Source organism: Brachionichthys hirsutus, chromosome 3, assembly GCF_040956055.1.
Source record: "Brachionichthys hirsutus isolate HB-005 chromosome 3, CSIRO-AGI_Bhir_v1, whole genome shotgun sequence".
Lineage (NCBI taxonomy): Eukaryota > Metazoa > Chordata > Actinopteri > Lophiiformes > Brachionichthyidae > Brachionichthys > Brachionichthys hirsutus.
In genome coordinates this window covers 13,058,023-13,189,652 of record NC_090899.1, presented here as the reverse complement: position 1 = coordinate 13,189,652, position 131,630 = coordinate 13,058,023, and the positions used below count along the sequence as shown (strand labels likewise).

At 42.0% G+C, this 131,630-nt stretch overlaps 5 protein-coding genes across 5 annotated transcripts; 2 read left to right on the top strand and 3 right to left on the bottom strand.

The window, feature by feature from the left end:
• Positions 1 to 32,484: 32,484 nt before the first annotated feature.
• Positions 32,485 to 75,376, bottom strand: bckdhb (branched chain keto acid dehydrogenase E1 subunit beta). Its single transcript, XM_068758812.1, has 11 exons — positions 75,199 to 75,376; positions 74,653 to 74,730; positions 73,820 to 73,888; positions 70,769 to 70,902; positions 68,674 to 68,829; positions 66,125 to 66,233; positions 63,649 to 63,746; positions 61,931 to 62,041; positions 47,455 to 47,541; positions 35,129 to 35,278; positions 32,485 to 32,909 (listed from the first exon to the last, which is right to left on the bottom strand). The coding sequence occupies exons 1-10, from the start codon at positions 75,374 to 75,376 to the stop codon at positions 35,138 to 35,140; spliced, it is 1,161 nt and encodes a 386-aa protein (XP_068614913.1). The 3' UTR covers positions 32,485 to 32,909; positions 35,129 to 35,137.
• Positions 75,377 to 77,155: 1,779 nt separating this feature from the next.
• ttk (ttk protein kinase) lies at positions 77,156 to 84,472 on the bottom strand. Its single transcript, XM_068760309.1, has 24 exons — positions 84,385 to 84,472; positions 84,077 to 84,299; positions 83,849 to 83,955; positions 83,606 to 83,749; positions 83,385 to 83,499; positions 83,230 to 83,299; positions 83,019 to 83,134; positions 82,557 to 82,629; positions 81,989 to 82,088; positions 81,657 to 81,879; positions 81,400 to 81,506; positions 80,996 to 81,139; positions 80,757 to 80,911; positions 80,151 to 80,287; positions 79,955 to 80,066; positions 79,603 to 79,695; positions 79,352 to 79,509; positions 79,091 to 79,242; positions 78,887 to 79,011; positions 78,645 to 78,719; positions 78,381 to 78,557; positions 77,544 to 77,640; positions 77,352 to 77,437; positions 77,156 to 77,270 (listed from the first exon to the last, which is right to left on the bottom strand). Exons 1-24 carry the CDS (start codon positions 84,470 to 84,472, stop codon positions 77,193 to 77,195), a joined length of 2,955 nt encoding a protein of 984 aa, XP_068616410.1. The 3' UTR covers positions 77,156 to 77,192.
• Positions 84,473 to 85,912: 1,440 nt separating this feature from the next.
• On the top strand, positions 85,913 to 92,474 carry ebag9 (estrogen receptor binding site associated antigen 9). The gene is made up of 7 exons (XM_068759421.1): positions 85,913 to 86,190; positions 86,515 to 86,609; positions 86,911 to 86,986; positions 87,079 to 87,234; positions 89,593 to 89,703; positions 90,503 to 90,594; positions 90,923 to 92,474. The coding sequence occupies exons 2-7, from the start codon at positions 86,527 to 86,529 to the stop codon at positions 91,038 to 91,040; spliced, it is 636 nt and encodes a 211-aa protein (XP_068615522.1). The 5' UTR covers positions 85,913 to 86,190; positions 86,515 to 86,526; the 3' UTR covers positions 91,041 to 92,474.
• A 1,343-nt stretch (positions 92,475 to 93,817) lies between these two features.
• Positions 93,818 to 101,933, bottom strand: sybu (syntabulin (syntaxin-interacting)). The gene is made up of 7 exons (XM_068760281.1): positions 101,910 to 101,933; positions 101,530 to 101,716; positions 100,540 to 100,740; positions 97,809 to 97,902; positions 97,564 to 97,728; positions 96,219 to 96,371; positions 93,818 to 95,571 (listed from the first exon to the last, which is right to left on the bottom strand). Exons 1-7 carry the CDS (start codon positions 101,931 to 101,933, stop codon positions 94,431 to 94,433), a joined length of 1,965 nt encoding a protein of 654 aa, XP_068616382.1. The 3' UTR covers positions 93,818 to 94,430.
• A 6,055-nt stretch (positions 101,934 to 107,988) lies between these two features.
• Positions 107,989 to 113,082, top strand: gdf6a (growth differentiation factor 6a). Its single transcript, XM_068759214.1, has 2 exons — positions 107,989 to 108,349; positions 112,193 to 113,082. Exons 1-2 carry the CDS (start codon positions 107,989 to 107,991, stop codon positions 113,080 to 113,082), a joined length of 1,251 nt encoding a protein of 416 aa, XP_068615315.1.
• The last annotated feature ends 18,548 nt before the right edge of the window (positions 113,083 to 131,630 follow it).

Genomic DNA, 131,630 nt, shown 5'->3' with positions numbered 1-131,630 from the left:
AACCTAACAGGGGGACTGGTGGTCATTCTGGTTTCAACTGTTGATCACCTCAAAGTCTCTCTGATTATTTCTGTCAGGTGGAGGAAAACAATGCACAAAGGCCGTACGGCTCTTTATATAACGTTCAAGCTATTGCTGCTCCACTGCGTCTTGGATGCAACAAACAGTCGCTGAAACCTTGAGAAGCTTCACAGCGCTGACTTCAATGCGGCGTGCTGGCTGCAGGGGAAGGAACCAATCCTGGGAGACAAATTAATATTTCGGCAGACATGGATGTGAGGACAGCTGCTGAAAAGCTGCTTTGACTGTCAGGCGTGCCAAAGAAATCAAAACAACACAATGCAGTGTCCCCGGAGGAGAGATTATTCATATGCTGCCTTCAAGAGCGTTTATGAAATATAACCTCACTGTTCCTTATTTTTATTTATCACTGCCATGGCTTTGAAAAATAGAACCAACCACTTGAATCTCCCTGCTGGGGTTGACTCACAGTTTAGGACACAGATTCTCAGCCTGCTGTCTACGTTGTTCTCCGTGTTAGCTAAACTCAAATACCCCACCTCATCACTACAACCTGCCCCTTTCAGAACCTGAAACCGATTCTATGCATTTCTGTAATTGAATCACCAATGCTTGATGGTTCCCCAATAATCTCTCCATTACTACTAGCTAAAAGTAACCATTCGCATTTTCAGACTGAACCTGCCCACAAACCAAAAACCCCTGTTGGCGTTTCATTTCACCGACTACTGAATGATACAACAGACAATCTTCCAATGAAGGCTAAAGACTGTCGATAAGGGATAATACCGCCAAGCCAAAGGCCAAAATGTCTGAGGGAGAACAACGACTAGCAGCAGCAAGTTGCACAGAGTGAGAACAGAGCATCACCAGGAGGAGAGAACTGTCAGTGTGTCTGCGAAGGCCTGACGTATCCCCGTGTGCCGTCAATAACAATGATGCTGATCGCTGAACGATTCGCACAATTCCCAAACCGCTTCCCACAGTGAAGGCTATCGGCAGCATGCCTACAACCACACCCACCTCAGGAAGAACACAAACACACACGCACAGACACACACATAAACACACACAGAACCATCAAGAGCAATAGCGGGATTTCCAGTACGCACGAGGTTCAACACAACACATGGACCAGAAGTTCGCTGTTTTCAACCGTTTGCTCTTTTAAATTTTAGTAGTATGAAAAGTTTTGAATGATCTAAACCAGTGAAAATATTTGTATTGTTATTATTAATTATTATTTATACAGTGCTATGTATTCAACCACTAGATATATAGTATATATTAACAGTGGTAATTGGATATTCATTCACCAACACTGTGGTGCTTTTAATAGATTAACACCACTCATGGCCAACTTGCGACTCTCAGTGACCGAGCACAGCGCGTCATCCTTTAAAGTGCAGCTGTGAACCAAGTTGGGGCTGGGCTGAGCATATATAGAGTCTGGGCTGATGACTGACGGGTTGCAGGTACTGACAGGAACACAGGTGACGGGAATGAAGTGATTGCAGGAGCAGAGGAGAGGGGAAGACAGGGAGAGTTAGTGGGGGAATGACACCGGCCCGCCTCGAGGCGCGACACACGATGGTTGCTTCAACATACGAAGTGAATATTTTATCCTCCTTATGTGGGCTTATGGAAACTTCTTTCGGACAAGGTACACACAGAGGAGCAGGTGTATGCGCACAAGATTGCACATAAACTAACATTTGCTCAGAAACAGTTGAATCTCTGTATTTAGGTGTGGGCTCAACAGATTGCTCTTCGTGGAACCACACATCAAGCATTCCCGTAAAGGCAGAATCCGGGGAATGCTCCATGGAACAGCGAAGGCACGTACGTGTCCATGTCTGTTTGAGCCTGCTTACGCGAATGTGTGTGTGTGTGTGTGTGTGTTGTTAGGTGTGGGACGCTAATATGTACCTTTGCTGGGTGTAAACGTTTTAGAGGCATCGTGTGAAGCAAGCTGAAAGCATCTTTGACATAATTACAGTCTGTCAAGGCTTAAGAGGATATTCCTTTTGAAACAAGGACTGGCAGACCGGTGTGAAGGCTGGAAACCAGACTGACAAAAATGGGAAGTTGTTGACCAAACATCTGTGAGTGTGTATGTGTGCGTGCGCTGGGACGTTTGCATGTGTTGGCCAGTGCTTTCCACAGAAAGCAGGCAGTGGTCAGATGATGGACAGAAAAGTTCTGCTTGTTTAGTTCTGCTAAATTTCAGCTTTCACTGACCTCAAACTGTCTGCGTCCTTTTTTTTTAAATGTGGAAAAACATTAGTTTGATTGGGAAACTAATCTGATGCCATCTTTTCATATGTTGCATAATATGGAGCAAATAAACTAAACATTGTTTCATCCAAGATTGGATGTTAAATCAGCGCTGAAGTGATTATGGTTTCTTGTCTTTTCTCTTGCAACTGGAAGTAATTTTATGTATTTGCATAATAAATTGGGGTGTGTTCATCTGCCTTCGTATATCTATTATGTAAACGTTTGTGTGCAGAGGGGCCATCGCTTGCCTTTCCAGTAATGTCCGACCACAGCAAATAGCTCTGCCATACTTTCATTTTCCAGTCTCTCTCCAGGAGACTCATTTTCTCTGCATTTAAGGTCGCCTTAAAACTTTTCCCATGAATAGTTTTACAGTTACGTAAACAGTGTGTGAATTTACTATAAATGGGTGCATAATTTTTCTGCAAATATAATATTAACAGAAATTGAATGAATTTACCTGTTGGGGGTTCTTCACATGATGCACGAAATGATGGGCATGATGCATGATTCTGAAAATGGGTGGCATGGCGGTGCAGTTGGTACCACTGTCGCCTCACAACAGGAAGGTTCTGGGTTCGATTCCTGTCTCTGCAGGGATTGTATGTTCTCCCTGTGTTTGCGTTAATTTTCTTCGGATTCTCCGGTTTTCTCAAACCAAAAACATGCAGCTGACTTTGAATTTATCACTCATAATAGTCCACAGGTGTCAGTGTGTGCGTGAGGGGTTGTGTAAGGGTGGCCCCGCGATATGCTGGTGACGCATCTGGGGTGTACCCGCCTTTTATCCGTTGTCAGCTGGGATAGACTCGAGGAACTCCCGTGACCTGTAGCTCCATCATGAACGGTACAAAATGGCAGCGCTTCAATGTAGTTGTGTTTTTTCATGTAGTGGGATGAAATGAGACGTGTTGTTAATTTTTTTACATTAGTATTGTGATGAATTATAAAAGGACATCTTATAAAAAGGTTTTACAGTGTTACTGCTCATTACATGAACATCTCCCTAGGCTGTTACACGCAGCGTGTCATCAGACAACTCAGGTGTCAGACTGAGTTCACTCTTGCTATTGGGCTGCTTTTGATGACAGGGAATTTAATAGCAATCCAAAATGCTTGACTCTGAGCCTGGGCAAGAGTCCATGAATCTATGCCTTGAGGGGAAGTCTAATGAAGTGTCTGACGCGAGCCTACTCTGAGATGATCCCCTCGTGAGACAGCACCGAGCAGGAATCTGAACATTTCAGGGTTGGGAGGAATGAAACCTGCACGAGAAAGTTGGCTGTGCAAAACTATACTTTTCAACTTTTATCATTAAGTTCCACTCAAACATGTGACATTCACTGTGGAAGACGAATGACTTGCAATTCAACATCAAGAACATATGACGGTCTCTGAACATGGATTATGAGTCAAGGGGGGAAACAGATTATGCTATTCTTGTAAAACCTCTGCTAGAACATTGTCATGTTTCAGGTTCTGCTGGTGGGATTTGACTGGACGTTCAGCAGAGAATGAGAGAAACAGCATGGTTTATCTTAACTCAAGTGTCCCAAGCCAAGTCTGTGCGCCGACCATGACAGAATGTGTGTAAACATGCCATATGAGCATGATCACTCGATCCCTGTAGGCTCTGAGACTTGGCTTGCTTTGTTTTCTGTCATTTCCTTCACTTTGCGTTGTCCATTCGGGGCTCTCTGTTCCAGAGATATGTAATTATTTAATATAAAACTGATAACATGATTACTAACTATCAGCTATGTACTTATAATTCCATAGTGCATACATTGTTTTTTTTATTGTAACCATAATTCCTAAAAAGTTGGAATGATTTTTAAAAACATCAATAACACAGGATATAAGAATTTCCCAATTCTTTTTGACATTCAGTTTTACTGAAAATTGTCCAAAGACAATAAGTTGTACCTCATCGCCGTCAGTGATTTATGATAATTCTGAATTACATGCAAAGATGAGAAGAGCTCCACAGCTTTATCCATTTATAGACCATAATACCATCAAAAGAGTAAGGAACACGCATGAAAACCAGCACCGAATGCCCGTGAATTTGGATCCCTCTGATGTCATTGCATTAAAAACTGACACTGTTCTATGAATCATATGACCAGTTTGAACACAATTCATCAACGTTTCAGCCGATTAAAGTTAAGTCTGCCATGCAAAACAAAAGTCATAGATTTATCAATAACCTCCAGAAACACTGTCGGCCTCTCCGGTCCAGAGCTCATCTGAGATGAGATGAGGGCAGCTTGGCCCTGAGTACCTTCAGGCGCTGCCTGTTGGAGGGCTAGCCTAAATGATTGGAGCAGAGTGAGCATGGAAGCGTTTTAATCAGGTGAGAAGAAGATAGAGGTCAATGGAGGAATGCTTGGCATGTGGACAGAGTTAAACTTATCCAGATACAGCAGACAAACGCTGCCTGAGGCAACTTCTGAAGTTCCCACAGACACACACAAAACGTTTTAACTTTTCAAAACTCAAACTCGGGACCTTGAATAGAACGCAACAGAAAGCTTTTGTGCTTTCTGTTGCTTTCCTATAGCTCCCCTACATCGTGTCAAGAACGCTGAACAGATGGTGTGGAGTCAAGATGCAGAGGCACAGACTGACGGAGCAACAGAAGAGTTTACCCCCCCCAGAAAAAAGGCTCGGCAGGCAAGGCAGGCAAAGGCAGGCAAAAAGGCGAGCTCCAAAAAAACAGTTCAGAAACAAGGCTATGGCTATGGCTGGAACATGACGGTGAGGTGCAACGAACTGGCAGAGGACTAAAGACAGATAAGAAGGCAGGGTGACGAAGGGAATGAGGAGCAGGTGTGACAACGAGAGGGAAAGAGGTCAGACACAGAACACAGGAAATCATGCAACACATAAAGGGAGGGCATGGAAGCATAAAATACTACAAGGGGAAAAAACACAAACATGACAGTAAAAAAAAACACAGAAACATGATTACTGGTTTTTCTGAAAAATTCCAAGATAATTTTCAGTAAACACAAGATTCCCATACACTTCAAACCTGGCAACCCCCTGAGACAGAAAGACAAAACACCCAGACATAGTAGTAGTGCCTACTTTCCACCAATGTTCTCTGCCAGCAGCCATGGATGCAGCATGTGATGACATCACAGCAGAGTCATGCAGAGGGTGGAGTCACCACTCCAGGAGATTCTTTCCTTGCTGCATTGCAAGGGATAAAAATACGTGTCCAGACAGACAGACAGGAGCGTCTGGATGCACCAAAATGACTTACCTGGTTCAGGTACTGTTATATTGTCGTAGAGAGAACCCGACTTCGTACTTTGTTTTTTAGCTCTGTCATCAGTTGTGTGTGAGTTTGTTCTCAATCCTATGTTTAGATTAGTCCTTGCAGCACGATGCTCATTTTGTAATCATGGTCCCTTTGAGATTGAAATCGATAAAGAATGTTTTGTTCTGGGGCATGATGGGATTGACAAGCTGCTGCAACACCTGCTCCATTTTGTTGTTGCGGGAGAATATTTTTTTTTGCTTTTCAGGCCGTACAATTCTCAAAGCACATTATTGCTGAACTCACATGACATCATTTTTGTGGCGTTGATGTTCACAATTGTTTTTCCACATTGCTGTTTACCCATAAGGACGCTCAAGTCACAGACAAGCTCTTAACAACATGGATTCATTTCTGTTCAGAGATTAGATTGTATTTTTTCTCCAGGACACATGAGCCAACATGAGAGGAGAATTATTTGCTCTTCAGATTACTCTAGTGTTTGATCAGCCAAAAGCATCTCTTGCTTACGCCACCTTCCCTCTTTCCATCGCTCTCCACACCATGCTTTAAGCGGACATCAATTTCAAGGTTGTGGCCTCCACTTAATTTATTAGAATACATAATACATGGGGGAGATGTTTGCAAATTTTTAGTATCCAGTTACTCACAATAAAAGTGATGATGGAAGTGGATGTCAAGGGAAATACTCAAACTAAAATAAATCCAAGAACTGGAGTTAACGTGGGAAGAAAAAACACGAGTTGGTGAGTGTGAAAACAGTTGACTTTGGGTTTACAGCAAAACTTATGAAACTGAATTTCAACCCAGCATGACATCACCATGATCCTGACAGCTCTGGATAATTTGGAAATGAACACCACCACCAAATAATAATAAAAAAAATTGAGGACCAAATAGATGACAAAATACTGCACAGTGGTTCATACGTACAAGCAGGATCGAATAATTCCCGACGGGTACCGCAGTCTTTCATCACAACAATAAACTGCAGATGTACAGACTCTCCCAAAACAACCTCCAGTGATATTTACATCAGTGAATTCACATTTACTGATCAGCGAATGTGGCATGATGCCAGACGAGTTGCATTGCAGTCCGGCAGTCATTTCTTTTCTGGACACCAGTGTTTGTCTGCAGCAGCCCGTCTGTGCCCACACCACTACTGGTGTCATTCCAGCGCGCTTGGAAGAATCATTTTTGATTAATTTTTTTACATTGCTGAAGATAGTTAGTTATGGTAGTTAGACATCCAGTTATGGGCTTCTTGCAGTTTACTCATGACTCCACAATGCATCTATGTCAACGTATCAGCGGGGAGCGATTATGGTTGGAGCCTAGACGCCAAACCCAAACTGCTGCATGTTCCGCTGGCTGTGATAATAAACATTTCAGACTCAAGAGTTGCCTGACTGGAATTCAATTTTAGCTGATCCTTTTGTGTTTCATCCCGATGCAGAAGGCACCCTTCTGCATCGGGATGAAACACGCCAGGCTTAAATGTACCGTCAGCGCAAACACATCTGAGTCCTGCTGTGTCATTCCAACATCATTGATCTTTTTCTGAACCTTAAATGTATTTTTTTCGATATGATGTTGTGCAAATATTTTTTTCAGTAGAAATTGGGACGCTTTGTTTTATTTACATATTTGGAATAAACAGTACAATCAATCAATCTATCTATATATAAACCAATCAATAGCAGGAAGATCGACTCTCCACCTCAGGGAATATCTTCTTCAAAGTGTTGTTCATCAGTATAACTTCAAAGACTGTCAGCATCTGATCACACGAGGACAGCTCAGGCATGAAAGCACCGAAAGTTCAGAGAGGACGCATCGGGATGTGATTACATACATGAGAGCATTCATTTAGACGAGAGTCCTCAAATGTGTCCAGCGTCACATTGAAGGATGGCCTATTCCACTGACATTCTCCGAGAAACAAGAAGCCTCAACAGGCCAAATGGACGACACGCCATCTGATTTCCATTCATTTACTGTAATGCAAATGGTGTGTTTAGGCTCTTTGGCAGCAGCATTTTATGACCACACTGTATCTGCTGATCATTCCACTGATTGAGCAACGGCAATAATCCTGATTGTAAAAAAAAAACTCTTCCTTTCTTCTTTCCATTCCATCCCATCCTTTCCCATTCCTTCTCCTTCATTAAACCCAGCTTTTATTATTTTTCACAGAACTTAATGCAAACACAATGCAGCTATTTATGAGATACAAATGAAGATGCTTGTGAATTGGACTTCGTCCGGTCTACTTCTAACTTCTAACAGCTGCGCTCATCTGAGTCAGCCCATAAAATGCATCGGAATTTAAAATGGTTCCCAAATGATGATATAATATCCTCACTGTGCTCAGTGTCCTCATCACAACCAACTTTTCCAGTCCCTCTGTCTGACATGTACGTGTGAGGACAACAGATATAAGGTTATATCGCTCTTTCGCTGTGTCCTGATGTCTGTATCGCATTCTGCTGTAAACCGCGTTCTTGCTGCTTCTGAGCCTGCTCAGCGTTTCAGTGACAGGAGGTATGGTGGATTAATGAGCTGTTGCCTTTTGAGCAGGCCTAATGAGTTTGGCTTCAATACAGTGACACGCACCGCCATACAAATCAGAGCAAGCTGTTTTCCATTGGTGCTCTCCACAGCAGAACATTGTTTGGATGCAGGCCCTGTCCCATGTGTATGACGCTGGCAATGCTTCATCTCTACAGTAGCCAGTGGCGTGCTCGCTCGCTGCCTCGAGTAAATACCCCTGTTACACCGCAAGGTTCTTGAGGTGGGAAGCAGGTTTTCCAGGCTCGAGGTATTTAAGCAGCTCGCACCTTGAGCTGAGGGTGCTTGACATGTTTTATTTAGCCGACCAAGCCGGCTCAAAAACCTGAACTGAACGGTCTGCGTGAGCTGACAGGCTGAGGACTTTCAAGAGGCAGCGCTTAATATCAGCACACTGTAGAAGAGTCGTTTAATTCACATTAGGTAACAAGCTGAACAATCAGAGATTGCAGACCCTCGCCTCCAAGTGCCCTATCTCGCAATGTTAAAGAATCCTTTAAAAAATTCTAGAATCTAACCCTAACCCATTCTCGGGGAGGACCGAGCCACGGACAGAACCTTTCTTGTGTAAAATTTTCAAGTCGATTGGGTTACTAGTTTTTGAGTTATGCACGTGGACAGACAAACAGACAGACAGACAGACAGACAGACAAACAGACCTAATTGCAATACCCTCGCCTCCCCTTCGGCAAGGGTAACAACATAACACTGTAAATAATACGATAATACACGTTAAAGGCAGACAGCAGGGTTATGTAACGCAGCTCAGACTAAAAGTTCCATGGGGGGGGAACTAATGCCGTGTTAAAGAATCTGATGCAATTCTGATATCAATAATTGTACCAGAATCACATAAAAAATTTCATAGTAATGAGACGAAAAAAAAAAAACACAGGAAGTCAAACACAATGCACAAGATTAGACAATCCTGACCAGCGGATTCATTTCATTTCTCAACGCTGTCTTTGATAAGAGGCTAATGTGACTCACATCCTGGCCATAAACGAGCGATGATGGCAGCATCGGTCAACATCCCAGCGCTGCTCGCGAACCAAATGTCATTCAAGGACTGAAGAGATGAGACATTAATAAGTGATGACTGGTGTCAGAGATGTGCAGAGACCATGTCCCGACGCCATCAGCCAAGATTAGTCCTCACAGCCTCTGTTTAGAGGCATGAGTCACAGCACAGTGGCACATCATGCGCTACAAAGGAAGCCCCCTGCAGAGTCTGAAATATCCTTCACCTCCAGGACAGAGGATGGATGAGTGTCTATAAGGCTTGCAGAACGCGAATAATGCCGCAATAACCAATTCAGAGTGACTGAAAGAGGGAAATCTAGTTTTGTTCCAGTTTGATCACTGCTACATGTTCCCTCATAGTGTTTCCTTCCTGGAAATGTTCCACCACAGTCAAGCCTGACCAATCAGCTTTAAGTTATATGTTACATGGTTTTAGTGGACGGAGGTCGGGTTAAGGTTCACAGAGCAGGCCACCCAGAAGGCTTAAGTAAATACACAAATGTCTTGAGACTGGTTTCTTTTTTACTCAAACTTGATTTTTGTATATTTTTTCATTTGCTTTTTCCAACCACAACTTTTGCTTGAGAATCATTAAATTGATGACTAGTGGCAAAACGGATTTTTTGGGCCACCAATGAGCAAAATCTGAAAATATGTTCATTACATAGTTGCTGAAGCAAACGTTGGCAACCTGTTGCCTAAACACTGAGCAACATTTGGATTTATCTTGGTCTCCAACAAAGCAACAGAAGATCTGACACTTAAAGTGCTCACCTGCGTTCACCAGTTAGGTGCTAACTTAAGCACTAGGCAAGTAATGCTCAAGTTCTTACATCTGGCACAACACCCCAGACAATTAAAAGCAACTAAAATTAAAAGTCTCTTGGAATTGCATCCTTCATTTCGTCAAAGGATACCTGAAACTTCATGCACATTGCATTGTCCACCTTTAAAGTTTGCAGTTCAAAACTGTGGCCAGAATTCATGGAAAAGCGTTTTAAGTGTGGCAGCGTGCACCAGAAAGAGGTGGAAGTTGTTTTCCTTCCCTTGAGGTTGAAATCAGAACGCACAGCTGTCAGTCTGGCTCAGGCGGGACGGCACGGACGGATGAAGGAACACACAGGGAGGTGCATCCCGTTCTTGAGGTTTCGCTATAGTGTGGACTTGGAATGCCGCCTGCATAGCCGATCATGCTCGGAGGGCTTAGCAGGCAGAGGGCCATTTAAACCACTGTGTGTGGGGGGAAAAAATACTATTGCCAGCGCACATTAGGGAACTTGTTACGATGGGTTTGGCTTTTTGTGTTTGTGTGGAACTGCATGCCTCGTAGCACAAGTATAATATACAGAGGATGCAACACATAGTTGTTACATACAGTACCACAAAAAAACAGGAAAGAGAGTTATAAACAGATTCATGTGATATACTGGAGATCATGTGAGCGGGGTGAAATTATAGCGAGAAGAGACTAAAACCTCTCATCATATGGCTCTAAGCAGTTTTCACTTATCTGACCTGATGAGCCAAATACAGATATATCTTTACAGGAAAGTAAGAGGCTGAACTTGGGGAGGTGTAACCGATGTTGAAGTTGGTGTTGGCCGGAGAGACACTGTGATTACATTGGATCGAAGTAAATATTCGACATGGCAAAGATAGGAAGTAAGGATGAATACAGTTGACGTGTACGCTCATTAGTCCCGTGTCTTTGGAAGTCATGTCGCCATTGTGTCGCTAAGATCCCACGTGGAGAAGCCTGGTCAAGGACTCATAATGAGAAACACAATTTATTATTATGAGCAATCCACTGGCAAAAAACAGAGTGGGTTGGGCTGGCGTTCATCTCTGAACATCTGTGAGTCAGCATCCAGGGGTTACGATGCAACAATCAGTAAAGCAACAGCAAAATGAAATATCTTCCTCATCTGTTTCTTCAAGTCATCTCAGGGTGATGCGCCCCCCCTCAAAGCAGAGGGGGGGGGGGGGGGGGGCGCCGTGTCTCCTCAGCCATCTGGTTGGCTGTTCAATTTATTTAGTATCAGTCCTGCAACTTGAATTCATCTCCTGTTATTTCCTGTTATTTTTTAATTCACGATCAGGTTTGAAAAACATGGTTTAATTTTAAAAGCACGGTCAACACCAGCACTAAAATGCACACACGTCTGATTAGGCACAAAGGATTGTGCAGCATCCCAATAATCTTGCTGCTACTACTTCAATTCTTGTTTTATTTGTGCCATTGTGGGTATTTCTGAATGCGTACATCTTCAATGGCACCTCATTATGTGATCCTCTGCTGATTCAGCTGGAAGAGAAAGGAAACACACAAACAATGTAGGATTACCTCCTGCTTTCTACCCATTCGCCTGATCAGTCTGCTTGTGTTGCCTTATTCTCACTGCATGGGGTCACACACAGAACCGAAGGAAGGTCACGGAAAGGATTTCAACATTTTCATCTTGTCTTCTCAGCTGGAGGTAAAAGCCGAGCACATCTTAATACTCCTTTTCTCTTATAGAATTCACCATGAAATCTCACTACATATGCACTCATTATTTCTTTTGTATATATTTGTGGCACAGGTGCTGCATATTGTAAGTGAATGAGTGTGTAAAAATAAAGAAACCTTCAGAGTTGTTTGTTTTGACCACCTTTGATGCATTTATCTTACATTTTCACAGAGGCTAAAGCCTGTGAAGTTATAGAACTTCAAAGCCGGTATGAAGCCAAGAATAAAGAGGAAGATGAAGAGAGTGCGGATAGACAAATTACTGGGTTATAAATGCTTAGTGGTTTAGCTTATACTGTATAGCCATATGTCAAACAGAGCATGTGCAGACAAGAAACAGCCTTCAGAGTAACTAATCATAGTGAATCAGTGGATAAACGTACAAACAAAAAGAAAAAGACGAAATAAATTGAAGCAAGGAAAAGGGAAACACACGCTCCTCTTTAGACCAACCACATTAGACCAGAATGATGATGAGTGAATGTGAAAAAGAGGAGCTTCGGGGATGCTTAAAAAAATGGGAAAAAAAGAGGTAATAATAGTGTACGAGATGATGAAAAAAACAACTGTGTATAATAGCATGAACGTCTTCCATTATAGCTAATGGAAGACGATCATGCTATTACACACGGTGTTCTTCATTTTAGCGCTGTGCTAGCAATGGAAGCAATAACAACATCTGTGGTAATTAAAATGATCTATAGATGCCATCATGCTTATTCTAAAAGCTTCTAGCCTGAGTGGCGCGAACCATAGAAGGGACAGTGGGACGAGGACAGGGTCACTCATGGAATCGCTGTCTTTGTTCTATTTAGACCATGATAATGTGGACATGGAAGAAATGTCTTCATCAGCAGTTTCACTGAGAATTAACTGGGATCAATAGACTTTTTTTTTTTTTTTTTTTGCATATGCACAATTCGAACACGGCAGCATCTTAAGGTGGCCAGCGGTTGATGCACATCACTCCTGCACAAAACAACGCCACAACTCGGGAGACATTTGTCTGTGCTTTGTGTCGGTTTTAAAGGTCAGCAACTGCAACACGGCTTCACACTCAAGTGATAGGCCAATAAAAATACCGGCTGCCATACTGGTGCTCGGCTGCTGCAAAAGAAGCTAAACAAAGTCCCTCATAATGTAGTTCCAAGAACTACGATACAGGAGCTCATAGTGCTCGTGGGTGCAGTGAAAAGAGGGTTTGGAGAAACGAACTTCTTAGAACTATGAAAAGGTTCCTACGTTCCAAAATACATCTGTTTGAGGAATTCAGTCAAATCTGATCGCATGTTGAAACGCAGAGAAAACATCTTCCAAGTTCACTAAACGTTTTTCAAATGTAAATGAAGATTTCATCCATATTTTATTTCACGTGAACAATCTCTTTTAAAGTCGCTGGAATTGACAGCACTTGTTTTGTTACCTCCCACCACGGAGTTTATGTAATCGCCGGCGATTGTCTGTCCGTCCGTCCGTAAGTAAGATAACTTAAAAAGTTCTGATGAAATTTTCAGGAAATGTTGGGAATCTTACCAGGAACAGAAGATAATAAATTTCGTGATGATCCACAACAGAGCCTCGATTCTGGATCACATGAAGCTTCAAAATGTGTTTGTCAATATCTCAGTTGATTATTGATCAATACTTATGGAATTTGACACAGTCATGTAGGGTGGGGGGTCTCTATCGTACCACCAAATTGAGACTAGTAGCAGTCCTGCCCACAAAGCCTCTGCAGCCCACTTCTACAGGGAGGACTGTGGTCTTCCAGCCCCGTTGTTCAGCATCCGCTGCCAGCTCAGCATACCGAAGCTTCTTCCGCTCAAAAGCCTCGCCTATATTATCCTCCCATGGCACTGTGAGCTCTATGATGTCAACACTTCGAATTGAGGTAGACCACAACACAAGATCTGGCCTGAGGTTGGTCGTGGCGATCTCCACTGGAAAGCAGAGTCTCTGCTCCAGATCAACAAGGAGCCTCCAGTCCCGTGCTGCTCCCATCTGTCCTACCTCTGATTTTGGAATACATCTCTTTTGTTGTTTCTCCCCTTCACGGACAAAATGTCCTAATGATGTAAGATGGGAGGAAAGGGGGGGGAGGGCATTGACGACCATTCTTCTATTCTCCAGTGCAGCTGCCAGACACTTCAGGACTTGATTGTGCCGCCAGGTGTAACGGCCTTGTGTAAGGCTTGTCTTGCAGCCAACTAGAATGTGCTTCAAGTTTGCTGGAGATGGACAGAGGGGGCATGTAGGATCTTCTCCGTACCATTGGTTGAGGTTCTGTGGTGATGGTAGCACATCATATGTCGCTCGCAGGATGGAGCTGGTTCGATAAGCTTCCATGTCCCACATCTCTCTCCAAGAGAGCTTGCGCTTCTCAACATCTTCCCAACGCATCCATTGACCTTGCTTTCCTTGTGAGACAGCCTTTGCACACCTTGCAGCCTGCTCCTCTCGGCGAACCTCCTCGACCACCAGCCCACGTCGCTGAGCTGGAGATGCCTTGCACCAGGATGGTTTACTCTCCTCTAGGCCAATGCCTCCTCTTCCCATTTGCACGTGGCCAACAATATCCCGGTGCTTAAGGGCTGATTTAGCCTGGTGTATAGCTACAGTTGGAGTCCACTTCCTCCCAGTTGCAATTGCAGGAGCGGTTTGAGCTACACAGGGGTCTCGAGAATCTGTCAGCATCATCTCCAGCCTGACTTTGCTGCTCTTGTATTCCTCTGTGAGGCTACATAGAGGAAGCTCCAGGATGCCTCTACCATACAGTGCTATGTTGGTAAGGCACCTGGGAAGCCCAAGCCATTTCCTGGCAAAAGAGCTGATGACCCTCTCCAGCTTCTCAACCTTCGAGCATGGTACCTCATAAATGGTCAGAGGCCACATCAGCCGAGGTATGAGACCAAACTGAAGACACCAAAGTTTCAGCCTGCCAGGGAGCATGGTCCTGTCAATGCTCTGAAGACCGCTGATGGCATCCCGTCTAAGCTGCTCCACTTGAACCATATCCTTAAGGGTTGCATCGTACCAACGCCCGAGGCTCTTGATTGGCTTCTCTAACACAGTTGGTATGGGCTCCTCGCCGATGTTAAAGCGCTGGTCTGATAGCTTCCCTTTCACCACAGATAAGCTCCTGGACTTGCTCGGTTTAAACCTCATCCGGGCCCATTCGATGTTCTCCTGCAACTTCCTCAGCAGCCGTCTTGTGCATGGAATGGTTGAAGTTAGAGTGGTCATATCATCAATGTATGCCCTAATGGGAGGGAGGCGCAAAGCATTGGCGCGCCTCACCGCAGGTCAGCCTGAAGTGAAGCTGGGGAAGAACAGCTTATTTCAATTACAGAGTATAACAAGAAGAACTGCAAATTCCCAGCCCCAACGGTTCACTGCATGCTATTTGATTATATGTATGCTTTTATTTTAGCTGAAAACTTAGTCTGACCTCGCACAGGCACAACGCGGGCCTTGCAAAACAGTCGGAGCCTGAAGCAGATAAATGCAATGTGACATTATTGATTTTTTTTATGTACGCCGATGCTTTTCCCCTTTAGACATGCTAAGAAATAGACCATGGAAAACATCTTAGGCCTGTTTCATAACTCATATTTTAACTTATCAAACACAGTTACAGTTGAAGAAACACAGTTCACTCCAGACGACCGTGGTCATGGTTACTCTATTTATTATGCCCCTAATATTGTTCCCATTTCTTTTCAGAATCAGAATCAGATTGCCATTGTCAGTGAAGGTTCACAGAATAGGAATTTTTCTCGGTGAAGTTGTGCTACATGTAACAGTAATGACAAAATACAAAAAACATACAAGTACAGACACATCACAAAACAGCAGCAGCAGGAGTGGATACACAGATGTGTATTAGCAGCATTAAACTAGTGTAATCACGCAGTGCAAATAGAACAGTGCAAGTAATCAGTTATGAATGTTCAAGAGACAGAATTAATTAGTGTTCATGAGTCTTATAGCCGAAGGGAAGAAGCTGTTCTTGTGGCAGGAGGTTCTGGTCCGGATGGACCGTAGCCTCCTGCCTGAGGGGAGCGGGTCAAAAAGTATGTGTCCAGGGTGAGAAGGGTCGGCCCAGGATGGCCATACTCTTTGGTTACAACCAATCACATTGCACCAATATCTTTTTCAGCCAGTGACACTTTTGAAATCATTGCTTCCTCTGGGTGCTGCCGGTGTCTGATTGGTCTGACTCACCTCTGGCTCCATCAGAACCAGCTGGTTAACCGGCCCTTTCCAGTGAGCTCATCCGAGGTTCTGCTCCACATCACATCCATCTGTTCGGACAGACTCTCCCACCTGCAGCATCTGCTCCAGGTATATTCTTGCATTACTGTCCCTGAAAAATGATGATGTCATGGCAGTGTTTTGCTGCCAAAGGCTGCTCACATGTGTCGCCAGCTATTCCTGCTGTGATCATAATAACAATTAAATGCTTATAATTACACTTCTATGAAATAATCTTCCCGAATTGAAATTGTTTGATAATGACCTCCATATCTTTGTAGCATTTGCTGGAACTGATGTACTCTTAATTTTAGAAAGTGGTTCCACCTGTTCTTTTTTTTGCTCAGGTTCCTGTTTTTCATGTTATGCCTTTGAATCTGCAGCAAATATGAGCTTTCATCTCTGTTCAACATCTACTCTCCTTTTATATTTTTCTGTGTTGTTCTTCTAAAAACTTTTACATATCCCAGCATCATTAGAATTTTAGTAGCAAATAGTTTGGTTCCATGTTTAATCGAAGAATTACAAGAATGCAAAAGTAATTAGGGCTTAATGCATCGTACTGTACTTGTGTTTTATAGAGGTACTTTCCAACCAAAGCCTACTTTATTTCTTTGTCTTCTTGTGGAGAAAATTCATCCTAAAGGTAAATTATAAATGCTGCTGGTTTGGGAGGCAAACAGAAAATGCTCTGTTTGAATTTACCTACTGAAATGTATATATATTTAACAATCCACACACATGCATTTACTTTTTATATAGAATAGAATAGAAAGACTTTATTCCACTCTATGCAATGACAATAAAGGCTTTCTATTCTATTCTATTCTATATAAAAAGTAAATGCATGTGTGTGGATTGTTAAAGGGGCCCAATAGCAGTAGGGTGTAAGTGTGTGTGTGTGTGTGCGTGCAGTGATTGTATATACAAAAAGACATGACAATAAAAGCATTCTAATAAACATAATTTCAAAGTCTTTAATTAAACAGCTGCAGTGCTTACAGTAACAGATAACCTCCATTAGTACAGACACATGGTGTGACCCAAATCACAAACAGAGACCTATGAGAGACTCTAATTATCCACAGCAAAGTAAAACAGTAAAATCGTTTGAATACATATTCAAATACTTGTTTATAGACAAATAAAAAACAATTCAGCAAGACTAGGAAACAAAGACAAAAATGGACAGACTAATTTTATTTAAAAATTGTTCAAAATGCTGTTTCTCTGCTTCTCCTCCACTCAGTTAGTGATCAAAAGCCTGAGCAGAAGCTTCCCCAAACTGACTAGAAGTAATGTGATTTTTATTACCTCAGTCAGCACAGCTAACATTTGTCAACACAGTCAATTCTCATCAAGTGCTGGAAACCTGAGAAACTGTTACGACACACAACTGAATGGTTATGAGTGAGTATTATTTTGTTCTGGGTGGTGTGTGTGAGTGTTGCTGATGATGAGGCTTTTCTCTTTTCCCTCAGCGCTCGGCTATCATTTCCACATTACCGCCACGATACATATTAATCCTTGTGCTACAACAAGCTGCGTGAACAGTATGAATTTTTACAAGGTGTGAGTGATTAATGACTTCAACCTGTTTCACATGATAATCATATGATCGAGAAAGACATGTCCACGTTAAAAGCGTCCACAATGTGCTCTAATGCTCATTAATTATACAGTATTTATATTATTTTCTGCAGACATATAGTACCTCAGAGAGACAAATGTATTCAATTCAAGCATCCAGCTGAAGCTAATTTGCAGAGCCCCGTCCCTGGTTTGGCCTCGGCACTCACATTCAAAAGTTCCCGTCTGCTTCTATTTTCATTCTTTCAGCACGTATAGCTTTTATCTGGCAGGCCTTCCTTCTTTTTGGTTCAGTCAATTTCTCATCTTTCACATAGGAACCCGAACAAGCTGCACCACATCACCAATAATGCTAACCAGTCCAACTGGCAAGCATCTCCAGAGGCGTTGAGCTTAACCTTCCGTGCAGTCTTTGTTAGTGGAAATAAAGCTTCAGCGAGTTATTCCCCATAGTGAGGAGCGGGTCGTAAAGAGATACTTAAAGGTACAGTACGCTTCCTCCTTCTGCTCTCACTTACATGGACAAATATGGACTAATAATATTTACTGTTCCCATAGGGAATATACAAGGATAGGCTTACCACCTTGGGATTGTGAGCCTAAAGTCAACTTCCAGTCTCAACCATTCGTGTCCAGACTCAGAAAGGCACTGCACAATGAGTTCCCTCCTCTGTGACCCCTTTGGTGAGTTCGGATCAGCCCAAGACACCACCTTGACATGCTGGCGAGAATCAGTTTATCGCTCAATTTCTGTGCTTCTACTAGAATTCCTGGTGCTACCTCATAGCGGTGGCGCGTTCCAGTTGTACCGGGAAGTCGAGATTTCCGATATCCCAGACAGGAGTTTCAACTGGAACACTCTGAGGTCAGACTTCGGACTTGGAAAGTCAGAGGAACTTCATCACCCTGACCTCATAATCCGAGAAGGCTGTTCCACTCGCCGACAGAGTGGCCGCTCCAGGAACGTACTTTCATCGGTGTGCTCTCTTTTTGGAAACACGTTTCTCTTGTGTGTTTTTTTTTATTGTGTTTTTTCAATAAAATTGCTACTGGCAGTGGGGCTAAGAAGCCTAAGCATATTTGAAGGTGTAGTCTTCCGCCTCCTCCACCTGTGACACACACTTTCAACAACCAAGGTAAAGTGTGCAATTATTCTGTTTTATTTTAGTATTAATTTATAAATATTCTGTGTTTTTCTATAATTAAGGTTATCTTTAATTTGTTTCTATATTTCCACCACACATACACCCATAAAAAGGTTTTAAACGAGTGTTTGTGGGGCTGGAGGACGGATTAAATGGATTTAAACTCATTTTAATGGAAAAAAAATGGTTCGGTTGGGAACGGAGTCAATGAACAGATTAAATTCCAAAAATACAAGAGCAATGAGTGTCATCAGAAAATTGTTGCTGGCGTCACAGAGGTGGAACAAGCTGACACCTCGTTGTCCTTTCATTGCATTTAGACATACAGTATGTCGGGGTGGAATAAAGTCAGAACACGGCCAGAATGAAGACGCCTGAATGGGGCTCCAGGCAGCTTGGTGCAATGACAACACAAACGATCTTGTGGAATGCAATGGTTCATGTACTGTAAAGCACGAATGCACAGCAGATAAATAAAAACGACCCATTTTTGGGGTATACAATAACATCTCATTGAAGTTTTGCCTCCATGAGTCGGGCCCAGGCAGCAGCTCTAATACAAGCTCCTCCCTGGTGACTGAGTTCAGGCCAGCCACCCGGCGGAGGAAAACTCATTTTGACTGCTTTAGGTCATGACCCAAAGCTCACGATCATAAGTGAGAGTAGGAACCCAGATTGAGTGGTAAATCCAGAGCATCACGCATCCCATCAGACATAAGTATGAGTCTTTGACATAATTAGAGCGTTCATGAATGTGTAGTGGCTGAACAAGCGTTTCATTGCCTTGACCTTTTGAGTTTTAAATTGTAAAGACTTCAAGAATTCCCCAACAGTGACGCCATGACCATGAGAATGAGGTGGACAGCCTGAAAGTAATGCGATAAGGGTGATGCAGGCAAAAATTATAATTGATTACGTAAGCTCACATATTAGCACACTAAAACACTAGTCACTAAACACTAGGCTTGTGCGGGTTCATCTTTCAATGATTGCTGTGCTTGATATGAATTTGTTTGCTGATCTTAAGGTGACTTCTTCTAAAGAGCTAAGCTAAGATGCTATACAGTTCCACACTGTGTATTTAAATTGATGGAGCAACATGCCTGTCCACTAAACCCTGTTAATCAGCACAAGTACAAAGTGACTTTTGAACCTTAATTTACTTTTTTTTCATGACACAAGCATGCAGTGAACCGTTGGGGCTGGGAATTTGCAGTTCTTCTTGTTATACTCTGTAATTGAAATAAGCTGTTCTTCCCCAGCTTCACTTCAGGCTGAGCTGCGGTGAGGCGCGCCATTGCTTTGAGCACGCAGTGCAAACATTAGCATAGAAATATAATAAGTACAGTGTGCTCGCTTTCACCTCTCACAAGAATTCAGCGGGACACTTCAGATTTGAGATGTTGCTTTTAAACAAAAAGGTCTGGGTAAGATTTTTTATTTTTTGGTCATGTCAGATATTCAGAGCAACAATCTCACATTATGAGTGTACAAAAGTTAGATCCTACCATTTTTTACAGTATTAGTCATGCACACTGCAACTTTATTCTTGGCCATGCTAGGCTCATGGATATTCAACCTGCATTTTCATCCATATTATGCCCATAAACATTGATCATCACCTTGATCATAATAATGATCAACCATCATAATGGTTCTTGCATTAAATGACTGGAAAGATCATAGAATCCCACTAGAGAGTTTGGACTCGCAGTTAGTCCAAAACATGGAACAAAGGAAGGATCAGAAAAAGATTTTCATGAATGCAGCAATATAGTACATGTGTGTGTGTGTGTGTGTGTGTGCGTTTACAGCACAAGGCTCGTTGCTATTTCCCCAAATATTTGTCTTGGTGCAGGGCTGCTTAGTGGCAGGGTGTCGGGGCTGTGGGGGGAGAGGATGTGCCTCAGCCTTTGACTAGAGATCAGAGAGAGCTATGTCCTAATTAGCAGCCTGTTTACACCTACACATCTGGACCACGCCGCTGTCTGCTGAGTGACGGCGGACATGGAAAGACTACGAAGGGAAAAGGCCAACACGGAGGAATGCACTCATGCAGGGACAAACACATGTCGACCCAAATCTGTTGTGGCAGCCAGACAACATGGTTATGAGGCAGTTGTTAACAGATTTGTTGCTGGGATTTAATTGTGGGTTCAATTAGTTATTTACCGAGGAGCTGCTCGTTCTGCTAATTAAATGGGAAGTGAATGAATCCAAAATGTTTAAATGGGGATTAACCTTCTAGATTTATCTGGTACCTCTTTCTGGAAATTATTTGTGAACAATTCCTTTGGTCATTTCACTCCACAGCCACATACATCCTACATACAGTATATTTAAGCAAAAGTGTGCATATTAAGTCCACTTACAATGAATTCTGGATGGGCTAAAAAAAAAAACACCGGCAAAAATGAGTATTGAACACTTAAGAGATCCAATAGGTCCTTATTATTAATGGGTTTGTTTATGTTCAAGCTGTTTCATCCAAAAATGTAGAACTTTTGTTGCATTCTTATTTTACATGACTTGTGAGTATTCCAGTTCGAGCCTAATGCACATACACAGAGACACAGCCTATAATCAGAAGAATAAAAAACAACAACAACTGTGTATTGATTTGTTTGCCCTGCAGTTCTTAATGCTGCTCCAATGTGGATTTGCTGTTTGGCATCTTTTGATCCCATAAAAAAAAAGAAAAAATAATTTTGAGCAGAAATGCTGGTTCAATTGAAGCACACTTTATACTTCCAGTCTGATGGAGCTCAGTGTGATAAGATAAACTGGTTCCTCCCTCTGGACCAATCTCATATATTACATAATCCATTTTGAATGGATTGCTGTGACATGCCGTACAGATGTTCATTGTCCCCAGAGAACAATGCAGACTTTAGTGATGCCCTGAGGATTCCGCTAATGTCAACGTGATGGTGACTTTTTAGTCAGATGCATGTTTCACTAAAAACTGAAGCTTATTATCTCTAAACATGCAAAGGTCGAGGGATAAGAAAGATTCATTTCCAAGTTGTCAGACATCAACGTGTTTGAGTTGGATGACTGTCGGGTCTTATTATGACTTCGGAATGATGCTCAGCAATTATTGAGGACTAATAAAGCCATGATGGATCATTTCTCTGACCCCATAATATTTACTGATTCAACCGAAATAAATAGTTATTGCACAACGGCTACGCAGTTTTAAAATATCATAATCCTGCAGTGGCGATCAGCCCCTCGACTGTTAACTCATTTGTGAACCACAGACACCTAAACATTGACTGGAATGTGTGGGTTTGGCCCAAACGAGTCTCAGTGGGGAGTCGATGGACATGTCTTCTGGCTGTACTGACCAGTCATGCAACAGTCTCCACACTCTAAGCACTTATCAGGATTAAGGCACAGGACGATTAAAAGTTGGTCCCAGAATGTCTACTATGCCTGGAATCACGCATCTTACCCGTGATTGGGAGAATAAATACTTGTCGTGATAGCAAGCGACAAAATTATTCACCACTTAAGCCATGATTTATTATTATTTATGCTGAGAATGTGCCAAAAGCGTTTCCTTAACGTAAATCCTTAAAAGACTACCACAGCTATTAAAATTGTGTTAAACAATCAAGTCCCCATCAACGATGAAAATAAACTAGTTCTTGGTCTCTGCAGTGAGTAGGTTTTTTTTTATCGTGTCTGAATTTGAAGCAGCCATATTGAAAAGATCTGCACTGTCAGTGCAGTGAAGACCAGGGAGCTATTGTTTCCTCCACTGTTCTCCCCAGAGACTTAAATAAAGAGAGGTTCCAAAGCCACACTGCTCTAAATATGTATTTCTGCTTCGCTAATTAGAGACTGTCAGTCAGGCGGGCACTGAGCCCAGGACGAGGAACGGCTAAATATACCAAAACAAAAACAAAGCTTCCAAACTGAAAATTATAAACATTTAGACAGACTGAGAAAAATTGCAAATAGAACCAGAAAGGTGACTTCTGTGTTTGTTTGTTTTGTTGAAGGAGAAGAAGTGACAGGGGTCAGTGGTTTGACCACAAGTTTGAAAAAATGTGACTATGGAGCTGAAAGTGACTTTAAAATCCAGAAATAACACAATAATTCTGGAAGATCACTTTAACTCTAGCAAACATGTTGACTTATTATTAACAGTTTGTCCTATTTATACCTTCTGCAGACATCTACATGAGCTTTTAGTTTTACATCACTCTAATGAATATGCATGAAGTCTATAGACATATATTAAAATAAATTACTATAACTTAAATATTCTTAGGTAATTAGTTCCAACAAACATTGAGTATTTTCCATTTATTGTTCTTTACAGTGTTACATTCACTCAGCTTTTAACTCTGTTTTGCTCTCCACCAACTCCTGACGGTAAAGTCTGGCTCTGCGCTGCTCGACGTTCCAGAGGCTTGATGAGCTAATGGGAACGAGCCCTGACCTAACTCTGTCTGTCTTCCTTTTGGTCCTGGGCAGCCAGTGTACACTGTGTGTTCTGTCATTTGGAAATGAGCTGATGAGAGCACAGGTTCCAAAATCAAAACGCTACAAGCAGCCACCTTTGCATCAAATGCAGTGATATGATGCACACATTATAACAATGGTAGTGCACATTTAAAGGCTACTGGGCTAAATAACATTCAATAAAATATATGAAAATACATATGGCGTGATACTCCTTCATGTTGGAGGCAATCACGGAAAGTAGGACCATGCCTCCAAGCAAAGCTGGAACAGCTAAGATTGAGAATGAAGTGAAACAGTAAACTCTGGAAATATTTCAACATGTTTTATAGATGGACTTTTAACACGGGAAGATAAACTACATGTGGATTTCCCTGCTGCAATCAAAGTCCAGCACTAATCCCTCAACATCAGAGAGTAAAGGCATGCACATCTCAGAGAAAAGAGTTCACCCTTCTGTGTGGATCTATAGAAACAGAAGAGTAACCGCCTCACCAGGGGGCACTGGTCACTTGACTGCTATCTCTTTCATTTCTAACTCGCTCCCAGATCAGACACAAGTGCTCTGACTCAGTCTATATAGGAAGATAAAATGTTTTACTGTTCACACGTTCCCCTCTTGCTGACCTCAAGCGGTTCCTCTCTTCCCTCCCTGCAAAATAACGTTCCTTGAGATCCTTCTGCACCGCTGCTGAACAGCACATCTGACACATCTGGGAACCAGGAGAGGATTAAGTGCTCTGTGTCTACAAGTGTATTTGAAAAATGAGAGTGCATCAAAAAGTGAAGAGTGGAAGTTGTGCATGTTCAAGCTTGAAATATGTGACTGTTAAAATAAAACACTGAAGTCACTCAGAAGACAACCAGACTCATATAGTTGGTATCAAGCTTTGTTAACGGTGAAACTGCAATTGAAGGAGTAATTAATGGTGAACAAACTGTTGCTATAATAAACTGGCTGGTTTTTTCTAAAGCTGTTAAAATTTATCAGAAAGAAGTACCTACAACAACTGCACATGAATAACAATCTATATGCTTTAATGCAAAGGAAAAGTCCCAGATTCTGATTTTTGTTTTGATTAGATGTAGGTCTGATGATTATCAGCATGCTCTGAAGTGAATCCTATTCCTAAAGGAGGAGCCTTAATATCTGGAACTGTCCAGGCAAAAAAACAACAACAATGCATCATAAGTTACTTGCAAACATAAACTTTAGAAACCGAAGGGTGCAGATGCCATTGTAATGCGTTATAATGGTTTATGTCTGAATTATTTCAAAAGTAGGGTCGTCTTTATACATTGAAAAATTACAGAATTTAGTTAGGAATAATGAGTCAGGCAGAAAAACGTTGTGTTTTACAGACGTTGGGACGTAACATACCCTCGGAGGTCTGTGTGAAATATTTTATAAAGAGAGATATATTGGTTTTAACTTTTTGGCGTGAGCCTTCTACAGATGGATGACCTTGGACAGAAATTAAAACGTACGGACTCCAGTTGACTGAGCACATCCACGCGCCATCTCAAGCTTCCCTCTGACCAGCTGTTGCACAAGCTGACCACACACAGCAGACAGGAAGCAGAATGGAACTGTATTTAATTCTAAAGGAAGACTGACTAAAGCCCCCCCCAACCTCACATACAAAAAAATTGATCCGTCCCACTCATCACACAGACTGACCGGCGGGCTGTGATAGAGTCTGTAGCTGCAGGGAACCTACCCTGTGTTTGCTTTCCTACGTCGACGTGTTGGGTCATGTGATGGTGGAGTCAATAGCAGCACACGGCGTGAGGGCAGAGAGAAAACCTGCACTAATGGCAGCGTTGTTGTTTCAGGCGATGCCCATCTGATGTCTTTAAACACATTTAAACACTGGATCCAGCAAGCTGTTTAACTATTTATTGTCACACTTGGATAGGTTTGTTTTCTGTGTATTCAATGGACAAAGAAAATACACAATGTAAAGATAAATACAAGCGCATATCAAATGTCAATACTATTAAATGAAAAGACTAATAAAATAAGTCAGGCTTGGAATTTGGCGTTGTCTTATTTTTAAACAACTGAGAAATAAGGGGGGGGGGGGGGGGGCGAGGCACGCGTTCATGGTGTACTTCTCATTTTGTGAAGCTGTGCAGAAGATAATGTTGAACATTTGTTTACAACCCAAAAGCTGATACTCAATTGGCCTTTAATTCACAATTTCTATCCTGAATCTCGGTCTCTTGACGCTAAACTGAAACCCCAGATCTAACAAATAAATTGAATTTAAGGATTAATCCTAAAAAGAGATCCCAGTTCTATTATTTCAGTTCACAGACCACAACCCTTTATGCTCTTGTTGAACCATCATTTGGGTCCAATAAAAAGGGTGGAACAAGACAGATGGAGGAACATAAACCTAATAGTGACAGCATTATGAGGTGTTCACATCAAAAGTGAATGCTGTGAATATCACAATGGGATCCTTTGAGTTTACTTCTGAATATTGCTGGAATCAGGAAAATACATATTTTTACACCAAGCGGACTCATTTCGATTGGGGACCTGAAAGTCACAAAACATTAGTGTATTTATCGCTTGTTTTGATTCTGCTTTCACACTGTGATTTATAAAGTGCACCAAACTTTCTGAGCAGCATCACGTGGTTCAAAGGACCGCTCGTCGATTGGACAAAGTAGGATTGGAAGTCCCTCCTTCCCGGCCTGGAAAAACAACGGTAAACATGGAGCATCATGTTGAGTTGACTGTTTTGGGGATGGGGTTTCTCTGTATGTTTCAAATGCACAAATTGGACATTTGGTCCTGTGTTTGGTCCGGCGAGCTTTCATATTGCATAGGAAACCGAACCACGCTTCACTTGCAAGCAAACCAAGACCCACGTTTTCAGGTGGACCAGAGTTCGCTTGTTTGGTCCGCACTAGAGTTCGGATGAGCTTTCACACCTGTCCAAACGGAGCGGACTATCTGAGAAAGCGAACTCTGGTCCGTTTAAAGCGGACCGAACAGCTCTGGTGTAAAAGCGATCTAAGAACTTCAGAACCTCCAATCCAATCTCAGCCGGTATACATAATGTTTAACCAAACAGCTGTGGTTGCCGACATACAGCAATAATTTCCACAACATCCAACTTGTTTTTAAAATTCTAAGCAGGCTTTGGGTGGCCTGTCATTCAACCAATGTCGAAGAATACCCCCCCCCCCCCCCCCCCACCCCCGCCCATCAGCTACTGTCCTTCTCTGTCCATGTTATTCAGCACAGAAGTAACTGAGCTAATGCTTCACCAGAAATCAGATTCTCCTAACAGTCCATTGGGTTTGGGTGGACGGCATGCATCCAACTTGCATCAACCTGCGAGAGGAAGGTTCGACAGTGGGACATGTGCTTTTTGTTTCATTAGAGAGTTCTGTAGAGGCAGTGGACCGAAGGCTGGACACCCAAACAGTATATGCTGGGTGACAAACTATTTTAATCTTATGGCATCAGTGAACTAATTCTTCCTCTGTGTGCGTGTGTGTAGCTGTGAAAAGCACACGGCCTGAAGGTAAATGCTTTGATGGGGTATTGAAGCTTTGGATAAAGGGAACAAAAATAGCCGGTGCTCCCAATCATTCCCTCCGGATCCTGGGCAACCACTGAACATTTACTTCTTTATAGGCAAGTACCCATAAAAAGTCAGTAGTTTATGGACAGTAAATAAAGGTATGCCTGAATATTCAACATGACATAAAGTTAAGCAGTTTCCTTTCATTAGTAACACATCATAAGGTTTTCTCTGAAGCACCAGGCGTATAATTGATCATAATAAATCTAAACTAAAAACCAGGGGTTAGCCTCATATCATCCAATCACAAGGAAGCTACAATAATAAGAATATCAGGAATATTAATTTTCCTGGTTACTATGAGCTGTCCCAACAGGTGTTCTTATTTACTCTTGATTGAGTAAAATGGCTTTTACTGAGTAAATTTTTTTACTGATATGTAACTTGTTCGGTAGGTACCGGTAATGTCTGTCAGGCTGTCTGATAACACCAAACAGACAAAATGGCACAAATCGCAAACTGGAGTAAAATGTTCCAGTAGATTGTTTCATGGGGAAAATGACGCATTACACTTACAAAATGGATCCTTCAATTTAAATGGAGGTATGAATTTGTTTTTATGTCCTCTATAGGGCTCATATAGAGTTGCGACAGTTACATCCAGCTTTCTCTAGCCTCATAACAGTATGAATGGGAAATATCAAAGGGGAAAACATCTTTTAACATTTTAGAATTTGAAGAGATTGCCGAAGAGACTGGCTCTATCCTAGAGAAAGATAAAACAAAAGCCTGGACGGAATGGTTTCTCTACAGGCTGGACTCCATCAGTGTGTCAATATGACTGCCATATGTATTTAATGTCCTTAAAAAGTGGCATGAATGCTCCGTCATTCTTTAGTTTCTGCAATACAACAAAGAGGTGTTACAGCTCATTACCGAGGGTCATATTGGGGGGGGGGTCTCTGAAGGGAATGTTGATTTGAAATGACAGACAAGGATTCATTACTGCAAGTATGTTGAACAGAAATGTGGTGATTTAATCTGGAATGTCAAAAGCAGCCTGTATGATCATCTTGAGTGATGCCTTTCATATCAGAGAAAATGAACATGTTTTTTCCTACAATAATGTAGGGAAAGGGAATACAATTCTCTGTGATGCTGGACTGAGACAAACTAATTCTCTACCACCAAGTATTTTCCAGCCCGCAGCCTGTCCACATTCATATATTTTGTTATCGTTGTAATTTTCTATTTTAAGCAGGGTTCAAACTCTCCTAGGCTTCAACTGTTATAATTAACTATCGACATAAAATATCCAAAGGTCGCCGAATAAACAGCGGAGCGTCCTCACCCCCTGTAGGTTTACGGCCTGATCTACCAACCCTGAGTTTTATGTAAATATAGTGTGTAATGACAAACCGCCAGAGCACAGATGCTATTGTGGCCTTCCTACTGACAGAGGTCATCTTCACCAGCCTTCCCAAAAGAAGGGCCGACTACCACCATGGTTTATGACGCTGCTTTCGCCCAGACCAAAATGACAGACGTGATTTTATCTTGACTTTCTGAAGAGGGCTTTGTGGTGACGAACGCCGAGAAGCCTCTAAAACGTCACCATGGATATAGCAGCACATAATTTGCTGATTAGTGGAATTGAGGAAGTCAATTGATTTGGTAATCCATGTCTAAATGTAGTTACTGTAAATGTTAATACCAGAGTTTCATGTTAAGGTGAAAGGAGTTTATTTCATTATCACACGCATGCTAATCAGAACAAAGAGCATTTAGTGCTACATACATTGCCACATTTCATCCTTGATCCAGTGGAATAGACTTTCAGAAACATCTCCTCCCTTTGATACTTCAGATGTTGTGAATGCGCTGCAAGACGGGCCTGGTCACTGTTAGCATCAGATACAACAGTTCACATCTATCACAAACATTCCAAATGTATTTATTTTTACGAGCCACAAATCAAAAGTTGGATAACAAGAAGAAAAAAAAAACCCTCCAGCAATGCAGTTTTCTTTTTATGCACACAAAGCTGCTTCAATCACTTTCACAATTTGTTTACGAAGTGATATACTGAATGCACTTGCAGTAAAAAATACAAATAAAATCAGACAAAGAAACGGGCAAGTTGTACTCATCTTGATTTTGACACCGCAGTTTCTAAAAACACAAAGGAATAGCCAAAAGTACAAACTGTGTAATGTTCCTGATTTTTATCAGAAGATTTTCCAGATGGCTGCGCGAGATGAAAACCAGTTGACTCTCTGGTGTGCAGATTTGACTGCAAGTCATATCATCAACATGTTTGCAGTCAGTGCCATAAGGAAATGATTACTCTGCTAATTTATTACTAACAGACTGAAGGAGTTCTTACCCTTCTTATTTCGTGGATCGAATTCAGAACTTGAGTCAAATAATTTAACATAAACGCCTTGGTTTAACTGGTATGTTCTATGAATCAATAATAAAGGTTTCATGGGCCACATATATTTCCCCTAAAGGCTTAAACCTGAATGAGGATTTAAAGAAAGTAATGCTATACAGACTAAAGGCAAGACATTGGAACCCTCTCAATACTGCGTTAACAACAACCAGACCTGTTTGTGGATTGTGCAATGAATATATGAAGGCAGAACCTTGTTATAAAAAATGCATACTGGTAATACTGCAATAATAAATAGAACAGACATTTTAAGTTAATGTTCAAAGAAATGCTTCTTGTTTCTTTCTTCTTGGACATGTTTGTTTCAATATTAGAAGGTGATTCCAGAAGAATGAGGTGACGGAGAGGACAAGCAGCAGCAATGAACATGTTCTTCAAATAAGGTGAGCAAAAAGAAGCAAAGAAAAAAATAATTATTTTGTTCATTCTGACAGACATTCTGAAAGCTTGCAAATTGTCGAACATTTCTGTTTATCCCTAATTTTTAAAATGCGTGGAGGAAATAATGAGCTCCTGGACCTCTACTAAGTACTTGTGTGCAATTAATCTCAGACCTCAGGTTATATGACCGACTTTAATCAGCAGTGTATAACAAGTTCAGATAAACTTATAGCACACTATAGAAGACCAACACCAAAATCCAGCATTGACAAAAGAACCAAGTATTATTGATCAGTAAACTGCAATGAAGTTAAAACTACTACCGGTACTACTGTACTTTCGGCTTGCTACAGAAAATCGACTTTCTCCACTTCACCCTGTCCTTTGCATCATCCTCCCCAACACCAGCCACTCTCATGTCCTCCCTCACTACATCCATGTATCTTCTCCTGGGTCGTCCTCTAGCCCTGTTCCCTGCCAGCTCATCCTCAGCATCCTTCTACCGATATAGTCCCTGTCTCTCCTCTAGACATGTCCAAACTATCAGCATCTGTCCTCTCTGACCTTATCTCCAAAACGTCTAGCCTTCAATGTCCCTCTTATTGTCTCATTTCTAATCCTATCCAACCTGGTCATTCCCAAGGAGAACCTCAGCATCTTCATCTCCTCCACTTCTAGCTCCGCCCCCTGTCTTTTAGAAAGGCAAAAGAAATGAGATGAAGAGGCACCACAACATTTTTCTTATGCACACTATATGGAAAAAGTTTCATTCAAGCACCCGGCCAAGCAGACTGTTTGCTGTTACAAACATTTGTGTAAGAATGGGCCATTCTGAAGAGCTCAGTGAATTCAAGTGTGGTTGTGTTATCAGAGACTGTTTTTGCAATAAGTCAGTTCATTAAATTTTCTACCTGCTAGATATTCCGCAGTCAACTGTAACTGTTATTTAATAGTGGAAGCATCTAGGAGCAAAAGAAACCAGCCACAAAGTTGCAGACCACATCAAGTCGGAGTGGGGTTCACTGAGTGGTGAGGTATAAAAATCCCCAACTGTCTGTTGATGCAGAGTCCAAACTTCCTCTGTCATTAACATCAGCACCAAAACGGTGCCCTGGGAGCTTCATGGAATGGGTTTCCATGGCCGAGCAGCAAGCCTTACTTCACCATGCAGCATGCCAAGCGTCAGATGGAGTGGTGTAAAGCTCGCCGCCACTGGACGGAGCAGTGGAACCTTGTTCTGTGGAGTGGCGGATCACTGTTCTCTGTCTGGCAGCTGATGGACCAGTCCGTGCTCAGCTGATGGCAGGAGAACGATACATGCTTGGCTGCATTGTGTCCACTGTAAAGTTTGGTGGGGGAATTTCCTTTGAGGACTAAGCCCTAAGTTACGGAAAAAGAAAATCTTAATTCTTTCATTCATTTAGGACAATTCTATGTTTACAGCTTTTTGGGACCGTTTTGGGGAAGGAAGAAGATCCAGCATGGCTGCAGCTCAGTGCACAAAGTAAGGTCCATAAAGCCATGATTTGGATAGTCAGGTGTGTAAGAAGCTGGCAAGTCTGCACAGAGAATTTTTTTCAACCCCATCAAACACAGTTGGGGAAAAATTTAATGTATATTGGTACCTCTTTTGGACATCTTCTGGATGGATGTCCAAACGTTCCCTCAGAAACACTAAAATCTTGAAGGAACCATTCCCAGATGAGTGGAAGCTGTTATAATAGGATAGACCACAATAAGCATTGCTTCTGCCTATTCCTTTTTTGGTTGTAATATATATTTAGTTTTAAGTTTTTTTTTTTTTGTCTTCATCTGACAACCAAAATAAAACTCATCATATCATATCATACAGTAGCTGCAAAGAAGGTCCCCATGATCTCTAGAAGTGGATCATCATTAATGTGCAGGTGCAAGGGCTAGGCGTCCCAATACCTTTGCCCATAATGTGTACCGGTAGTCATTCCGTCTGATAGAGCCACAGTGAGATGAATACTGCAGCGTTTCCCTTTGCACACATGGGCTGTCAAAGTGGTCGAGCCAGTTGTTTCCCACCAATGTCTCGTAATGGATGCCTGGGAAGAAACCCAACCCTAGTTCTCATCGTCATTTCAGCAATAGTTCACTTCTGATTTCAAATGTCTCAAAAACATGGAGAGATAGGACACAAGGTCACGCCTATGGTCCTGGTTGGTTCCATAACTTTCCATATCAAAATCGTAGATGGCAAGGTTTAATAACGAAATGCAATAATGGAAATACTGATGAAATGAAGTCTAAAAAGGTTTTTCCCAGAGAGCGTGTGCTGGAAAATCAAAAGCAGTAAATGTGTTCACCAAGATGTATAATAAATAAAAGTATGTACATTTCCCAAACTTCAGGTTTTGTCAAACAGCATGTTATTTCTTTTAATCACGTGTAACCGGTTCATTAATAAGTGTTTATAATTACACAAAATTGTCCGTGTGTCATGTTTCTATTATACCTGGTGTGTCATACGCTGTGCAGACTTCAGGTCCTCCAGCTACTTCTTCTATGGTTTTATTTCTTCTTCGTGTGTCTGTTATAAATACTGAGTTCTCCCGCTGCCTCTTCCCTTTTCGTATGTGATCGCGGAAGAGGTCAGTCATCCCTAATAACTCGTATGTGTGAAGTAAGTGTGGGGAGATGCTAACTGTTGCATGTCTTCTCCCCCTTTAGTTTGGGCTGGATCGTATGCTAGCGACGCATATTGATGTTCTTTTATTTTATATGTCAACCAGATTAAACGGAGAGTGCCTCCAAAGGTTCCCGCTGTCTGCCGTGGCTCCTTCCTGCATCACACGCTGCACGAAATTACACAACGCAGAAGTCCACCGGTCACACATGACCTAAGGCAATGCCACAGCACAGCTCACTCCCAAAAAAATTGAAGCACTGTAAATCAAAACCAATCACTGACCAAGGAACATGTTAAGTTTATTTTCCATCACATTAGTACAGTACAACCCAGTCCAGATAAAGATCAGAGCTCAAGTTAACACATTCAACCAAAAATAACCACAATAAGGACAAAGACCTACATAAATTACAGATTTATCCAAATAATCTACAGTCTTCATAATGAAGAATCTACATGTTGTGTATTATGTTAATACTAAAGCTGAGTTTGCAGCATTGATAATGGATGAAGTCGGGTTCTCGGTGCAGCAGAAAGAAGCTCCTTGATGCAGATGCACTGTAACAGTGTTTTTACTGAAGGACACTGAAGGATACTGCTTCCTGATTGGATGGTCAACAAAGAGTCTTTTCCTGGCTGCTCTCCACTGATTGAATGAATTTAGAGAAAAGCAGCAAGCATGAAGATCAGGGTGATGACAAGGAGCTGGGACTGGAAGGAAAGAAAGGTTAAATAAATAACTTAACTTGGCCATCCCCTGTTAATGGCAGATGGGGAAGGAAAGTAGAGCTGGCTGGAGTGGTGAGCGATGCGGTTGGGAGAACGTATGTAAATAGGAGTTGTAATAGTAGCTGTAATGTTCTCTGATCCGGTTTATTACTTTTACTCCTCAAAAACCTTTCGGAATTTTATTGCACAACCTACCTGTAATATGATATTATTTCTTAACAGCTGGACACAATACTGTTTCTTGTTTCAAAATGTATGCGCCAAAGACAAATAATGCCCAACTAACTGGAACGTTTACTGGTCTGATGTGGTGCCAAATATTTTGTTAACACTTTTTCCAGTGTTTCTGAACACATATCACCAATTCCGGCAAATGTATCTTCCTACAGAACACAGGCCATTACCATTTCAATGATAAGGTCACTTATCCAGAGGTATTAACTGAACGTAACATCGTAATGGCTAAAAGTCAACACAACACAAATCTATTTATTGGTGGTAAAGTTTTAGGCTATAAAATGACAGTTCATATTAATTCTAAATTATATGAAGCAAGAAATCTGGGTGTAACCATAAAGGATGATCAGAATGTTATTAGCCATCTAAAAACAACAAAAACAAAGAGGTTAAAATTGTCTTGGAAAAGCCTCCAAAAATCAGACATGCAGTTACACACATTTGGCATAACTATAAAATCTGAAAACATATCACCTGTTCTGAGATCTCTGGTACTTTGCCAAAACTAGATTGTACAGTCTATATAATGTCCATACACATGAGAAAATAAAAGATGAATAATAAGATACCAGAAAGCGATATGGTGATATTTTAACCCCCATAGCTGTCATTTGTATCCATCCATCATGTTGATGACACACCCTGCCAGAGGGTTTGCTGGAGCCCCTACATTGAACAAAAGCAGGTTAACTACCATACTTATTGCAATAGTTTTGTCCACTTTATTATAATTTTACATTATTTGGTCTCAATTGACCATTCAAAATGTTTGTAACCAATCACAGACCCTTTCGTCTAAAGAAAAGTGTGAACAATAATAATTTTGTTTATATCAATTTTACCATTATTAAAGACGGATAAAATTAAACTGTTGCTGGTTAACTTCCTCTCACATGGATACAACAGAATATGGTGCTAGAGATAATAAAATGCTTTGAAAAGCTAAGTCCTGAGAGGTAACTCATTCAGCCAGCTTCATTTCTTTGGGCGAGGAGGTCCAGAGCTGAGGAACTTTTGACGGCTAAGGCCCTGTCCTGAGTCAAGACTCATGAAAGGCAAGAGAGTTCTGCCCAAAAATCTGAAGAGCGGCAAAGACAGGGCTGATGTGAGCTTGCCTCCTTGTATTAGTTAACATTCAGGCAGGCGTGTTTTATACATAATGGAAAAGATTGAATGCACAGTCTAAAAGTGCTATTAATGTCGGCAAATGAGATGCATCTTCTCAACGGCATCTTAAAAATGAATTTCTTTGGTGCATGGATAATTTCTATTGCCACATTTTTTCATTTCATAAAAGTCCTTTGACGGTTGCGTAACTCAGTTGGAGTTGGCTTCCTGACATTGATGCTTGATACTCACACGCGTCAAGAATTTTTGCATTAATAACGACAGGTAATGTAGTTAAAAGCCAATGTCACCAAATTGTTCAATGTGGGGAAAACACTTCCTTACAAAGTTAAAATTTCTGAAAGTACATTTTAAAGTACTAAAAGCTTTTCAATATATATAGTTCTTGTTCTTCTATTTAGCATTTTGTCATTCCACAGATAAATTATGTGAGCAGGGAAGTAATCCATTTGTTTACACAGGTTGCCCTTCAGAGATGCTTTACATGACACGATACAGAATAGGGCATATATCTGATTCAGATTATATTGATACATGCAAATATGAAGATTATATTACAAAATGCAATTCAAAAGTCTTTGTAATTTGTTATTTTCTCTTCGTGGCAGGTAATGTTTTTCCTTAGTTTCTATCCGCTGTGGTTTATAACCATCATAAATAATACAGATCATAGGGCATCCATCGATCTTCTTGTGGATCTACTGGAGCTATCTCCGGTGGCTATGGGCGAGAGGCAGGGTAAACCCAAGATGAGATGCCAGCTCATCGCGGGGGGGGGGGGGGGGGCTATGACTCATGCCAGCTTTCTGTAAAGGAATGCGTCGGATTGTTCCTACCTGACGTGTTCAGAAGTTGATCATCCTCTTGATTGCTTCGAAGCACTTCCACTTGTCAGGGATGTAGAAGGGTTCAAAGATGTGAGGGAAGGGAGTGTCGTAACCGCAGACCCGAGCGATCGGAGCCTCCAAGTTGAGGAAACACTCCTCCTGTGACGGGAAAAACCCACAGATGAGCCTCTTTCTGGGCTAAAACTGTTCAGTCATCAGTCATTCAGGAAGCCGAGCTGACATGTCCAGACTGCTGCAGTTCTGATCCTGAAGCGTTTGACCCTACGGCAAAGATACCAAGGGCTTCACATGGGCCTCTGCTTGTCAACGTCTCGTTATGCCAAGTCACACATCTTGTTTACTCTCAATGCTTCGGCACATTTACAGTTTCAGACACTATCAAGAAGAAATCTATGATAATTATTGGGGGGGTGGGGGCCGAGCAAGTAAGGACTGGTAAGAACAACACCCGGCTCAATTCATTTTTTTATTGTCATCTCTGATTCATGTCCAAACAGTCCAACCGGGCTCCTCTCCTTGGAGCTAATCAGGCTTCAGGCCATTTAAGTGAAAAACAAACCATGACTCGTGTCGCTTTATTGGCTAGTGACCTCCTCCCGTGGAGAGAAAGCCAAATGGTGGACAAAACATTCAAACAGAGACACCCCCCCCCCCCCCCCCCCGATGAGTTTAATGAACAGACTTGGACACATGCACAGAGATTTGCAGAAACAAACCTGAAGTACCCTCTTCCAGCTGAAATGGACCTGCAGAAGACTCAAGCAATACAATTGATTTTGACCTGATTCTTGTGATACTGGCAGCCTCGCCATTCATATAGTATTGTAGTCAGAGGGCCCTTTAACACAGCCTGCTCTAGGCTTACTTTTGCACTGTTTCTGTTCCTGTATGAACGCGTAATGGAGGTCTGCGTTCCGACACCTCCCTGATGGCAGCGGCGCTTGTAACATCGCTCCAAGGACATCTGTATAAACACTTGGGATGGGATGGCAGTAAGACAAGACGGGCGCGGGATGTTTTGGTAGCATGTTACCTTCTGAACAGAGATCAACTGCCACGGAACAGTCAAATTAAATGATAACATGCATGTAAAACTAAAACTAAACCAACAAAACCAAGAGCTACATGCTGCCGGCTTTGTTTCCAAAGATCCGGCTCATTATTTAAAGTCACGCATTAGAGAGGTGTGATGGTGTCATTGTAAACAGAGGCAGTCTAGTGAAGGATCATCTTCAGTGCAGTGCTACCGTGTATAAAAGGCTACACAGGAACAAACCCATCAAAGAACAGCTTGTCCTTTGGAAGGACACGAGGTGTACTTCACATAATGCTTTTCATTTCTTATAAACCTCTGGTGCCGTTGAGAGTAAGGGGATGCAATAATACCAGTACACTGGTCTGACGTACCCTTTAGAAAATATCCAGGACCTGTTTACATTTATAGGTTTAAAGGCAAATTACTTGTAAGGTGATAAAATAACCTCAACTATATTTTAACATTTACTTGTCAATATATGTCATAAAAAAAGCCTCATTTATGAAGAATCATAAAATATTATTCCATTTTCTGTACCCGTAATGTTAAATCTGAAAATCTCCATAATACTGCATTAAGTATTGCAATCAAATCAAATCAAAATATTCCAACATGGAATTTCACTCGACCCTTGTCCAGGGGACTTTCAGACCTGAGGAGTGTTTGATCTTTGGTACTTTTACAAACTGTAAAAATGAAACAAAACAGGAAAATGACAGCAATTGCAGTAGAAGTGCACTGATAATAGATGACAGGCAACATCTGAAGTACTTCATTCACCAGCTAAGGGGGACTAGCAGAAAAAACGAAAATTGAAAACAAAACTTTTATAATATAAAATAATTTCAATGTTCTGACCAACTGTTCATCAATTCAAGCAAAAATAGAGTCTTTGCTCTTAAATGTACACGCCGATCACATATAAAATGTTTTATGTTTTTTGAACATATTGGATGCTAATGCCATTGGAAATTAAATCTCAGCTCAATAATCGTTCCACACTATCAGCAGACTAGCACCAAGTTGAGAATGTATCTGATGTCTGATAATTAAAAAGGGATTATGGATAAATTAATATAAAATCATGTCTGTTCAGCTGCCTCTCTCTGTGCTCATCACTCCAGGGCTATGGGCCATCAAGTATCTGAATCTATGTAAAAATCCTGCTTCCTCTCAATGACACATAATTAAATCACTACTCTGTCAGTTGAGGAATGCAAGCAGCGTGAAACAAACAATCTAAACGACATCAACAATTTAAAATGTATAAACTACATAACATGAGGATGCAATAAAAAATGAATCACAGATAATCAAATAACAACCATGCTAATACCTTCGAGGCTTTATTTAGCTAAACTGGTGCTATGACGTAGATGCTACAGTGAACAAGCTAATGTACCGGTAGATGTTTAGCAGGTGTGTTTGTGTATTGTTCGTCATGCAACTGATTTAGTCCATGTGTGAACACATGAATATTTACTAATTCATAAATCATGAAAACATTTAAAAGGAAACAAAAAATCTGACCACTTTTAGGAGAACAAAATTATGTCAACATCACACAGCAGAGATTAAAATGGGATCAAAAAGTCTGTGACTAAACTAAGAAACTTGAATTTCTGTGCAAAATATTGCGAGACTGAGTCAGCAGATAAAATAATGGCAGGGCATTTCTAGCAGGACAAAATATCTCATTAGATGGGTTTGATAAGAATAAAACCAGATCATTTTGCACCAATAATTCAACCTAAGAAAAGGTAACACTATCAGCCCGGTGGCAGTAAGCGTAAGAATAATGTCCTGAGCAGGACTCCATGCTGCTACCACCGATATCAGCCTCAAAGCTTCAGCACTTTTTTCCTTGCAGGATGCTCCAGCCAACTATTTAACTGTGGTAACCTTTAATGACACCGAGCTCTGAATGGAGACAAGTAGGTCAACAAACCCTCTCCTCCTCCTCCCTGCTCTGTGTCTTCCTTCCCTGTTGACTTGAGACAACCTTCGACCTGATTCTTTCCAACAGGCTGTGGCAGATCCTGACAACAGGCACTGTATTAATGGTGTCATGGAAACCTTGTCTTGCCATTTTCCAATTTCTTTCTTTAAATTGCAATCACGTGCCGACAAGTGTTCTTGGGCCTCTCAGGTCTACATAGTGAATTCAGTAATAACAGTGGCTTTGCAGTGCTCAGAGTTGATTTAACAAAATAGAAGCAAGCTTTGTCTGAAGACTGCTGTTGACATATCAGGGCTCAGATTGTACAGCCTCCAGCAAGATATATCGTGGCATTGTCATAGATTTATTTAATCATTTAAAGCTTGAAACCATGAAATAATCGGCAGAAAAATCTAGTTTTATGAAAATAAGGCCTTAATGGAACCTTCTGGCAAATTTGTAAAAAAAAAAAAAAAAAAAACTTAAATTTGTGTATATATGTGCTTTAATCTCAATATGTTTTTGCTAAATCCAGATTTATTTAGCCTGGAAAATGAAGATGCATATGTCTGATTGTATAATTCATGTTTTTCAGGAAAAAATATCAAATTTATGATTAAGAAGTCTCAAAATTCTAAAAGGCCAATTGTATCAAATATTACAAATTTAAAGGGTTAACTTTCTTCTTGAGCACAGATCAGACATTCATATTCAAAGCCAAATGAATATTGGATTTTGACCAGTGTGTCAGTGAATACACTGGGTCGGTCACCTATGGACGTCATCATCCCACTTGAATTAACAGGCCGGCAAAATGCCCAAATATTGCCCTGTGTAGATTTATTTCTTCTTGTATGGTCAAATCAATAAATAAATCACTGCCTTTCTATTAATTTGCTTCTGTGCAGGCTTGAAGGAAAAGCTCTCGTTTGTATGCTGCATGATGCAGAAATTCAAGTTTTGTTCACACATTTGTTTTAGAAAGCAAAAAGGGAAAAAGCTATGAATCTGTGCTTTCTTCTCATCTCATTTTACGAACGACAGTGACAATGTTATTGTACGGGATTACAACCTTTGAGTTTGAAACTCTCCCCGAGTTCATATAACTGGTCAGACAGTACCAGGGAGAACACTCTTTTGTCTGGATCTCATCTGTAATCTCCCCTAAATACATTTACTGGAAGTGGGAGAAAAGTACAGTAGTCTGACCGTCTGCCACCACAGCTGGACAGAGGATGGCCACACAGCTCAGATTTCAGTCAAATCTATGTTTGTCTTTTGGGAAGTGCATCATTATATGTAATAATTTTAAATATGTCAGAATGGCAGTGCAGGCGGACTTGCACCCTGAAGAGCTGCAGGACTTAAATATTTTAGGAGGGTTTGAGTTGCTGCTTAGAGCTGCAGGGATGACATTTTGTCTACAGTCAAACCAAAATGAGTTTGACAGAAATACACGGTTTGGGATTCGGGTAAAATTGAGAAAGTGTTTTGAGATTTGAGAGATCTTCAAACTTTTGTTAAACGTCAAACAATGTTTACATGGAAAAAAACAAACAAACATTTGTAGCTATATGATGTTAGCAACATGTCCTGTCTTCTGCTGTGTACCTGTTGTGTTTTAAAATGTCCATTCCACAACAATTACAACAGTACAGGACGAGTCAGGCAATCAAAGTTGTTTTTTTCTACCTCAATCATGTTATGTTACAAAAAAAATGCTTACATTAAAAATACACACTAAACGACTTTTAAAGGTAACAATCAAATCAGGTTGTTGAAGGTACATTCAGAGTGATGAAGTGCGGGCAAAAGAGGAAAAGCTATTGTTAAAAGTAGAAAAGCACTCAGAGAGAGCACACCTCCACCAAATGGCTCGTTCTCTTCCGAATTGGATTTACACATGGAGATCTGGATCATCACCAAAATATAAATTGTTCTTGGTTCACCAACCATGAAAAGTAAAAGTGAGTCAGAGTTGATTTTCAACAGATTTCTGAATCTGTAAATGGAGTTTTAAATTTTTATATATTTTTTCTGACCTCATTATGGATCAGATCCAGATGAAATTTGGAGGCAAGATAGAAATCCCCACCCTACATGACTGTGTCAAATTCCATAAACATCAACTAGTATTGTAGTCAATATGCACCACCTCTCCAGTTGTCATGTCAGTCAACAAGTTGTCAAGGTGAGTTTTACAAACACAGGATATGGTGTTATCACCCAAAGTGCACTGGACTCTGCACGGCAGGGGCATCCTCATCCCTGAGCCAAACTTGTCTGACTGCATACCGGAATGGGACTGGATGCTACAATCCTTTTTTACCTTGATAAATGGGTAGGGATTATAGTCATCACAGGGCAGGATAGAAGGGGCTAAGGGTTTCATTGGGGTCATCAGGTGGGCACCCTCCATCATAGGTGTTTCACTGAACAGGCCCACGACACCTCAAGAGGGTTCAGCAGCAACACCTGGCGTCCCGGGTGTGCCCCCCTCTGCCTTACCCCCTTCTATACCCCCTGATGTTGTCTCTGTCATTTTGGGGCCCAGCTGTTGTCTCTTCTCCTGATCCAGAGCCACTGGCTTGCTCGTTCAGCAGCACTGGGCAGGGCTTTGATGATTTGCCGTTGGGCCTGGCCCCGGATTCCCATGCCCCTGAGGAGACTAGCAGCAGTCCTGCCTACAAAGCCTCTGCAGCCCACTTCTACAGGGAGGACTGTGGTCTTCCAGCCCCGTTGTTCAGCATCCGCTGCCAGCTCAGCATACCGAAGCTTCTTCCGCTCAAAGGCCTCGCCTATATTATCCTCCCATGGCACTGTGAGCTCTATGATGTAAACACTTCGAATTGAGGTAGACCACAACACAAGATCTGGCCTGAGGTTGGTCGTGGCGATCTCCACTGGAAAGCAGAGTCTCTGCTCCAGATCAACAAGGAGCTTCCAGTCCCGTGCTGCTCCCATCTGTCCTACCTCTGATTTTGGAATACATCTTTTTTGTTGTTTTTCCCCTTCACGGACAAAATGTCCTAATGATGTAAGATGGGAGGAAAGGGGGGGCAGGGCATTGACGACCATTCTTCTATTCTCCAGTGCAGCTGCCAGACACTTCAGGACTTGATTGTGCCACCAGGTGTAACGGCCTTGTGTAAGGCTCGTCTTGCAGCCAACTAGAATGTGCTTCAAGTTTGCTGGAGATGGACAGAGGGGGCATGTAGGATCTTCTCCGTACCATTGGTTGAGGTTCTGTGGTGATGGTAGCACATCATATGTCGCTTGCAGGATAAAGCTGGTTCGATAAGCTTCCATGTCCCACATCTCTCTCCAAGAGAGCTTGCACTTCTCAACATCTTCCCAACGCATCCATTGACCTTGCTTTCCTTGTGAGACAGCCTTTGCACACCTTGCAGCCTGCTCCTCTCGGCGAACCTCCTCGACCACCAGCCCACGTCGCTGAGCTGGAGATGCCTTGCACCAGGATGGTTTACCCTCCTCTAGGCCAATGCCTCCTCTTCCCATTTGCACGTGGCCGACAATATCCCGGTGCTTAAGGGCTGATCTAGCCTGGTGTATAGCTACAGTTGGAGTCCACTTCCTCCCAGTTGCAATTGCAGGAGCGGTTTGAGCTACACAGGGGTCTCGAGAATCTGTCAGCATCATCTCCAGCCTGACTTTGCTGCTCTTGTATTCCTCTGTGAGGCTACATAGAGGAAGCTCCAGGATGCCTTTACCATACAGTGCTATGTTGGTAAGGCACCTGGGAAGCCCAAGCCATTTCCTGGCAAAAGAGCTGATGACCCTCTCCAGCTTCTCAACCTTCGAGCACGGTACCTCATAAATGGTCAGAGGCCACATCAGCCGAGGTATGAGACCAAACTGAAGACACCAAAGTTTCAGCCTGCCAGGGAGCATGGTCCTGTCAATGCTCTGAAGACCGCTGATGGCATCCCGTCTAAGCTGCTCCACTTGAACCATATCCTTAAGGGTTGCATCGTACCAACGCCCGAGGCTCTTGATTGGCTTCTCTAACACAGTTGGTATGGGCTCCTCACCGATGTTAAAGCGCTGGTTTGATAGCTTCCCTTTCACCACAGATAAGCTCCTGGACTTGCTCGGTTTAAACCTCATCCGGGCCCATTCGATGTTCTCCTGCAACTTCCTCAGCAGCCGTCTTGTGCATGGAATGGTTGAGGTTAGAGTGGTCATATCATCCATGTATGCCCTAATGGGAGGGAGGCGCAAGCCTGGTTTTAGCCGCTCTCCTCCCACCACCCATCGAGATGCACGGATAATGACTTCCATGGCCATGGTGAAGACGAGTGGAGAAATGGTGCATCCTGCCATGATGCCCACCTCCAGATGCTGCCAAGCCGTGGCGTACTCTGCTGTTGACAGGCATATCTGCACGTCTCGGAAGTAGGCCCTGACGAGGGCAGTGATAACATCTGGAACTTGAAAATAGCTAAATGCCGACCATAAGATGTTGTGTGGAACCGAGCCAAAGGCATTGGCCAAATCAAGGAAAACAACATGGAGGTCTCTTCCATCCCTTTTTGCAGCCTGGACTTGGTGCCATATCATGCTCAGGTGCTCCATGCACCCGGGAAAGCCTGGCATCCCCGCTTTCTGCACAGATGTGTCAATGAAGTTGTTCACTTCCAGATAGTTAGTCAGCCTGTGAGCCACTACACTGAAGAAGATTTTACCCTCTACATTCAGGAGACTGATTTGGCGGAACTGGCTAATATCAGTAGAGTCCTTTTCCTTTGGGATCAGGATGCTCCCTGCCCTTCGCCAGGCTGTTGGTATCGTCTGCTTCAGCCATACCAGCCTCATCAGTCGCCATAGGAAACGCAGGACATCTGGTGCATACTTATAGAGTTTGTATGGCACCCCGTTGAGCCCGGGGGAGGATGCTGCTCTTGCTCGGCGTACAGTTCTTTCTACTTCACTCCACTTGGGAGGGCTGACGTCTAGCTGATGTTTTGGAGGATGTAACGGTGGCATGTCATGTGGTAGTGAGACCTGTTCATGTCGGCGGCTGTCGGAGTATATTTGTGATAGGTGGGCTTCGAGGTCTTCCCTTGTTGTTTGGAGGCTTCCATTTTTCTCCTTCGTGAACAGACCCTTTACAAACTTGAAAGGGTCTTTGAAGAAGTTAGCTCTTGCCCATTCCTTCTTTCTACGCCTCTTTCTCAGGTTTTCAGCTCTTCTCAGTACTGATAGCCGGTTCTTAATTTCTGCCTGCAGCACGTTTATGCCTTCCTTCTCTTCCTCTGTGGTTTTCCTCCACTGTTTCTTCAGCTGCCTTCTTTCTTTGACCAGTCGAATTATTTCCTGCTGTCTCCTGGATTGAATAGGGATGGATGGTGTTTTCTTCCTTTTGCTTGCAGCTCCGAAGCGTTCAGCTCCATAGTTGTAAATGAGCTCTCCCATTCTATCCAGTTTCTTCACTGCATTTCCACGAAGCTGCTCCAACAGCAATATGAGGTCTGTGTTGACTGTTTCCCATACCTTTTTATCACAGGATTTTGGCCAGTTAATGGGTGACTTCCGCTCCTGGGTCTTCGTTTCTGTTGCATGATGTTGTATGCTAGGCTCATGGTACTCTGCTGTGCTTGATTCTTCCGTCATGATATAGCCTTCCATGGGCATTACAGCTGTGGCTCCGTCATAGGCCTGCATGACCCTCCACCACTCAGTGGGTGTGGTGCAGGAACACCACAGCTCTTATGGCCAGTAGTTTGGAGGGTGTAGCCGAGGGACGGGATTTTGAGGAACACATTTTGAAGCTCCATTGACTGCATTGCTAAAGAAAATTTTAAAGTGATCCAGAATACAGGATCTCTTCTGAATCATGGCCAAAATGTAATAAACTGTTCCTAGTTATATTCCCAAATGCATTTATTTAATTAATTTCATCAAGATCCGTCTGTAAGTTTTTTTTTTAAATTGTGCTGCAAATGAACAGACAAACAAACAAACCAATGGCGGCGATTGCGTAATTATTCCCCAAGGCAAAGCAAAGAAATATATATATATTTCACAAAACTCAGCATGGGAAAGTGGGGAGCATAAAACACTTTGTTATTGTAATCAAATCAATATTGTGCTCATCAGGAACAAGAACCAAACACATGGGCTTCACAGAAAGTCATTAGGCCCCCTGAAGAATGGTATTTAATAGAATGCAGTGTGATGACATGGCTGTGAGAAAAATAACTTGTAGCTAGACAAACTGTCTTTATTATTGTATTGTTAATTTGATACCTGACTTGTATTGTTCCTAATTGTTCTAAGCAGTCAGGAGTTGTGACATGATAGTCACAATACAACATTTTATTATTTCATTGATTAAAAAAAGTGGAACATTTTGGACTCTGAATAATTGACAGTCTACTATGGTTTGGAGGGCTAAAGGCACGAGGGTGATTCACCATTTCTCTCTGCGCAGCCCTGAGGTCCATGAGAGCATTGGCATTAGCCACAGCTCACTTACTCTGTCCTAGCCAGACATCAGCCACACATTTGGACGGCCAGCTAATGATACATTATTAAATCACTAGGGCTGAAGCCAAGGCTTGACAAAGAAAACTTGCCAAGCCTCACAATACTCTCCTCTGCTCTTTACACAACAGAGAAAATTAAATCCATAAATGGATCTTTATGGACAGGCCTGAGGTGTACAGATAGCGGCTGAAGCCACTCTGTCTCGAAATTATGGAGTGAAGTACTGCCAGAGCCAACACTATGCAGGTTATACTGACAGCAATGTTGTAAGCTTCTGGTCCTCAGAACTAGTAGATCATGTAACGCAACCACAGTGAACATTGAGCATGAAAGGTAGAGGGAAACATGGAGCTGTGCACATTGCTGGCTTTATGGTGTCAGCCAGGTTTTGTGTACCTTTGTGTTTTGAGTGACTCGAGTCTGTTGGATGCTACAGACACATGTAAGCATGATCCATCTTTAAGGACAGTTCATGAAAGCATGCATTGGAGAAAGAGAGAATATAAACATGAGTTCTCATGACAGATACCTTTGGTTTATAGATAGCCTCTCATCCATGAATAAATGTCTCCTTCGGCATTGTGAATTGGATGATAGTGAAAAGAGACGCTGCTGTTGAGTTTGTGTTTTGGTGCTTTGTTGCATTACATTGTTGAATACATTTAATGTGTGGTATTTATAGGGATAGAGTAATTATATTAAAAGCACCACGTTTCTTAACAAGGAGTTTAACCGGTCCGTTTTATTCACGCTTTATTTATTTATGTTGTCCACACTCTTCCACTATCAGAGAACCAGTTATTTACCGACTATTGATTTCTATTGCCAGAAAAAATATATTCTCTAAAAGGTATGGGCAGATTTAGATTTATTCTAAATCCTATTTATTATACAGGAAACATTTGTGTGTTTTTACTTTGCTAAATCATAGCCAGATGTTGTTTGAGTTCACACTCATTAGCCTCCCTGACCTGATTAAGAAAAATATTTTCTAAAGCTAAGCCAAAAAAGCTGAACATTTCCTCTTTTAGGAAAAAATATTTCCAATATATTGCAGAATTCAACAGTGTGATGTAGGTCAAGTTGCATCCATCACAAAGTGATTTTCTCTACATTGGATGAATCTGAAATTGGCTGAAGCCACGTGAAAACGGCAGATCACTTAAATGAGTGGACACACCAACAACTTACATCACCGCAACACAATGCATAAACAGAGAAACATGAAGAAGAGGGGGGGTGATTCATTGGCTATTTAAGCCTCCCTGACAGGAGGAGAGTGCAGCATCTGGCTGACAGAAAACGAGGAGACGACTGATTGATTTTATTACTTCAGCCCTAAGTTCATGAACTTTATCAAGAAAACAGCTCCAGGTAATGCATACATTGATATGCATATGACTACCCAAATGATATTTGAGGAGGTTGGTACTGAGCGAGAGAGATGCAGTTGAGACACAAACTTCTCACCGAGAGTAGAATAATATTCATGACTAAGAGTCTCATAGGAAGAACAGTGGAGATAATTAACTCACCAAACAGAATTATATACGATTAGGCTGAAGGGAAGGGAAGACTTTACACTTTGGCAAGAATTTATCAGCTCTGACATGCATTGGTTCATATTTAATAAACCTTGTACGGGAATCAATAATATCACGAGTGACCCCCCCCCCCCCCCCCCCCGCCCCTCTCTGCTGATGCTACTCAGAATAAAACTGCTCCTCTCTGAAATCTAATTACTCCATTTGTAATGATCAATTCTTCAAACTATTTTTTTAATGCAATATAAAGTTGTTGGATTCTTTGTCTGTGTGCCTGCAAATTTTCAACCAGGAGCAAATACACGCATAATATGAGGATAGGAGGGCAATCAGTGTTTCAGGCATATATGTTGCTATTCAGAAATTGCTAAACCAAAATATATATTGACTGTGTTCATTGTCATATTGTGTTGTTCACTGCCGTTACTGTTCACATTTCTTTTTAGGATAGCAATGTTTCCTCGACAAGTAAGAATGGTGCCCATAATACTTTTAGTACAAGAAGTAAATGCAATATCACTAAATCAGAAGGCTAGCTGTAAGTCTAGACTTGTCCGCATTTTCGTCATGAAAAGTCATAATATTTTCATGACGTGATGTATTCATGTGTCTCTAATGTAGTGATAGGAATTGCAATTATTTTTAGGGAGCCAGATCATTTGGCTAATTTTAGGAATAAAGGTTGACTTTTTTGGCTCACAAATACATTTTTCACATTTTGTAGTGTTTTTACCCATGACTCTTTACTTATTTAATGAAATGATGTTAAATCCTGTACAATATTTGTGCTGAATAACGTTAACTGGACACAGCTAAAGCTTGAGGATGTCCAGAACTTTGACTTCACTCAACGCAGATATCCAACATCATCTGGATGAATGAGAATCTGTCTATCTGGCGGCCAAAACAAGCAGGGGGAGCACATAATTTTTTCAGTCTGGTTCTCAAAGGAGTACATGAAAACTTTGCTTGCTGCTCACATTTTGCACTGCAAGAAAATGTTTAGGTCAAAGTCATCAACTACAGCCACTTAAATTTGAATGGCAGCTAACAGACGCATATTTTCAGCATTTATTCTCCATGCAGACAATACAACAAAATTAAACTTCTTCTATTGGTCAAATACCATGCTATTTTCACCATATAGCTTATTTAACAGATTCATTCCAAAATAAGGCTTGTACTGGCTAACCCATTGCAGTAGAATAAGAAAAGAAAACCCCAGTGAATTACAGAGGCCAATAAAAGCTCATCAAATAAAACATTTGTTCTATTCCACACGCACCTGTACTGCAGAGCTGATTTCAGCAGCAAAGCCTCCGGTCAATGGTGCCTCATGACTGATGAGCAAACGACCAGTTTTCACCACTGACTGAAAAATAAAGACACAGATAATTAAGATTAAGATTTTTTCTTTATAATGAAAGAAGGTTGAAGATTTCCACGCATTCGGCTGCTTCTTGGTTTAAAACTAACACTGCCGGAAATTATGAAGGGAATAGCTAAAACTGAAACGGGGAAAGTGCACAGGGTTTTACAAATATCAATGTTCTGAGGCCCTAAAATTACATCAACCTACCTCAGAATATTCACATACAGTAAGTAGTTGTTAACAGTTGCACTTCAAGTCATTCTGTTCCACTATGAGCATTAACTATTTGAGTGCCCCAATTTATGCTCATTTTGCCCAATTTTCCACAGAATATTCTTTACTATGACGATGCACACACCTAACCAACCAAATGAAAGATTAAAGTCTATTCTTCAGGAAAAAAAAGTGTGTTCCATTTTTCATTCCGGAGTTATTGGCCGTTGAAGAGAGGCAGATTTCAATGTCAGGGAATGTTTGGGTTATTAAAAAACGTCTTTAGACGATAATGGCACTGGATGAGAAGCTCATCCGAGCAAGGTGATAATGACAGGAAGACTAATGGGAAGTACACAAAAAAAAAAGTACACAAAAAAACAAAAACAACATTTGTCATTGACTTCTTATTATCGTGGGACAGACATTGAGTTCAGAGCTTAGTTCAGAGTTCAGAGCTTTATTGTCACTCAAGGGGAAATTTGGTTTGCAGCAGAGGTCAATGACAACAGTAACAGTAAATCACAACATACAGAAAGACATGGAACATTAATCAAGATAATAAAAACAACCTTAAAAATGATATACTGGCCATATCTCTCGGATGGTGGCCCCAATAAATAAAGTGCTGCTTAGCAGTGCACTTTATTGCACTTGGGACAAATGAAGATTTTAATCTGTTGCATTTTATCCTGGAGAGCTTGTATCTCCGCCCAGAGCTTAGAAGAACAAACTCCTCCAAGAGAGGGTGATCAGAGCTGGACAGGACCGACCGTGCCTTCCGTAACACCTGCCAGTCATAGATCGTAACCAAGGAAAGCTGCTGCGAGCCAATGATTTTACTGGCTACCTTTTTACAATGCTGGACAAACTATTGTGACGAGAAAGGACAAAGCCATACGTTTAAGACATGTTTCTGAGAAGATCAAAAAAGTGGAGAAAAGACTTTCTGTAACAAGTCCAATATTTTGTGTTTTATCATTGGGTTACTGATATTGTTTGGTTAAAATCTTTTTGACTAGTTCAACAATTCCTCTGGTGTACTCCAGAATATACTTGAACTAAGTCAAGCATCAATTTCTACTTCTACTAAGACTCAACAATTTCCAAGGAAGCCAGGCTATAAATTAGTCAACTTGTCATTTACTACCAACATTTGCCCAGACAATAATTACACGACTATACAAAGATACACACCCGTAGCTATGCCTGATTTAAGTGCCAGTTACAAAGTGTGGCATCGCCTCAGCAACACCAGTTTACGTTTACCAGAATAAGCCTGATTAGACAGACTTCCTGAAAGAAACCTGCTATGGCACTTAGAAATTCAATCTGTTCATAAAAAAACCCCACAACATTTGGAGCCATACCTCAGCAGCTGGGAAGCATTAACACAAACAAACTGGATTGTTCTCCTCTGTTGTCGAATATTGATAAATGATTGTGCTATATTTACCTCGCCAGTATCACTGTTCCAAAGTTACTTCATAAATTATCCCCTCTGCCCTAGCCTGGCGTGCGAGTTAAAACCTGAGCGTTAACGTTAAACCAGAGCTCCTGGCTGGTCGCAGCTTGTTTTAGTTGGGCTGGGCAAAAGTTGTGGTGGCTGTAGATTCACTGCTCATTGTGCTGCAGGGCCATCATTAGATGCAAGAGGCTACTGAGGGAAATGTCATGTTTACTGCCATGCCCAAACACACCCAAACTTAATGAGCAGCATGGGGCTTCTCCTCTATTTACACTGTTCTCACGACAATCTCCTTTATCCTCCATCAGGTACCTTTCTTACTGACTCCACTCCATTTTCCAAGTTCTGTCACCTTATTTTCCTCTTTCTACCTCCCTTCATCAATCCAACATTTAAAAATAATCTAGTTGTCCAACAATTCTTTCTTTAAGCCAAAACCTTCAGACCCAGTCCTCCCTACTTTACAGCTTTACCATTTAAAGGCTGGTGGACATTGACTTGGCATGGCCTAGCCACAGAGCTGTCACTTGTCCAGACCCACACACATGAGCATGCCCACAACAGCCACTGTGTATGTAGTGTGTGCAAGTACACACCCATATGAGCAGACACAAGGTTTTTCTTTTCAGGATTGTTGATTACCGTAATCACCGGCGTTGGTTTGTTTGTCCGTCTGTCTGTTAGTAAAATAACTCAAAAGGTTAGAGACAGATCTTGATAAAATTACCAGGACATGTTGGGAATGTTACCAGGAACAGACGATTACATTTTGGTGATGATCCAGAAGAGAATCTGTAATTTTTGCCAGCATTGCAATCAATGGAGCTTAAAAATTTGATCGTATCGGATCCGGATTGCGGCTACTGTTGTGATTTTTCCGAGCAGGATTATGGAAAAACTGCTGGATGGATATCTTCATTAAATCTGAAGATGGGACTAATTTAGATACCATCAAATTTTGAGAATGATCCGGATACCTATCGGGCTTTTCCATTTACTTATAATAAAGGCTTTAAAAAATCTTGGAAAATATGGTCAGGTCAGGAAAAAATCTTCAATTTGAACATTGACAACTCTATTTATGGATTAAAAAAATCTGTTAATAATACACATGAACTCCAATTCACTTTTACTTTTCATGGTTGCTTTATAAAGATATCAAGAACAATTTCTAACCTTTTGTCGATGATCCAGATCGCCATCGTGTATGATGTAAATCAAATTATGAGGCGAATGAGCTGCTTGGTGGCGGTCTGCTCTTTGAGTGCTTTTCTAGTTGATTTATACATCCTCACAGTGGCAGCTAGATACCTTGCTAGACGGACTGCTGCTGTAGATCGTGGTATTTGTCATTGTTGTCATTCCAGAGTACAGGAAGTGTGCAAATAGTGTAGAGAGAACAGAGTATATTTAAACAGTATGCTATTTTTACAGAGCAATTACCGTATTTTCCGGACTATTAAGCGCACCTGATAAGCCGTACCCGCTAAATTAAAAAATAATAATAATTTTGTACATATATAAGCAGCACCTATCTATAAGCTACAGGTGTTCACGTTGTAACATGACATATCTACACAGAAATATATATTTTTTACTTTTAATTAAATAAATCCTTTTCCCCCAAACAATGCCTGTAACACGGCAAATAGAGTAGCCTGCCAGAAGTCATTGATCGCTGTCTTCATCTTCCTCCTCCGCAGTAAATCCAATAGAAACGTCTTCTTCAGTGTCAGAATTGAACAGCCTCAAAATTAGTTCATCTCAAGAACTCAGTCTCTCTTTTGTCGCTCTTAATGTCACGTTTAGTTCTTCTCGCTGTCGTCTCCTACGTCTCACCATCGATTCATTGATGACAAGCTCATGTACAACAGCTGTTTCCTTCTTTGATGGCCAGATCAATCGTCTTTAACGTGAAAGCTGCATCATATGCATTTCTTTGTGTGTTTTCCATGATGAAATTAGCCGCATCGTAGTAAAAGACACAGGTTCAAAGCGTGGGGAAAATGTTGTGGCTTATAGCCCGGAAAATACGGTACTAACTCTAAAAGGACATTGTACAGACTACAGGGATGAGATGTGAATAAACAGTTCATAATTGGAGCCAAATCGGTCTGTGGTAAAACAAGTTTTCAGAACACATGCAAGCCTTTCCAGAAAAAGTCGCCCTTATTTCCGCGATTTGTATTTTTATGACACTAAATTGGTCTAGAATTATTTAGGAATGGGTGAAGACAAAAACAAAATCTGCTGTGCTTATACTGTATTCAGAAACAGACAAGCATACACACAGACTAGCCTGTAAATGACTTCTGACCTTAATAAAAATGTGAGAGCAACAGAAAGATTAGTTCTGTGCTGCCACAGAGGAGCAGTACTTGCTGCTGGTCCCCCAGGCTGCAGTTACTCCAGCTGACCCTGTAATTGCTCAGTCACTACGATCTCATGCTTCACCATGTGATCTCTATGAAAAATGAGTCGGCACAAGTTGACTACTTGCTGGGGCCTTTCAAGTGGTGATGGGTAAGTGCTTGGCGAACTGGTGTCCACTTTGAATCACAGAGTGGAGAAGAAAGCAGGGTAGGAGGAAACACAGACACGCCTTCTTTCAGTGCCGCACACTCACCCGTTCCGTCACAACAGAGAAGTGTAAGTGAGAACCAGTGACAAAGAGGGAGGGTGACAGAGAAGAAAACAGCAGAGGATAAAGCACAGACAAGCCGAGGCACTGGGACAAACCGAGTCAGGGAGCAAAGAGACCTCAGACAGAAATAACTTCAAACATCCCATAAAGACCTATTAAAAACAAATCATCTCAAATTCTATGGAACAACACACACACTCTCTCCCCTCCATCCAGGATATTGCACAGAAGTGCTGCATATCCTGAGCTAAAGACACACCTCACCTCACTAGATCTTAATATCTTACAAAGTATTGTCAGAAAAAAAACAACATTTGTGTTTTCCGTTGTACCTAAAAAAAACATTTAACCATTCTTTATTTTTTGGGCAGATTCATGTCAGAAAGTGAAGGATTTATATCTGAGCTTTAAGGGATGTGGAGAATTCCTGGGCAGCAATCTATGCCCTTGTGATTTTAGAAAATACATTTTCCACTAGCGGCACTATCGGCCTTCAAGCTGCCCTTAATGATCTCAATATGCACACGCCTCCGGTCCAGTCTTCCTAACCAAATAGTTCTCTCCAGTGGAAAACTGACGACCTGTCACAAAAATGCATCAGACAGACTTTTGGTTTTAGAGGGTTTGATTAATAACAAAAACTGGAACATCAATCTTTGACATTAACATATGGTATTAAATGATAACCTTGTTATCGTAATATGATTACGATAAAGTCCCGCATGGGAAAGATGCAAAAGCAAAGTGTGATTTCCCTCTATCATTCTTTTATTATTGTGCCCATCTTCAACACATTTAAATACATTTTTATGTATTTGATCTGCATGCTAGACAAAGAATTATGGTCTGGGGGTAGTAGTCAGTGATCTTTTAACAAACAGAAGAGGAAAAAATAAGAACTATGGGTAATATTTCAGGACTTTTTGAGATAACGTTTTTTCCAGCAAAAATACAGGTGGGTTTGGCTGCGCTTCTTTGCTGAGTGATACTGAGAAGAATTTGAGAACTCTCCAGTGCCGAGCTGTAGAATGCGAGGACTAAATGCTGCCAGTAGAAAAATAGAAAAGACATTTGTAAGAGACAGTCAAGTGAGGAATTGGATGAGGCACAGAGGCAGAGACCTTCAAAACATTTTTGGTAAACCACAAATGGCCATCATCAATTCACACTTGTGATCTAGATAAACTGCTTAAATGCTGTAAACTGGTGCTAGTTAAGGATTTATTATTTTTGTTGGGTTACTTTATGCCATTACCTTTCACCAGTGACACCAGGAAAGAGGAGCAACTGAAAAATATCCTTGTGTAATTTTCCACTGGTAACCATTGAAACACAGCAACACACATGACAGAGTTATGAGCCACACATATCAGCCAAAAGGCATCTGTGATCTCTCTCCCCCCCCCCCCCCCCCCCTCCTTACTGAAATCCAATATTTATCCAACTCTCCTTTGCGTTTTCTCCACAAAGTCTCACTGATTCAATCCACACTGCCGTGTTAGCACTGTAATTACAGACCTGGGCTACAATAATAAGAACAGGCCCAAACCTCTGGCCACTTTTCATCCTGTGCCATTTTCCTCTGATTGTTTCAAGCGTGTGTGTGTGTGTGTGTGTGTTAGAAACACTGGTCCAAAGCATTGCTGTTGTGGGCAAGTGATCAGATTCTGGCTGAATCCCCTCAACTGAGATCGAGTGCTAATCTCTAGCAGCCGTCAGCTACATCCCTGTCTCAGTTTCAGACCTCAGATTCAGATGAAGAAAAAGTCTGCCTACCACCATGTGGGGTGTAAAACCACTCCACACCAAAGCAATACCAGAGCATAGCCAAAATCTACAGTTTGAATGAACAAACGTGTGGACTTACAACAATAATTTTTCACTACTTTTTCTCTTTCAATATTCTTGGTGTTCTCATTACCTACGAGCTGAGCACTTTGAGTTTCTCATAGAAAAGCGCTATATAAATCCGCTGCATTATTATTATTAATATTATCAACTCCGATTCACTTTTCATGGTTGCTGTATAAAGATACCAAGAACAATTTATAACCTTCTGATGACGATCCAGATCTTTGCTTTGTCGCAAACATGACTGTAAACCTGAGGGAGAAATGATGGTGAATATTAACAGAAGCTCGTCGAAGATCCTCAACAGTTGTTTGTCATATCTCTTTGCTCAGCAGTCTGTTTCTGTTTCTCATTAAGAGTCTATGAGAAGTAAGCTAATGTTGCACCGTGCTACACATGCAGCATCATAATCAACCACTGGAGAAACACTTTTATAGTCCTTCACATTTCCCGTCTCTGCTTCTGGTGGATCTCTTCAAAACGGTGCTAATGACGTTTCTCATATATATATTCTTACACTTGATTATTAAATTCTTATGTTGGGGTTTCCGCCATGGCTACGGTTTGTTTGGTTCCCTCACTAAAATAAACTGCTTAACTATTTTTATTATAGATATTTAAGTTGTGATTTAAAAGGAGTAAGGTTTTATTCTTTATCAAAAGCATATCTCCAAGTTAGGATGCCAATATGTATTTTGCATGAAGACATACATAAATACATCATTAATGATTATGCAACATATTAATGGTATTTGGAGAATCTCTCAGCATCAAGGGTTTTCTTAAAAACTTCAAATGACAGACAATTCAACCTCCTATAATTACGTCATGCAGTAATATAGGCAATAATGACCACATCCATCAAATTTACAACAACATGTTCGACTTGACAACACCGATGGCTCAACGAGTCCATTTCCCTGTCTATTTGTCTTTGCCTTAGTGGATGACAAACATCTGCGCTTACTGTGTCCTGCCTGACTCCCGCCTGTTTCCATATACTGTATTTACCTGCTGTGTACGGCTCAGGACACACGTTACAGCTTGAACCCATTAACAGAGAGTGAAGGGGTAAGCAGAGCTGAGACAGGCGCTCTTATCTGTGGAGTGAGTCAACAGACGTCAGAACACTCCAAACATGTAGGCAGTGAAATCTGCATCATTTCCCAGAATTAGAACAGGAACTGCTGCACATTCCTCATTAGGCAGCCCTTCAACATCTCCACTTCCTTCATCAACCACTCGTTTAATTCTGACTTTAAAAAAACTCCAATTCCAGAACAAAAACAAAACAGAATCCTATGATTCGTTTCAGTTCTTTGTATTTCGGTGAAAAACGTGCAAAGATGACACACGGAATGTCTCTCCTTATCAAAATGATAAGTAAAGAAAACATTCCAGAGGTAAACACGTTCTTTAGCTTCAGGTGAACAAACCAAGATATGAAAGAAGTTCTTCAAGAGGACCACAAGGTCATTCACTGGCTGCAGTACCCCTTTCAAATTGTTTTTACGTATCAGGGACGTCATGTACTCCAGACCTTAAAAGGCAAGCCATCCAGATTGTTAACCGCTCATCTTCCAGCATCAGAAGGAGAGGCTTCTAGAGAGTGCTGCTGATCTTGAAGCCTTTGAGAGTGGGCTGAATTTTTAAACTGGGTAATTGCTGTTATCTTGTCTCAGAATCAGAATCAGAATCAGAAGTGGTTTATTGCCATTGTCAGTGAGGGTTCACAGACTAGGAACGTTGCTCGGTGAAGTCGTGCTACATCTAACATTAAGGACAAAATACAAAGACCATACAGGTACAGACATCAACAGCAGCCGGAGTGGTTACACAGATGTGTACTAGCAGCAGTAAACTATCGTCATCACGCAGTGCAAATGGAAAAGTGCAAGTTGTATTCAGGAGTCCGGGACAGAATTATTAAGTGTTCATTAGTCTTACGGCTGAGGGAAAGAAGCTGTTCTTGTGGCGGGAGGTTCTGGTCCGGATGGACCGTAGCCTCCTGCCTGAGGGGAGAGGGTCAAAGAGACCATGTCCAGGGTGGGAAGGGTCGGCTGTGATCCGACCTGCACGCCTCCGAGTCCTGGAGACATACAGGTCCTGGAGCGATGGCAGCTTGCAGCCAATCACCTTCTCCGCAGCACGTACAATGCGCTGCACTCTGTGTCTGTCCCTGGTGGTGGCGCCAGCGTACCACACGGTGATGGAGGAGGTGAGGACGCACTCCACGATGGAGGTGTAGAACTGCACCAACATCTGGGCCGGCAGCTTGAGTTTCCTCAGCTGTCGCAGGAAGTACATCCTCTGCTGAGCCTTCTTGATGAGGGAGCTGATGGTCGGCTCCCACTTGAGGTCCCGGGTGATGGTGGTGCCCAGGAAGCGGAAAGAGTCCACGATGGAGATGGGGGTAGGGGAGTATGTGAGGGCGAGGGGGGGCGGTGGGGCTGTGACTTTCCTGAAGTCGACAATCATCTCCACTGTTTTCTGGCTGTTCAGCTCCAGGTTGTTGCTGCTACACCAGGACACCAGCCGGTCCACCTCCCTCCTGTAGGCCGACTCATCACCGTCCGAGATGAGCCCGATGAGGGTGGTGTCGTCCGCAAACTTAATCAGTTTGACGGACTGATGGCCAGAGGTGCAGCAGTTGGTGTACAGGGAGAAGAGCCAGGGGGAAAGTACCCCCTGGCTCTTAATAATTTTAAGAGCCAGGGGGTACTGGCTCTCATGGATTTGGTCATTTTGGAGGTGCCTTTGCTTTGGCTCAATGCTGAAGCATTATCTGTGTGTGTTTTTGTGTGTAAGAGACAAAATAAAACTAGAAAAGCACTTGGAGAGCACAAACCTCCGCCAAGCAGCTCATTCCCTTCGTAATTGGATTTACACCGTCCCCACAAGGTGATCTGGATCATCATCAAAAGTTCTAAATTGTTTTTGGTTTCTTTATACACCAACCATGAAAAGTAAAAGTGAATCAGAGTTGATGTGTATTTTTAACTGAATTTTGAATCCATAAATGGGGTTTTAAGGATTGAATGCATATTTTACAAGACATAATTTTATGAAAAAAGTAAATGTGAAAATTCAGATTTTTTTTGTATCGAGACAGGTATCCGGATCACTCCCAAAATAATAATAATAATAATAATAATAATCCATTGGTCTTATATAGCGCTTTTCTGGACACTCAAAGACGCTTTACATTGTGCATTATTCATTCACTCCATACTTGGTGGTGGTAAGCTACTAGCCACAGCTGCCCTGGGGCAATGCAATGGGATCTAAATTAGACCAAGACCCATATTCAGATTATTATTATTTTTTAAATCAATATAAATCCAGCAGTTTTTCTGTAATCCTGCTAACAAACAGATAAACAGACAAATGCCCTCAAAAACACAACCTCGTTGGTGGAGGTAATAAAAGACCACACTTTTTGTTGTAATTTCTATTTTACACAGCTTCCCAACATTATTTTAAATCATGTTATATGTAACTTGACAGATAATGTATTTATATGTTGTAAGATTTCAGATATCGGTGATGCAAGTCTCTCAGTTACTCCTCCGGCATGTGTTTTTGAGGGTTTAACAGGTTCAGCCAAATCGTTTGCATCACTGCGAGAGCTGCGTTCCAAGCAGCACTTCAGTCACAGACTTCAGCTGCAGCCTAAGCCAAAAGACATATCTTTTGAGGGAGGATGTTTAGACACCGTTACAACCCTTGTGCTGTCGATGTTTTTATGCACGTTCTCTTCTGCCTATCCAGGTTACAGCCCCCCTTGCCTCCATCCATTGTACAGCATAGCCTGCCACTAAGGCAACACTCTTAATGAGGGTATATAGTTTATAAACCCCAAATGGCCATTTTGTGGAGCCATTAAGCCAGATGACAACTGTGCCATGTGATAAGGAAAATTATACCTTCTACTAAAAAGATTGTGCTGTTTTTTTCTCAGTACTGACTTTATGTATAAGTTAATGTTCTTTGTTCTGTACATTATTTGTACAAAATGTACAAATAATGCATTTATATTCTGATCATCATTTGAAAGCTTTGCATATTCATGGTTAACATGCAGCGGGTTTGAAAACATTAAATATCAAGCCAACATTTTTTTTATGACGTGCTTACGCAGTAATGTTATAATTGAGTCTGCAAACAGCTCTGTGATTTTTGAAAAATATATGTATCCTGCATTTAAAGTCTTCATAAATAGTCAAAATATCTCACAATTCTGCATTGTAGGTCTTCCTGACTGTCTTTACCCTGTCTGACAAGGGCAAGCTGGGTAAGCAAGGCCACACACTACGCCTAGATGTGGATACTGGAGACATAAATTGTGATATAAACATGACATAAATTCAAAGGAGAAAGAAAATTGAAGAAAAGTTCAATGTTATTGCATCTAGCTTTCATGCCAACAGGCAGTAGATGCCTCGTACTTAAATGTAACAGGCTAGCATGGACAGGTTTAGAGGACATGCTAAGACTAACTTACACCCTGGGGTTTAAAAAAGGAATTATCTAAGATGAGTCCAATTATAATGACAGTGAGAAAGGTAGAATTGATGCAGGCAGAAGACAAGCAGGAAGATGGCCTAAAATGATGACAGAGCCATAACAGAGGTTGTAAAAATGTTTTTTCCCTCCAGAAGGTATTACTGTACAGAGACAGCATCTTGGCCCACTGCCTCTTGTGCCGTCTCCTTTTACTACAACTGTTTTTGTTGCATTGAGTGAGCCACCATTACATTTAGAGAATGAAGGATGAAAAATTATTTCAACTCACTATTTTCATGCTAGCATTTCAAGTACAAGTACAAAGTAATAACCTGATTTCAATGTCATAACACATTCATGTGGAGGGAGCGTGTCTGTCATATTTGATTCAAACCTACAAATGTATCATGGAAATAAATAATAAAAACAAACTAAAAGCTAAGTTTAGAATAATATTTCAAGTAGTTTGCCTTGCTTGAAACATGATCACAATTTATCGCTCTGTTCCTTTTTTCATGGTGTTGATTACAGCTGTTTAACAGGATTTCTGAAATTTAAATGTACAGTAATACCCTGACATACGAGTATACGGTAATTCGTTTCTACTTTCACTCAACGTGGATAATAAGATCAAAATGAATAACTTGATAGGATACAACCAAATTCATTCATTCATTCATTAATCTTCTACCACTTTGCGGGTCAAAAGAGTTGCTGGAGCCTATCCCAGCTTGCTATGGGCGAGATGCAGTGTTGGGCCATTAAAAATGTTTAATGGCAAATGAAACATCAATAAAAATGTGACCAATGTCTGCATGCGAATCCATTGGTTAATAAATGGGTTGAATCGATATTTAGATTAAAGCATAGTATAATATAATATAACACAATATATAATATAGCATAGTGCAGTATACTATTGTCTGGTATACTATAATTGATATAATTGAGTATAGTCTAATGTGGTCTTTATAGTGTACTTATGCATAGTATGGGATGTTACTTCAGAGTGCTGCCTTGAACTCTTGTGCTGCCAGACGTTTACTTTTTCTATATTGATGTTCAAAAATCAACACATGGAATGAATATAATTTGGCTTCACGGACACACACACACACACACACACAAACCTAACCCTTGACTGAAAATACACAAGGTAAATGTGACTCACAGGAAATTTTAATTGGCTGCCAGGAGCCGGATGTGCGTCTGGGGTCTATCTCACGGTACGCATACTCACCGCATGAGACAGCCAGCAAAAAAAGCTTTACAGCTTGACAGAAAAAGATGGCCACCTGGTGTACAATCTTTTGAATTAAGAAGTTGAGACACTATCTTGACTAGTCCATCTCGAAAGCCAAGAATAGCACTGTTCCCAAAACTATCAGTGGATGACGAGCATTAATAAAAACATCCACTAACTCTCCTCTACTTATCACATTTACTACGCTAAAAGAAAGGAACATTAGGTTTTTTCATTATTCCATGGAATGAAACGCATATCATTTGTAACGCTGAAAATGTACGGTAATTCAGTCTTATGGTTCCGCTCCAGATCGTTTGTTGTCTGATATCATTAGCTGTGAGAAAGCCAAGTCCATGATGACCCAGGCCATGAAAATTGTAAATAAACTGACAACTGGTATCTCGCTGTCATAGTGACAGGTAAAGAGGCAGGCAAGGGGGTCACGCCACGCAAGAAAGGTTGCTGGCTGGAATCAGCCTCCATTATGTACATAAGCATAACTATAACTATAAAACAATTGTGCAGTTAGTTGGTATTCCACTTGGACTGATGTGAAATTAAACTTTGACTATCTAAGCATAAGCAGAGCTTCAGCCACAGACCCGTCTAAAGGCCACACAAGCCAAGAGCATCTGTGCAGCACCCAGTAGTTAGAGCACCACATTGACGATATGAAGTGTTGTGCACAACTTTAAAAGCATTTCCTTTATTCTGACATTTTGTCCCCCCCAAGGGTTGTACGAGTGAACTTTGATTGTTGCCCTTTCTAAAATTCTGAATGTGTTGCAGCAACGGGCTGCATGGACAGGCAAAGCATCGATCACGTTACTTTATGAAGTATCAATTGTACAAAGTCTGCATCAGAATAAAGGCAACTTAATACCGAATTAATTGTGGTGTAATACAACTGCATATCTCAGTCTAAAGATATTGATTGATTTCTAATCTCAAACATGAAAATCAAGAAGCAGCAAAGAAACATGAGATTTAATATTGTGCTGATGACATGTTCATAAAAGACCTTTAATTAAAGCTGACAGAAGCTCTGCAGGACGTGCATGTTTTCATTCTGACCGATCCATAACTGGATATGTGCCTGTACCCTTCAGATTAAATAAAAGATAACGCATAAAAGTTCAAAACGCGATTTACTCTGCATTAGTCTATGTGATAAGAATCAAGATGGCCTAAAATGTATTCTGTGTCTTCACTGAGATTTTATGATAGCTTAATTAAAAGGCTCTTTCTGTGCTCAGCCAATCAAAGCATGTCAAACAAAAGTTGGAGGAAAAAGAGCACGAGGCATACAAGTGTATCAGTGGTACGAGACTGTGGTGTGTGCGTGTGTGTATTTTGGAATTGTGGGGGGGAAATGGGTTTTATTAATTGACAGACATTCAATAAGGTATTTAGTTGCTGGTAATGACGAGGAGAGATGTTGACTCGCCTGGGATTGCAGGCTTGGCTCACTAAGCAGCACATAAACACTCCATTCAGTCTCATGGCATTTGTTTTAATGGGAGACTGGGTCAAAAATAAAAAATACTGCATTCTCTCAAGAAGCCATCTCATCTGTAACAGACTGTTGCCCACTTTGAACTGCAAGTACTTTGCTGCCAGCAAAACTACAGTCTCTGCCATCAGTTCCAAATGACTCCCCATTAAAGTACTACCGCCCTACCGCAGTCAGCCTGTGCCTCAACTGTTTGTTATAAGATTTGCTTGGAAGCAGAAGCCTCATGGCGCTCACTGACGAAGTCAGCCGTTTCACCGTAGTAGCATTAAATATTGGATAATAAATATTAAGAATTTAAATTCATCTGGTGTTTCAGCTGCAAAAAGCAGTCATGTTGACACAAGAGGACAGCATGTAATAAATTCAGGCACCATTGAAAATCAGCATACAGGAAGGGGAGAGGGCATATGAACTCAGTGGTCCTTGACGTCTCATAGCTCACATAATTTTTCATTTCTTGTGAACGCCCAGTGGTGACCAACGCAGAATCTTGCAATTGTCTTGCATGTTCTCCTTGCCTCATTATTTCAAAATATACGTGGCCGGGGTGACAAATTGTCAAGGCTTGCCAGGTGTGGAAGGAATCTTGTTTATCACGCACCAAAGAACACTGCACAGTCCACAGAGGTGGATTTCTGCTGCGTCACACCATCATATAAACTGACAGAAGTAGCAAATTTCAATGCACCAACCATTCAGTCATAACAAATTGAGATCCGAGTCATCTCGGCAGTAAATTATGTGAATACAGGATATGGAAACACAAAAGAAATGAAGAGACAAATAAAAACCATGATTCAGAATGTTTTCAGAATAGATCGACATACAAAAAAATGTAAAAATAGTCAGACTGTGTGAATAATTCATTTTAGTTAATGCAACTCATTATCATACAGTCTGGCTCATGCTGCTATGGTGACGGTATTATGTGTGTATTTCCATTACCTTACAAACTGTTTCAACATCCCAGGGAAGAATGGTCTGTAGATCAATGACCTCGCAGGACACTCCCAGTTTCTCTTGAGCCATGTTTGCCACCTCTCTCATCACATGGACCTAGTTTAAAAAATTAAAAGAACAATACCTTATAAATTACAAAGGCTACTGCAACTATTTTACACATTTAATGGGGAGTCCTAGTAAAGTGGTTCACTGGCAGCAAGCGTCATGATTGGGCATTCACAAGTAACAATGGGGTGATGTTCACCAAGTCATGAAACACTTGTAGAAAAGGATAATGCTTTGTACATTTGCAAATGATTGCATCCTGTTTTTATTTACTTGTTTTGCTTTAATAAATGTGAAAAATGAAAGAGGGAAACCTCACAGGTTGGGCCAAATGTAAAAATAATAAACTGGCTTTAAGTTCGAGAATAACTTGAAACATCTAGTATGCAATGATTCTGTCATTACATTACTTTCAGCATATTAAGAAGAGTTTTCTGAAAACTTGGAAAAAAAAAAAAAACTTTAATACTAGTAATGATTACAAAATAGGGAGAAATCCGCCCTCTGCTTGTGTAATCAGAAACATGGGATTGGCCACTCATTCCTTTCCTTCCATTCTAGGCTGGTTGTTTTCTCCAATCATGCACATGGCCTGAATGACGAATGGAGTAATGTGGTGAGAAAGAAGAGCAAGAGTTGAAAAGAGAAGAGCCATGCTTTCTACTCATTCTTCTCTTTTCAAAAATAGTTTTGGCTTTTTCTCCAATGGCGTCAGACCCCCCTCCAAAGCTTCAGGTACATTTTGGCCCGGCTAAGCCCGTTTAAGTGGTTGAGTACAATCAAAGACAGGGATGACTCCTGGCGAGTTCCGGCCACCTTGCTACCAAGCTGCAGAAAATAAGATCTCTTGGATGAAAGAAAAGGCAACAAAGGAAAGTGTGCAGCAGCAATGCAGCATTAAGAGAGATATCTGCTCAGATATAGCACAGACTCAGAAACCTGCTGGGACAGAGTGGTGGATTTAAAACTAATCCCCTGCTTGCAAGCTTTAAATGTAATTTAGCAGACATGATCATCATTGTGCTTCCCCCCCCCCACTATGGCCGTAGACAGTGACTGATGGTGCCAAACTGATGTTGGGGCGTGCATGGTATTTCTGCTGCACCTGTGCCAGCTGCAGGCTCTTTGGCTGGGAGCCATCATTCTCTGATATTTTGCCCCCTTAATTCCAGAACATGTCAGGAGCAGCAAACCGGGACACCTCCCTGCAGCTGGATTTAGATGCTCAGGTATTTCTTCCATGTGATATCTTAATACCATCCGTTAATTCCATGGCCAAAAACGTCCCTTGACTACTTCTTTGGATAGATTTTTCAGGGCTTTTGCCAGAGAAAAGCAAATGTTTCTTTGTTGAGAAGTTCACAAAGCCACGGCTGTCGATGTCTACTGGATATTCTGTCACTCTCCAGCTTCTCCCTTCAGAACACAACTTTTTCTTCTTCTCTTGTATACTTTGTGGATGCTCTGTTGCCAGGGAGCTGTCAACCATTATGACATGTCTCTCAGTTGCTAAAATGCCAGGTCTCTGTGTGTTACGGTGTGAACCTGCTTGTCAAGGTCTGCTCTCATTGACCAGTCATTCCGACTGATTTTTGGGTGAGGACTGCTTGGGTCGCCCCTTGACATCCTGCCAAATGATGCTTGGGATCACCTACCTGTGTCCCCCAGGCAATCAGGGTGACATCACTTCCTTCCTGCAGGACCTCAGCCTGTGACAGTGGGATAGTGAAGGCCTCCACCGGAACCTGCTCCACTGAAGAAACACACACACATTCAACAGCAAATTAATATTCAATCAGTTCTTACAAGCAAACACATTTCAGACAAGCCCACATGCAACATAAACAAGACTTGAATGAGTCGTTTCATTATCGTTGGCGGATTTCTTGTGAAATGTTCAGTTACCACAGTGACTGCACCTCGGAATGATAGGCCAAATTAGAAACTGGTAAAATGACAAAACTGTCAAAGAATGCAAGTTACTGCTCAAGAACAATTCATCTGACGTCTGTCAGATGCAAACCATTGCTGGGATGGGATAGAATCAGAAAAGGGGCCAATTGAACTGGGCGTCAACCCAGAAAGGGGGTGGAGTTGGTGGGGGGGGCCGCTTGCAGCCAACCTCTCTTTGAACTGGTTCAAGACAAAGTAGAGTGTATGGTTTGAATAATCATTAATATCGTCTTGGAAAGCTCAAGTCGGGTTATGGAAATAATTATGATGCAACTAAAACTGCCGTCACTTTTCAACACGTTGCACTTCGAAACAGGCCAGCTTTTAGCAAGATTTATTCTGAGAAGACAGAATAATCGCAAAATGTAGCATTTTAACAATCCTTGAAACACATCTCGCAGTATGTCATTGGTAACAAAACACACAGAACACAACGTTTGTACATGGTGTCAACCCACTATGTTGAAGAAATGCATAAATAGCTTTGGTGAATCATATGTAATTCCTGGTTTCAGACTCCAGATGGCAAAGAACGTTGTTGTAAAATGTTGATAATTAATTATGAAACTAGGTTATGATTTATTAAGTGGAATCCATGATCCATAAAAAACTTACAGCCTCAATGAGATAACTGTGTGGTTTTTATCCTGAGAGGGGCAGGGATTAAAAACATGCCTTTAATTGCTTTATGCACTGAGGTGCAGCCATGCTGGAACTCCTGCCTTCCTAAAAATGATCCCAAAAGGCTGGAAACATAAAATTGTCCCGAATGAATGGATAAGCCAAAGAATTAAGATTTTTATGGACCTGAGGACCCAACCTAGTCCCTGAGAGAGAAAAAATCCATCCAAACTTTACAGTGGGCATACTGCCTGAATTCAATGATCAAGAGGTATGTTCTAATACTTTGTACATATAGTATAATTTGTGAAACAGGATTATCCCGCTGTATGAGATTGATTTTGGATTGGTTATACAGCTTCAACGTTGAAATAAGTAATAAAAAGCGGGGACATGGCACATAGTTGGGCGGAACCACGAAGTGATACAATCTTGACAAATCTGTCCGGTCGGTGTCGTCCTCTAAAATGAAGCATATTATTGTTTGTTTAGGCTTGTTTTGTTGGTTTCAACAACCCACAAGCATGTCCAGCTGATTCTTTTTTCCTTTGCTCTTCTTGAATGATATTACTGATACACTCTTCATCTCTCCCTGAGGGGTCAATAATACAAGATCCATAACAAGTAAACAGGAACGCAAACAAAACGACTGCCAAAATGTCACACATCTGCTCATGGCTGCCATGTTTAAGCACATCAATCAGAGATGTCATTAAGTGTTGTGTTGTGCTTCCACACCCAATAACTCGTTCAGACACAGTTGACACTTTTCCAAGCTCGGAGGAGGCGTGGATTTACTTTCATTTGCTTTATGAATTAATCTTGCCCTGTGCTTGGAATGCCCGGGTCTTGCCATTTCTCCAAACTTAAAATCGTACACATTTTAAAAAGGGAGTAAATTAATCACTTTAATTCTTGAGTAGAGCAATCACCAATCCCACTCATAAATCCCACCATCTAACCCTGTTGGTCCTAATATTACATAATCTCCCAATCTCATTGAGCTCTTATCAGAGTGAACTAATAAAACTTTGGAAATGAGGTAATGCATTGAGGCTGACAGTACCAGATCGCTCCAGGTCTGTCTTTCATTAGTATAATTAGCTCAAATATCGTCAACTCAAACCTCCGCCATCAAACCATGGATATCGCGTTACTATCGTGTAGCCAAGGCTGCACTGTTTTGCAAAGAATGTTATTGCTGGACACCTTTTCGTGTGGCGGCCTGCCGAAGCCACGCTGGCCTAGAGTTGAACCAAGCTCTCTGATAATCTCCACACATGCAGAGAAACTCTGCATGGGAATTCAACTCGGCACTGTCGCCGCTTCGCAGCCCGTTTTGATGGTCTGCCTCGTACTTACGGTCGGGCTGATCACGCATCGTTTGCAATCAGATATGTTTGTGTTTTTGTCTCGCCGCATATGTATAAAGGAAAGAATATTTGTTTTCAATAAAGATGACAAGCGAGGGCCAGGAAGCGCACAATGCTGGAGGAAAGCTAAAGATCAAACCCAATGCTCATTATATGTAGAGCTCAGATTTAGGATTTAACTCACCTGCTGCTCGGTACAGGATCTTGGGTTCAAAGAATATGCAGGGGTTCTTATCAGCGATGCAGGCGAGGAGCAGCCCCTTGGCTTGGACCGGACCACGTGGTATTACAACCTGTGAAGCACACGACACAATGTATTGGTAACAGTATATCTCATTCATATGTCTTGTGATTCCCATACATGCACCAAGAAATGGACCCGGTGCAACTTAAATGTCTGAACGAACTCTGGCCAACCTAATCTACAACAGCACATTTCTCAACCCTTTTCTGCCATTTTCATTGAAAAAAGATGAATATTCATCAGCCTGACCTTTCGAGAGAGAACACGTGCGCTTCTTGCTCTGAGCAACGGTCGAATTATATTGCAAAAATACAGCAGCTATGAGAAATGATGACTATGTGTATGCAATGGAAAAGCATGCAGGGATGTTATATCTAGACATTTCACCAAAAACCTTTTCTTTGGGCACGTCGAGTGACACAATGGCTGCTTTCCTTCTCCCGTGTTCAATCACACACACACATATACGCTTGCCTTTTTACCTTACCAAATCCTGCATACATGCACATTTACAATGGTGAGACTATTGTCTCCTGCTTTCATCTATTATTGTGTGTATTTCAAACTAAACTGTGTCAGTTCTTGCAAGAATATTTAACACAAAACAAAGAAAAGCTGAGCAACCACAATATGGAAGATTTAAAAGGCAATCTACTTCCTGAATATACAAAAAAAAAGGGTTATTCAACACAAAATCTTGAGTGTGAGTGGCACAGTGGCGTAGCGGTTAGCACTATTGCCTCACAGCAAGAAGGTACTACTATCTGTGCAGAGTTTGTATGTCCCTCCCCGTGCCCGCATGGGTTTTCTCCGGTTTCCTCTCACCTCCAAAAACATGCAGTTTGGGTGAAAAGATTACTCCAAATTGTCCGTAGTGTGTGCGTGAGTGGTTGTCTGTCTATGTGTACCCCGCCTCTCGCCCATAGCAAGCTCAGATAGGCTCCAGCGACTCCAGTGAACCGGAAGAGCGGACGTCGATGACACGATTGAGGATGGATGAAAAATTCTGTGTCTTCATCCCTGTAAACTCAATGGCTCTTGTGCCACCTTTAGCAGTAAAGCTCAGTCCCTACTTTACTGTGGAAGACTTCACTCCTCTCAGCAGAACTGCTTTCGTTCAGCCACACTTTGGTTTTGCAGTTTCAATTCCCACCCGACCCTCTCAATGGGGTTCGGATCCAGGCTATGACTCGGACACCCCAAGACTTTTATTTCTTCGGAGGTAGACGGCCTCTCATGCTTGGGATCACTGTCTTGCTCCATGACCCAGTTGTGTTTGGGCTTCAAATCACTGACTGTTGATGCAATATTCTTTTTCCAGAATTTTCCAGGAGATAGTAGAATTAATTTTTTCTTTAATTTCTTCACCATCCTATCCAAGCATATATGAAAAAGGATTAGCAAATTATCTCTTTCTATTCTCTTCAATTTCTGCCTAAATCCAGCATAATTCTACAGTTCAGCAAAAGCGTGAGAACCCTTAAACCATACATCTGCCCCCACCAGGATGTTTTGTGGTTTAGAACCACAGTACTTTCAGCCCATATCAAATGTTGGTTTTCTGTCCATGCAGAGCAACAGCACCATTCCTTGTGAGTAATTTAATGCCTCGGTGTCAGGGAAGATTAGACAGTAGTTCAATCTCTGGTCTCCTCAAGACCAGCTCCTTCGCCACCTCCCAATCATCTCGTCTCCTCTTGGGCACATCTTGTTTCCACATGAAGATTTATATTTACCCAAGCTGTAGTATCCTTGTAAACCTTTAACCTGCTCGGTTCCATGAATAATGTTGCAGAAATAAATGAGACATTTAATAATACGACTGGGGCCTTCTAACAAATACAATTCATAACATTTACGGGAGCATCCTTAGCTGTGATTGACTTTATAATACCTAGAGGAGCAATGAACTTAGAATGAAAAGCTTTAAAGTTTTCCGGCTAAATTCTAAACCAATGAGGAAATTGTAAAGCGTTTCACTTTTTTTTCTTTTCTGATTAGTTTATTCCTAGTAATTTTTCCATAGAGAAAATGCAATTGTTCACAGCTTTCAAATCAAATTTGCATCATAATGTTGGAAAATGGATTTCAGGTGTAAATAAAAGCTTCAAACAGCAAGCAAGTCAGCTGAAAGGTGAACAGAGTGTCACATAGTCAGCTGCTGCATGGACCGACACACAAAACTTAATGTAAAACCTCAATACAACAACCTTTATAGAGCACACAGCAATGTTTAGGTGAATCGGGAGACAGATGCAAGGAGTCCACAGAAAAGACAGAAATGAGGCTCAATGGGTGGACATGTCGCTCGACCAGAAGCGTCTCTGAATGCATCTCTGAATGCACAGCAGAATTAGGATTACAGAACTTAAACAATGTATCTTGGTTCGGCTATTAAGTTTGGTAAAGTCACCTTAAAGCTACCATTCTATACACAACAATGCTTTGCCATGGTGCTACTGAATACAAGAATAGACTCCAAGGCTGACCTTGATGCCAGGACAGTGGGCGAAGAAGGCCTCAGGGCTTTGAGAGTGGTAAAGTGATCCATGGCCGACGCAGCCCCATGGAGCCCGGATGGTGAGGTTACCACAGTCAAATAAGTTTCCAGAGCGGTAGCGGTACTTGGCTGCTTCATTGACTATCTGGAAAGAGAACAACATGACAAATAAACATCGTTAGTTGACATAAGAGAGTACGGTAAGCGTCCACTGATTTTTACAGATGCTTTGTTCGACAGAAAAACGGGGTTCTCCTGGTGTCTGCGGGCAACACATCGTGTATTTACATTCATTTGTTTTATGAATTAAGATGACACACTGTTTGTGCTCAGCTACTATCTCTACTACGCCTGTTAAAGCCTTTCCAACCCCCACTGAACTTTTAACAAGCAAAAATCAAATGTCTTTCTTTCACCTACTTGTGGAGATTCTGATGCGAGCTTTGCCCAAAAACATGTCCCTCATTTCCCTCCTTGACACTCATGGAGGGGCTGCTAACTCGGCTTTTATTAGCTTAGACAGCATAACATTAAGCGAACGCTCAGAGGGAGAGGCCAGATGCTGGATCTAACCTAATGCTGCTCTGGCCCTCAGCAGGGGGCTGCTGGGACGGTCTCCATTAATACATTCCTTTTTTTTATGTTGCCTTGACATATCAGGGACTCACATTCATCTTGGAGGGCGTGAATACACAGAATCTCTCGTGCGTCAACAGATATGAAATCTGCAGCACTGCCCGCTCAGACTTTTAGCGCTGCATTAATCTTCTACAGGACGAAGGTTTAACAGATCTATTCAAACTAAACTGTAGAATAAGAAAGAAGTTCACAAGGTTCCTGCAACACAGGAAGTAGCGCAGTCCTTTTCATTCAAATACCTGCAACAATAGTCCGATGTGTAAAACGAGATGGAATATTCTCACATTACTCCTGAAATACAACCTAGAAAATGGTTTTTTTTATCCTCACATTTTTCACTTACGTCTGCTTCCAGTTGTGATTCATGTATTTAGAGTTGAGCTCGTCTAGTTCTTATTATGCGTTGGATGAAACGAACAGGATAAGTATAATTCAGCATCAGAGTCAAGAAGCTGCAGGAAACATTGAGGTCTGCTAATTGATAAGAAAAAAAAAAGAACGAATCTGATTACGTTTTGAAACAAGAACACTGCAACAGCCCGGAATGATATGGCTGCATCCTGGTTTTCCTGACTTATGACAACATTTTGGGAGTTACGTCAGCATACCGGTCATTACCCTCGTCCCAGCCCCTGTACCTTTAACCAATCACCGACATAGTGCCGGTGAATGAAACCAAGTTTCCTCTGAGAAACATCAACATGAAAACAAGATTAAAATCACAACAAATGTCATTCTGATTTCCAACAAAGTGTAAGTGCCATCTTGTCTCTGTAGCATCAGTGCTTCTCGTCTCACAACACCATACAGTATTTGTCTGCGATGGCAACCGAGCAGGGAGTGTGCCCCTTTGTAGAGCAAATGTCTTTATTTCCAGAAAATATGACAAGCAGGTTCTGTTTCTGACATCTTAAACGTGATCATTTGAATAAAAGGAATGTTCTATTCCATGAAATTAAAAGGTAAATAGCTTTGGATTCTGCAGGCTGGTCAGATCAAGACCTTCATGGATCATCGTGAGCTCAAACAAATATTGCCCATTCCCACAGCTTTCTGATCATTTATGGACAGAAGGTGGACTCAAGGAAATGCTATCTGACTAACCCAGGCATGGGCAAACCCAGGCCCGGGGGCCATATGCGGCCCGTTGGTCTTTTTAATCCGGCCCACCAAACTTGTCCAAATTATATCATTAAATAAAATTGTATTATAATTAAACCTCATTCATTTGACCTTTTCTCTGTAATGCTACCTGTAAAAGGCCAAATCCTTTAATGCTATAGCTTTCATGTGTCATTTATATTAGCTCACACAAATACTCCATCCATCTGTTCTTGGTCCGGCCCCTCTGTCAAATTTTAGAACCTATTGTGGCCCGCGAGTCAAAAAGTTTGCCCACCACTGGACTAACCGCTGAAGCCGTGAAGCAGCCGGAGCCTCCTCACCTGGTCGAACGCAGGATAGATATAGTCAGCAAACTGGATCTCAGCAATAGCGGTGGCCCCGGCTACAGCCACACCGATTCCAAATCCCACAATCCCCTGCTCACAAAGGGGAGTGTTGAAGACTCTGTCCTTACCTGGGGAGACAGTAGAGGAACCTTTAGACTGCAGTACTGGCAGTAATAGACCAGAGGAAGCTAACCCTCATAATCAGACAGAGGCCTAACAGAAGGCAGCTGTCATGCAGGTAGGGACCACTAACCCCAATTCCAGAGGAGGTCTAAGCAGCAGCAGCATTATTGTAACGCTTAAGTTATGCAGTCAAAGAATACTTAGAGGCTTGGTCGTCTTACAATAAATTAAGCAGAAACGTGATGAACCTGTGAGGCACTTACAACCCCCACGGAGAACAAACAGTAGTGATGAGAAAGACAAAAAAAGTTCTTAACTCTCCACCCTATAATCAGAAAAACAGAGAGCCAGCGGGGTGAGACTAACTTTGGGTCTGGAGTGTTATTTTCACTCTCGTCTTTGTGTATTTGCCAAACCTGTCTTTTCCTGTTATACTGTGAAGTGTGCTTCACAAAAAGCGACACTATGCCCCCCCCCCCCCCCGTGTCCGGGTGACCAAGTTCAATCAGCGCCGCAGACACCAGAAGGGATGCACGATTTATTCATCTGGATTATTCTGATTGATTGAAACTGATGCATTTCAGTGCCTTCAGTTTTGGACACGTTTGTCTTCTTTTGACGATGATTGAAGCACACGGCACTTCAAAAAACAAAGACACAAAAATACAAATAAAAACTTCCACATGGTTTCCATTCAGAAGTCATGACCCAAGGTAGAGTTCAGTGCAGTTCAGTGAAATGCGGTTCGACGTAAATAACAACGGAGCGACAGGAAATGGGCTGAACTCTGTACGAAGGCAGTGGGAGGCAACTTGCGTGGCATGTCTTTCAGCCGTGAGAGGGATAAGAAGAGCTTTGCCGTTGTCATTATACAGAAGGATGAGGTGGAAAGTACTGATCCCTCTTCAAAAGGTCAACACTTCTGACGTCAATGAAAACAAAAGGCGAAGCCGGCTGCTGCAAGGTGGGCTGGAGGCTCTACAAAACACGTACGGTAGACTTTTATACTGGACATGGACTCAAAATAAAAGGGGCAATCTACAAGATGAAACGTCATTCGGTGATTAACAAGAGAAGATGAGAGCCCGGATTCATGTGCTGCCTTTTTTCAGAACCAGAATTGAGAACAGTCTCGTGTTGCTGTTTAGAGAGGTAAATAAAAAAGAATTAAAATGGCTGTTCCTGAATTTACAGACAAAAAGAAAGCAAATCAAACGTTTTGTACTTGTTCAATGAATCTCCAGGGAATGAGTTGCAACCTCCAGCTCTCCTTTACCTCTGCACGATTATTCAAATCAATATGTGAAATATCCATACATAATGTTCCAGCCTCCACAAACGGCTTTGAGCGGAGGATATGTGACCACCATCTTTGTTTGTCTGTCCATCTGTGTACCAAATACCTCACAAAGACTAAGGGATGGGTGTAAAGCTAAGGAAGAGTTTACCACATTCATTTCCTGTGTTGATTATGATCACTATCTAAAAGATCAAAAATGAACACACGGATGAATTCACAATACTTTTACATTATTGTATCTGCTTCTGATTGCTACTTTTAGCTTTTTAAAGTACCAAATATCTAAATGTATGTGCAGAACTTTAATGATAGTCATTTCTAGCTATTTCTAGCCCCGTGGAGAGTTCAAGTTTTATTTCCTCGCTGTCAAATAAACAATCAAAAAGGAGCTGCCAGCTTCATCCAAAGGGAAACTTCTCAAAAACTAAAACAGGATAACAATATAAATATCCAAGACAATAAAATTCCAGATGTAGCGCTCGCTGTGGGTCCAGCTTCAAAGTAAACTACAGATTAGATCAGATCTCTGCTTGTGAAAAGTATTTTAGCATGTTACGGTAAAAAAACACAGAATAAATAATAAAATAGGCTTGGATTCCTTTTATCTGCTTTAGTTTTGGATTTGAGCACACATTAATGTTGTTAGTCATACCTTGTACTTGTTTTTTTATTACTTCAAGATGTCTGTTGGGAGAAGCAGCTTCAATTAATTAAAATACCAAGTCAATGCTCACAACCTGTTTAACATTAAATCTAAAGATAATTCAATGGCTTCCAGGTCCTAACAGTCCAATATTTCAGACATGGATTAAGACGAAATTCTGCAACAACACTGAGACTTTCTAGATTCAGAATTAACAGGATTTATAGGAGCTCTAAGATGACAATCGTGAAGAGAGAGAGACTCAAATGTGTCAACACTTCTCCATTGTGGTGTGTTGCAGACAAGTCAGTCTTTACAAATGACTTTGCTGAGCCACGAGTTTTGGAATTTACTTTTTCCAGACAAGAGCTGAAGATTTGCTTAATGCAAGCTGTCTCTGTGAGCTCGCGTCACTCATCTTCAGTTGCTTGCATGTGCATGTCGCATTTTCTTCAAGTAGGTGGTGAATGAAGTAATGATTCATTTACTGGTGTAGAGTATAAAAAAAAAATCAGAACTTTCATCTCTATTGTTAAACAAAGTATGAAAAGTTCAAGAATTCGCAATGACCCATCTCTCTTTGTATCCATTTCCAAAAACATTCATTGATTGGCTGGTAGCCATGTTCCTATCAGAAACACATGAACCATGTTTCTGATAAAGGAGAATTGTGGCCATGTGTTGGATGTTTCATGGTTTAAAACTGAACCTGCAGAACAGGATTAAAACCACGAAGAGCAAAAACGCAGACTCAACTGGATTTGTCCAAGTTTGGTTGAAGACGTTTCACCTCCCACTCAAGAGGCTGACGAGGTGAAACGACTTAGCCAAACAAACAAGTGAATTGATCCTTTGTTCTTCGGGGCTTTGTGATTTTTTCATAGTACTCTGCTGCCATCTGGTGGCAGCAGCATGTAAAACAGACAGGAGGTTGAGCCTTTCGAAAGATGCTAATTAAAAGGGAAATGAAGCATCTTACCATACTTGTCTCTTAGACCCACTGTGCATCGAAATACTCCACCAAAAGCAACGTCCTCCCCAAAGATGACTGTGAATCAACACACAACACAAGCAGTGATAAAAGGCACGTTGAGATTCTGTATTCTGTAGTCAGAAGAGAATAAATCAGCATCATAAAAAGTCATAATAGTGTGTGTGTGTGTGTGGGGGGGGGGGGGGCATGTTATGCACCAGTGACTGGGGCTTGATATAATTCTACCATTAATAACAAGCTTACCACCATAGACCCTTAAATAGCATTAAAACTACAACTGGCTACAATTACTATGTACATCTCACAAACCTTCTGAAATGGAGTCTCACTAGAACCAGAAATAACATGTAGGTACCTAAAATATTCCAATATCGTGTCAGCAAGACAAAGGTGAAATGTTGTGTTTGCTATATCTGAGTTACACATAATAAAGGTTTAGTGCAGCTCATGTTAGTCCAACATATGGAATGACTCATATTCCCTATGAAAATCATTTAAAAGCAAAAGTGATTTTTCCAAAGCTGCATCACAAATCAAGATCAAAAGACTTTTCCAGTCAGGCTGAAAACATGGAAAATAGCCCAAATCAAACATTTTGATTTTAGAACATTTCACCATCATAACTTTTGGAGGTTAATGAATAATTTCTCAACGGTTTTCTGAAAACAAATCACCATGTTCTGCCTCTACCAGCTCGGACGAGGCGTTTGTGCCCCCAGGCCAACACGTTCAGGTCTAAAGTACAGAACCAACGCTTTAGCCACATATCTTTAGACTAAAAAATAAATACACATCCATTTCCTGTTTCGCCATCCGACCTGCTGTTGGGTCAGCAGCAAGACTGTTGTCCAATGCGCTTGTAATTGATTGGAACAAGTTCATCTTCTGGGTTGGACCTAAAAAAGAAAAACAACCACAAAGAGCCACAACAATGAACTTTGTGATGACTCATCGCTTCAAAATGATTCTGCTACTTCATAATTGAATTTATTTATAGAAATAATTTAACCAACTAATAACACATGTTTCCAAGGTTTATTCCCAATAAATTAAACTCATGTAACGTAATTAAATGTGAAGTTCTGACCCAGTTACTGCTACTTAACTTGTGTCCCTGACCTCGATGCCAAAACAAATGTCTTAAGGCGAACATACAATATTTAACTGTTGTCATGAGGGAATCTTTAATTATTTAGTAATACGCTAAGATCATGTCATGCGTTCCAATAACCACCATGGCACAAATACAGGCATATTCCCATAGACAATAGAAACTATTATCAATGCAGGGAAGACTTTTCAAAGGGCCAAGCAAGTCTCGTCTCTCAATTCAGCTAACGCGAGCCGAGAAGTCAGGCACTCACCGTATTGTGTCGGGACGGGGTCAGGCTGGAAGGTGAAGTGCGCCGCATGTCGGCGTTGTGTTTCCCCACGAGAGTTACAGGCCGGCGATAATTTAAGAAAAGTGGCGCCGAACGAGCTCTGAGCCACAGAAGTTTTCGGGTTTACACCCCGAATAAAGAACCGAGCAGCAGCCGCCATCATTGTTGTTATGGCTAACCAGGAAGGGCAAAATGAATCAGAGTGTAAAGATCGTCTATAAGAAGGAGGGCAGCATGGTACTGTGAAAGAAAAGGGATTTTCCCCTCTGAGATCCCATTTATCTCCACCGCTCAGAAGATACTGGTAAAGTTGTTTTCGGTTTTGAGTTAAGACAATAATAATAATAAGAAATAAACTATTAAGTCCGGCATGTGTAACATTCTTCATGTGAACACTTGTAGTGATGTTTCAAACATCAGCTTCTGCTGAATATATCTCGAGAATAATTGATAAAACTTGGAGAAGAACTGTTTAATAACAGGAACGCAGTGCGATACGCAGTCTTCTGTCAGAGTGAGAACTCCTGTTTTCCGTCATCCATCTCTTTTGCACCAGTTTATGATTGGTCGGAAAGGAGGGCGTGACAGGACGTCGCAGATTCTCTGGCGGAGCTTTTTTTTTGTAATATCCGGTAAAAAAAAAAAAAAACTTTATTAACAGCAAATAGCTAGAGACGGCAAAACAGTACAAACAGGTAAAACGTTACATAACAATCGAAATATAAATAATACTTTTAAATATTTACGTATTTCAAATAACTCTTTCAATCAATTGATGTTGACTATTTACATCTGTGAGTATGAAATTTGCTGTAATTAAGAACACAATTGTGTAGTTAATCCTATTATCAAACACACTAAAAGCAACAATTTCCCTGTAGTTTGCATATTTGCCCGAAAATAACAAAAAATAATATTCTTCTGTAGAAATTAACAAAATACAACAAACTATTCTGTGGCAATTAAAGAAGAATGTCTAGAAATAAAAATTATATATTTTTTAAAAGACCATGAGCCGAGCACTCGAAAATAAAACTATCAGCAAGTGACCGATACAATCAACTTGAGTCCAATGGAACTGTGCAATGTGCAAAAAACCATCAACTATGAGTAACATAGTGCAGGTTTTCCAATCAGATAATTAGCTCTAAAATGCTGGGCAGTGTTAGTTGACTGCAGTAGAGAATGTGTTAAAGTTGCTGCAGCCACTGCTGGGTTGAGATTCTCTCCACAGCTGATCAAAAACGCGACATTGGTTCAAAGTTATTGCAATATGCAAACGCTTTCCATATTGTTGTTTCCTCCTTTTCCAGCACATGTTGTGTTGCCTACACAACATGTGTAGTGAAGTTATTCACGGACACTGGAATCAGAAGGGAATCGGTTGCAAAAGAAAAAGGGGCAACCGATTCCAAGGAATTGAAACACTGGGAACTGGTTCTTGTTTTTAATTCCCAGCCCGACTCACACCTACGAACAATTTTGAGCAATCAGTTCACCTAAATTGCAGGTTTTTGGAGATGGGAAGAAGCCAGAGAACCCGGAGAAAACATGCGCAAATGAATTCTATATTATTGATGCGTAACATACAATGATTTGTATGTAAGGGGTAAATATTACCCCTTACAGAAGGCTCGCTGACACAAAATGAGCCTCATGTGTCTAAGTTTTTATTTATAAAATACATTGAGCCGTCTCTCAATAAAGTAAATACACTGACCAATACTTATTTTTCAGACGAGTAGAGGCAAAATAACCAACAACTCCTGAGGATACAGTAAGTAGATTTGACAGTGCTTTACTGTACACTTACATGTAATGCAGACATAACTACGGTACCGGTAAATATATTGCAATAATGACTTTCTTTCAGAGACTCAAACACACAGGTTTGTTAGTGCTACATCTACAGGAAATAATGTGACTGAACTGAAGTCACTAAGGTGAAGTTATACAAAAGAATCCACAGAACTTTTTCAGGGGATCTCAGGTGATGACTTTGCACATTCTGCAACATCCAACTTCCTGCCAGTGCTGCACATTTTTGCCAGATTCTACGAAAACCAGAAAGGGAACTTAGTATTTAAGAATAATAAATCTGCTGGTGACAAATGTTTGAGCTGAGGAAATCTTACATTTGCAGCTCGGATGATGCTGTTTGGAGACTGGAGGGCAGCAAGGTCTGTTAGAATCTTCTTCAGATCGCTGTTACATGGCTGCTCTGGAACAGACCAATTGAGATCAGGTCAGAGTCGCATAATTAATTAGTTGTAAATGTTGCGCCCAAGTCCACACACTTTAGAGAGTGAATGTTAGTCTGAGTGTACCTGGTTCAGGTGATGACTGCTGCTTCAGCTGAAGGTATGGATGCTCCAGCAGCTCTGTAATAGAAATCCTCTCTCTGGGGTTTCGTACCAGGCACCTCTGGAACGATCAGTCAATAAAAACAGCTCATTTGTATTTCATATCATTCAACGCCTCTCAAACAATTCTACGGGCTTCAAGCTGAACATGCATAAATATGTTAATGATGATACAGGAGTGATCTGTGAAGAAGAACTGACTCCTAGAGACTTGGTTTTTGAAATGTGACCACATATGGCTAATATTGTTGCAAGTATTTTTTTTCAGTGCTCCATTTATTCCCAGGGGAGAAATTCTTCTCTGCATTTGGCCTTTAAAGTGCTTTAAAGTGCCCGGGAAGAAAGTTGGGGGTGAGTATCTTCCTTAAGACTGCAGAATGGGGCTGAAGCCACTGACCTTTCAATCGGTGGAAGCCATCTTTTACCACCTAAACCACAGCTGCACCCAATATAAAAGGCTGTTCCCAGCTAGATACAAAATACTTTCATCCACAAGAGCATTGGAAAAAATATATTTATATAAAATCATTAAATTAGCAGAAAAATGTTTTTTCACCCTTTATTTCATATTTAACACAATATTACTTTAGATTATCTTCACTTTGCGCAAATGTTGCAACTGAGAAAAGTAAAAACCCATCAATCCAATCCACTGGATGGAACCAGCACTTATTTTGGACTCCAAATACTGTATGGCATATAATCTTTGGAGAGGGAAATTCAAAAATCACAAGACTCAAGTCGAAAAGGAAAACAAATCTGCAAATATTGACAAAAAGCCGACTCTGGTTGGTCCCTTACCTTCAATACATCCATCAAATCCTTCTCTGATAGGTCAGAAAATTCAATCTTATAGGAAGGATCAATGATGGCATGCAGTTTGGCAATCTGATTGGTGATGCTTTGGAAAGGAGTTCTCCCATAAGTCATGCAGTACAGGATACAACCAAGGGACCAAACATCACCCTTGGGGCTGATCTTTAGGAGGGGAAACAATCAATTATCAAAGTTGTACTCCACTCAGTCATGGTTGTTCAGGATGTTTAACTGTCTTGTTAGGCGAACCTTGGAGCGTGCTTTTCCTGACTGGGATGATGTGTCTCTGATGGTTTCAGGAGGCATGTAGTTCAATGTTCCCACCTGTGTTTGTTAAACAGCCACACATTATGCTGGTAGAGACGTTTCCTCCAGGAATGCACATCTGATTTGCCACTTTATGCAGAATTCGACATCTTTGCAGTATGTTTAACAACAAATGTACTTTACGTGTCAGACACTGACCAGCTACAGCAGACATGAAATCTTACTTGTGAATCTTTCATAATACTTGTTACATCCGGCTGGATTTTGTTTGCGATGCCAAAGTCGATCAATTTTAGTGAAGCGTTCACTATAACAAAATTTGCTGGCTTCAAGTCGCTGTGGACAATTCCTGCAAAATAGACAGGAAATTAGGTTAATTTCAGTGCCGAGAGTCAATGATGGAACAGAAGTGGGTGAAGGAAGCGAACCGTGTTTGTGTATGGTTTGGACGGCCTCCAGCATGTTCTTCCAGTAGAACTTCCTCTCCAACGGATTCACAGTTTTACGGTTTCGCAACCATGTGTTCAAATCCAAACTTCCACATTCCATCAGCATGTAGATGTAGCTGTTTGTTATTTCACTATAATCAAAAAGGGAAACAAGACATTTCTAACAGACATAAAATAATAATATTCAAGCCTGCTATGAATTACAATGACAACTTGTTTTTGGAGAGGGCGTATACTCACTAATCATAAAGCTTGATAATTTGTTCACTATACACCTGTAAGTGGTTCAGATGTTCAATTTCGTTTTTGTAACTTTGTATTGTCTGAGCATCTGCCTCCTCAAGGTTGACATATTTTAGCGCAAACAGCTGCTTTTTATGATCAAGGACCTGGTAGACCTGGAGAAAGAAAAAACTGTTAAATTTGATACAAAGAAAAGCAGAAAGCGTAGGAATAGTGGAACATGTAAGACGCAAATTCTAATGTTGTACCTTGCTGGATCCCCCACGTCCAATCATCTTGAGTATGAAAAACTGCTTGCCCTTAATGGTAATGGTTTCATTGGACAGTGCAGTGAAGGAAGCCTAAAAACAAGATTCAGACGAAAAAAAAAGATTATTTATGCGTTTTCAACAGCGTGAAAAGCCATATTGCTTTATCCATATCTAGAAAATCTACGATGGATTTAATTTCTGCAACATAAGCCCTCGGACTCAGAAAATTAAGCTGTCACTCACCGTCTAACCAGGAAGGAAAGATGGTTGGTGACACACTAGCTTATCAACAATTTTGGAATGTTGTTCATCAGACAACAGCAAAGGGACGGGTGTGATCACACTGTACCTGGGGAGTTTGGTTTCGTGGTGTAAAAGGCTGAGGAGGGGGTTCGGCTCTGTGTGGCGCCGCTGCAGAAGAACAAACTTCAGGTCTTCTCTTTACAACAGGAGTAATAACGCTGAGGAAGAGAAAGATGGAGTAGATTTTTATTGGCAGATATTTGGATGGTACAAAAAAAAAATGAAATAGTCCAAGATAATACCTGTTGGCAGACGGGTTTGCGTAGCCGTTTGGTGTCTCACAGACTGTTTGTGGGTTCAGTCTGGATGGAAGAGGAAGGGACGGAGTAGGAAGAGACTCAAGGACGGGTCTGGGGTTAGGGGGTGTTGTGCGTTTATCCTAGGAGGAAAATAATTGGAATATCGGTACTGTATTTGATCAGGATGAGTAACTTTTTCAGACTAAGGACATAAACATTATTCATACATGTCTGAGTATTGAATGCTGCGTGTACTTTAACTTGAAATATGATAAAACTGGCCCCATCACTCAATTTCTGCTCAAACCAACTATGGCTAACTAGTTATAGCTGAACATCTTAAACTGCCTTTTTTATATGAGCATATTTAGTAAACTCCATCTACAAGTCTAGTTATTTATCTACTGGTGTGTTCCATGTTTCTATCCTAAAACAGAATCTGATTGGCTTGATAAATTATTGGTGATAAGGAATAAAACCAGGAAATCAAATCCATATATTTCTTTACTTGTAAAGTCTAAAATAAATCTTATGATTGTTTATTAAGAAATATGTTATGTGTTCCTATAAGCATGGCACAGAATATAATGTGAAGAAATGTCATCAGACCTCTGGAGAAACATGGCGACTGACAGAAGCTGGCATCTTCCACTCTGACGGTTTGGGTTGTTCCACTGACCGGGTCACCGGGAACTGGGCAGGAAGATGAAGTTCTTGATTTCCTTCACAAGGTGACGCCCCCGCTGGAGAACTTGCTTGCATGTCTTCCAGAAAAACAGTCAAAATTATACAAAATTTCAGTCATAACCACGTCTAAGTCATTGAGAGTCTGTTCAGTTAACTCATACCTGCGGGGTTTTCCTCCTGCCTGGTGGGAACAAGCTGCTTCTCTCCAGCCTTCAGGTTACGCAAGGCCGTCTCTAGAATCCCCGCTGGCTTGGCATTTAAAGCCTGAGCTTTGTGAAGAATTGAAGTCGCTTTGATCACATTACCTTAAAAAGGAAAAATAAAAACGCAATGAACTAGGATTTAGAGAACAGGGCAGTTAAACACTGACTACACAAAGTTAAATGGTTGATAGCGTATTATAGGACACGGCCTCATCTGTAGCAACTTTCCATTCATTTTAGGTTTTTGATTTTGTCAAAAATAAATCTACAAGAATTCCATTACATAAAAAATTATAATGGAGGAAATGTGCGGAATATGTATAAGATCCTCCAATCAACAAATCAATTGTGTTGTATTGTACCTTGAGAAACCTCAAATTGAGCATGAGCTACGTGGACAAAGGCGAAGCCTTTACAGTTGGATCTCGCAAGTATAAAATGGTCTTGGGCTTCATCTGGGTCTTCAATCCTTCAAAATGAAAAAGAAACAGAAAAAGGTGAAATATTTTGTTAAAATTCAGCACTCGGGCAACAACATGCCTTTAAGAATGAAATACCCCCAAAACACGCCACAGTCCCAACACTGTAATGCTGATTCAGCTTTGTGATCCTTGCTCACCCCTTCAGCTCTGCGTATCTGACCAGTATTCTGGCATAGCTGGCGTTTTTGCTGAACTGCCTTAATGGCAGCCTGGCAAAGATCTGAGAATAACAGTCCTTGAGCTTATTGAGGAGGTTGATGTCAGTGTGGGGGTTTCCTCTTTTCTCCAGGTTCATCAGAAATGCCCAGCATGACTCAGGAGAATTTGTGCTGATGACCTGATTGAAGTTGTGTGTGACATCTGTTGGAGAGAAAGATAATGTCATCATATTGATAAGATCAGTGCACATTGTGCCCGTCTACCAACTACAGAATACTAAGTGAAGCACATTGTCTGAGTTACACAATACCTTCCATTTTTGTGCGGTCCCTTGTATGCAGGAGTGTGGTGGTGGAATCAACAGTTTCCTGGTCCTCCAAAGGTAAATGTTCTGGACTCACAACTGGTGGCTGAGAACGCAGTGACACATTTTTCTGTAAAAGAAAAAAGAAAAACTACCAGTAATTTATGTATTTGGGAGCTAAGAGTAGAGAAGTTTGTCTTCATTCAACTATAAGGGGGCGGGATGAAACTTTGTTTGTTGATGCCTAATGCACACAAAACAAAACAAAAAATGAAACACAATTCAAAGAATGTCTGTTGACTATCAAAAGATATTTTGGGTGATTTTAGTAACTCAAGTGAAGTTCCCTCTGTTATATTATATTAGACAGAAGGGAGGTGCCTCTGCAGCGACCACCAAAACACTTTAGAATAGCTAACAAAAGCATAGGTACAAGGAAGCTGATAATTTGGGGTGAACTGTGTCTTTAATTCAAGTCAAACATCTTTGATCAGCAGAGTGCTGATGATAAATACCACTGACCGCAAATTCTGGCTTTGCTAGAGTCAAATGCTCGTGGTTGGTTTATACTCACTTGAAGATCTCTGTCGACCGCATTCTTCAAGGACAGCCCAAATCCTGCATTTAAGGTTGAACCTGATGTCTGTCTAGTACCAAGAATTGAAAACAATGAATAATTATCACACATTTGACTGAGATATTCAAGCATTTGCAGGCAAACCTGACTGGGAAATAGCAACCCATAAAAACATGTTTTTAACACATTTCTGTGTTTACTGGGGTAGAGTGTGGATTCTCAGCAATTTGTATCAATTACTATTATGTAAGGTGATATACAGGAAACTGCTGCACAGAGAAGCTTTGATATTCTGAGGATCACAGCCTACACTATTTTGGTAATTGATATAAGAAGCTATTTCAGTACTACGTATTACTTCATCTTGAATTTCTTTTGAGAAAAAAAAAAGATCATACAGCCTTCCTCAAAATAATCATATTAAATACATTTGGACACATGTTTGTGTAAATAAAATACCTGGACAAACTTGAGTGGACTGATACATCACTTCTCTTAGAGGGCTCCTCTTCAATGCAGTCATCATCATCATCCTTCTCTGGGATAGACCAAGGTACTATGGGAACTCTACCTGGCTGGAAAACAAAACCAAATTGTACACAATCTCTAAAAGACAAAAACAACAAAAAGCATGCAAAAGAAATGTGCAAAATCACAAACGTGATCTCACAATGCCAACTATTCGCTTTCTGAGAGATCCAGATCTCCGGTCATCTGATGACCCACTAAGGAATTCTGTCCTGCAGGAAAGAAACACAAAACAGAATATGTAAATTTCTCCAAATCAAAAAGAGGCTTTATTAACCACTGAAAGTTGATTCTTACCCTGAACCAAAACTACTGGAAAGCTGAAATTCGCCTGTCCCATCAGACACTCTGCTTACTTTCTGGAATGCAGAGCCTTTTCTGACCGAATCATGCACATTACTTTTCGATGACGCTGGCAGAACACACGACGTGAAAATTAGGCAACAGTCCATTGTAGTAAAATATTCGTTTTGTTCTAACCATCTTTGCCATGTAATAAAACACAAATAAATACTCACATGGTATATTTTCTTTATCTTCTGAACTGAAGACTGGCGTTTTCCATGCCTGCATATTTTGTAAGGCTGCCTCCAGCAGTTCTTTTGGTTTGGCACCAACTTCAATAGCATCTTGTAATATGTAAATGCCTCTCTTTGTGTTGCCTAGTAAAATGACAGGCAGAAAGGGATATACTCCAGACAATATACTATATATGGATTGTTTATATGTAAAAGAACATTAAAATGCTAATCTCACTCCACCTTGGTAATGCTCAAACTTTGCATGTGCAATGTGAACAAATGCAAAATGCTGGCAATGAGATCTTGCCACGTCAAAGTTGGCTTCTGCTTCATTGACATCTTGAATTCTAATAAAAAATAAGATGAAAAAAGGACCTTTTGTTAAAAAAAAAGAAGCATCGTTGTGTTTTTATAATCTGGTTGATTTATTGATGAAAACAGGCCATAAATATAAGTTTGATTACTCACGCTTTTAGCTCTGCAAATCTGACCAACATCTTGGCATAGCTCTCATTGTCACAGTGTTTACCCAGTGGCATATTGGAGAATACTCTGATATAAAAGTCAACAAGTCTGGTGAGAAGATTACAGTCCAGATGAGGATCTCCCTTCTTTTCCAGGTCCATCAAATACGAAAGGCATGATTCAGGGGAGTTGGAGCCAATAACCTGGTTAATATTGTTTGTGTCATCTGCAACAATTCCAAGGTGACATAAGTTTTGACATACGATACAAAGGCATGGGGATGTTACAGTATCAGGCCTAATGAGCATTACCTTCAATGAGATACTTTTTGATTTTGTTCAGTTTTTGATGAAGCATGGCAAGTTGCTGCTTTCTGTCTGTGTGCTCCTCTTCCTCCATCTGAAATTGATAGGTAAGACATGTTACAAACCAACGCGGTTCGATTTGTTTTATAATTCCTTACTTTGTTTGGGTACTGTGTTGGTAATATATAACATCACATTCAATACGAATCCTTGCTAGAAATGACGAAACACCGGACATTTTCAGTGGCCTTTAGCACACAAGTCCAATTAGACAGAGCGATAGGCTACCACAATGAGCGTTTATTTGTTTTTATATTCTGTATTTTAATCATACGTTGTATGTCTAATTAGTGTAAGGAAAACTCGTTTTAGTAAGTTAATCAAGACGTTAATGAACACTATTAATACAAAAAACAACTACTGCAATCTTTCATGTTTACAGTCTCAGTTAGCTGTTAGCTGACATGCTAACGATCTGCTGTGGGTCACGCAGCCTTATAAGTAACACGTATAAAAGCTTCATTAATGATAATGAAGCATTTCACCCGCATTAAAACGAATCTTACCGTCTTGGCGCTGTATGTGATGTTTTTTAATTATTATTATTATTTTCCCCTGCAGGGTTGCCCTCGCCTGTAACTGCCAGTTTTCAAACGGACCGCTTCCGCCCGAGTCGCTCGCTAATTGGATAAGACTTGGTGATGACGTTTTCTTCTTTCCTGCTTTTTGCAGGTCTTTTGAAAGACAATATTGCATTAGCGCCACCCGTCGGGCGGAAAGGAGAATCTCGTTATTCCTAAATTGAACGTAGAAAATAAATCCCACTATCAAATAAAGTTCCAAATGTGTACAAATCCTGATCTATCTATTGTCTTGTCCTCGAATTTTTTAAGGTGTGTTTTTGATCCAATAGGTATGAAAACAAACATCTTCTGCTTTCAGTGCTGACTCTGCTCTTTGTTCAATACTTCATATTCGGTGTATTTCTATACGTATTTTGCAAGGATATGCGTCATTCACGGCAGTCCAGTCGTCACAATGACCCGTGGACTATTTATCCAAAATTAAAATGGCACTGTCTGGGTTGCTTTGTGAGTCACCTTATCTTTTTTTTTGCAGATTATCCGATTGCGTTTCCAAATTTTGATGCATTAATTAAATACATCTTTCTTTAAATATTTTTTCTTCTAATACTTCAACGAGCCACTAATATTCTGACTTTGGGGTGATCTCATGTGGTCAGTTCGCCGCTGTGCCTTAAAGGCACCACCCTTCGAATGATGAAGTTAAATTTCAACAAAACATCCTGAAAATAGACCTGTTCCGCTGTTGTGTTGATGTACTTAAAATAGTGAGATGTGATTGAAAATGATGCAGTATCCAAATATTGCTCCAGTAAATTTATATACTGTACATACAATATTATGTTCGATGAATGAAAAAATATTACTGATTGTGCAATTTACGACAGTACGTAAAGGCAGCAGCGACACGCTGCACTTCCCTGTTCCTGCTCCTCCCCGATCAAAGATGGCGGCCATGGCACAGCGATGAGAGACGACGCTCGTTTCGGGAGTTGTATTGTGAAACGACACTGATGTGTGCGGTTGTCACGGGCGACGCTTTTACACAATAACGAAGTAATTCGTCACAGCCAATGTGTCGCCTTGCAACGACAATTAAAGGAGTCAGAAATGTCGTGTTTTCTTTTGGGCTAAGCTAGCAAGCCTCGGTTAGCAAATAAATGAGCTGGTCTCTGCCTCGCAAGAAGGAAGCAGCTGCTCTGCGTTCAGTCTACTGACATCTAGTAACGTGAGTATGTGTTTATATCACAGCCAAAACGTCAAGACTTTCCTCATTGTAGCACGAATGCTGTTCCGAATAACGTTTTGTGTAACTAACCTCTAACTAATCTGTCAGAATTCTCGCATGCACCATTGTGCATCTGGTTTCCATTCCATCTCTTCATATTGTTAATAATAAAGCTGCTTGTTGTTGTTGTTTTTTACACACGCCAACATATTTGATTTTACCGGCCTTAACAAATATTGACGTAGATCCTGCCTCAAAACTGGACACCGTGCGACACTGGGCATACTTTTAAATACAAATATTGCATCTGCTCTTTGCCTCAAGATCACTTTCATCATGGCCATCACTCAGTTCCGTCTTTTCAAGATCTGCACCTGTCTAGCCAGCTTGCTTTCCTTCTTCAAGAGGTTGATATGCAGGTGAGTACAAGTGAATACTTGTATCATAAAGCCAGTAACTGGAATACATGCAGTCCTCTGTGAGGAACAGCTTGCCAGTGTGACACTACTGGCAATTATAAGTGTGTGGGTGATCTAACCAGAAGTGTTGCATGCTGGGAGGCAGCATGAATACATGTGTACTGACCCACTGGTGGAATCTATTCGTTCTGAAGGGGGTGCACTTTAAGCCACAGGAAATGTGTCTGCCCTTAGTGGTTAATGACATCATGCAGGTGTTTTATACAACAGTCATTAAGTCGTTTGTTCTGTCTATTGGCAGAAGTGGAAGGGGCCGTAAACTCAGCGGTGATCAAATCACTCTCCCAACAACAGTGGATTTTTCAGTACCAAAGAAGGTCAGTATTTGGCAATTATCGTGAGAATAAACCTTCACGTTTTAGCCCACACCGGAAAACTCCACAAATACCTGCCTTGGATTCTTTTACAGCCAGAGGTTGAAGAATGGAGTTCCTGGGACGAAGAGGCTCCCACAAGTATCAAGATTGAAGGTGGCAACGGAAACGTTTCCCCTTCGCCCAATGAGGAAGATGAGGAGCCGGACTACTTCAAAGACATGGCTCCCACCATCAGGAAAACACAGAAGGTTTGTCACAGACATCTCCTCATGACATATTACCAAGCTGATTCAAATTCAACATGAACATCCAGTTAGTTAGTGATATTTGTTTCGCATTTTTCTGGCTTTGGGCGGCACGGTGGCGTAGTGGGTAGCGCTGTCGCCTCACGGTAAGAAGGTGCCGGGTCCGTATCCTATCAGTGCGGAGTCTGTATGTTCTCTCCGCGTCCGCGTGGGCTTTCTCCGGGTTCTCCGGGTTCTCCGGTTTCCTCCCTCCTCCTAAAACATGCAGCTTAGGTGAACTGGTTACTTTGTAATTGATTACTTTCAAGCTGCTTCACAATTAAGCCTCAAATTCACCCACTCACCTGCTGCCATGCGGGGCGCTCATTCGAAGCGCTGCCCGACCGGTCACTGGACCCCACCCGCTCTACCAACTGAGCCACAGCCGGACCCAACGTTCTGATCATCGGTTCATTTAGTAGATGACATAACAAAATGGAGGGATCTGCCTCCAACGGCTGGCATTTGATGTTTGTTTATTTATTGTGCTCTTCATGTTTGCAGGTTTATTTACATTTCTTAAACGTATTCTGATTGTTGTTTAGTTGTTGGAGTTCCAGCACGATTTCCTGCCTTTATTGCGAAACACATATTGCACATTGTATTTTAATTAGCTACCGATCTCTGGGGCACCACGGAACCACCGAGACACTACAGAACCACCGAGACACTACAGAACCACCGAGACACTACAGAACCACCGAGACACTACAGAACCACCGAGACACTACGGAACCACCGAGACACTACGGAACCACCGAGACACTACGGAACCACCGAGACACTACGGAACCACAGAGACACTACAGAACCACAGAGACACTACAGAACCACAGAGACACTACAGAACCACAGAGACACTACAGAACCACCGAGACACTACAGAACCACCGAGACACTACGGAACCACCGAGACACTACGGAACCACAGAGACACTACAGAACCACAGAGACACTACAGAACCACAGAGACACTACAGAACCACCGAGACACTACAGAACCACCGAGACACTACAGAACCACAGAGACACTACAGAACCACAGAGACACTACAGAACCACAGAGACACTACAGAACCACAGAGACACTACAGAACCACCGAGACACTACAGAACCACCGAGACACTACAGAACCACCGAGACATTCCAGAACCACCGAGACACTACGGAACCACCGAGACACTACGGAACCACCGAGACATTACGGAACCACCGAGACATTACGGAACCACCGAGACACTACGGAACCACCGAGACATTACGGAACCACCGAGACACTACGGAACCACCGAGACACTACGGAACCACCGAGACACTACAGAACCGCAGAGACACTACAGAACCACCGAGACACTACAGAACCACAGAGACACTACAGAACCACCGAGACACTACAGAACCACCGAGACACTACAGAACCACCGAGACATTCCAGAACCACCGAGACACTACGGAACCACCGAGACACTACGGAACCACCGAGACATTACGGAACCACCGAGACACTACGGAACCACCGAGACATTACGGAACCACCGAGACACTACGGAACCACCGAGACACTACGGAACCACCGAGACACTACGGAACCACCGAGACACTACGGAACCACCGAGGCACTACGGAACCACCGAGACACTACGGAACCACCGAGACACTACGGAACCACCGAGACACTACGGAACCACCGAGACACTACGGAACCACCGAGACACTACGGAACCACCGAGACACTACAGAACCACCGAGACACTACAGAACCACCGAGACACTACAGAACCACCGAGACACTACAGAACCACTGAGACACTGTGCAGCCACTGCACCCAACCGACTGGAGAAAATGCACCACACTGTAAATAAGTTGTCGGTCGGTGTCTTTGACAAACTCGCTTTGTCTCGCTGCAGGATTCTCCAGCTCTGCTCTAAATCAGAGACGAAAGACCTAAATATCCGAAGTGTCTCTCTTCTTAAATACGTATATCAACAGAAAGGTTTCTGGCTGAAGCCTTCCTGCTAATGTAGACTCACCATAATGAAGAATTTAGCTTGTGTTTTCCTGATTAATGTCGCTAACTTAAGGGTTCGGGATGAGTGAACAAATCTTCAGAGTCTTAAGGCATCAGCTGACTGGTTGGATTTGTAGCATATTAACTGAATTATGTAAATCTATTACAACAAGAGACAAACGGTGCATTCTGGTCCTTCGCCGTGTGTAATTACAGTGTAGACGGATGTAAAATCAGCTCGACCTCTTCCTACGGTAGGCGTGTTTCATGTCTCGCTGAATGCTTCAGCTTTCGTTCTTCTCTGTTCTGCAGATCTTACTGAAGAAGAGAGATCCGATCAACTATCTGGTTCCTGATGGCTCGGCCGGATTCTCCAGCCGACTGGCAGCCTCTCAGGACATGATGACCTTCAGTCCACCCTCAGTGAGTTACAGCTTCATTCCATCTGAAGCTTCCGGCTCATCAAACAAGCTATTTTTTATCAGTTTATTTTCTGCTGGTCAAAATTAAATGCGACTGCATGTTTCAAACATTTGCATGCTCATATGTAAACAATTGAAGGTCCAGAATATAAGGGATGAGTGATGGATCTTAAATGGTTCTGCCTTTATTCTACAGAAAGTGTCGATTTGACAGTTGGTTTGTTAATTGCAAAACAAAATGTATGAGGTGATTAAAATCATTATTTGACTATTAGAATTGCTTCAGTGCGAGTAAAAAACTTTTAAAAAACTTTGTTAAAACATCAGGGGGTCAGATTAAAATGTAACATCTCACCCACATCATCAATCAAATCGACAAAGGCAACCTTCAGCAAAGCGAATAACTCTTATCCATGTCTGTAGGTTATCAGTCCTCCAAGTCGAGGTAAATCAAGAAGAGCGAAGACAAAGAATCAACCTGACTTTGTTTAAGTTTGGTTTAAGGCATTTCGCCTCTCATCAAGAACTGAAGAAGTATGAGAGGTGAAACGGGTGTAAAGAAAAATCTATTTTCATGATAAATTAACTGGTGGAAGACGTGAGACTTTCAATTTTCCAAGTGAAAGCCAGCCACCATCTCCCTGCGATGCTCAGACATTGCAGCTATTGCCAGCACGACACAGCACGACACCGTTAACTAACGTAGACACTGACATGGAAAGTTGTAATGGAGGAGCCGGTTAAATACTTGCATGTCAAATGAAGGAAGTTCTTGGTTTTAAAATGCTTGTTTTGTCCAGACTGAACTGGGAGAAATGGACAACTGGCAGGAAGACACAAATGCCTGGGAAGACGAGTCTAATGCTGCATGGGAGACCGAGGAAGTACTCAGGTGATATTTACAGAAGATGTCTGACTTTAGTTCACTAAGGAATTCTGAAACGGTTTCAGGAAAATGTGCATTAGTTGAATATAAGATGGACGTGTAAAGCCTCAGGGTTCCTTTTATCAGTAAAGGATTTGAACATGAATCAATCTGTAAATACACCGTTTTGTGCAAAATGATTGGAGCAGCCAGTAGTGTAGTTTCACATAGTGGCCACTAGGTGGCACTGTACGCCTCTACCAAATCACGGGGGCTCGATGTTGTTTTCCTCGCTCTCAGATGAGACTCTTCCATTGATGTGAGATGCGTGCATTTGTCCTGCTTTACTTAACAGACAACAGAAGATGGCCGAGAGAGAAAAGCGTTCGTTGGAGCAGCAAAGGAAGAAGATGGAAAAAGAGGTTCAGAGGATGATGAAGAAAGAGCAGAAAATTGCTGTCAAGCTATCGTAACATTTTAGAAATGCTCAATTTTGAGCCGGTGGGTTGGACCTGGGGCAAAGACAGTAAATGTTTCATTACTCTGTCTCTAAAGTCATCAAGCCAACCAGGATTATCACATTTACTACTTGTCTATTATCGGACTGTCCTCCTCCACCAGCGGCCATTTTAGTCTGATTTCCAGATGCAGCAATGTAAAATGCATCATAACCGATGCATCGTCCTACAGCAGTGGACACACCCGGTGGTACTGGCTGTTGCTTGCTCATTACCCAGGTCAGGTTGGTCCTCGAGGCAAAGCTGTGTTCATCTGATCCCATTCAGCCGAGAGTAAATGCAGGAACCATTGGGATTCTGATGAAACCTGTCAGGTAGTCTGGAAATATGTTCTGCTTTGATTTCCCGGGAACATTTGTAAATAAACAGATATCCGTGATACCTTTTGAAACTCGTTGGGAGCGCATTTCCCTTTCTTTGCTGTATTTATAACCTGAAAGGATAAATACATTTTAATTTGAATCATCCCTGTATGTTGTTGACAGCTTGTTTTTGTTTCTTTTGCTTTTATATCGGTCATCCATCATCAGGATTTTTAAACAAAATTCTCATCTCCCCCCACACACCCACTGATTGTTGCTTGATATCTTGCATTGCAGCTCTAATACACTGGAAATCTGAGTTAAATGGAAGGCAGATGACTTTCAGTATGATGATGATCACTGATCGATTGGAATCCAACAATCGATTCCAGCTGTGGGTTCCAATGGCAATCCCATAGCTGCTGGTCCACAGTATTTAATTCAGAGTTTAATATATGAAGGTCACCTAATGAGAACATGATAAATATATTTTTTTCCTCATCTAAAAATGAAAAGCTAATGTTTTTGACCGAGCATCCTCTTACACGTCATTATAATAGAATTGATATAAGAGCCAGTAGGCAAGCTGTTGTCATGGAAACATCGGCGGGTGAAGAAAAGCACTTGTAAATTTGAGTGCAGACAGAAAATGTCTCTGGTGTGTGACGGCAGATAACGAGACGAGAACTCAAATTCCTACTGATTGTTGCTTCTAGAGGAACGCTGGGTGGATCTTAGCTAACATGTTTATTGATTTGCTCTGAGGTGCTGAATCTGTTAAAACTGGATTTTTACAGTCCAGCGCATGATCTGGTTTAAGCGATATATTCAGAGGATGCGTTAAAGGGAATTCAGCTAACTTTTTATTTGAATGTTTTCTTTGAAATTGCTATTTTCCCATTATTTTTCAAACCATGTGATTTAATTTTGCACATTTATTTTTCTAAAAACGAATTGCAAACGAGCCCTGTTCATTATCAGTTTTTTTTTCCATGTCTAACGTATTGTCATGGTAACTGAGTCCACAAACTCCAGTGAGTCCGCTTGCGTTAATCCTTTCGAGGCTTTTAATAAATCGTGGTTAATACCTCTAATAACTGGTGAGTATCGTGCCTTTTCTATTGGGAGAAACTACATGAGGTTCCAATTAGTCTGCATTGTAATCCATCAATGCAACAATACACACACTGCAGACGGAGTGCAGTGAAGTGGATTCCTCCTCATGGACTGGTACGACCTCTGACCTGCCTTCAGTCAGAACTGGTGAGTGGACGATTACTGCTGAGTCTGCAGGATGATCCTTCACTCAAGCAATCACACAGGTCCTTTAAAGTCTGGATTTGAAATCTATAGGCTCATTGTCAGAATGTCCAGAAGTCCAGTCTCCATTGGAATGATCAAAGCCACGGCCCGGATGTGGCTTTCATATAAACGACTTTTCTCTCCTGTCTTTGTGCTTTAGTTAAACACGGTTGTGTCTATATTGAAGACTACAATACACAAGTCTGACTAAATTGGTGACAAAAATGATCACAAAATACTATAATTAGGTTTAGAACCTTTTCTTGAATGAGAAAAAGTTTTATTTTTACAAATTGAGGCAAAAATCTTTTTGCTTAATCTCTTTGAACACCTTGAACGTGTTTGACTTGAGGGATATGAAATGTGGCACAGACGCTCGTAGTTCCCAGAGGATACATCCTCATGACGCGGTTTCCTTTTAAGGATTGACATTCCATTTGGTACATTTGGGGTCCCCTCGTTTAATTGTAGCAATGGCCATCAAATCATTCTCAGCAGCAGCAAAGATGTTGTAGAATTATCTGATTTCAGCATTTGGCCTGAAGGACTTGTTTTTTGTTTTAATTAGTGGCCTTTAATCTTCAGTGACGTACAGTACCCGTAGTCGTCACTCATCCCCATCATCCAAACGGTGTCACTCCCATCTGTCCACAGCGCCTGCCAAAACCTCAGAGGCACTGACGCACTTCCAAAAAGGGAAAAATGTATTTCATTAGAACATTAAACCATTTTGGACAAATTGTCCTCGAAGACGATCAGTTTCACTGGATTTACCAGACTGTTGAGGTCTGCTCCAGTGAATTGATTAACGGACCAGTGCTCCCACTCATTTTACTCTAGCACCATGGTGAGGATTACAGCATCCGCAGACTCAGTTCAATGCCTTGTGAAGTGAGAGTTCATGGTTATGCAATGAAGGATACCTCGCTATGGTCCAGCTCTGGACCAATGGCAAACATACGAGTTACCTCATTTAGCCTGAATCCACCCCCCCCCCCCCCCCATCCCACTTTAAATGTCAGCAAATATAATCATTTCACCGACCCAGCTTTTGATGCTGAAGGCAGCAAAGATAAAATAGTCACAACCGACGACGCGTCTTGAATTCATCATGCTTTATTAGGGATACAAGGACATTTTATGTAAGCCACCAGTATTGCACATAGCTCAGGCACATCACAAGTGTCAGTTGCTTTGACGAGTCAACTTACTTCTATGAACAATACACAAGCTGCACTAGATCAAGGTCTACTCTCTGGGGAGGGAGGAATACACACTCCACAAAACGAGAACAGTGAGCAGACATTAAAGCTTTGGCTGAAGGTTTAACGGGACTTTTTTATTTTATTTTTTAAACAAGAACTCAAAAATGTCTCACTCTTCAGAACCCATTGAACAGAAACGTGGAATCCTTCATGTCCTAAAAAGAAATCTCATTCTAACAAAGAACGTTTTCCCCAAAACAAGGACAACTAGGGACGCTGGCAGACGAGGCTAACATAACCATCGACCCAGATGATCATCTTTAAACGAAACTAAATAAACATATATCGATAACTCCTGTTGAAAATAATCTGTCACCGCTGCCTTTCATCGCTGCGCAGCGCAAAGTAACGTGTTGCAGCCAAAGGGCCGCATTAACATCGAGTCCGAAACAAAAAACACGGCAAATCTAATAAATACTCTTGAAAAGATGCGTAAGTGCGTTAAGTTTAGGCGTGTGCGTGCGGGGTGGCAGCCTTTACACGTGTGGCCCGTGAGCAACGTGACGAAGAGAGTGCAATCCCATGATGCAACAGCCCCTAATGAGAGAAGCGATGTTGTGAACTGGAACGCTTCCATCCACACCGTGCCGCGAGTACAGCCAGAGCACCGTGGGCAGCAGAGGCGCCGCCACCGCCACCAGATCCACAAGGAAGTTGTTGCTCCAGTAACGCTTTCCAACCACGGCCAGCCCTGCCGATGGACGAGGTTCCGCTTCACCGGCTCCAAAGTCCAGCTCCTTCACGAACCCGCGGCGCTCTGCAAGCTCTGAGCAGCCCATGCCAGAATCGGAGGCGCCGCGTGTCGGGGAAGGAGGTGGCGAGTCGGGAGATGCGGAAACCGCTTTGGGCAGGTTTGGGAAGCGCAGAAGGTCGTTGGAGGCTGACAGGACTGCGTCTCCAGCTGTTGTACCGTAGAGCCTCAGCAGCTGGATGAGCAGAGCCGGGAGGTCTGGAGACACGGCCACGGCGTCGGTTTGGATCCCTTTGTCTTCCCCATCGGGCTGGGAATGTGTGGGTGAGGAGATGAGGGTGGTGTTTAGTCGAGTAAGTGGGGGTTCAGGGGATTGGTCAGTCGGCTGCCCCTCCTCTGGCAGCGCAGCCATCAGAGGCCCCGACTCCATCCCTGCCCTCAGCTTACTGCTCGAGTCCTGTCTGAAAGCCATCGCAGGAGACATCAGGACGCGCTCCAAGATGTCCGCTCTGTTGGCCATCTCATCGTTTACCAGCAGCCCACTGTCTGCCATTGCCTCCGCCCCTTGCTCTCCCAGCTCCATCCCGCCCTCTTCCTCCCCCACCATCTTCTTCCCAGCGGTGCCGTCACAGAAGTCCAAGGCGCTTTCATCGTGGAGGTTGGCACCACTCTGGGCAAGCTCCATGCTTTGAAGCAGGGACTCCAGCTTCCTGTTTTGGATGTTGATGTCGATGAAATACTTCTGTATCCCCTTATCCTTCTCCACCAGGCTGCCCTTCATGGTTTCCACCACCTGCCGCAGCTGCCGGATCTCTTTGCGAGCCTCTTTGAGAGACAGCTGAGCCTCCACCCGGTGACACTCCTCTTCGATCCAGTCCTCCCTCATTCTGCCGAGCTGACCCTTCAACTCCTCAACTTCCCCCTCTCTAATGCAGTGGGCGGGAAAACAACAGTTACTGATGGAATAAGTTTGCACATCTTTGGAAAACATCCCTCTTCTTTTCCTGAGCATTGGCTGAGAGTATCCTATAGTACTTCTAGAGTACTTTCATAGATGCTGCATATGCTGACGCTCACTATGAAGCTAAAGCCAGATGTTAATTTAATGCACTGCACTGCGCTGGAGAATCCACAGTAAACAGGACCTCAACAAGAGTCCGGAGATTAATAAATCATGTCTCGTCTCTTCTTGCATTGACCCCAAAATACTCTCCATTATACTCAGCAAGATGCAGGGATGGAGTGACGGCGCTCGGCTGCTGCGAGTACAAGAGTCATCCATACCACATCATATTTGGCCTCACTGAACCTTCTAACCTCACGATGTTCAGAGAATTTTATCAGCGCTGGACAGCCAGACGAAGCATTACACATACTTAATCCATCAACCCTCAGGATGAAAGCAAATAATCAAGTAATAAAAATGCTAAACCCTTTATACGATCATTTAAAGATGCGGGGCAGATCACATTCATGGTTTATTTATTTCTCCCTGATATGGTCACTGCTGCAAAACCCTAAAAAAAAAACACACGGATACAGATCACCACTGTGCTGTTGACCCTGAACCAACCTGTCATGTACTCTGTTCTCAGACTCCAAGAGTTTGGTCTTCAGGTGTCGGATGGCCACTTCCTTCTGCTGGAGGGGGGTGAGATACTGCTCAGGGTTCGGGGGTTTGATGCCATGGCTGTCTCTGCAAGAGTGGTAGCCGGCCAGACTTCTTCTGTTGGCCAGAGAGACAAAACACGTCGGGTTCAAAGGACCAGACTCAAAAGGATTCATCGGTTCCCAAATGAGGGCATGAGGCAAATTGACATCTAAAAGTAAAAATCCCTCCCTGCAGATGGTAATTTGTTTCAGTGACAGTATTTCCAAGCTCTCTGAATGCCTGGAAATACCGTCTTCACACAGGATTAGAGGGATCAGGACAACAGGCAAAAATACTGTTTTGTTTAAATACAAGCAGAATCCACAAGGAAATAAATCCCATACATATATATATATAACTGCATTAGCATTATCTTGGTCCTCTGATCAGGGTTTTGCCTTGCTGAAAAGAACAAAAAGGAATAGATTACTCTGGTAGCAGAAGGAAGCATGCAAAAGCACCCCTATTCCACTCACAATATCCTAGCAACCGGGGATACATGAGGATTTGATGAGCGTTCTGTGTCCAGCCAGAAATAGAAACAGCCCAGCAGAAGGTAGTGTGAGACCAAACTATCACATGACATCTCAGCCAGCCAAAAACCGAGAGGGGGGGGGGGGGGGGGGGGGCATTATTTCTTTATGGAGGCAATAAACAATCACCAGATAACGAGGGCAGATACTTATCACATCAAAACTCCAAAGGACAAGGGATGAACGTTTGTCGTGGAATCAGCCGAGACAGGATCTTGAAGTTAAATCTTACATGGGATTGAGAAACAAGCCCAAAGCAGTAAACACTTCAGATTAATTCCTGAACCTAGAACACCATGTGACAAATTCATGGCGGTCTCAACCATTCATGTTTCAAAATATTCTGTTTTGGCTTTAATCCTTCCATTCTAATTTAACCCTCCGTTTTCTCCTCTCTACCAAGGTGGGTTCATCAATATCCAGCTGCAGAGCAGCTATTAGTCACCGTCTGGGCACCGCATTCAGACATCTGCTAGAAGAAATCTTTACTAATCCCAATTACAGTCAAATCATGGCCAATATAATCCCAGACGGGTGAAAGTTAACATAAAGTCTGATGTTAATCCAGCCACACACACATGCACGTTATGCTAAATGCATCTTAATCTAGATTCAAAATTTCTCTCTCCAAAATCATCTAATTTCAGATTCAAGTAAGTGAGAATTATGGAAACCAGGAGTCCAAACAAAAATAATGAAGCTGTGATTTAAGAATTATTGATACTATTTGTTACCCGGATGTGGGGCTGGAGTGGCAGCTGCTGCCGCTGTTGGCGGTGGAGGAGGAGGAGGCAGCTCTTTGAGGAGTCTTATAGGGCGCATACAGCTCCGTATCGCGGTTGGTCGTCAGGCTCCCGACTGGCTTGAACACCGGGAGCGATCTGACGGGGGTGCCACGACTTGATGAAAGAATCACAAAAGAAATCAATGACAGAAAATGTAAATTGGTGATTGGAGCATGAATTTCTGGAGGCAATACCTGCGTGAAGAATCTTTCTTTCCGGCAGAGCTAAGAGCAAGGTTGGTTTTCAGGCTGCCAGTGCTGCTGGAGGAGCTGAAGCCTGCCTCACTACCTGCAGGGACACGCATCACAGCCTTAGCACAAAGTAGACTAAACATGGAGGAAAAAACCCTTGAGATTCTATGAGACAACAACCAAAATCAGGATTAACTCAGTCTATAAAATATAAAGAAGAAGAAGAATTCTGCCCACACCGAGTTATAAGAAAAAAATAAAAGGTGGCTGATTTCTTGTAATGGAGTCTAAAATCAGCTCATCCAGATCTCTGCTGCCAGAATCTTCACAGACATGGAGAAAGAGCGCATAACCCAACCTGAGATCCTTACACCGTCTTCCTCTGCGACAAATGATAGATTTTAAAATTCAACTGCAGGTCTATAAAGCACCAAGTGCTCTTGGACCAAAGTACATCTGATTTATCAACACATGAAGCATCCAGAGTGAGAAGTGCACTTTGTGTTTCCAGACTGAGAACCCATCAGGCTGAAGCAGCTCCTATTTTCCAATGACCTTCAGTTGTGGAACAAAATATTTGCCTCCGAATGGTGCAATATTTATTAACTTGCCTTTTGCTCATTGAACGCAAGGTTAGTCTACATAACGTCAGACAATGCGTTTCAATGGAAGATTGAATTCATTAGAGATTAAAGGGCAAGTTCAAAACATAGAGGGGTTTTGTTGATTAGTGTTTTGACACTTTGGGCACCATGAAGGTATAAAAAACTGCAATCCATTTACCATTTTACTCCACATTCAATATACTACATTGCACTGTCTGTATAACCAAATATTTAAGACACAATTACTCACTTAGACTAAAACAAAACAAGTTAATTCACACTAGGCTGACAACAAAATACCATAAAATACATGATAAAAGCCCTAATTGTTAGATTTACAGCATCCAAATTAGAAAAGCACTTTGAGAGCGCAGACCTCCGCCAAGCAGCTCTTTCCCCTCATAATTAGATTTACACTGTCCATCTGGTGATGTGGATCATCATCAAAAGGTTCTAAATGATTCTTGATATCTTTATTCACCAACCATGAAAATTAAACGTGAATTAGAGTTGATGTGTATTTGTAACTGATTTTTGAATCCATAAATGGGTTTTAATGTTATTTTTTTTCCTGACCTCAGATCCAGAATGCATGATAGTGAATATTGGACCCCTTTATGACTGTGATTTTTGGTGACTGAATAGAATGCATATTTTATAAGCTAGGATTTTTTGAAAAAGCCACCATTATAAGTAAATGGGAAATCCAGATTTTTTTGTAACCAGACTTTATCTGCATTGCTCTCAAAATTTGATGGGATCTAAATTAGACCGAGACCCATCTTCAGATGTATTTAACCAAGAGCCATCCAGCAGTTTTTCCATAATCCTGCAGCCTGCTAAACAGACAAACGCTGCCAAAGACAACCTCCTTGGAGAACTGGACCTAAATTAATCTACAAGGCAACAACGTTGAATTCGTTAATCCAGCACACAGTTACGGAAACATACTTGGATCATTCTTAATCTTTTGCTGTTAGTTCATTATCTAACTCTTTAATAAGCACCTTCTTCTTTTATCCTCTTACTGCTTCTGTAAGCCGGACTTCTTCCAAATCTCCTGATTTGGGGGGGGGCAAGATATCACAGCATGGGAGGGGTGTCGTGTCTTAGGGGTATTCTTAGAAAATAGCTCTTGGATGGACCCATTAGACTGATGTGACTTTTAAGAGGGAGGCATTTTGATAACCAAATAAATTTTGAATTTTTTAAGCAGATAAAATATAGCTGCTAAAGGATCAGCTTGAATTAATGAGGACAAACTAAAACACATACCCGAGTAGGATCCTCTTCCATCAAACAAAACCATATTCCTGCATGCAGCGATGACGGTGACAAACAAAAATCTAAACTAAGTGATCCTTCGCCTCTCGTTGACTCAACAGAAGGACTCTCCTGCTAATCAGCCTAATTGACTAAGCGCCCAAACATTTTCCTCAGCCAATCAGATTTTCGTCAAGCAGTTTTTTTTGTCCTCTCCAAGGTTATAAGAGAGATTATTTTAATTTCTGATGTGGCGAGGAGTTCAGCGTTAGCACGTATGATGGCTGACTCCAGTTATTGATCTGCTTTTAGACAAGCAGTTCTTTCGTCTCAACAGGAGAGGGAATCTGTTGGCTGCTGGCATGTATCAGTGTATACACTATGTGTGTGTGTGTGTGTGTGTGTGTGTGTGTGTGTGCATTGCTCTATGCGTGTAAAAAAATGGGCACAGGAAGAGTCAACAAACACAGTGGTTAGCGCTGTCACCTCATAGCAAGGAGGCATTGGGCTCTAATCCTATCTGTGTGGACTTTGTATGTTCTCCCCGTGTCTGTTTGGGGTTTCTCCAAGTTCTCTGGGTTCTCCGGATTCTGCCCAGCTCCACAAACATTAAATGTAGGCAACACGTCTGAGGTGTACCCCGTATCTCGCCCATAACAAGCTGGGATAGGCTCCAGCCACTCCCGAGATGATTGTCTCATCTACAAGAAAATGGATGAACGCGGATCAATTTCATCTATGGACTTTACGGGCTGTTATTCTACTCCGATCAGATCTTGATAATCCAGGCCTAAAACAAAGAGTTACTTTATTTCTTAAAAGAACAACCCAAAAACCACCTCATCTTCACCCCCATCCTCCCTTACCTCTGCTTTTCATGGCTGACTTCTGCTCGCTCTTGTGCCTGCGGGTGCTCCTCGGCCCCCCACTGCACTCAACCATCACCCTCACCCTCTTCACTTTGAGCTTGGACTCGGGGAGCATCGGCGAGTTGTGGGCTCTCTGCTCTGAGCCTGACGGGGTCTTGGAGGGGGACACAGACTGACTAGGGGGGCAGCCGGTGTCGTCTACAGGCACACAATAGTTTAGAAGTAGCAGCGAAGGAAAACAGTCAGCTCAACAGTTTTTACACATTATGTGTAGTTTATCTTTTTCTTTTTAATCTTTCACTGGTCCTGTTTGCTAAACACAAATGATGTACAATGCAAACCTAAATCACAGCTTTTAGTTGCTTTCATCCACTGGATTAATTTAATTAAATACATTTACGCAATAACTTTTTCTATAGGGGGTTTAAATACTTCAGTTTATACACACTGCTCATCCTGTTTCATGAACTCCATGAATTAAGTCAAATGTTAGATTTGACTTGGCGCTCAAAACGTCATCATACCAAAGAAATCCTGTTTTTCATTGAAAAGCGTTACTTTATGAAAATAAGTGGAAGAAGTGGATAAAATCTGACTTAAAGACAAAATACAGGAAACTTTCTTTCATTTTTCTGAAACTAGGTGACATTTTCTTGATTTAAATCAAATGACCTTTCATTCCGTCTCGACTGTGGCTGTTTAATCAGCTTGATCCACGTCTGGATTTGGCTTGAAATACAGCCATAGTTTAAAATAAATATAGAATTTGTAATATGGCCTTGACATTTATTTTTCATGATGTTTTCACTTAGTAATGGATCTCAACACATCTTCTGCAGCCTTCATCACCCCCTAAATAAGGATTTTATGTTTAGCTGTCCATTCAAGAGGAACATAAAACAATCTGCAAATAATATTCATAGCACCGGAGGCTTTTTCCAGTCATGAAGACCCCAGCCAACTTCTGACCGGAGATGATCCTCTTACCGGAGCAGAAGCTGTTGGTGCTGATGGTCCTCTTGGAGTGGTCTGAGCTGAAGTCACACTCCTTCCCCTCCTCGTCCGACAGCGGCGAATCAGACTGAGGAGACCCTTTGTATTTTGGTCGGAAGGGATGGAGGACCAAGCGTGGGATCCGGCTGCGGGCACTCCCTTTCTCCGGTGACTTCTTTTCCTGTTCAGATTCATGCCAGTCAGAGCTGCACCCTCCTAAACTCAGAGCTCCTTCTTATTCAGGAAGAAGTTAGTTCATAATGTTATTTGCTTTATGACGACAACCTCACAATTCATGTCTGCTTTTTGTTTACTGATTCCAAAGAAGTCACCTCACATTGGTAAAGTCTGATTGAACATGCAGCCACACCCACCTCATATTCTTGGAAGGGCCCCATTGTGCTTTGTGCAATGTTTCCCCCTAATAAGTGAAGAAGAGGAGAAATGTCAGACCAGTAATTTTCCCCTGTGGATTGTCCATGTCCATTTTGATGTGGCTCTCAAACCCTTACAGGAGTCCTCAGCATGTTACACAGCAACCCCCCCCCCACATGCTGTCTGGCACAGATGGCACCACAAGCCAGCCATGACCGTCACACTATGAAACTAATTCCACACATATCCTTTACAATCAAATACATTTAAGGGCAAAACAAGTAAAAATAAAAAATAAAATAACATTTGAAAATGTTCTATTTGAATTAGATGCCAACTTTAACACGCTAACATGTTTACAGCGATGTGCACATTTACAACTTATGTGTGTGTTTAACCGCTTAGTCAGTTAGCATGCTGATATTTTGCATTCAGCTGGTCGAGCTGAGGCAGTAACGGCGAGCTTTGCAGGTATTTATAAAGAATCACATTGGATGAACAGAATGTTTCACCAGGAAAAGGCTCTAGATCACCAAAGTCATGAGGATGCATCATCTGGAAACCAGGAATCTAGTCTAGTTCAATCTATGAAGCACTTGTTGACATATATGATTGAAAAGATGATGCCATTATGATATACCTATATTATATTTTATTATATTATATTACTACAAAACTGAATGTTGCTATACTTTCCCAGCAATCCATCAACATGTTTTTAAATCTGAATAACAATCATAATGCTTCAAACACAAACTGATTTCAGGCAATCACTTCCGTAAGTCTATCAGCCAAACGTCTTCTAAATACTGAAGTAATACTAAATCAATCATAAATCAACATATGAAGGGGCTTCTATTATTATTATTATTATTTCTCTATCATATTCTCTGTAAAACTAGACAACAGAGAAGGAATGAACAGTTATCTCATGCTGAACTTGCTATTTTTATCCATGCATATCCAAACCAGGAGGATTCATATTTTATTGATGCTTTAAAGCTAAATAATGCAGAGCTTTTCTCATGCTTGAATAAACTTTGCACAGTCGCTTCTTGCCTGTTGATTTTCTTTCTGAGTTGTTGCATAAGGGCTCAGTTGCGTAACTGCATCATACATCTTTTCCCTTTTTTTTGGATTGCTGTGATGATGATTCTGGCCCAGAGGTTTGTGTTGCTCTTGCATCAGCGAACCTGAACCTGTTTCCTGCTCACCTCGTCCGGATGTAAGATTTTTAGCTGGATATTTGGTGACCTTGCTCTGCCCATCTGGCCTCTTCAAATGATCCTCCATCAATAACAGGATGTGATGTAAGTGCTGGATGGCCTAATAGGCGCAACGTCCTAAGTACGAACAGCCCAAAGAGGATTGCAAAAATAGAGCAGAGAACCATGGGAATCAAAACCATCCTCCTTTTTATTAGCCAAAAATAGATCTGCCTCGTGGGTGGCCTTCACCACCTTGCCTTCATTTTCACATCCAGGCATCCGCTGTGAGCAGAATCAGGCTACAGGAACCAAATGGAGGAGAACAACAGTCTGAGAGAGAGAGAAAATGACTCCACCTAAATGTAGCTCTGAACAGAATGTCTTCTTCTGATAGCATTCGCCTGCACAGAGCTTGCCTCAAACTGGATGAACATTTTGTCCTGGAGTCAGTGTGTGAGCATTGGGAGGCTCATATTTCAGATGTTTGCAGCATATATGACACATGTTGAGTTTAGACAGGATATTTTCTACAATAAAGACTAAAATGGTGCATGTGCTCCAAAAAAAAACATGATGATGGATATAAAAAATAATGAATGCATCTTAATGTAACAGGTTGATAAATAGATAAGAAAGAACTGAAACAAATACTGGAAAATATGTTTAAATCAAAAAAAGGTGCAGGCGAGAGGAGAGCGGCTTTAAGCTCATGAATAAATGCAGCTATACGGGCAGCCAAATGGAATAAATGCAGGACAATAACATCAGAACCAAAGGAGTCAGACATCAGCTGATGTTCTGTGCTCTTGGTTCCTGATCACTAAGGATTGAAGGCGACTCCCCTTTGGATGCAGATGCCTGTTCACATGCACTACTGTTTCATTTTCACTGCCTCTGTGGTGTTTGCAGCTGTTCCTGTCCTGACCTATAGCGACTGCATCGGGATCATCCACCTCTGCAGGAGTCCAGACAGTGCTGATTGGCTGCCTGCAGAGCGACAGACGAAGCATTATCTAAATTGCAAACACAGGATTTTCCAGCTCTCTTAATCATCATCAGCAGACATCCTAGCTGCATCAGTGACACGCAATCCCTCCTCCAACACATAAGGACCCTGCCCCCGGAGGTAGAGGGAGGGGAAACTCTCGAATGAAAGCTGTCAGTGAGATGGGGAAATCATCTGCGATGTTGTTTACTCCAGTTTAAAATGAATTCTATCATGCATTGAGCCCATTTGTTCTGATGCAGGGATTGTTAGTAAAGTAACCGATTTAATGTCAGGCTCATTTAGCATTTATGTACCAGTGATCATTGTGTTTTACATTATGCCATGTATAAAATAATTATGTCGAATCTTTTCTGAGTATAAACATTTAACAATGACATCATTATTGCGTGATGTCAGGTGATCACATTGGCTTTTAGTCACTCCACTGAGCACAGAGCATATAAGAAGCCAAATGTCCACATGTGAGGAAAACGTTCCCAAATGTCTTGAGGACATTTACTAGGCTATAGTGTCATATAGAAAAACACAACCGATCACTGCACGCACAATAGAATAGTTCAGAATGTTAAAGGTTCCACATATAGAACCATCATGGCCCAGAACCCCTTGGAATATAAACCAATCTTTCACAACAAACTAAACTTCAATGGGAGCTCAGTCAGAGATGGAAGCACAGATCTGACGTGCGCGCCATGTGTTGCACGCGTTTTCACGCCAAACCCATTGTCATCGCGTCCCTGCTTCCCATGTCAGTTACGGGATTTTCTTCCCCACGGCCTCCAAACCGTATTACGTTATTTTTTGTTTTATACCATGTTGGAGCCATGAGTTTGGTTTCATCTGCTCCCCCCCCCCCCCCCCCGCCCCCCGCAGTGTGTTGTTATGTCTTCTTCCTCAGCCACTGGAATGAAACCTCGCAAGTTACGCACGTGATGTTCCCAAATGTGATAAAAACAAAAACAAAACAATCTCCACTTCACCACAAAACATGTGATCATGCAATTTGGATAATTTGACAGAAAACAATGGCGACAGCGGGTTGTTTAGAAAATAAAAATGAGAACGCATGTCTTGCCTGATGTTTTTGTTGTCGGGTCCGCTCAAAGGATGCGCGTCAGTGGGGGAAGCGCCAAGGGTCGCTCCGCTGCTGGTGCTCCGGCGGTGCCAGCCTGCCTGCGCTCTGCTGCTGTGACGTTGGGCGGAGGAACGCAGCGCGCAGACTGAGGACACACGCACACACACACACGCACACAAACACACGCACACGATTGGACAAGAATCGAGAGCACTGACAGCGCACGCACAACACGACCAGCTCCTGGTTACATAACGTTTTAGGCGTTACTTAACCATCAACGAGCCGCGCTGCTCCACAGAATTACATGCGTCATCTCTGAGAGCTACTTTACCCCCCATGACGTATGCATTTATTTTAATAATCAGCGAACAGAGTCATTTCATATTTCTGAATGTTTATCTAAATCTAAAGCCCCCCCCCCCCCCCCCCCCCATTGTTGCCTGCAGAATCGAGTCCGACATGCTGACGGTTCGTGCACAACAGCAACGTGCACGAATACAGCGTGTCGTCCTCCGCCCAGCCGAGAACGGCGAGGCTGCTCTCCGTGGTGCTGAAACCAGGGAGATGCTCCGCTCCCAATCTCGAGTCATTGATTACAGATGATGGTTGCCACAGCGCCATTGACTCGAGTCATTCCAGCCCAGAGGACTCGTGATGATTGTTGAGGTTGCCCCGGACACTGGGTGGGACTGGATCAGAAGTCACGTGTTGTTGTTGTTGTTGTTGTTGTTTCACCGAGGCCCCCTGCTGGAACAACAACACGATGACCCTCATCACTGTTGCAGCGTCCCTGCAGTTTATGGTGCTCTAATACAAGTTACACGTTCATCTAACATCATTTACACTCAATAAGATAAATGACACCCAATGCATCAGATATCCCATAATTATCGTGGTTTGTTCTTGATGCAATTCGTTTATCATATGTTTTACAAACGAACCCGACCTTCCTTTATACAAGGACTTGCAGTATTTTGATTTTTTCAGTGTTTTTTTTATGTCTAAAATGTTTCCACTGATGCATTTTAGAATTCAGAATCAGAATCACCCAAAAATAATAGAACAAGCAGTAAATGTAGTTTTTAAAACCACAAACAACTTGAAGTTTGATGGTTTTGTCATATGGAAAAATTATGTTAAAGATTATATGAGACAACTTATCATTCAACCATATAAAACAATATATCAAAATGACAACACATGCAGTCCAGCAACATCTGGGGATTTGTTGGTGACGTTAAAGTGAATGAAATAAAGAATCTATTCTAACGCGTTGTGACGACTACCCCTCAAATCAGACCTTTACTTTGTGCTTCTTTATAAAAAGGTTGATGTTAAATCCAGTTAGGCCAGAATGACGAACGGTCGACTTCATAATCAGGCTTGAACCATAGCTTGTTTATGCTGTGTAGAAACATCTATTTGTAATAAGACGTAATGGCCGCTAGAGGTCACTGGTGTTATTTATAACGTCTGTGATGCATCGTCAAGGTTGAACGTTTTGGTTTTACACCTCGGGGTGACATTTAAATGGACAATAACTATTATTTAATTTATTGGAATGTAATATTTCGGATTTATTCAAAGACAATTATGTTTTCTAAAGAGTCGAATGTCTCCTTCACTGTCCAACACTTTATCAAATTATGACATTTCATTCGCATTATAAATGTAGGTAAATAAAAATCTTTCACTAATTAACTTGTGAAACAGGTTCAAAATGATGACGTTTCTTTATGACCATTTTATGCACAACGTGTCTTCGTCCTATCCGTGTCTATAATCTAATCTAATCTGATTAGTCCTTGCAGCTCTCAGGTTCTAAGACTGTGATAAGGATGAGTTTAAATGAGTTGAACTGCAAACGGACCTTCATCCACTTTGTGTATAATCTTGGACTATTCGAACTACATCTGTAATCTGCTTTGTGCTTTCAGGATAAACATGATTCTGAAATAGTTTTTTTAGGGAATAAAATTAAATTTCTGCGCGGTGGCGCGGTGGTTAGAGCCGTCGCCTCCAGGTACTCCTGTGCGGAGTTTGTCTGCGTGGGTTTTCTCCGAGTTCTCCGGTTTCCTCCCACTTCCAAAAGCATGATATTTAGGTGAATTGATTAGTCCAAATTGCCCGTATAGTGTGCGAGTGCGTGCCTGTGTTGGTTGTCCTTCTACCCCGCGATGCACTGGCGACGCATCCGAGGTGTACCACGCCCCTCGCCCATAGGATGGGCATGGGATTGGCTCCAGCAACTCCCGTGACCCGCAAAAAATGGCTGTGGATGAGACGATCGTCTCGTCTTAGATGGATGAAAGTTTGATTTCCACTTAATTGATAATCGATATAAAAAGTTGTTTTTGGAAAAAAAGAAGAAGAAAAAAAATCCCAAATTAAATTGTCTCTTCTTCTCTCTGGAAAGTGGAAACAGCGACTGGCTGCACCAACAACAACACAAGCTTTCTCTCCGTGGAGTCCCGTGTGTGTATTTTGTGGCAGCGCTTTGGCATTTTAGCGCGCGTTTGTTTGTAGGTCTGTGGCGTGGAATTGCATTGGAAGCTCTTCACTGCGCGACCATGTGGGCGTGTTTCACTCGGCGCAACGGTCTCTGCTCATGTGTGGAGTCCAGAGCGTAAAGCGCACTTCTTCTGGTGTGACCGGAGAGCGCAAAAGCAGCAACTCTCCGACCCCGACGCGAGCATCATCATCTCCCATTCTGGCGCGTCCCCGATTCCGACTTCACCAAGCCGGAAAGTGTTTGTGAACATCTCCCGATGTCTCCTCCAGCCATGGACGCACCTCGGCTCGTAACGCTCTATCTGGGTCTGCTCCTTGTTTTCTTTGGGAATATACCGTGTTTCCAGTCTGCTGCTATCATCACTCCCTCTGCGCCGAGGAGAACCCGGGGGCCCAGGATCCCTCATCAAGACGGACAGAGGGCATCAAAATTCCTAAAGGACATTTTTGCTTCTTCCCATCCCGCTGTGGGTCATCACAAAGAAGAGTTTAAGGACACTATCGTGCCACATGAATACATGCTCTCTATATACAGGACCTACTCGGCTGCGGAGAAGCTCGGACTAAACGCAAGCTTTTTCCGCTCCTCTAAATCTGCCAACACCATCACAAGTTTTGTGGACAGAGGAACAGGTTGGTTTCAGAGCGTCTGCTGCAGCTTCAGCAGCTCGGTCTTTTCTCAACTGACTGAACTAATATTGCAGCTTGTATGTGAATATGGCTGAATACTGCAGTGATGCGTAAAAAACACAGGAGGACTCGTATAACGGCAAACTTTTACGCACGTTTCAAATCCGAAATAAACGTCTGCAAACATATTTGCGCGCACAAAATGTTGCTAAAGAGTCCTAATATGTGTTACAGAAGAGGAGAGGATTGAAAGGTGCCGGGTTGCATGCTGTCCGGGAGTTTCGGGGTGATATTTGGACCCACTTGGCGCACAGCCGGCGAAAGATGTACCTTTTCCCGAGTATTAAGTTATATTACACTTAAATTAACCTCTGGCTTACACGACAGTAAAACACTCATTAAGACGCGTTCTAAATAAAGGCTATAAATCAGTGTTAGTGCAGCTCTTCAGTGCTCCCATGCTCCACGTGAACACTATACTATATTCCAGTTCACATGAGACCCGGTACAGGATTTATTTTTCCATCATATTCAAATATAAATATTTTGGAATTAGATATAGATCCATCTGAATACACGCCGAGCCTCTGTTGGCATTAAGGTGCCCACAGTTTGGCCCTCTTAGGAGCCGGAGGGGCCTTTCCAGGGCAGGTCGGTGTCACCAGCAGGTGTTTGGCTCAGTTAAATGTGTGTAACCAAGTGATCCGACAAGCATGCGACTACAAACACAAACACGTCTAAAACACACACGAAGACACAAACCGGGTTAATCTTTGCTGGACAAATAAGAGCTATCTTTGTGAAACTCCTCGAGCCTCAGACCTCGGACGCAGAATGCGCGCTGAAAAAGAGATCTGGTCCAAACTAGCGCTGGGGCGAAGATCACATGGTTTCCGGTGTAAATATATATATATATATATTCCTGACGCATTTTCGGTTAAATATATTTAACACTTTGTGATATCGTATCCATGAAATAAACAGAAATGAAGTGGAAAACATAAAACGCGCTTCTCGGGTTTTTGAGACGAAATAAATGATCAAAAGGCGCGCACGTCGGTGTGGCCACTTAATTCTTGCAGCGTGGAGCGATCCAACAGGAATAAGAAGAACGTTCTCCTGTGATTTTGATGTGATATGTCAGAAGGCTCTGGCCCCGAGCTGGACCCTCGGGGAGCTGCTTGGCACCGAACGGTTGATTCGGAGTGTTTGAACTCGGTGATCTGATTGAATGTTCATTCCACAACATCAAACACTCTCTCTTCTCCCATAATGCGTCGGCTACGATGGGCACATCCCCAAAAACGACGAGAAGGAGGATAAAAGAAAGAAAGACACTTCCTCCACGCTGAAGTGCTTTTTTTTTTTTTTTTTTTTTTTTAGGGAACCTCCCTTTGCGAATTACAGCAAATTATTTTTCTTTCAGTCCTCTCGGCTCGAGTGCCTTGGTTTCTTTTGGGATTCGTCCCAACATCCCACAAGTGTTGCCTTGCATTAACCTGCCGCAAGAACCTCGGCTCGGCTTCGAGTTCAATCACGCCTCTTGCGTCAGAATTGAAACGCACGCAGCTTTTCACACATAAAGTAGCAGGCTCTGCGTCTCTTTTGTGCGTATTTTTCATCCACGCATGGGACAAAATTTTTTACTGAGTAAACCTATATAATCTGTCCTTACTGCGCTTTTCACGATTTTATTGGTTCGAGAAAATTTGCTTATAAAACCAGGTGGGTGTTTCCTGAAGGTCAGAAAAGGCAAGATCAGAAAAAAATAACCCGAAAATTACTTTTGGCACTTTGGGCATCTCATTAAAGCGCAGATGGTGCGCCCCCCCCCCCCCCCCTCTCTCTCTCTCTCCCTCTCTCTCTCTCTCTCTCTCTCTCTCTCTCTCTCTCTCTCTCTCTCTCTCTCTGGATGTCAAAAATATGTTTTGCATTTGTTCGAATACAAGTAAGTTCAAACAAGAAGTCGATTCAATAAGCACTATAGTCACAGCAGTAATCTAAAGTCAAACGTCTTCTGCAGAATTGAATTTATTTTACTAAACGACGAAGGACTTTAACAGGACTCTGTTCATCTTCTGAAAGTCTCATCCTGGATATCTCTTAATAATTGCAACAGTCTTTACTCAGCCGGTCCATGCTGGGGCGTTTTAAAGGGAATGTTGTCGTTGGCAGGATTAGATGCAATATAAGAGGGGAAGTGCTTTAATGAGGAAGCTGGGAATTCAGAACTGTTAATTATTTCGTGAACTTGTTCGATTTGTTTGAGGTCTTATAAAAAAAAAAAAAGGAATCTTAATGCAGACCATACGCCGAAAGTCAGTGGAACGAGCACAAGGTTTCAATCTGTTTTACTGTTTGACTCGGGAGGGTTCACGGAGGGAAACTGACAGCTCGATTTAAATATCTCTTCAGAACAAGTTTTACAAATTATATCACAGGGGTGTCTAAATGTAGGCATGCCACTTTTATTTTTACAAAGTGCGATCAGATATTAATAGAGACAAAACCGTGGCTGCATCATATACATTTAAACCATAAAGTCTTTTCGCGAAGAACTATATTCGATGTAAATCCTTAAGTTTTTAAATACAGGGTGCGAAATTCTGACATATAATAGAGATGTATTTCCCCCTGAAATGTATGTAATTTTCCTGATAAATCCTGCAAGAAACGTGTAGAGACTGAGGAAAAACGGACCAAATTAGACAAAAACTGATCATCAATTTATTGAATCCGATCGGATTTCCAAGAAAAAAAATGAGATTTAATTTATTAGGAATGGAATAAAATAAAATTCAATATAAATATTCAGATCGTTTGTGTTGAAATTAGAAAAGTCTGACTCCCTTGTTTTTTTAACGCCTTCCATGGCATCGACTGTCATATTTCTGTCTCATTGCATCGCCTTGATGGAATATTTTTAGGCCTTCTGGCTCTTCTGCAGGGAATAATGAAATAATTGTGCCTGTTCAGCTGAATGTATAATGTTCACGGTTCTCTGGCAGCACGCAGGGGCGCTAGGCCCTTTGTTTTGTTTTGTTTTATTTATTTATTTGCGTAAAAATGCAGTTCCAACCGCATTCTGATCTTCTAACTGCTGCCTAGGTTTAAATTTAAGACTACAAAGATGGTGTAATTCCTCTCAGTAAGGGAGCTGGAATTGAACAATCATTCTGTCATCACGTAAATATAAAGCTACGACTATTCTAAACCTGCTGGTTTTGATCAAACCTGCGTGGCATCACATTTTGCCAGATTTGATTAGTTGCTGAAGTACCAAATTTATTATTATTATTTCTTTGGAACGTGCAGAATAACAACCGGTGTGTGACACGATCGTTGCTTGCTTTGCATCATAAATTCATTTTAAATAGTTCCTGTGCAACAAATGCGCATGAAATGAAATTAGGAAACTTGAGCAACTACACAATTTGAGAGAGGAAGCCTGATAGCAAGCTTTGTAAACCTAACCCATAATAAGCCCTTAGCGTGATAGAATGTAATTATCGGGAACACAATGTTAGAATTTAATCAAACCGCAGCAAATTAGCCTGCAGAGAAATAGAGGTCAGATTCTGGCTGTAATTTAGTCACGGATCGACGCTGGATAACCGGCAATGAGTTTTCCCCAATAATAAACACGGTGTTAACTGGGAGTTTTTCCAAACAGGGACTTGTCAGCTGCAGTTTGTTTCAGTGTGGACATTTGAAAAAACAAGAAAGGGAGCGGGAGAAGGCCTCTGTGGGAGAATGTGCGTCCCCCCCCCCCTCCCTTCAGCCCTCTGAACACTGTACACCCTAAGTGAATCTGACTGCAATTATTTTCTGCTTTTATCCTTGCAGACGATCTTTTGCACTCTCCTCTCCGAAGACAAAAGTATCTGTTTGATGTCTCAACCCTTTCAGACAAAGAGGAGCTGGTCGGGGCGGAATTAAGGATATTTAGGCGAGCGCCCGGGGGTTTGCAGACGGGCCGCTACGACATCCAGGTCTACCCCTGCCGCTCGGACAGACTGCTGGACTCCAGGTCTCTGGACCCGCTGGACTCCCCCAAGGCCGGCTGGGAAGTCTTGGACGTGTGGGAAATGTTCAAGGCGAACCAGCGCCATTATCACCAGCAGCTCTGCTTCCAGCTCCGCGTCACCCTCAGCAAGTCAGACGCCGACGTGGACCTGAGGCAACTGGGGCTGGACAGGGGCGGCCGGTCCCAGCGAGAGAAGGCCATCCTGGTGGCCTACACCCGCTCCAAGAAGAGGGAGAACCTCTTCAACGAGATGAAGGAGAACATCAAGTCGCGGAGGTCGACCAGCGAGAGGGGGGCAGTGTCGTTGAGGGGGGTGAAAGGAGAGGGCCCCCGTCGGAGGAGGAGGACTGCGCTCAGCAATCGTCACGGGAAGAGACACGGGAAGAAATCGAGGTCCAGGTGCAGCAAAAAGGCGCTGCACGTGAATTTCAAAGAGCTGGGCTGGGACGACTGGATCATCGCGCCCCTGGATTACGAGGCGTACCACTGCGAGGGGGTGTGCGACTTCCCCTTGAGGTCGCACCTCGAGCCGACCAACCATGCCATCATACAGACGCTCATGAACTCCATGGACCCGAACAGCACCCCGCCCAGCTGCTGCGTCCCCACCAAGCTCAGCCCCATCAGCATCCTGTACATCGACTCGGGCAATAACGTGGTGTACAAACAGTACGAGGACATGGTGGTGGAGCAGTGCGGGTGCAGGTAGCGGCCTGTATTCAGACACAGACATCAAAGATAGGTCCCAGGTTAAAGGTGTATGAAGCCCTCACGCGTCTGCATTGCTTTTACGCGCGTGACGCGCCTTCTTCAAAAGGGATTATTTATTCAGACTCCCTATTTAATTCACACTCACAGCTTCTTTTTCTCTCCCCCCCAATCCGTGCAACAAGTCATCAAACAGGCCTTTGTTTCCTGTAGGGAGTGAGACGTGTCCGCGTGGCACAAGTGCGCGATGGGAGCCCGCATTGAGCCAGACCGCGCACCTGTTCGCGCCGAAGCCGGAGAGGAGTGTCAGACTTTCCCCGTCAGCGCTTTGCTGCTGCTCTGCTGTGCGATCCTGCCAGCCATGCCGGACTCTTTTGGGTACGTGCATCCAGGCCGTAATTCTCACTGTCCAGCTGGAGTCATTATAGTCCCGAGCAAGTGCCTGCTTCTCTAGAAAAAGGGGGGTTAGAGTCTAACAGCACAAAATCACGCACGCACATTGGTCTGAGACGAAATAAGAGGTTAGGGGTTCATGCCTTCAAGAGATTTTTTTTTTTTTTTTGCCTTAATGGGGACCGTCGTGCGCCTTTGTGGACATTAAGGACACAACCATGACTCGTGAACTGGGAACCTGCTATAAGAATAAAAAAAAGCACACAAAACTGAAGCGAACTTTTTGCTGAAAAGTCTGCATCTCTAAGAAATGCACTTCCATAACTGACTGCGCCAAAGGACGTGCACGCGGCCAGAGTTTGTCTTCTCTGATGACGAAAATCTATAGGGAAAAAAAAGACTCGCAAACGAGACGATATTTAAATGCACATTAGCTTTGAATGCACTGCTGTTCATTATTTTTTTTGGAGCTGTAAATATTTGTACAGTTGAAAACTTTACAAAGTGCAACGAATGAAGAAAAGAGAAAACGGCATGTCTTTGTAAATATACCAAATGCACTCAAATCGGTATAATTTCTATTCTATAATTATTTTATTATTTGTGATGTACAGAGTTTCATGATAATCTTATATTTCGTACATGATAAGAGTAATTTAAAGTGTATTCGGATTTGTTTTTTTAAAGCAGTGGGTGGAAAATACCATTCTAAATGTCTACCTCGTAATTGCATATAGGATCTGAGTTTTGAGGTGCATTCAGTTAGAGTGTAAAGAGCTTTGACAATGATATATATATATACTTATGTATATATATATATATATATATATATACATATATTACTGGATATTATTCCACACCATTACTGTACAAATAAAATTCAAAACAAAGTCTGCTACTTCTTGTGATCAGTGAAACCCTTTTTGGTAACTTTTCCAATAATTTAAAGGCATTTCTTTGTGAAGAAATAAGAAAATAACCAATTTATTTTATGTTTATTGATTAAAGGAGAAAACGTGTCTGCATTACTAATACTTTTACAATATAGAATAACTTCCAACTGTCAAGGTTACAACCATGCATGCTATTAAAATCATTCCCCGGATAAGAATCTTAAATCACAAACTATACTACTGGACCACCTTCAAAAAATAAATACATAAATGGATGAATTTATAAAGTAAATAGAACATGTTGGACTATTTCGAGTACGCTTAGAGACTATAGAGCAAGCCAACAGTGCAGTGCACATCACAGAGCACATGCACCTTTATCCCATTCTTCTCTCTTCTCGGAAACAAATGTCATTATTCAGTGACTGCCTGGCTGAGGATTGTGCTGCAAAGCCATATAAACATATGGTGACCATCCATTTAGCAGGAAATGCACTGACTGACTGTCACTGATATGGCACTAACTGTACGAAGCCCAGCTATATGTAGCCCAATGAATTAGCCCGCCTGGGTCAAGTTTACTTAACACTTTAATGTTTCCCAATCTGCGCATGAAAAAGTTTTGAAAGAAGGGATTGCTTCCATATAGGCTATCGACCTTGGCCTGGAAACAATTAGGAAATTGCTTTGAAATGTTATATGTTGTCCAGCTCTTGTACAGTATCATGTCTCTCCCCACATGCATGCTCGGGGGAAACAGAGGATGCTAAGTGCACTCTTTAGCAGGCGCAGCAAATGACTGACACAACAAACTATTCCCATGAGTATAACCAAATGGCCCTCCAGGCAATACGTCTGGAGCACCATATAGCCGGGGTGCAGCTTCGAGCCGTGCTGTCCCCATACTGCTTAAAACCGCTATGGGAGACGGACTGAGCAGCGCCAGGAGTCTGTGCAGATGATGTTAAATCCAAACGGCTGAAAAGTTGTACAATCCAGTCTAAATTTCTAAACAGCTTCACAGAAGCGTGTAAGATAAACCTGGACTTTTTGATTTATATTTATTTGACAAGTTCCCCCGGTCTGGTGGGGGCACTGGCCTGGAGGTGAGGCTGAATGTTAAGGGAACAGTTAAATGGTGATGAAAGGGAAAGGAATGCTTTGTTTACCCGCTTCAATCCCTCACTCTCAAGTTAAATGTTCCTATAAAGTTCTTCATCACAACCACCTTATTGTCCTTTCTGCTCCGAGCAGAAGCAGAGCAAGCGAACCCCCCCCCCCCCCAAAAACCCCTAGTGTTTATTTGAAACTGTGTTTTAATATATAGGAGTCCGCGCAAACTGAAGTTGGCAAAGAGATGAGATCTTTTCATCAGAAATACAAATAATCTTGACATTGCACATCTGTGCATAGAGGCTCCTCTTTAGAGATCTGTAAGGCTGCATAACTAAACATCTCGATGTTGCTCCGGGTGGAGATCCCAGAAATCTCTCTCTCTCTCGCTCTCTTGGCTCACATGGAGGCAGTGGAAACATAAATGTTCCTCATACTTAACCTCTCCGTTATCAGTGATGTCCTCATCAGCAATAGGAAAGACATAAATCACGCTGATCCTCCAGGCAGCAAAGACTTCTAAGCAAGTAGAAATTTGTTTAAAGGGCATTAAGGAGCATTAGAAAATTTATTGTAACGACTTAGATCTCATACTTTGATTTGTTGAATGGATTCAGTTTAGCTGTGGAGAGGAGAAGAAAGGAGAGAGGAGCCCATGGAGCTGCCAAGCCCTGACTTTTAAACTGCTACTGATAAAATCCTGGAAGAACTTTTTATTTTATTTTACAGCCAATGTTTTTCACTTCACAATGTTTTTTTCTGTCTTTCTTGCCTCTAGAGGGGTCCCTCCTTCTCTGGTTTCTTCTTTTCCCCACCACCAGGGCTTGAAGTTATGCTATACTAAAGCTGGATACCTTTCTTTATTCAAGAATACAGGCTAGTGCAGGTTGGCAGTGCATCACTGGGATGCAGGATAATAAACAGCAGACTGATGCAACTTTACGCGCACATTACGGAGTGCGTCTTCATATTTGTGCGCCTGTCAGGCTGTGTAAGTGCACAGAAGGGCATCAGTGTACACACAGATGGACATGAGTGGTGCAGGAGCACAGCAGATGCCTGGAGTGACCCCTTCCGCCGCCTTTCATTGAACCACTATAGCATCAACACAAAGGCAAGGGCAGCCCCAAACATGAAATACACTTACTTGTGCATTAATGCCAGAGGCCATTACTTTTTTTTCTTTCCACCTGCCATCCATTTTTTTTTCAAACTTAAATTTGAAAAGAAGCAAGTTTGTAGATTTGAGTAAAGTAAACGAACGAGAGTCCAAACTGTTGAAATGTTGGAGGGGCCGTTTGCACTCTAGGTAGATGCTGTTAAAGTAGAGACTGATAATGACCCCATGCACAGAGCAGCCACAGTGTAACAAAAGAACTGACTGTTTCTTCTAACTGGGCATCTGCCCCTTCTTCTCTTCCTCCTCCTCCTCCTCCTCACTGGTCCTGCAGAAAGCCATCCCTCCCTCCTGTCAGACCATACGGTGACAGGAAGAGAGCAGACACCGCCACTTCACCGGAGATAACTCTCTAATTGCATTAAACTCACCCCCCCCAACTGGGCTTTTGAATTGTGAGAATGAACTTCTTGCTTACAAAGCAGATTTCAACAACATCAGAAACTTTGAAACAAATCACCGAATGAATAAAAAAAAAAGACCAAAACCCAAAGTCAACTTGATAGCCCTGCTTAGCATACCTGTCCAGCGAAGCCCGCTTTCTTTCTGTTTATTTACTAAAGGAATGTCTGAGGGTGCCCTTTCACCCCTCCTCATCCATTTACTGCCCCTGGTCTATGTTACAGATGGTGACCCGCAGGGTCCTCGCCATCCCTGATCAACACACCTTCCGAATCCCCTGCAAACCTCTGCAGAAAAGAAGATTGTCTTTTTTTTGTGTGTGTGCTCGCAGTTCATCTTTTCTCTTTTTCATTGACTGACCCTCGCTGTGTGTTGCTGTGAGGGTCTGAGTGAGCTCCAGCCAAAAGCAAATTTACTCAGTTAACTCTGACAATGCTTACGTTTGGGAGGAAGGCAAGGACGTGACCCCTTGCCCAATTGATATCTGTGGTGGGTTTGTGGCGAGGCGAGGGAAGGGTCGATGACAAGCGGAGCTGGACAAATGGTGTCCACTGGTGTGAACACTTGGCCACATGGACAAATGAAGTCTAAAATGAATTCTGTGACTTGGCAACAAAGGCGAAAGGAAAACAAATAGCAAAGAACCACCAGAGTGTCTCAGAACAGCCATTATGGCTACAAAGGAAAAGACAAGAACGCCAGAGTCAATTCCTCTTCTTTGCGTCCATGCTTGATCCGTTCACAGCAGACATAAAACGTTACACAAAAAACGCATCCAGACTTAAATTAAGACTTGGGTGGTAAAACGAGGTTTTGGTCCTGCGTGGTAAAATGAGATACACAGCCAAACAAACATGGGTCAGGGGCAATGAGTCAGCAAGGCAAGGATCTGACTTTGGGAGAGGGGGGGGTTCAGGAGGACTTGATGGACAACTCCACAACACGACTGAGGCAGAGCTTTCACTTAAATATGGTGCCTGGCCTATCTCAAAAGGTCAGAGCCCAGAACACTAACACACTACATTAATCATGAGAGGCTGCGGCTTACCTGTCTAGCATTTCAGTTGGGCCGTACAGTTAACCTCAATTACGCTTGATTACGAGGTGTGGAAGACACAGGGCCCGGGCCAGGTGTGGGGGGGGGGCAGGGGCAAAAGATCAGGCATCATCACTGATGCAACTTCAGATTAGATGTTCCTGTCTGTCACTGTGTAGAACGGATAGACTGCTTCCTCTGGGAGCAAAGTTTTTTTTTGCCTCCGTCTAAGCTTCATTCCATTTTATATATATATATATATATATATATAACCAGACATTATCTCTGTGGAACATGAACGCATACACTAAAGCATTACGCGGAGCACCAAAGAGAGCCAAAGGCTTCATGCTGTCACAGCCCCCCCGCCCCCCCCTTCTTGGTAATTGCCCCATTATGGTGGTGGATGGAGCCATTACAGATGTTTTATGATGGAACCATTTTCATTTTGTCTTCCCAATGAGGGACAGATTTACGGAGCAGTGCATTCTTCCATTCAGGGGTAAAAAAAAAAAGCCAAAAAACAAAAAACCCACCACTGCGTTCCCTAATGCACGAACACACACATGCCTGCTCACTTGTGTTTAGACAGACCAGGGACTGAAGTGCATGTTAATGTGTGGTTATCTCGTATGTGACAGTGCCGACCACGAGCCTGACCTGTCCCACCTTCACCGGGCTCGCTGTCCAAGGGTGTTGGCAAGCAGCTCAGGATGAATAAATGTTTGATGGCGCTGTGGAACAGGGCACACTTCCAGGATAGTTGTAAGCCTCTTTCCCAAGAAGGGGGGATGGGTTGGGGCTGTGGTGGTGGTGGTGGGGGGGTGCCTCTAGTGAAGGGAAGCAGCAGGCCACGAGTAAAACCAAGTCTGATGCTTTCTCACCAAATGCGACGAAAAGGAACCATCATAAAGACCAAAGTAAACACCAGTTAGCGTTTCAAAATTAATCTCGTTTCGCTCACGGTGATGGGTTTGAAGTGCAGCGCGGTTTCTTTCCAGAGGCTGCTTTTGGTGTGGTTCCCCAGAGTTCCTATTTGGAAAACAAATCTTTAGCTCAGTGGCTTTTATGCCAAGTAAAATATTGGCCATAAATTGGGGCCTGAATATGCCGTCTAATTACAAGGCTGTGGTCTGAAAATTCACCCTGCAACTCAAGGCTACAATTATTAAGGTTAACAATAGGGGCACGAGGGTGCAGATTGAGCAGCTTCAAAGAGATCGGGCTTATTCTATGACTCGCTTAATTGGCAAAAAATACTTTCTTGAAACAGGTGGAGGTCCCTCTCTGTGCTGGGAAGAGTTTCCTCTTCCCAGCACAAACTATCCAAAGTTGTCAGATACAAGTCCTTTTAACAAACAAGGTCAGCGGAGAATCACTCATTATTAATCATTTACCAGAGACACACAAAGAGAGCCGGAGGGACCAGATAGCCCCGGGGACCTGGGGGGGGGGGGGGGGGGTTGCGAGGGGGAAACGCTGCTTCATCGTGTTACACACTGATATTTCCGACACCCTGTCAAAACGAACTGATGAATGATTTTCACATTGTAATGATCGTCTCAGACAAGACGCCCTCATCTTCCCATTCCTGAACATCTGTCTCATTGTCGTGGCTCGGGACATGGCGTCCGCTGCAGCTGTCTGAACTAAATCAGGAACATCGGACCTGGATGAAAATCCAGGGGGGGGGGGGGATGGGGCGTTGAATAAATGATATATGGCTGTCGATGTCTGAGGCTATAGTTTCCTGTCACTTGTCTCAAATACCTCTTTTTCACTACAACATAAATTCTGTCACTCTGGCACGAGGAATGGAGTGAGGTTTGTTTGACCAGATGTAACTTTATCAGGGACTCTCTGTCTCCCTCTCTATACTGGTGTCTCTCACATCTCTTAGGCCAGTCACAAAAAAAAGTCAGCCTTTCACACAATATTTCTGTTTGCCGCCGTAGTCTGACCTCTTTGTGAACTGCGGTAAAGTGAAAGGCACTTTCAGCCAAGGGGAATCGGATGGCAGTAACCATATGCCTTTCAACTGATACAAAGGTGGGAAAGGGGGAGACCAAGGGTGTGTGTGTGTGTGTGTGTGTGTGTGAGAGAGAGAGTGAGTGTTTGGTGTGGTGGGAGGGGGTGTTGCATACTAGGGTGAAAAGGAAAGTGCTGTGCTGCATCTTTTTGTGTTGGTAAAGTGGTGGCGGTTGAGGACGGGGAGGTTCAGGGCAGGAGAGAGAGAGAGCGAGAGAGAGATAGAGGGGGGGGGGGGGGGTTGGGTGGATGTGGTGCTGATCTCAAGGCAACATCCGACTGACTGACTGTTGAGTTGGAGAGTTGGAGCCCTCTCATGGATGTGTGCAACGAGTAAACAGCATTCCTTTCTCTCTGTCTGACCCCCTCGGCCTCCTCTTCTTGCCGGTCTTTCTTCTCTTTCTTAAAGTCTGTCTATATTAGTAAAAGCACTTCATGTTCCAGTTTGATTCCGATGCTGTAGAGCCACTCTTCCTCTGACCTCTGGCTGACCATCAGTCTCCGTGTTACCTCTGCCAAGGAGGGAATGTTCCTGCCTGCATTGTTTTGTCTGTCTGTCTGTCTGTCTGTCTGTTCAGGATTGCTCAAAACGTTAAAACCAGATTTTTAAAAAATCACATATTTTGCAGAGGCAGGTTGCGGCCCAAGGCAGAACTTGTTTTTGGGGTTATCCGGATCATCATCTGGATCCAGAATTATATGAAAGACGTTGTTGGACAGGGGTAATTATGGGATTTTTTCCTTCGAACTTCATGGATAATTCAGACAATGCCTGGACAAAATGATGCAATGATATCCTCATACGATCTGCCACACATCAAATATCATCTGGATCTAAGTAATACTCTGGATCTGGTCTTGCAGAATGTTTTAATTTATAGGGCTTACAAAAAAGAAAAAAAAAAATCCTGACTGTGAGATAAGAAATCAGCAAATAATAATGATACAGACTCAAACTAAGATCAAACTGTAGATGAAAACTGTTCTCATGATATTGTTAAATATCTATCAAACCAACAATGAGTCCAATGTGATTCCAAATGTGATAGGGTAGGATTTCATACTGAAAGAGTCGTATTATGGGGGTCAAACTATCATGGGACTGCATTGAGGCGCAATGACATAATGGGGGAAGCCTTGGTGGAGGATTTCACTCTCTGTCTGCTGTCTAGCTAAAAATATGAACAAGTAGAAAGGCATGCAGCCGAGTGCATACCTCCTCCACGGCTGAACAATCCTGAACATCTATCTAGCCCGGCTGACCCACGGCACGCCCCTCCTAAATGTTTCATTGAGTTCGCGCTGCAGTTTTTTGCCAAATCTGGGAAAATTGTTGAAAACTGCTGTCTTGGAAAAAAGAGAAAGGAAAGAAAAAAAAACAAGATCCGCCCCCATTTTCTGGACCTAAATCAAAGTGACACCTGCTCTCTTGTCTTCAATGCTGCACCCTTCAACAAGGCTTCATGGAAATCCAACCAGTAGATTTTGCACGATCCTACAAGCAAACGCACCATTCAGCCCAACAAACAGACACTTGTAAAAAAACGACAAGTTTCTCAGTGGGGGCAAGTACAAGCTAAAGAAAACTAACGCTATAGCCAACAACACTGGCCCCAGCCTCAGGTCACCGAGGCATGACTCAGGACCTCCTGCTTTTGTTTGTTGATGTATGATGGGCTGCAAGGGGAACTTAAGTCCAGTCAGACCACATGACCTGTTTGTGGAGAAAGTGGCCTGAGATTAATTGCTAGTCGCAAAAAAAAGAGGTATTCACAATACTAACTACGCCAACACCTCTAATACACCTCTGTAAGTGTATGATAAAAACAATGTGACATGGAAGCAGGAGTTCATATAACAATATTACATATGCATCAACAAACAAACAAACAACCAAAAAGAAATAAAGCCTTTGCGTTACATGCACGGATCAGATATCAATATGATCTCGGACCACTTATTAAAGTTTGAGTTACATTTGCTGAAAAAAATGGTTTGTGCTACTTCAAGTAAGTGACAATTTAGCCCTGTTTGTTCAGGTGGACATCTCACGTTGTCCCCACAAAGAGGAAGACATCCGAAAATGTCCGAGAAATGACTGAACATTGTGCTCAAATGATTTCATTTTTCAGTAAACACAAGATTCTCATACACTTTAAACCCTGGCAACACACTGAGACAGATGCTGGTCCACCCAAAAGACAAAACACCCAGACACAAACAAAGCAGCAGTGAAGAATGCAGAGACTTGGACATTGGGGAGACCAAACAACTGCCCCACAAGCTTATGCCACAACCCAGGAGTGACAACTCCTCAGGGACAAGACTCATAATATTAATGACTCCTGAGGAGTCTTATTTTCCTGGTGGTTTCGGTGCTTCCTTTGTTTTCTGCTCCAACAGGACTATAAGTATCTGGACTCTCTACCAATCATTTAGAACTGAAGAAGCCTCTTGGATGAGAGGTGGAAGGTCTTCAATCAAACTTGAACAAGTCCATTGTCATGTTAGCCCCCCCCCTTGTTGTATTTTATGCTTCCATGCCCTCCCTTTATGTGTTGCATGATTTCCTGTGTTCTGTGTCTGACCTCTTTCCCTCTCTGATTGTCACACCTGCTCCTCATTCCCTCGTCACCCTGCCTTCTTATCCCTCCCTCTGTGTTCAGTCCTCTGCCATTTCGTTGTACCTTTTACAGTCACGTTCCAGCCTTTTTCTCAAGCCATATCCATATCCATAGCCATAGCCTTTTTTCCAAACCTTTGCCTGTTTTTTTGGACTTCGCCTTTTGCCTGCTGATTTGGATATCTTTGCCAGTTTGGACTGCCTTTCTGTGTACCGAGCTTTTTTTTTTTTTTTTTTGAATAAACTCTTCTGTTGCTCTGCCATCAGTCTGTGCCTCTGCATCTTGATTCCATACCATCTGTTCAGCGTTCTTGACATCCAGCTGATTCTTCTTTTTTTGTTTTTCTTGATTAATATCATGCTCATCTTCTTTCCTTTTGGTACAACTCATCCCGTGTGGAAGTATAGCATAGGCAGTATGCCTCATCCACATGACAGACTTTAATGTCAGCACATTTCAGTCCACTCTGTGATATGTCTCTGTACATTCAGGCTTCATCAAGAGAAAAGTGACAGGTACAGAACACAAAAACAATATAGTAATCAAAACACGACTGTGTCACAGTAATAATGTTATATTTATGTTTTATTTATATCTTAATTTTGCGCTCTATAGAAGTCAAGGGTCTGGACTTAATAGGAATTCAGTTTCTTACTCAAAGCCATGTGTCACATTTCTAAGAACTGTCTTAAACACTAATTTGCCTTGCCGTGTGCATTTCAAGGGTATTTTCACAGATTTTGGATCCAGAAATCATTTCACATAGCAACTTGTAGCCTCATTACACTTTATTGTATTTGTCTGTACTGTATAGCAGACACAGCCACTGCAGAGATATTTGCCTGCTCAGTAAATTTGATATGTGTACTCAGACCGAAAGTGAGAGCTCAGCCTCTGACTGACCACAGGACCATCAGAAACTGCAGTTCAGACCCTCTGGGACAAAGCCGATATTTTTTTTTTTTTTTTTTTGCTTTGGTTGAACATATTTTCTACTTATGCTGATTCATGTTTACCTCAAATCTGAGTGAATTTGCATGTTCATGTGCACCGGTCATGTCTGCAATTCTGTCTGAGAATGGTTCAAAAGTCAGTATATGTGGATGGAATTCAAAATTGCTGAGTATACCATTACAAAGACTATGTGGCAGTTGAGATGTGAAGAACGCCCGATTTGGCTGACCAATTTTAAAGTGAAATACATCGATTAATTTACATGCGTTGTGCTAATTCTTAAAACATACAGTATAATAAGCAAGGTTCAAGAGTCATGCGTTTATTGTCACCAAAGTTATACAAACACAGTTGAGTGAAATGGTAAATACTGTATACTGTACATAAGATACAAAGAATGCCCTGCGGTGAAATACCTCCCCTTGGATGCATGACATAAATGTGTACAGTATATGTACAGTATGTGTACACACATCGTTCACAATTAGCTGGCATACCTTACTTTAATTAGATTACATACAGAAGCAAGTATTTTGTGATATAAAAATCAAGAACAGTTGTCTTATCATTTTTAAATCATCACCAGTTCAGTGTTGACACACAACACACACACACATCTTAAAATGATTTGCTGCCTTATTAGTATGCAGTCAGTACACTCGCTGCACAGTTACAGCAGATATAGGGAGGCAGAGTGTTTAGTAGGAAAGAAGTACAGACAGGAAGAAGGTTTGTTACAGAAGCGACATGAATCTAGTCCTCTCTGTGCTCTTTGAAGAGCAGAAGCAGCTATGACAGGGTAAATGTTTCCAGAGATGTCACATTTCCACAAAATCTAAAAGGGCTCGAGCGAGCACTCATCCTTTCATGTTTGATTGTGTGTTGGAGATCCTATGATAAACAGACGAGGGTGGTGGTTGGAGGGGAAAAGGGGGTTGGGTGGAGAGGGATACGCACGCCAGCGCTCAGCCTGCTCTGCCAACAGATCCAGATGCTGTTGCAAATGAGCTCTTTGTCTACTTCAGAGGGCTCAAAATGCAAGAATTGAATTAAGATCTGAGGTTTCTCTTCAGACTTCTAGGATTGCAGCATTATTGCACTGAATCTGATTAATCTGGGGGGAAACCATTTCATCCACCCTTGTTGCTTATTTGCCCTAAACATTGCATATCCACCCTTAGATAGACACTGAACAGATGCTGCAGGGGCAGCTGTGTGCATGTGAGATGTCACATCAGAGAACAACTGGGCAAGCAGGTACGTTTAACACCATATATCCTGTGGAAGCTGAATACGCACATCCTGTAAGATCTGGGATTGACTTGGAAAAAAGAAATGCTTGGTCATCACACAGAAAAATGTTGGCTGCATTCTCTCTCTCACACACAGTAACACGCACACACTCTTCTTGTCTGTCTACATCCCTCGCCTCCACATTCCTCCCAGGCGTTGTGTCCCTGTTTGTCAGTCCCGGACCGCCGTCCTTTCCAGCGCTGCTCAAGTGTTTTGTGTCTCAACACTCTGTTAGAGAGTCATAAAATTTTTGTGGAGAAAACAGAGCACTTCCAGCTGAACCTCCGGAAAAGAGGCCGTAAAGACCATGTAAACTGAGGCAAAGAAACGGAAAGGGAGGAAAAATTATGTCCTCATAAAAATCAAATAATAAAAATACCAGAACAGTAGTGAGACGTCTTTTCGGCATTTAAAAAAAGAAATTCAACCTCTTGACATTGACGGATACAGATGCCACTCACTTATACCTGCAGAGAAATAATTGCAGTGTTTTCCGAAAGGACACGACTCACAGTTTATTAATAAAAAAAACAGTTAAGGTGTTGAAATATGAAGTACAGCTGCAAGCATCTAAAAATGAAAGAGCTCTTTGCACGAGGCTTCAGCATCTGGGGACATAAGACTGCCTCCCATTGCATTTAGCTCATGTAGAAATAGCACTCTGGCATGCACAAATAGAAACACCACAGATGCAAAGCATTTGCTCACATAATCCTCCACCTCTGGGGAAGCTGGTGGCAGTCTTCTCATGGTCTGAGGATGATGCGGTCACAGATCTCCTGGTGAGTTTGGTATGAGCCATTAGGAAGGGAAGAAAGAGGGGGGGGGGGGGAGGCGGACATTCCTTATTTCCAGCCAGGCTGATCGGCAAAAGCTCCTTGCTCACCTGCCCCAGAGAGGCAGTGCTCTCTGCTGCCAGCAGGGCGTCCTGTGACTGGCACATCTCGTTAGTGTGAGGAGGGGTGGCGACGAGTGAGGGTGGAATTGAGAAAATGAGGTTGGGGAAGCAGAGTTAGTTGGTTCTCAAGCCTGCCTTTAAATCAGGGGACAAGTTATATATATACATGTATCATTTCAACATGCCCAAGGACAACATTCAGACTATTTATCAACTAAAGCATTTATGCATTTTATTGAATGGCAGTTTGGAGCAGAAAAGGACTTTCCTCCGGGATGAAACCTCGACCCTTATTTCATGGCACATTTAAGCGGTAACATTCGGCACTTCCTTTCACTGGGTTTGGTCCCTGGTGGATCAGAAACCAAGCCCTGGAGTCCAATTGTTGACTTTTGATTTACTTACCGATTTGTTTGGTTTGTTCATAAACAGACATTTCAAAAAGAGCTGACCCAAAATGTTAGATTGCTATTTCCTTGAATAGATTTCATTACATTAAATTGGATATATTATATTTTCTAAGAAAAAAACAAACCCAGACATTTACAGGTTTGAATTACAGCAAACACCTCGCAGACACGTTTGTGCCACGTTCTTTATCAGACTTAAATGTCATTACTTCATGTTCAATAGCAAGTCTCATTCTTTTGGTAAAAGATGATAAAATAATGTGAAATTTTCTTTGCAACCTATCAAAGATGAGCGTCTCCAGGTCTCTAAACAATTAAATGAATCAGAAACTGTGTTCAGAGGAAATATAATGACCGTGACATTTGATACTTGTATTTTTCACATTTATGAATTTGTTCTGACTGCATATTTCCATTTACTACACCTGCTTTTCCTATGAAGGGTCACCAGAAGTTAGGATTCATGAAGCCCATTCCAGAAACCCTAAAGAATTTGTGGCCTCAGTTCACCTGCATGTGTTTGTAATGTGGGAACAAACTGGATCGTCCACAAGTAAATCCACACAAACACAGACGCCACACGAAACCTCCAAGACAGCACGAGCGCTGAGTTTCAAAGGGTCCCTTTAAAAAATATTCTCTCCACATGCATAATGAAATGGTTCGTCCTTGTCTGAAGGCAAGAGCCCCCCTGATAGCCGTAATATACAGTCAGCCATGACTCTTTGGCTCGAGTTCCTGGACTCAAGCTGAACCTGGGTGCATCTGTGCACAGTAAACTTTTCTGTTTTCTGTTTAGTCTGGCTGCAACATTCTACTAAAAGATTTGAAAGTTGCCTATTAGAAAAAAAGAAGAGGAGGAAGAAGAAGAAAAAAGCACTTCTCTATGACTGGGATCCTCATCCAACAACTGTCCGAGTGGTTTAGAATGTCGAGAGCGGAGAAAGGCATGGCATCTATTAATTTGTGTCAATAAATGCATGAATTTACAGACATGTCAATTTTATAAGGCTCTGAGTGCCAACAATTTCCACTAACAGCGAGTTGGCCAAATAAAAGGGCTCAACTGTTTATGATTGATTGCTCACAGGAACAACAGTTAAGGTTTGGCATACTGAATCTGCCTACCTAAAGCAATTTTTAGAGTGTGTGCGTGCCGGTGTGTGTGTGTGTGTGTGTGTGTGTGTGCATATTTAATAAGATTTTCAACATCTGCTCAGAATGACTCAGTCTTTTTTAATACATGTGCCATACAGATGCACGAGTTTCCACACATAATTCAAATGTCACTTCTCTACTCACAATGAACTAACATATAATTAACCCGTGAGTTCCACGCTTGTAAATATAATTACATGTGCTATTTGAAATCGATAACAGAGCCCAGTGGCTCCAAACCCCACCCCTGCGGGCACAAATGAGTGGGACTGTTGTGGTTTGCTGTTTGCTGATTTACTGCCCATATATATACTACCATGTGTACTTAACTTGCCTTGGAAAACATGCGGATAGAAAGTACAGCTCCCCTCTTTTTTTGGGGGGGGGGGGGGGGGGGGCTCTCACACAGACCACATTGTGCTCTCCACCAATCGCATTGCAGGCATTCTGATGTCATTTGAGGTGGGAACCCTCATAGGAGGGCTTGAAGTCAGGGTGGGTGGGAGTTCGTTCTTAGTCAGACACTCGCCTGAATAAATAAACCCGGAAACATTAAAAAGCCTTTCCCCCTTCACCTTTGAACTTGTGCATTAGATTGTGTAAACATACATCGAGACGATTAGACACAGCTTCTCCTGACACTGTGCTACACACGCCGCTGGTTCTTCCTCCAGCTATGGACTACAGATCTATAGCCTGTGAAAATAGTCAGGGCTAAAAGCTACACCATTCAGCAGGAACGGGAGGAAACATGTTGTTGTTGTTGTTGGCTTAATATGAACCTATCACACAGCGATGTTGTTGTTTGTGTCTCCTTCAAATAAGGTGAATATTTATTTGTGTCTCTGGCTCTTATTTGATTTAATTAATTAGTAAATAACATTCATCAGCAGTATTTTGTACTACAGTACATAAATATCACTCTCCTATTTTTGAATGGATTTTGAGAAAACTTGAGTAACACCCACAATTGGAGGGACAGAAACGAATTCCTCGAATATCTTTCTTTTGTGTGGGGTATTAGAAAATAATAATAACAACAATAATAATAATAATAATAATAATATTGCTGCATGGGATGGAATCATCAGCTGAGTAACCGCTGCTTAACGTGTCTAACGCTGGTGAAAAACCACAACAACGACAACAACAATTACCAAAGTAAAGTGCACTTTACTTTAAAATAAATATTGCAGGAGCAAATATTTAATTTGTTTAAACAAATAAGAAAATTTAAATCATGTTTGTTTGGTGATACATGTGATTACAGGTGTTGACAGCCTCATTAATTAATTAATTCATCTTCTTGACCGCTTATCCAAAATCCTTGTTGTGGGATTTACTGGAGCGGCGGGGCACACCTTGGACAAGCCGCCAGTTCATCGCAGTTAATTCACACACACACACACACTCACACCTACCGAAAATTTAGTCTCGCCAATTGATCTAAGCTGCATGTTTTATGGAGGTGGGACGAAGCGGGAGAACCGCGGAGAGAACCCACGCAGACACAGAGAGAACACACAAACTCCACACAGAAAGAAATCAAACCCGGTACCTTTTTCCTGTGAGGCAACAGTGCTACTCACTGCGCCACAGTGACAACCCAGTCTTGTTTAATAGGACATCAATTAAACAAGCACAGTTGGTGTGTCTGTCTCATGTTGCTTTACTGATGAATCTGATCAACAGTAATTGTAATGGGACGGCGTTTTCCTGCTGTGATCATGTCCTGTTTTCTCCCACACATTAAGGCAAAGTAAGGGTGGTGATCTTAGCGAAAGACAATAAATTGTCCATAGGTGTGAGTGTGTTTGTGAATAATTGTCTGTCTGTGTGTGGCCTTGCAATGAACTGGCGACTTGTCCTGGGTGGACCCCGCCTCTTGCCCGTTGTCTACTGGGATAGTCTCCAGCACAACCTGCGACTCTGTAATGGGCAGAGCGATTCTGAAACTGACAATAAATGAGTGGCAAAAGCTATCACTATGGCTGAAAAATAGTTGATCTATATATAATCAGTTTTTTTTTTTTTAAACCAATACTGTAATGTAATTAATGGTTATTGCAGTGTAAATGCAACATTTTATAAATGTAAAATCTAAATAAATTACATAAACTGGATTAAAACATTATTTTACAATGGAGCGTTTCTTTGGTCTTAAAATGGACACAGGCACGTCAGCAGTGCCACACCGAAGTCGGCGGAGGATGAAGTTACCACGGCGAGGAACTACCTGGGTGGGCAGTCAACACACACACACACACACATTCACACACACCCTGGCTTAAAAGAGGAGAAGGGAATTTGAGTGGGACTGGAGAGCCGAGGTAAGAATGAAAGTGTTTCAGGCTTAGGAAGTTCAGATCAAAAGGGCTGTTTTTGGTCCCCAAATAGGACCATATCGCTATGCAAACATTAGCACTTCAATATTATAACTGATTTAATACTGATGCCACTTCATGACCTACATGAGCAAATAAGATCCTCAAAGATAAAACTGCCTAGTTCTAGAAACATATCCTTAATGCTGCTGAGGATAATCACCAACAGGAGGAGATTTTTTATAGTTCATATAAAATTGTGGTTAAATCTGATACCAGGGCTGAATGTGCAATGATAATAAAAAAAAGTGATCTAGAAAAAGATCAAATGAAGCTGTGCAAGGACAAAAACACAAGGCATCCATGGCTGTTGATTGAAGCGGTGAGGAAAATATCAAATAATCTAAATGAAGTCACGACTTGACCCTCCTCCTCCTTTTTCTGCTCCCCTTGTATCTAACACCGGTAATGTCAATGATTTCAGCTTTTTTCTCAAAATCATTTAAATCGATAGAGAAATTAAGAAAAAGTAATTGTCAGTTGAAGCAGATGATGTCTTTGTTGCTTGATTGAAAGGCACCTGCTCAGAGCACCAACAGGTTAACAGCCCGGAGTAAAATCACTGTGGAGGGTACACATATCACAGTGTGAATGAACTAGAGATAAAAAAAAAAAAAACTCATGTCACTTTACACTAGACTACAAATATATAGAAAATATAGATGTATAAACAGTAGTTTAGCAAACTGTAGCTTGTTTCTAGAAACAAAAGGACATTTCTTGCACTTTATCATAAAAGCCCATGGTCAAAAACAGGTGGTGTTAAAATTGACATTAACTTGGAACTGCACATTTTGGGAGCCTGAATTCACCACTCAAACCTCCAAAGGAACTGAGTCTCACCTCATTGCCCTCAACAAATAATGCATCCATCAAGCATGCATACAGTGTATGTTCATGCCTGGTGTTGTGTGTCAGTGTTTCTGTGTGAATATGACCTGCATCATCTTTCTTTTCTTTGGTTATAGAGTACTCTAGTTTCTTTTAGTTCAGGAGCTGGAGCCCTTTGGCAGACAGCAGGGGTCCCGTTCTCAACTTCCTGTAAAAAGAAAAAGAAAAATACCTCTCCACATCCTAATTAATGTGGAGGGCATGCCCAAGATCCCCATAAAATCATACAAGACGATACAAATTTCCTGGTAGCTTGCTCGCTACATGTGCTTCTTGTTCCTCAGCAAACATAATGGAGATTTATGCACTGCCGCCAACGCCAACAGCAGCTCTGTTCCCTCCCACCTTCCATTTTCGCCTTATTCTTGCATTTTCTCTCAACATGATTTGCATTTTCTAGCATGACACACAGAGATAAGGCTTTCTGTCCTTTTGCCCTGAAATAAAACACGAAGATCTCATGAAATGTAGCCGTCAGTAACGGCAGAGGAAACACGTGGTGTCTGCTATTTAAAATAAGAAACTGGCTTAAATCATTTGGCTGGGAAAGATGGTTTTTGTGTATTTGTGTGTGTGTGTGTGTGTGTGTGTGATTGGGAACGTGTGATTGTGTTGGTGAGTTGGCGCTGAAGTATAAGAGGCCCAAAAGCAGACATGCTAAAAAATTATAAAGAAACGCAGACTGATTGCATGCACGGCTGCACCCCGACACTCAGAAGCAGTAACGAAGCCGTCTGTCTGAAACGTAACAGATCACCCCAAAGACACACACACACACGCCTACAGGCTAACACAGACGTGAGAATTTACACAAAGCATGCACGCCATCCTCTTTACCGTGTTTCTTATAGGTTCAATTTGTATGATTTCCAGTTTTCCAGTCATACATTTACCT

What these genes read in the sequence shown, in the direction of transcription:
- gdf6a (XM_068759214.1), top strand. Translation starts at nt 107,989, where the DNA reads ATGGACGCACCTCGGCTCGTAACGCTCTATCTGGGTCTGCTCCTTGTT. An exon ending in TTTTGTGGACAGAGGAACAG is followed by an intron (nt 108,350 to 112,192) that starts GTTGGTTTCAGA and finishes TTATCCTTGCAG; the next exon opens with ACGATCTTTTGCACTCTCCT.
- sybu (XM_068760281.1), bottom strand. Translation starts at nt 101,933, where the DNA reads ATGGGGCCCTTCCAAGAATATGAG. An exon ending in GGCCCTTCCAAGAATATGAG is followed by an intron (nt 101,717 to 101,909) that starts GTGGGTGTGGCT and finishes GAATCTGAACAG; the next exon opens with GAAAAGAAGTCACCGGAGAA. An exon ending in CACCAACAGCTTCTGCTCCG is followed by an intron (nt 100,741 to 101,529) that starts GTAAGAGGATCA and finishes GTGTGCCTGTAG; the next exon opens with ACGACACCGGCTGCCCCCCT.
- ttk (XM_068760309.1), bottom strand. Translation starts at nt 84,472, where the DNA reads ATGGAGGAAGAGGAGCACACAGACAGAAAGCAGCAACTTGCCATGCTT. An exon ending in CAAAAAGTATCTCATTGAAG is followed by an intron (nt 84,300 to 84,384) that starts GTAATGCTCATT and finishes GAATTGTTGCAG; the next exon opens with ATGACACAAACAATATTAAC. An exon ending in GCATCATCCGAGCTGCAAAT is followed by an intron (nt 77,271 to 77,351) that starts GTAAGATTTCCT and finishes TGGTTTTCGTAG; the next exon opens with AATCTGGCAAAAATGTGCAG.
- ebag9 (XM_068759421.1), top strand. Translation starts at nt 86,527, where the DNA reads ATGGCCATCACTCAGTTCCGTCTTTTCAAGATCTGCACCTGTCTAGCC. An exon ending in ATTTTTCAGTACCAAAGAAG is followed by an intron (nt 86,987 to 87,078) that starts GTCAGTATTTGG and finishes ATTCTTTTACAG; the next exon opens with CCAGAGGTTGAAGAATGGAG. An exon ending in TGACCTTCAGTCCACCCTCA is followed by an intron (nt 89,704 to 90,502) that starts GTGAGTTACAGC and finishes TGTTTTGTCCAG; the next exon opens with ACTGAACTGGGAGAAATGGA.
- bckdhb (XM_068758812.1), bottom strand. Translation starts at nt 75,376, where the DNA reads ATGGCGGCTGCTGCTCGGTTCTTTATTCGGGGTGTAAACCCGAAAACT. An exon ending in TGATTGCCTGGGGGACACAG is followed by an intron (nt 62,042 to 63,648) that starts GTAGGTGATCCC and finishes TTTTTAAACTAG; the next exon opens with GTCCATGTGATGAGAGAGGT. An exon ending in ATGTTGAAACAGTTTGTAAG is followed by an intron (nt 47,542 to 61,930) that starts GTAATGGAAATA and finishes TTTATTTTTCAG; the next exon opens with TCAGTGGTGAAAACTGGTCG.